The following is a 144,179-nucleotide window of genomic DNA, read 5'->3' on the forward strand; positions in this document are numbered from 1 at the left end:
TATACCCTTGATACTGTGAAACATGGCCTCAACATCGCCATAGAATGGAACACACTGTTATAAGGACATCTATAGTGTCCAAACACCCTATGTCCCTTTTAATAAATACGTCCTGAAATGGGATTTCTAACACATTACAATATTATGTAAGTGCCAGGTACTGTATGACATCAACATAGACTACTGCAAGTGCCCTTACCACCTTCAATAAACATGACCAACTCGTGATTTTTACTCTGTTGCAGTAACCGATCATTGATATGATGATATGATATGATGATATGATATGGCATTTGTAACGCGCCTATACACAAGTGTTTCATTTAGTTGAAAAGGTTTTCGAATGGAATATAAAGAGAGTGATACACCTGTCTATTATTTTCTAAAACAACAGCAAAAGAGGTTCATTAAAATGAGTCTATGGAAATAAGGTAGCACATTTAATGGCTCGGGCAGCGTACATAACAAAGCGTGTAACACCATCAGATACATAACCACAATGGGTGAAATCTCAGCCAGCAAGATGAGTATTTAATTTAGCGGCATGCAGATGCATTTTGTTATTTCACACACGTGAACAATGGGCGTGTAAGTGTTTTTCAAAATAAGAAAAAATAAATTAGGTGAGTTCTTTTCACCACACTACTAGTCCCAACAGCCCCTCATAAACGTAGAAACACGTAGTGACATCACGAGATGGCTGCAATAAATCACGTGATTCCATTTAAACCAGTCTTCCTCCAGAACGAGCGTTCTCGTCCACTCGCGGAGACAGGCTCCCTTTCCAGCGCACGGACGGTGCATAATAAGGTAAGCGAGGCTGATGCCTCTTGCTTCTAGAGGATTAAAATGCACAACTATACCCTTCTGTTAGTTTATCGTACGTGGAATGAGAAATACATGCCTTTCACGTAATATCGTTGAACGATAAGTGCAATTTTCAAAATATCCCGGGGCTTGCTTTTCATTACTAATGTTAAAGCTGGTTTATTGACGGCTTCATTTAGGATGCAGGAGCATAATCAAACGTTTTTAAGGCACTATACCATAACGGGATCAAAATAACACACATTTTTTGTTTTTTATTTAAAATAAGCGGCTATATTGAACCACATAAGAACGTGATGCACTGCATGGCCTAAAAGGAGAACTCAATGAAAATAGACACGTTGCTTTAAACTGGGAAGTTACATACTAATGTGCTCCCATGTTTTGTCACTTTAGGTAAAAAACCAACTACTGGAACACATGTCCAAATAAACTGTAAAAAGGAATCTGGCCGCACGCAGCAAAAGCAAGATCAGCTTCTAATATACAAATAGCAGCAACCAACCTGTAAGTTATTTTTGTTCAGTATACATTAATCTGCCATTTATGAGATTACCACATCTAAGGAGTTGTTTCCAATTCACTACAGGTATGAACATCAGAGATGTCCACTGTATACTACTTCTGAGAGTTTTACTTAGGAACACCTGTAAGACATCGAGCTAGCTATAGCCAAAGTAAGACGGCATTCAAAGACACACAAACAGAATAAGCATATGTGTAAGTCCTCTTTGGCCCTTTTTTCAATAATTTTCAACAAATAAAAACATTGTGTAAATTAAATTAATAAGAATACAACATTCTGAATTCAATGTTTCTTATTTAATATAGAAACTTTAGACTAGGGCAGCCTAACTTGTTGCTACACCCAAAAGTCTGTCATTTCTCAATAGTCTAAATTATAGTTTATGGACCAGGTGTTTTCAGTGTGTGTGTCTAGAATAAAACTAGCCATCATACTCAATTCAGTTCAGTTGAGATATACAATATCTCTTTCTTCTCTTTTTTTTAAGTAAATCTGTTTAAAATAACTAATATATGTACACTTATGTATTTTTTGTTGATGTGTTTGTGTGCTAATGGGGAACAAGATTGATCTACCACCAAGTAATTGTTGTCCTGAAGATGGCCGATACTTACTGTTGTGACCACCGTTGACATAAGTGGTACACTATAATGGGCCGAAACATATGTCGACTGCCTAAGGAAAATCTAATGTCTTTTTCCAGTGTCTAAATTGCATACATTGATTAACTGTTATGCACACGTTTTTTCCTCAGTTTTAGAACTCCCCTGTTAGAATATATGAATGATGACTGAATGGTATGATTGATAATCATGTCTGAAATGTTTTTTAAGATATTTTTATGACTATTAAAGAGATAGGTATTTTGTAATAAATTGCAGTTATTGTGCAATTTCTCTCAACTAAGCGATTACCTAAGTGGATGAAAAACACAGGTTGCCCTGAATCCTGATCCATACAAGACTAAAAGAGGGGTAGTCAATCTGAATTTCATAATTTTCCATCCTGACGAAGGCCAACACAGAGACAGGCTCCAATCAAGCCCCATTTGGCCGAAACACACCTGTGTCGATTCCCTGTGACACAACTGTACCATCCCCCTCTTGTGTATGTTTTTGTAAAAACTGTTGTGTACACCGTGTGTAATGCACGCCTGAGACCACGTCTTGTCCCAGGCACACCCTCTTCTAAATCTAATTGGCGGTCATTCCTACCTCATTTATGAATGTGCCTCTATGTGAAGTTTTGACCTCAATATGTCTGAGGTTGACACTTACCTGTGTTACCACTGAATACAATAACCTTTGTCCGTTTTGCTCTAAACTTTCGTGCTTATCAAAAGTATTGTAAAGTAACCATTCAGTCACCAAAAATGTTCTATGTTGTTTTGAAATAAATATCAACATTCAGAACGACAAACTGCTTGTAGGAGCTTTCATCCTGATTATTCTTGATATCTCTACAGCACCCTACCAGCAATTGACACTTGATGTCTGCACTTACCTTTGCACTTGCCACCTGTGATGGCTGCACATTGTATTTATTTTCTTTATTTATTTTACTATTGTCCTATGTACTGCACTGCCCCCTCCCACTCACCCCCCAAACTTCCCCGTCCCCCGCACTTGTGCGACAAAGGCTCTTTAAAGAGCCACCCATCGTGGGTATGAAATATTATTGAAAATGAAAATATTCTCTGTTGCCTATTTTTCTATAGGCGCATGTTTACCCACTCCTATAGCCATGGGTACCATGGAATTTTGACCAAATTAACGTATTCGATTTTGAATGTTGGAAGTCAGAATTTCACATATCATGATTTGTATGCCTCCTCGCCTCTAGCCTTATGTTATTTAAAGTTGTGAGACTCGACATATGTGTTTTCTGTTATGTTACAATTTCTGTTTACCCGTGGCTACAGAGGGATTTCTTTATGCTTGGGGCTAAAGACCAGCCAAGGAAATGCCACTCCCCTCAGAGGCTGCTATAGCTGCAGGTATCAGCAAGCCAACAGGACATTGTGTATTCTAATACAAATGTATGTGCAGTAATCATATTATTTCAGAGCACACAATTGGTAATATGTTTTTTTAGTATGTAAATAGTGTATGTGTAGCCACGGCTATATGTAGGCATTCATACCCACAGCTATCAGCAAGCCACAGGGCACTGTATATATTTTGGTGGGTTTGCATAGCCGATGGTATGCATGCCTGCTTGTAGCTGCAGCTATTAGTACACAATGTTCTGTGCAGTAATCATATTATTTTGTGGATGTTACACCACACAATTTTAAATGTCTTTATGATTCCATGTTCTCACCTCTACCCTTGTGTCATTTGAACTTTGAAACCTTTGCAATATGTGTTTGAGTGTAGACAAAATGTAGGTGTACCCTCGGCTATAAGGGTTTGTTCAGAGCCGGAGGTAGAATAGCTGTGGCTAAATAGAAATTATTTTAAAAAAAAGGTTTTGTATATTATTGAATATCTGCATATGTATGTAATAGGTAGGCCTTAAAATAACTATTTTGGGGTACACTGAGTGACGTATTTTAGCACATTTGGAGTACTGCTTTGATGTTACCAAGGAGCACCACATCTCCTTCATCAGTTAGGTGTATGCTGTCATGTCTATACAGGTTACACACGTAGAACTGGATGTTGTTGGTTTGGTCTCTATCATTTATTTTTTATGCTCTATGATGAAAGCTGCAAAATGAAAGGGGTACCTGTTTTAACGTGCCTAGTTCTACAGGTCAATCAATCAGAAAATACACAAGAACCAGAACTAGTAGACAGAGTGAGCAAGTCATTTTTAACTTGGTTTAAATTCCCAAGATTTTTTGTTTACTTTATTCCAGCAAAAATGCTATATCTAAAAGCATATTAAACATTTCTTACAACACTATGGCCCATTCACTTTACCGTTCATTCACATTCATACAGTTCTCATCGGTCTTTCATTCCACAATTCATTCTTTAGAAAAATGGTTTATAAAAAACAAGTTAACATCTGCTATATCGCCATATATTATAAGTGCAGCCTGTGGCTGTAGGGGCAATTACTACTGGTGGGCAATTAGAGAGCCCCTAATAATGGATAACGTACATGTCTTTTCATTCACCGATGAGCACTTTCGAAGGCTCATGGGAGTACCGGCATTAATAGCTGATGCCATTGCGGCAGTGCCCACAGTGGAAGTAAGAGATGACATTGATAAAATCACACAAAAAATGAAAAAGTTGACAAGGACTGACCTTCATGGGAAGTTCATGTTGCAATACTTGCAAGCGGGAATTATCCCCGAGGGACTCCAGGTAAGGAACATCCCGAGGATATTTGTTGACAACCCCAAGTTCCAGAAGAACTTCAGTGGGGTTGGCAACAAGTGTTCTCGGGAATGGATCATCCTAATAATCGAAAGAGTGGAGGAAGAAACTAAGAAGCAGGGAGATGAATTGCCCGCTCTGGAAAAAGCTTTTGTAGAAAGCAAAACAATCAAAGATGCCAAAAAACAGTTGGAAGATCTGGAGGTAGAAATTGTTAAGTCCAGAAAAATTAATTTTGATTGCAAAATCTTTAAATTCCAAAAAGATGTGGCAAACTATTCAGAAGAAAAGACTTATCCATACTTGAAAGATGGTTTTTTCACAACTCAAATAGGAGCAGCCAACTATAGGAGAAACAATAGGTTTGTGTCATTTTCTAATACATCTGGTTCATCAAGTGGTTCAAACCCATCACTGAATAACCAGGGACCCACTAACCCAGGAGGAAGAGGTCCACAGCAGAGGGGTTTTCCTCGAGGCAACCAGAGGGGGCGCTTCAGACAAATTCAGGGACGATACAATCAGGGACCAGGAATGAGAATACGACAATGGTATCAGAACCATTAGATAATGGAGACAAAATACCCATTGTCAATTTTTCAACAATGGTCCTTAACCCTGATGAATTACAAGTTTTGTCGAAGGGTTTATCCTTTGTTCCAACCACGAAGGCAGATCTTTTTACGATAGAACTGGAACTTCATCGTTGCTTTCGAAACATACGATTAAAACATTATTTTGAGATATTCCTTCCAAATTCAGACAGGATCCAACAAGGAACACCTGGAGAGAACGGAGACATACCTAATAGAACCGGTCTCAAAAATAAATCGAGCTTTAACCCTCCTCTACATGCCTGTCCGCCTGAGATCTTGGGTTTTGAAAATAAGGTTATAAAAGAAGTGAAAGAAGCCATTAAGAAGAAAAACTTTCAACCGGACAATTTAACCAGAGCTGAAAGAAACAGCCTAAAAAAACTATGTGACACAGATGGCATTACCATCAAACCCGCTGATAAGGGGAGCGGGATAGTTAATATGCAAACTAACAACTACGAAAAAGAATGCTATAGACTCCTGGGAGATACAAACTCCTACAAAATGCTTGGACAAGACCCAACGTCAAGATTACAAGAGGAAATAAAAAGTCTTACTGACCACGCCATGAGAGAAGAATGGATTAGTGAGGGTGAAAGACGGTTTCTGAACAAAAGTTACCCAAAAACAGCAGCATTTTATATACTGCCGAAAATTCATAAAGACAAAATAAATCCTCCTGGAAGGCCCATTGTCTCCGCCATAAACTCCCTACTTGAGCCACTGTCAGTATATGTAGAATTTTTCTTAAAACCTTTTGTGGAGAAGATGCCAAGCTACGTTAAGGATTCAACAAGCATGATTAAAATTACACAAGAAATTGAGTGTCCTCCGGGACTGATCCTGGCAACAATGGATGTTGAATCACTGTATACAGCAATACCTCAGCTTGAATGCCTGGATGTTCTAGGCACTTTTTTGAATACTCGGACTATACCTCACCAACCACCAACACCATTTATACTTGAGTGTGCTAGGCTGGCGATGACGGCAAACTTTTTTCCTGCACAAACAACAGTTGTATAAGCAGTGCAGGGGGGTTAGCATGGGGGCAACATTTGCCCCTGACGTGGCGAACCTATATATGGCAGATTTCGAGGACAAATTTGTATCAGGACCTTTGAATGCACTTCAAGCCATTCCAGACCTATGCCAACACCTGATGGGTTGGCATAGATATATTGATGACATTTTTATAACATGGACAGGCAATGCAGAATCCTTGAACACATTCCATCAATGGTTAAACAGACAGGATATCCATATTAGGTTCACCATGGAATCAAGTACGGTTGAGGTGAGCTTTCTAGATTTAATCATCAGGAAAGTAGGAGCCAAACTGGAGACAACACTCTACAGAAAGCCAACAGACCGCAACACTTTGTTGCATTACACCAGCTGTCATCCTGCAGGCCTGCGATACAACTTACCGTATGGGCAGTTTCTAAGAATACGCCGCAACTGCAGTACCAACCAGGAATGTATGCAACACTCAAAACAGTTACAAGACAGACTGGTGGAGAGGGGCTATCCAACAAGACTGGTTAAAAATAATCTAAAGAGGGCAAAAAATACTAATAGAGATCTATGTTTAACACATTGCCCAAAAGAAAAAGAAGAGTGACTTGTTTGTGTGACTACTTATAATCCAATCAGTAACCAGATTAAGAAGATAGACAACCACAATTGGGAACTTGTAAAACAAGAAGGGTCATTATATCGGAGACCTATGTTTGCCTTCAAAAGAAATCAAAATCTTGGGCAAAAATTAGTACACACATATGTGGAGCCAAAAAATAACCAGACGATACTAAACCAATGGGGGTTGCCCCCGGTGATAGGGCATCACAAATGAGGAGGATGTGTAGATTGTCCCATGGTAGAAGTAAGAACGGTTTTTGAATATAGACAAGTGAAATGGCAACTTAGAACACATACCGACTGTAAAACTAAGAATGCCATTTATGTAATTAGATGTCCCTGTGACTTATTATATATCGGTAAGACTACCAGGGAAGTACGACAGCGCAACTCGGAACACAGATCATGTATAAGGAATAAAGTGGCGGATAAGCCGCTTGTGGAACATTTTTAGAGATATGGGCACAAAGACACAGACCTAACCTGGTTTGTGTTACAAGTAATAAGGCCCTCCAAGAGAGGTGGTGACATGGGCACCCTCCTACACCAGAAGGAACAATGCTGGATACATACTCTAGATACAGTAAAACGAGGTTTGAATTTATCAGTGGAATGGAACCATCTAATCACAAATATGTAAAATATTCCTGCTGGTGGCACTGGATAAGGAATTAAGAATAAGGGGCTCAGTATGACACTCCCCAGGCAACGTTTTTTTGACATATACACGCCGCATCTCAGTGCATTTTATAGATGTGGTGTTGACTGTTACATTTTTGTTTTTTATATTTGTTTTTTACATTTGTCCGCATTCAGATTCAAACTAACTGTATTTCATGAGTGGAACGTTTGTGTCCACAGTATGAAGGTTGTATGCAATGAAAATATTCGGCATTTGGCAGATGAATAGTCCTTTTTTGATCTCTATGACCAACATAGAGGCGTTGCAAATCTGAGCCCTGAGTGTTCTCGGCGACAAATAATTATTAGAGAATACCACAACATCAGAGCGGTACGGCCCAAGCAAAATAAAATAAAATAAAATAAATAAACGAAAAATGATGAGTTGATGTAAAACTTGGGAAGTGAGGAGGATCTCCCTCACGCACGCGTGTGCTCTTTAGTCCTCTTTCTATGAGCACTAACACGAGGAGTCGTGTTAATTGTATTGCGCGTGCTTGCCGGCTGCATTTTGAACGCTGCGGTGCACCCGGTAGAAAAATCCCCTGGACGGCGAGTGTCAGGTAAGCTGGAATGTATGTACCAGACTCTGGACATGATCATTTAAAATAGTGTAAGAGTGGAAATTATGCAGTTGTTAACACGAGAGGGTGTTTGCCCTAGTCACAAACTAAGAATGAGAGGAATTGACTCTCCAATGATCGAACAGGAGTAATGATGGGGACAACTAAATTATGATGTTCCCCAATTAATAACACAGACTGCTCTGTGATCGAAATATTAGAGACCCATGCGCTCTTTAAAATAGACAGTTTTTTGTGAGTGTGAGAATCAATTACTAGATGCTTGTGCTCACCTCCTACCCTGATCATTGGGAGCACCAGTGCGATTTTAAATACATTTAAAGGGACAGTGTGTAAACGTGAAGCTGGTCTGAATGAGCTTAAACAACTAATTAAGCTCTTTGTGTATATCTTTACAGACGCACGTGCCTGTGAACCGAAAGCAAATCTGTGGAAAGAAGGGAAGCCTTCTCATTATAAGCCACTTGCTCCAGTAAATACAAATCAACATTGCAAACTACGTCTGTTTCCATTTTTTGTGAGTGACAGAGCCCTCTTTACATCTATGGGTAGCAACCGTGATGTGCTAAATTATATAAACCACTTGGCTTTTGTGATCAAACGAATTGGGTATAATAGATGGTAATAGATATATGCCTTAACCCTTTAGATCAGAGGACAATCATCCTCCATATTCCAACTATGATGTATTGAAATTGAATACTACATCCTGAGATTCCAACTATGATGTATTGAAATTGGATAGGAGGTGAGTTGGATGATATTCTATAGCATACCATATTAATATGCAATCAAATAATTTGAAAAGGATTGACGATAGTGCACTATACTCATGCAGTGTTTTATATATTTTTATAGATGGTGTGGCCCGTGCCAATATTTGTGCCTGAAAAATGGGTTGTTTTGTCCTGAAGAAGGTTGCCGTACAGAGAGAGTATTAATGGTGACGCTCGCAGAGAGCAACTGAAACACGTGTCAAAGACGTGAATCTGGGTGAATAAGAGAACACAGACTGTTGTGATACCCCAAATGTGTGGGGATAGTTTACAATGAATTATAACCACATGGAGATATAGCAGATGTTAACTGTTTTTTTTATAAACCATTTTTCTAAAGAATGAATTGTGGAATGAAAGACCGATGAGAACTGTATGAATGTGAATGAACGGTAAAGTGAATGGGCCATAGTGTTGTAAGAAATGTTTAATATGCTTTTAGATATAGCATTTTTGCTGGAATAAATTAAACAAAAAATCTTGGGAATTTAAACCAAGTTAAAAATTACTTGCTCACTTCGTCATCCTTAACTCTGTCTACTAGTTCTGGTTCTTGTGTATTTTCTCTATGATGAAAGCTGAAACTATCTTATTAACATTTCTCAGTGATTTTTCCCAATTTCGGAATTCAATCTGGTGGTGCACTTCTATTTTTGCCTTTGAATCAGTTTGGAAAAGTTGAAGGAGGTGTGAGGGAAAATGTCCATTAGTTTTAGCAATTCCTGTTTCATCATTAAAGCAAGACGCATGCCTCGTACATTACCCAAATCATTGCCTCCTCGATGAGTCAGTATGACATCTGGCTACCCTGTACTTCTCAGACTGAAGAACTTTGGAAAAACATGGGATCACCACATTACCCTCAATCCAAACCATTTAATTCTTAAATCATTCAAACGAAGGTCCATGCTGATATTTTATTGTTCACAAAACGTTAGTAACCAAAAGAGCTAACTATCTCCAATAAGCCAAATAGTTTTACAACCAGCCATGATATCTGTTCTCCTTCTAAGTTTCTAGGACAATTTTTCTTAGTTTGAATTTTTACTAATAGTCGGAATGGGGCATGCATGATGTTTGTGTTCTAGTGTTTGCAATTGGTTGGTCTTACTGCTGGAATTGTGTACTTGCCTGTCATAGGTTGCAGTGAAAATGAAATGTGTCAGCCATTTTAGTAGTTTGCTTTCTACAGTCTTGTTTGTGTGCTGTAAAGAAACAGGAATGAGACATGGACGCAGAGTGTTTATAGTTTTGGCTATATATGTTTATTTCAAACAAAAAGGGGGTTGGGAAATGCATTGCTTTCCCTACTCTAAGAGGTATTTTCCCTATCTAAACCAAAAATAAGGGTCTGTCCGTTGTCAAGATGCCCAAAGCAAAATTTCCTGTGTGTAACCTTCTATTCTGGCCCTCATATTCTAAACATAATTTCCAAGGTTATGAGGATTATGTCTTGGCCTTGAAAAGTGAACACACATTTTTGAGTTCAAAAGGTAAGAAGCAATTCTAACACAAAAAGTTCCCACTTCAATGACTTTCATGTTCCAGGGGTTGGTTCCCTTGCCCAGGTTTTCCTCTTATAAATGTCCAAGCTCCTAAGGGAAGGAGCCATCCTTACACTTTTCTGTTCAGCAAAAACTATTTGTACTTTAAACAACTGGATACCCGGTGTATTCCCTTGCCAGGTTTCTTCTCCTCTTTAATGTAATTTCAACACAGTCTTCGGTTATAACTAATGTATTCTCATTTCAGATCTTCCTCAAGTGATCTACTTTACACACCTGCCTACTTGACTTCGCCTGGTATACTCTCCTGCCAGGGTTTTCTCATTTGCTTCACTTGACAAACCTGCAAAATTAAATCAGCCTGGTATACTCTCCTGCTAGGGCTTTCTCACGTGCTTGACTTGGCACACTTGCAAACCTGAATCTGCTGGGTTTACTCTCCAGCTAGGGCTTTCTCATGTGCTTCACTTGACACACTTGGAAATTTGACAATATCGTGTACCCATTCCATTATTCTCTTTTAGAAATATCGAGTCTCACATTCCGTTCTTATATGCTGAATTCATTCTTATTTGACTTTGTATGGGTTGCTGAAGTGCCCTGGGATCCCAGCTTCCCTCTTGTGGACTCACTGGTTCTCTATGGTGTACTTTGGGTCTCCCACGATAATCATGCAGCAGCTTTTCGTTGTCCGGTAGCTTCTCCTCGGAATCACCAACCTTGCTGTGTGACTTCTGCATCCCTCGTGACTCCCGTTTACCTGCTATGTGCCTCTCTTTGATTGGACTGTGTAGATGCTGCTCTCTGTTATCCACGAATGCCAGGAAGTCTTCTCTTCCTTTCGTGGTGTCCTCCCGATGGACCGGCTCATGCAGTTTTCTCTTCTTGGCCTTTTCCATGAGCCGGTTGGCTCCACTGTCTTGCCAGCACGACAATGGTCCCTCGGACAAGATCCTCCCCACCAGCATCTCCCACCTGTCAGCTTGTTTGGTGTTGTAAATGTCCTGGCACCAATTATGCGCTTGTAACCACTAGAGTGCAGCTTGTGCTTCTGGCCGTTATTGATCTTCATTACTCCACTCAGCTTTCCCATCACAGTACTTTTACATTCATTGAAGGAAGTCATGACAATATATAACACACACGGAATGTCTTGAGAAATACAGTGATTGGTATAATTCAGTAAGGCAATAAAAGATATTGTAAAAACAACTAATATTAGCCCTAATAAGAAGTACACACTGTGTCTTTCAGGGGATGCTATCCCTAGGTCTGCGGTGCTGCACCACCTATCTAAAAGAAAAGAAGAGGAGCACTGTCCCTCTCTTACATAAAGAAATCCTGTTATTGAATTCAATTAGAAAAAAACACTCAATAGCCCCAGAAAAAAGGAGGACTCAATTGGATTCTCCTGTTATTGCAATCTGAACATTGCAGGGAGTAGTTTTTCTATGATGTACAATCTCTTATTCACCCACAGAGCAATGTGTCTAAAAGATGCTGTTGATGATATGTGTTATTATAAATCCACAAAAGGGTAGCCCAGGATTTGGTGCTCAGTGTACCAGCCTCAAGGGCTATGTCCTAGTTTGCAAAAGGTATCCAGACTACTCGAAGAATATCAAAGCAGGATAAGGTCGACCAGTTTCGATGACGTGCATATTTTAAGTCATCATCTTCAGGACCAGCAAGTTCCGAAAATGATTATTCTCTGTGTCCATAATGAGCAATGTTGCAGATCAGTGCAGCGATCTCTTGACCTGCAAAGGAAAAGTACATATATTTAAGGGGTTTCTTTTAGTGATGGCCTGTTTCTGAAGGCGTGATTGACAAGGGGGTGAATGATTCATAACTGCCAAAATTGTAGCCGTAACATAAACTACATGCAACAGGGTTTGTAGATCACCCAAAATCCCATTAGACAGTGCCAATTGTAGGTGTATATATTACAAGGCATGGGGAAACGAGGGGGTAGCCCTAAAAGGAAAAGGGGATACTATGTCTCGTCTGATGATGTCATGTCACTTCCTTGTGGGTTACCTCCCCCATGTGATCCTCTCTCATATAGCCACCCACAGGGTTACGATCAGGCAGCAGCTGCTGTCCCCTGACCACCTGGGGAGAGGTCACCGCTGGAAAAGAAGTGATGACACCATCAGATTCATCACAGTGCCATTGTATCATAGGCATCATTTTGTAGACTTCTGCCACTCTGATTGCAGAACCAACATCATGCAGATGCTGAGTCTGTGGTTGATGTGAAGATCTGTGCATATTTTGGATTAGTTGAAGGTGACTGATAACACATTTTTATATATTTGATGCTTTATTTGCACTGTGGGTTAAATAAGGTATATTAAGTAAGTTTATGTTTTTGAATTAGTAAAGGTTCTAACTTTGATTTTTATTACAAGGTTTTCTGCTTTACTTGTGTGTTTTAAGAAGAGTGATCAAGCAGCAGTCCATGTTAAGCTATGGTTATCTGTGACAGAAAATTACTTGCATTCATCAAATGTTTCTTACTGTTTTGCTGAAGGTCTTATTTGATAATATGCTCTTAATCAGCTTTGTAAATGTCTTTTTCATATCTTACTGTGATTGTTAGAAATACACTGCTACTGCTGCATATTTAGAAATGTGTGGCAATAATTGCTAGACGTTGTTGATTAGGAAAGAACATGGATTTCAGTTTGGAGAACTAGGCTGTACAATGAGGTGCACGGTATACAAACACTGAGTATACTTGCCCCAGTGAAAATAAAAAAAAGCTCACAGAGCAGTAGAAATGTGATTGCTTTTTTAGAATGGTGTTAAAATCACTTTTGGTGTTTTTGAAAGAGTTTTGTGTGGTAATCTGAAAATGTGTCTGTTTTAAAAAGAGTTTTTATGCAGCAGTGTGTTACTGTATTGGTTATCTATGAGAGAATATAGATTGCATTAATTTGTTATTTGTTCTTGTTTTTGTAAGGAAGGCATGGTACCTACAGTAGACAATGACACAATGGATACACGTTTAAAAAACCTTTATTGGGTAATTTGGTTGGGTTGGTAGAATTTCTAACTGGCCCTAACTCTATAATGGAATAATCTCCACAATTAAATAAATAATAAACCGTTCCGGTCAGTCTAGTTAACATAAAAGGCCTATACTAAGAAAACCTAACCTTCTCCTCCTTCTAAAAATGACAAATGTGTTAAGGAAATTTGAAAGGAAAATAGTGTCTCAAAAGAAATGTCAGAATGGCTTCAACTTACAACTCCCTTCACCACGTTCAGCACCACAGGATCTAGAAAGTTTCCTGAAAGGTATAGATGGATGGCACAGTTCTTTCTTTCTTGCACACTTTGGCTTACTGGTAAAGTTTAACAGTTCAACAGTTCAGGCTTGGACTTCAAGCTTCTTGTAGTTCAATCACTTTCTTAGGTTTCGTCCACCTCGTCATAAATATACAGTTCCACTTTTGACCATTACTGTACAGGCTTCCCTCTGCCGGGCTCCAGCCTGTCTTTCACCTTTCACTTTATTCCACAGTTCAGTAAAGGCTTCCTTCTGCTGGGCTCAAGCCTGTCTTCCTCTTTTAACTTTATCAAACAGTTCTGCATGAGCTTCCCTCTGTCTTTCACTTTTTACTTTATCACACAGTTCTGTACAGGCTTCCCTCTGCCGGGCTCGAGCCTGTCTTTTGCCTTGTGGGGGTTCCCTTCCCCACGTTTTGTCTCGGGTGTCTTTTCACTGTCAAAGACTTTTGAAACTGCAAGGATTTTACAGAGACTTCTGCATGACTACTTCAACCTCACTTTCAATAATTTTACAATTCACAATCTCCCTTCTCTTACAACACCAATGCTTCTTGGTACTTGCAGTTTTTTATTCTCTTTGGTTTGCCTTTTTGGCCTTTTTCAGAATTCATATGTGACACCAGTATATCTTGGTCAATGATTCTACAATCCACAATCTTCCTCTTCTTACAACATCAATGCCTCTTGGTACTTGTAGTTTCTTATTCTCTTTGATTTGCCTTCTAGACCTCTTTCATAGTTCATATATTTGCCCTTTTGGCACATTCAGTGTTCACATACTATGCTTATATTTTGCCCTCTTGGCATATTCAGCATTCACATACTTTGTTTGCTTTTCATTCATTCAACTTTCCATCGGGATTGCAATTGCTTTCTTGCCTTGGATTCCCAATCAACTCAGAATGTTTCACAGAGACTTTCGAATGTGTGATTTCGCCTCGCAGGATTACTCTTTTACTTTGTATCCATTCCGTTTACTATTCAGCAATTGCCCTTTATTATTATGTGTTTTATCAGTATAGGCACAACCTTCAACTCTTGAATTACAGTTACTGTTGCTTTTAACATAAACCAGACTTTGGTTGCCTTTGATAACTCACTGGTTGTGGTAATCAGCCTTCATTCATTAACGCTCTTCATGCAGCAGTCAAGGTAATCGCCAGTGCCTACTCTGCTCCGCCCCAACTCTGCCATTCACCCGGGAGGGTCGTGGGCTGCTTTCAAGTATCATGAAGGTTCCTTTCATCCTCACACTTGGTTTCAGTTTTGGAACACTTACAGCTTCCCAAAGGTGAGGGAGTCTCACCTGGCTTTCTCTCGATCGTCTTAACTGCAGATCAGCCCCTTGGCCTTCTGACTTCCATCGCCTGGTTCCCTTCAGCTCCGAAAGCGCTGTTCTTTCTCGTATCCAGACTTGCTCTCTGCGTGCATGTGCCTTTGATTCCCAATCAACTCAGAACATGTCACAGAGACTTTCAAATGTATGTTTTTGCCTTTCAGGACCACTCTGTTACTTTGTATCCATTCCTTTTACAATTCAGCAATTGCCCTTTATTATGTGTTTTATCAGCATAGGCACAACCTTCAACTCTTGAATTACAGTTACTTTTGCTTTTAATGCAAACCAGACTTTTGTTGACTTCGATAACTCACCGGATGTTTTAATCAGCCTTCTTTCATCAACGCCCTTGATGCAGCAGTCAAGGCCGTCGCCAATGCCTTCTCCGCTCCTCCCCAACTCCATCATTCACCCAGAAGCGGCATGTGCTGCTTTCAAGTATCATGAGGGTTTCTTTCTTCTTATCACTTGGTTTAAGTTTTGGAACACTTACAGCTTCCGAAAGGCAAGGGATTCTCGCCTGGCTTTCTCTCAATCATCTTAACTGCAGATCAGCCCTTGGCCTTCTGACTTCTATCGCCTGGTTCCCTTCAGTTCTTAAGGAGCTGTTCCTTCTCGTACCCAGACTTGCTCTCCGCGTGCCTGTGTGTGCGCCACCATTTATTTGTCTCAATGTGAGTGTTAACAAGTGGCAGGCGTATACAGTTAAGGTTACGTGCCTGACTCTGCCTGGCTTCCTTACAGGGACAGAGCCATTGTAAGTTAGTGGAGGTGCCTTACCTTATTCCTCCTCTTCCTTGTCTCAGTAGTGTAGCCAATGTAACATGGGGAGGAATTATGGGCGCTGCAGTTCCCCATAAAATAAGTAGGGATAGAGGTTAGATGGGTTGTGGAAATAGGGGACTACCACACCCCCTACCCAGGTGATCCTCCCTCACTTGCCAACCCCAGAGTCACAATCCAAAAGCAATGGCCTTTCCCTGGTCATCTGAGTAGAGGATCCCCGGGGACTATGTTGTGAAACACCCTCTGGTTTTTCACATTTTGCTAAACCAACGGATTTTGTAAAAAATATATATATTTGCCAGGGTTAACATATTTCTTTGGCAGCCAGCAGTGCTTTAAAACATTCCCTCAGGCAGAAAAAGCCAGGTGGGCTGCAGTGGTGTAAGGCAACCTTCCCTCAACACAGAAAGCATGAGCCATGGAAGTGTAAGCATTAATTATATAGACTAGATTGAATCAGCAGTGTAAGCTTTCATCCAGTGTTCGAAGTGTACGAAAAGAAGTAGTGGAACTATGTTCCCTACTGGCCTGTACCGCTCCCCACAAACCCCACTGATGCACCCCCTCCCATGCACAATACAAACCCCAAAATACAAATGCGCCTGATATTTAAGGGAACATCCAGTGCAGTGCCCCGAAAGTGCAAGTTTCAATGTGTTCCTACACCTTTATTTTAAAACGAAACCGTTCCGGAACGGTTTCTTTTTAAAATAAAAGTATAGGAACAGTAAAACCTATTTAAAAGAAGTATAGGAGCACTGCTTCCCACCGCTCCCGCCCACTTCGACCACTGCTTTCATCAAATAAATGGTTGCCGCATGGGCCTCAGCAATTTTAAAAATGGGCAAGATGTGAAGAAGGGTTTGAATACTTTTTGGCTTAGAATCTTGTGAGTTTCGTGGGGTAGCAGAGCGAGCTTCATTATCACACACAGAACAAGGACATTGTGGCTGGCAGTGCTGCAACTTTCATTGACACAACAACCAGATAAAGCATGTACCACAGCACCATAAGCTTTGCATGTGCAGAACAACTATGCTTATCAGATTTTCACTCACACACAAACACATCACAGGTGAACATGAGCTTCTTTAATTGTGTAGGTTACAATAAGCCTCGGTAGAACAATATGTTCCCAAACAGATCAGGTACAGAATTGGACACAGTAGTGCAAGTTTGTCCAAATAGTGCACATCAACATGGGCAGTACAAATGAATGTTTCCCTCACAAACATGTCACTATTGACGCCACTATTGCAAGGCTCCCTCAAACAGAGCAAGTCACAGTGGTTCTCAGCATTACAACATTCCCCCAAGTAGAAAAGAGCCCTTTGGGCTGCACTGGTGTAAGGCAACCTTCCTTCAACACAGACTCTGTAAGCATGAGCCATGGAAGTGCAAGCATTAATCATATAGAATAGATGAATCAGCAGTGTAAGCTTCAATCGAATAGCATGGTTGCAGCATGGGCCTCAGCAGTGTTCACTTCCCTCACATACTATGTATATAGCATTTGCCCTAGCAGTTAAAACTCCACTCATAAACAACATCGGAATGGCCTCAGTAGTGCAAGCTCCCCCTATGTAAAAGTGACACAGTGCACATTTCCCCAAGAAAAACAGGGACAGAATGGGCCTAAGCAGTGCAATCTCAGCCCACATATAACAGTCGCATTACGGGCTTGGTTGTGCCTGATTCCCTCATGTAGAACAGGCACAGCGTGGGCATCAGCAGTTCAATTGAACCCTGCAGTATGGGCCTTCTCCAGTCACATAGCTCAGAAATAGCATGGGCTTTTGCAGTCCACACTTCAATCTATTAGAACATTAATATTGCTCCAAGCAGTGGCAGTGCATGCACCGATTTTCTTAATTAATGCACAAATCTCACAATAACAACCATATGTAAACCAAGGCAAATTAATTTCTTTTAACATTTCAATGTACATCACTGTGCAAAAAAACAAAAATTGCTCATTACATGTTATTCTACATATAATTGTGCACATCCTTGTGAAAATATGCATAGGATGATTGCTGGTATCATTACACATACATTGACTTTGCAATCATAGCTTATGATGAGCACACAGGAAGGCCCATGATGAGCATCTCAGTTGTTTAACATTGAAAACAAAAGTCAGAGGCCATAGAGCAGCTTCTTAACATAAGCCCAAAACAGAAGTGCAGACCTTTCTTTTGTCAGTGTGCACAGTAAGGCCTTGTGAATACATTCACAGATACTAAAATAGGAAAGGGCAAAGGTTCTTGTAAGCAGGATATATGCCAAGCGGGAGATAACAAAGCACGTACTACAGACCTCACACAATTCATAATTTAGAAGTGTCAGGAGTGCCGGTGCTCAGCATGCCTATAAATTAAGTGGTGGGGCTGGTCACCAAAACAAATTAAGCACTGGCTAAACTACTTGTTTTGTTATATGCTGATAATGTGGCTTTGGTAACTTCTTTTGTTCCCTTCCTTCAATGTACATGTACTAGTGATAATAATAATAATAATAATAATTAATAATAATAATTTGGCACTTATATAGCGCTACGAACCCTCAGGTATCTGAGCGCTGCTTATTATTACCCACAGTGTGTGGTGCTCATTTATTGACCTCGGAAGGATGAAAGGCTGAGTTTGGCCCCGCCGGGATTCGAACCTGCACAGATGTCAAAGCGAGCGCTCTACTCGCTGTGCCACTTGACCGGCTATGTTGCTATGATGTTTATACAGTTATACATGTCAATGATTTTGAATTGATACAGTGACTTCATTTAAAACCTGTATATATGATGCATGGGAAAATAATTCATGACAATAACAGTGAGCCTGCCTTCCCAGGAATCAGATTGGATGCCCTACATCTGACATTGCCATTCAGTGAGCCGGCAGGCAGAGAAGCCATCCTCCTTGAAAGCCCACACTTGGCACCCTTCCTTGGCCTTCCTCACTTCCTGCACAGGACCAGAGTCTCTGCTAGCACCGTAGTGCTGCAGGCTATAATCCACATGGTCATCATCCTGAACAAGGTAGACCCAGGGAGGCTGTGTGCGCTCTTTGTTTAATTTGAGTATTTTTTAAATTCATATTGCTCATGTAAAAATGGCTGCCACAATGCAACTGCTAATGGCCTCTCAGTAAACCCGCCTTCTCGGGAATCAGACTGGCAGCCCTACATCTGATATTGCCAATCAGGGAGCCGCCCCCCCTTGAAGGCCCACACTAAGGCCCCTGTCTGGCCCTGTCTGGCACTGTAGGGACCCCCTCCATGCTGCTTCACCTGTAACCCTCCCATCCCTCACTGCACACAGAACATACAAATCTGCATCCCTGCATTCAAGACCATGAATAATGTGCCACCACTCTCCACTGGTATGCAAACCCGATCACCTGCCTTGGGCCATAACAGTTCACCTGGTTGCCTACTGACTCTTGCCTCCCTTGTCTCACAGCCTCAAAGCTGTTTCCCCCTTCCCACTTGACATGCTTACTTACTGAAAAACTAATTCCTAACGTGCTTCAACTGCCTACCTGTTCCTAACCCTTCTTTTATGCTGCATCGGTGCTCTTTGGCAAAGTCAAAAGGTGTGCTTTTAAATTGCTGCATCCTCCACGTTGTGCTATTGTAGTGCTCTTGGCAAAGTCAAATCTAGGTGTGGTTTTTAAATTGTTGCATCCTCTATTTTGTGCTATTTTAGTGCTCTTTGGCAAAGCCAAATCTAGGTGTGTTTTATACATTGTTGCATCCTTCATGCTGTGCTATTGTAGTGTTCTTTGGCAAATTCCAATCTAGGTGAGCTTTTTAAATTGTTGCATCCTTCTTTTTGTGCTATTTTAGTGCTCTTTGGCAACCTCAAATCTAGGTGTGCTTGTAAACTGCAGATTACTCCTGGGTGCTAGGCCGCCTGGTGAAATGTCTTGTGCCTGTGCAGTATCTACTCTTGTCCCTTTACTCCCCTCTCTGTCTTCCTTTATGGTAGGACAAGGCCGCAGTGTTGAGCGATGCAGGTGTGCAGGAGATGCCACCCGACTTTCCACGTAACATGTTTATTACATCCACGCTACCGAGATTATATAATCCTAGGTTCGGGACCCTCTGCGGCAAAGCCCTCGCAGGACACGTCTGCGGTGTTGAGCGACGCAGGTCTTTGGCAACGAAGGGGTCTGCGGCGTAGACTGTGAGTGCGGATGTTTCACCCTCCTGTCTGCGGCTGGCAGGTAAGAAATTGGGAGTTTGCTTGCTTGCTGCTCTGCACTTCTTTGCCTTCTTTCCTCACGCTCAACCCTCACTTTGTGCATGTTCTAGCACCCTCACCTCTGCGGCCTCTCACACTCCCCCCCTTGCGCTGCCCATTGCTTCCGCATGTGCGCCGTAGCCCACCTGGTCCCTTGCAATCCTTGATTGTATGGCTCCTTGCTCCCCAGGGATTGCGTGTCCACGCTAGCCCCTCGCAATCCCTTGGACGCATGCTCAACACTTGCCTCGTGCACTAGCCCGCATGCTCCCTCACAATCCCTGATTGCCTGGTTCCTCGCCACCCTTTGTTCACGTGCCCTCACTTCCTCTTCACACCAACGACCACGTTATCCGCGCTTGCCTGGCTCCTAGCCTGTGTGGTTCCTCGCAATCCTTGATTGCGTAATTACACACAACTCCCTGATCGCATATCCTCATATCCTCCCACGATCCCCTGACCGCACACCCCATGCTTGCCTTGCGCCCTAGCCCGTGTGGTCCCTTCGCAATTCTTGATTGCATGCATCCTCGCAACTCTCTTATCGCGTGTCATCACAACTTCCTCACAATTTCCTGCCTCGCACCAGCCTGCGTGGTCCCTCGCAATCCGTGACTGTGTGGTACTTCCCAACTCCCTTATTGCATGTCCTCACAATGTACTCCTGTTTCCTGACTGTGTGCCCCACGCATTGCTTTGCACTGCCCGCTTGGTCCCTCACAATCCTTCACTGCTTGGTACCTTGCAATTCCCTTATGTGTCTTCACAACTTCCTCGCATTTCCCTGACTGTGTGCCCTGCGCATTGGCTCGCGCTGCTCGCGTAGTCCCTTGCAATCCTTGACTGTGCCATTTCTCACAACTCCCTAATGGCGTATCTTGCAACTTCCTTGCTGTCCCTGACCGCATTGTCTGCGCGCTTCCTCGCGCCCCCCCTCCTTTCCTCCCTGCTCCCACTCACCCTCTGGACTTCCCGGATCACTGTTTGTCCTAATGTTCTGTTTTCTGCCGTACCCTCGCCTATGTAAGTCATCACTCTTCATTGCTGTTGTTTTTCCTCACTGACTGGCCCGTTTTGCTTACACTGCCTGTATTTCTCCTTATATTCCTCCCTCATCTAGGTCCGCTTTCAACAATTTCTCCTGAGTTGTTTTATGTGTTTTTTGTATTTGCTTCACTGACTGCCCTGTCCTATATTGTACTGCTGTGTGTTCCATTGCACTCTTCCTTCCTCGAGGTTCTCATTTGCCAACTACTTTATCCTAGTTGTTTTTGGCTTGGTCTTCTTAGCAAATCGTTAATTTAGCAAACTGTTCTACTATTGCCTAAGCTCTTGTCGTATTGTTCAGTTGTCTACTATTGTCTTGTCCCGCTTTGTTTCATCTGCTTACACCCCTCCCTGTGTCCTTCCCTAGTGTCTGCATGCCTCCCCCGCTCCCAACCCCTTTCTTCTTCTGTCCTCTCCCTACCTACTCTATGGTGCTCTCTGTTTCTCTTATCTTTTCAAACGGCTTCTTTATTGACTATCCTACTCTCCTCACTAAATCTGGTAGGAAGAGGTTTAAAAAGGACGTCCTGGTCTCCAACCCAAGCCTCCCTATCGCTGACGCCTATACCAGAGCTTCATCCAGCAAACCCTCACCACCATTCTTTTTGTTGTTCCCTCACTAGACCTATGGCCCTTAATATGGTCTCTGTGCTTTCTCCTTTCTCTTCTTCTCCCATTAATGGTGTTACCCGGTGGGATGCCCTCCTGGCCCCCTTCCGCTCCCATGAGGTCATCATTAATGTTTACCTGAATGGTACCGTCTTGGTCCAAGGCCTTCGGGCCAACCTTCTCCTCTTTGATAGATGCTTCCCGTGCCTCAGCAATTTCCTTTCTTCTCCTGCTGTCCCCTCTCTTCCCTCCACAGCATCCTTACCTCCCCCTGCTGTCTCCTCCTTGGCTACCTTGCCCTCTCCTCCTTCCTCTTCTGCCCATCCCCCCTCAGGCTTCTTCTATACCTCCACAGGGTGTACCTCTGATTTGTACCCCTCCCCAGAAGTCTTTCAAGGAAGGCAACCTTCTCCATATTGCCACTCTCAACTCTCGCTCAGCTGTAACACTCCTCTGACATCTGTCGCCTCCTAGAAGAACTTGACCTCAATGTCCTCACTCTCAACAAGATATTGTTCACTGCCAACTCTGTCACGTGCTTTGACACTCTTCTCCCTGATGGCTACAAGATCCTCTCCACACCCAGATCCAACCGTTACGGAGGGGGTGTATCCCTGATCTTCCCGGAATGGATTCCTGTCTCTGTCATTCCTGCATTGACTTACTCCTCTTTCAAAATACCTTGTCTGCAGGCTCTATCTCTCTCCATGCCATTGCCTTCATGTGGCTACCATCTATCGGCCACCTGGTCAGATCTCCTCCTTCCTCTCTGAGTGCAGAGACGTCTCCTCTTCCCTCCTGGTCTCAACCACTCAACTCCTCCTTCTTGGATACTTTAACATCCACCTGGATGCTTCCTGTCCTTCCTATGGACTCATTTGCAACCTCTGCGACTCTCTCTCACTCTGTATCCGCTCCTCTGGCCCAACTCACTCTGCAGGGCACACTCTGGATGTTCTGATCTCTTCAGACCTTCCCCTTTCTCTCCCTAGAACCACTCCTCTCTCCTGGAGTTCTCATTTTCTCCTTTCCTCCCATCTCACCCTCTGTACCCCTCAGGCCAAGCCAAGTTGACCACTGCCACCTACCTTCTTGGTTATCTGACCCATGAAGCGTGTGTCAGTTGAGGCTTTCGCCATCACTTTCTCACCCTCCACTCCCTCTTCAGCTGACTCACACCCTGACATAGCCCTTTCCATGCTCCACTCTGCTATATCTGATTCTCTTGATGTTCTTACCCCTATCATGAAGATCCACTTGAAGCACAAAGCCAAGTGCAACTCTTGGTACGACTCAGACCTCCTCACCCGTAAATGCAAGTGCAGGCTGGCTGAGAAGAAATGGTGTGCTTCTGGTACATCCTCTGACAAATGGGCCTACTGCCTGCTCCAAAGGCAATACCGGCTCTCTGTCCGCAAAAAGAAGGGAGCCCACATCCAAGCGTGCATCTCTGTGGTGTCCAACAACTCTGCAAAACTCTTTACAATATGCAAGGAACTGGCCAATCCTGCTGCAGTCTCTACCTCTCCTGTCCCCTCCCAGGTCCACTGCACGGCACTGGCTTCTCATTTCATCTCTAAAACTCAGTACATACTTTCCTCTCTCTCTTGTTCTCTCCCTCCTCCCTCTACTCCCCGCTCTTCCTTTGGACCTTCTTTGGCCACCGCTCCTCCCTCCTTCTCTTGCTTTCCCTGTTCGCCCCAGACAAGGTTTCTAGACAAGTCCGATCTATGAAAGTCCTGTCAAAACAGGTTCTCACCTGTTCCTCCAAAACCATCAAGGACCACATTGACACCCTGGCTCCTGCTCTGGCTGACTTCTGCAACCACTCCTTCGCCACTGGAGTCTTCCTTTCCCCCCTGAAGCCCACCCTTGTGCACCATCTTCTTAAGAAACCCTTAGCCGACCCCTCCTGCCCGGCTAACTATCGCCCAATCTCCATGACTCCTTTCCTGGGCAAGCTCCTGGAAAAACTGGCTATCTTCCACCTTAGTCCTCATACTGAATCTGTTGGTTGTCTCCATGAACATGAGTCTGGCTTCAGAGCTGCCCGAAGCAAAGAAACTGCTCTCCTGAACATCCGTTAAGACCTGCTCTCCAACCTCGATTCCAATACCCCCCATGTCCTCATCTTACTGAATCTCTCTTCTGCCTTTGACACAGTCAACCATGCCATTCTGCTCAACCATCTGCGTGATAAATTGGGGATCACTGATCAGGCCCTGGCTTGGCTGACCGCTTTCCTCTCAGATGGACCCTCCAAGGTCCAACTTGGGTCCTTCCTCTCCTCTATCTCTATCTGTACCTGTGGTGTTCCCCAGGGGTCTAACCTCTCCCCCTGGCTGTTCAATCAATACTTGGCACTTCTTGCCTTCCGCATTGCTGCTCTCTGCCCCAACTCTCAGTGGTATGTGGATGACACTGAGCTGATTTTCAGGCCCCCTTCCACCACCTCTTCTCCTTCTCTCATTTCTGACTGTCTGTCTGCTATCCAGGATCGGTGTGCTGCCAATTATCTCTGCCTTAATGCCAGTAAGACTGAGATTCTCCTCATCGGCCCACCTGATCACTACTTTCCTGTCACTCTCTGGCCGGCCTCTCTTGGCTACCTTCTTGCTCCCACCTGTGAGGCCAAAAACATCTGGGTCATCTTCGACTCCACACACTCCTTCTCTCCTCACATCTCTGATGTCTCAAAGAAGTCACACTAATAGCTGCACCGCCTCATAGATATTCTTTCTTTCCTCTCCTTCCCCAAGAAGCTCACTATCTCCAGAGCTCTGGTTCTCTCTAGGCTGGACTATTGCAACAGCCTCTTTCTAAATCTGCCTGCCTCTACCCTCTGCCCTCTGCAACTCATCCAAAATAGGACTGCAATACTTGTTCTTGGCCTCAAGCATAGGGATCGTAATTCTCCAGGACTGAAATCTCTGTACTGGCTCCAAGTGGTGGCGAGGATTAAGATCAAAACCCTTTGCATTGTCCACAAGGCCTTCTGGGGCCTGTTGCCTCAATAACTTCAACTCTCTCTTCCTAAATATCTCCCTTCTCGAGCTCTTCTCTCATCCGCCTCCAACTCCCCCAGGGTCAGTCACTTCTCCAAGTAACAAGTTGGTGGTAGATCTCGTTCTTCAGCTGAGGCCTCCCTATGGAACATCCTACCTGCCTCTCTGAAACTTGAGAACTATGTCCGGTTCCGGAAGCACCTTAAGACCTTCCTCTTTGCTTCTGCTTTCTCTCCACCTCTGCCCTGCTCAACTCCTGGCTGAAACTGACACTGCACTGGTCACCTACCTATTCTTTATCTCGGGCCCAGGTCCCCTCCCCACCAGTTTCACACCTGCACTGCCACCCTGACAACCCTTCCACTCAGGAGTTGTTTCTGTATCCATAAAGTCCCCTACCAGCACTTGACACTTGAAGTCTGCACTTGTCCTTGCACTTGCCACTAGCTGGCTGCACTTTATTTATTGGTTGTATTTATTTTTAATGTTGATCCCATGTACTGCACTGCCCCCTCCATCTTTCCCCTCATACTTTTCCACTTCCCACACCCCTACACTTGTGTGATCTCAATGTCACCTGGCCTAGTAAGATTGTTGTCTCTGTCTTCCCTCTGTTCCGTCTCCCTTGCCTTGTCTCGCCTTGAAACACTTGTGTATAGGCATGTTATAAATGCCATATCATCATATCATTTCATATCATGGCTCTCTCCATCTCTCCTATCTTCTCTACCTGCTATTCTATCACCTATCCTCCCTCTCTCACTAAGTCTGGAAGGGAAACACTAAAAAAAGATCTCTCTGAACCTAATCACATTTAGCTGACCCTGTCCCCATCCAATGAGGAGTACCCCAAGGTTCTTGCATTTCACCCACGCTTTACAACATCTTTATAAGACTATGTGAAATATCAACTATACTCCATAGGTTGACAGAACAGAGACATAAAGGATGAACAACTCCTGAAGAAGGGGATCTCATTCCCGAAATGTGTTGAGTGTATAGACACACAAGAATCATCTAATGTGCATATGTTTTATGAACTTGCTACAATAACAAGGTGACGTCATCACGCTACTACGTGATGACATCACACTATATAAGATGGCCATTTTGTTCATATTCCATCACCGACCGTGGCTGCACACAGACTCTCGTTGGGAACTCGACTAAACATCCAGGTATGATATAGACAGCTAAATGGTTGGGAAGATGGGAATTGATTGAACTTATCGGCCCCAGAATTTCAGCAGACTTACACATAAGGATTTTGTTTGACATTCAGATAGACCTATTGAATAACTACAGGCAACACTGGAAGTTGCACCATCCGGGCACCTACTCAAACCTCAGGACTCCACTGGGGATTCCTAGAGAGAAGTAACAGATAAGTGGTAAGACATCTATGACTACTAATACCCACTGCCATAGAATTGACATAAAACCATAATTCTTGATACCGGTCAAACAACCCATTGATATATGATTGTCCTAAACAATGACCGAGACACATACATGGAATTGGAGAATGTGGCACTTTTTGATATACCATGTTTATTTTTCCATAGAAATCTCGTTTTAACACCATATTCACAAAACATGTTTTGATTTTAGGTTACCCTACACTCCAACATAGGGAATCAAACCAATAGAAGGTGATTGCATTTAACTGAACATCGACCCATACATCAACAGAAAATCGTATCTAACACATTGAACATCCAGGTGACTATTGCCCTGTGAAACATGACCGGTTGACGAATATAAGTCTATGTGAAATTAATATTGTATTATCAACTATACTCCAAAGGTTGACAGAACAGACACATAAAGAAAGGGTGAACAACTCCTGAAGAAGGGGATCTCATCCCCGAAAGGCGTTGAGTGTATAGACACACAAGAATCATCTAATGTGCATATGTTTTATGAACTTGCTAATAGATGTACAAAGGAATTCATGGGAATGAAGTTTGAAAAATTGTTAAACTGGTATACTTGTGATTACTAACATGTGAACGTGAAACAGGGCCGTCACGAGGGGGGGGACAGGAGGGGCAAACTGCCCCGGGCCTCCGGCCCCCTCTTGTACATAGAAGGCAGCACAGTCCACCCGTGTCTGTTATTCACACGCAGGACTGTGCTGTCTCCTATCTGCCCCGGACTGTGCTGTCTCCTATCTGCCCCTGGAATTATTTTGCTGTTTGTTGCGAAGCCGTTTGGCTCTGCAACAAACAGCAAAATAATGGGAGACAGCAGTGCTCAGAAGTGAGCTCTGCTGTCTCCTGTTATTCAGCTGACAACGTGGACATGCTGGCTAACAGGAGAGGACTCCTCTCATATCAGTCAAATGTGTTCACGTCGCTCATTGTGAACACACTGACTGATAGGAAAGGAGTTCTCTCCTGTCAGGCAGCATGTCTGTGTGTCAGAGTGAGTGCCATCCGGTCCCCCGTGGCTGCTCGGGGACTTTTCAAGTGTGCATGGAGGTAAGGTAAGTGTTTTTTATTTTAAGTTGAATGTTTATGTGTAGTATATATGTGTATTTAAATTAAATGAGTATGTATATGTGCATGAATGTGTGCGTGTATGTTGTTCATGTTGGTGTCAATGCTGTGTTTGGTTTTATGTATGCGTGCATGCAAGGAGTTGTGTGACTGGTGGATGAGTGCATGGGTGAAAGTGTTGTATGTGAGTGTGTGCGCCAGCCCCCACCCCTAAATTTAGCAGACCTGCGGACCACTTAATTAAGGGGTGGGGTCATGGCATCAGAGGTGCACCTAGGCAACATTTTCAGGGGGCGACTGAGTGGGACTAACACTTCAAATGTTGGGAGGGACGCTAACTTCAGAGCCAGTGGGGGAGGGGCAAATTTACTTGTTGGGCCCATATAATATCTTTCCACCTTCGAATGAGACTATTCTGATGAAGCTTTAATGTTACAAGCAGCTAACTCTCGCCCTCATTTCTGAAACGTTACACTTAGTGACTGCTGTGAGAATGAGATGTCTCATGTTACCACTTCCCTTCTAATCACTCCCCTGGCATGCAAGTGCTAATACCACATCACAATTTCAATTACCTAAAAATGTATGTTTATGAATGCAGGTGCTAACAATGAAATGTTTTATGTTAGTAATTTCAGGGCCTTTTAACAGCGAAGCCCAGGCCCCGTTTAATGTCTGTGTCTTGTTCCATCTGGCCACAGATCTGTTGGTCAGCCCGGCAGGGGCTGGATGACAGTTTTGAAAGCGGATAGTGAGTTGGGCCAATGTAGGGCCAATAAACCCATTGCGCTGTCGGTCTCCCCACTGAGGGATGGTGTCTGGGTCTTTCAGCTTTTGCAGTTGAAATGGGCCCCCAAGCAGATGCCCTCATGTCCTCAGTCTTATGACAGAGACACCTACTGACACTCTGCAGCTTTTAACCACGTCACTGTATTCTTTGGACTTAGTTATTGATTTAAGCACTCCCCAGGGGCCTTGGCCTATTTTTCCAATCTGTAAGGCATGGGGTGCAACAATAACATCGCAAAGAAATGGGTCTCCACCAGCCCTGACACATTTTCAACCAGACCTGCTCCCACTTCCCTCCCACCGCCCTGAGCCCAGCTAGGAAGATGAATAGCAATTTCACCTTCCCTTTGGCCACTAGTCGTACTTTTCAACCCAATTTAAAGGCTTGTTACTTTCATAATGCTATGCTTATCTCTGGAGAGGTGGGGCATCTAAAAGCTGAGACCAGAAGTTAAGACTTTGGCGTTATCAAAGTTAGTCTGTTGATATTGCATGGATAGGCATTTGTACTCTGCAGGTTTGATGCTGCTGCCACTCCATAACGAGAACTACAGGCTGCCGACACTTTGAGAGAAGCCTTCTGCCTCAAAGTGGGAGTGCTTCAGCCCTCCCTAGCCAGGGGGTGGCTCCGCCCAAGTAGCCAGGTAGAGTCAACCAAATCCAACATTTCGGGAGAGGGCAAGATCCTCTTAGTGGTGTTGCACCCTACGTGTCTTTCACTGAAGTCCTATTAAAAACAAACATTGGCAAAGCCAACAGTTTTGGCTTGTGCATAAGTAGTAGGCATTTGCCAGGAGCTGCTATTAGATGCTCAGGTATTCAAACCAGTTTGCACCTGCTACCATCAATGCCAGTTAATACCAATACAGCAGTGCCTTTACCATGCCTACATGAACGCCCAAACTGTTAGGATTGCCAATGCTTGTTTTGCTTTACCCATGTTGCACAGGACTGTGCATCAAGGTTAAAGCAAACATACTACTTGGCTAAATTGGCCCAGATTGAATTTAGGCCAATCGAGCCAGTAATAACACTTATGGTGCACAGTCAGCCTGGACATACTTTCCGTGGCATGGCATGTTTATTGGCTGGGATGGCGTACATGGTAATAATGGCATATATTGGTGCAGCCTGCATGAACCACATGGGAACAACCAGCATGAATATATCTTTATACTCGCATTTGTTGTGTGCTACGGCAGCATGAAATGTATTGGAAAATGTTCCTGTGCATGGTTGGTGACTTTCAACTATTGGGTTTTTCCATGTGCTTCCGTACAAAACAAATTGCAAACTGTATGGGTTTCTACCCAATTTTACAAAGAAAGTGCTGTAAAATACATAAGTGTAACCCGATATTTCAAACATTTTCTTGGGAGTGAGAAACCTCCTCAAATAACCGTTGTTTGGTTTGGACACCCTCACTGTGCTCTGCTGATCCTGCATAGATGGCACAAACATTTAAGCCTCTTCAGTTCAGAAATTCACCAGCCTCCACTGTACATCATCTATCATCATCATCTATCTGTCACTGCGTATGATGTGTGTTTTAATGCGCACACAGGGGCAGGGTCAGGCACCACATGCCGTCATGCCATCCTGTATATGTTTATGCCTATGATACAAAGGTTAGTCTGGCATAAAACCTTTCTTCAGTAGAGAAATCTAACTTTGCTGTAGTTGATTTGCAGTTGTAGTAATAAACCTTCTCCAGCATGGGGTCTGGCATGGATTCACATGCTCATGAATATTCCCCGTCGTCAGGCTGGGAATCCTCAGTAAAGAAAAATCAGTATCAGTTTCGTTTCTGATCTGTCTTTCGTAGTAGTAACCAATCACTGATCTCTGTGTCATACTGACCACAGCCAATGACTGCCATCTCCCTAAGCCCCGCCTCTGGCAGCCATCTTCAGATCTTTACCGCACGTTCAAGTGTTGGGATCCTCGTGCTATTGCTCTCAAGCTTTAGTGCTTTTTTCGTGCTTTTTCTTAGGAAAAATTTCTCTTTTTCGGTCAAAAGAGCCTCAAGCTCCACCGTGTCTTTATCCGATCAACAGGGACCCGTGTCGGCTTCTTCTAGTCCCCTCAAGGGTGAAGATTTCGTGAAGCCATGCTTTTGGAGGACTCCAGAAGTTTCTCAGGCCCATCTCGATCATGGCCCAGGAGAAGGGAAGCTCGACCCCCGGAAAGCTGTTCAGGGTCTGCCCTGGATGCCAGCTTCAGAATGTCTTTAAGGAGGACGAACACTCCCTTTGCCTCTACTGCCTGCATGAGGACAAGACGCATGTGGAGAAGGACTGTGTGTTTTGCGGCAATATGTCGGAGCGGACCATGAAGGACCGCCATCTGCGTCTCGCCAACTGGCTGGAAGGGAAGAGCCCGTCAGGCGAGAAGAAGAAGAAGAAGTCCGAGCGGTCTTCTAAGACCTTTGAGGGCGCTCCGGCGACGGGGGTCCAACAGAAGGCCAAGCACCCCGAGTCTGCTGGCACCGGGAGCGCCGAACGGTCGGGCTCCACGGGCTCCACGGGCGCATCCTCCCCGGCGCCATCAACCATGAGCTAATGCTCTGGCTCGGGTAAGAGGAAGGCCGAGCACCCGGCGAAGCTCCTGGAGAGACCCCGGTCGAGCTCGAAGGCCCCATCGGAGGGGGAGCGAGGCGGTGACCCTCCCCCCAAGGAGAAGGCGGTGAGCGCACCTAAGGTGGTGAAAGCCTTGATCCACCCGGCCAAGGCCTCTATCGAGACAGTCGCGGCGGCCCTGGCTCAGCCTGTGGAGGCTACACCAGTGGTGGCGACCTCGGGGCCCAGAGTCTCCCTGCCACCGCGGAGGGAGTCCTCTTTCATGCCCATCGACAGGACCCCCTTGAAACCTCTGACGGAGAAGAAAAAGGGGGGGGCAGGAGGTCGTCGTGGATTCGGCCTCAACCTCTGAGGAGGAGCTGATCGAAGTCTTAAGCCACGGCGTTGGCGTGGAAGAAGACCAGCCCGTCGGGAGGGACCCCGACATAGGAGACGACGAGAACATCAAGGGTGCCGACGGGGCCCCTGACCGCCTGTCGGAATCCCCTCAACTAGTGCCGCAAGACAACTCGGCCGCCATTTTGTTGGCTATACAGTCCTTATACTCGGAGATAAGGACGAGATTGCCGTTACCACCAACGGAGGAACCGCTCCCGACAGGGGACCCGGAGCCAGGCCCTTCTGGGAGCCCTCCTCCTAAGAGAAGAAGGATTCATCCTCCACCTCCTTTTCAACCATCGCGCCCTGCTCAGCCCTCCTCCCCGTCCATGACCCGTGGGGATGATACGGGGACTGACACGGCCACGACGGGTACAGACGACGAGGTTTACGACAAGGATCTCCCGTCATCACCTCCTCCCCGGGCTTCCCCGCCAGACGAGATTGGATCGTTTCATGCCATGATCGCCAGGGCATGCAAGCTTTTCCAGCTCTGCCTGGAAGAGAAGAAGAAAGGTTTCCTTTATCAACGGCACGAGACCAAAAGGAAGACGGTCCTCGCTGTACCTCTACTGGACGATATCTGGGATGAGGGTCTCGCCCTCCTCAAGAACCCATCCACAACGCCTGCGAGAAGGGATCGGTACGAGAAGAAGTACCGGGTCCTGGACGGGGTCCCCTTGTGCCTTCGGGCACAGCCGACCCAGGACTCGGTCGTCTCCGAAGCGGCCAGGAAGAAAGCGGGGGGGCATCGGCCTCTACGTCAACCTCCCCGCCGGATGGCGAGGGAAAGAAATTGGACACGATGGGACGCAGAGTCATCTCATCGGCAGCAACGACGATTAAGGCTGCCAACGCCTTGGCTATCGTAGCCCGCTACGACAGGGAGTTGTGGTACAAAATCGCCCCCTGCTGGACTTCTTACCAGACGACAAGAGGGCGGAGGCCCTAGAGATCTTGCAGGAAGGAGAAGTGGCGTCGGACCATGCCATTACGATAGCGACGGACATCGCTGACACTGGATTTTGCCAGTTGGGCAACGGCGTGTGCCTTAGACGGCGTGGATGGCTCAAGGCAACTGACTTCCGTCAGGACGTGCAGACCAGAGTCTTGGACATGCCGTTCGACGGGAGCAACCTGTTTGGGGAAAACAGTGGACGATTCCCTACAAGCCATCAAGACGGACACAGAGACGCCCAGGCTCTTGGTGTTCTCCAGCAACAACGGCCGCTCTTTCGGAGCGACGGAGGCAAGCAGGGTGCCTCCAAAGGTTCCGGCGGCGGATTTTCCACCTATCGTCAAGCGGCCCGTTCGTCGTCACAGGAAGCCTACAGGGGACGAGGCAAGTCGGGCGAACCCTGCCGTCGTTGCCAAGGAGGACAAGGCAGCAAAGCCTCGTCGAAGCAGGACTGAACCGGCCGTGGGGTCGGGCCCCCACCGAAGCACCCTGGTGGGAGGCCGGCTGGCGAGCTTTGTCAGCGTGTGGGAGTCCATCTCCACTGACCGTTGGGTGCTGGACGCCCTGGCCCAGGGTCACGCGCTCGAGTTTCTAAAGAAGTGCCCGCGCGTCCCTCCCGTGGCCAGGAAGGAACATCACGTCCCTCAACTTCTCTTGGAGGTAAAGGCGATGCTCAAGAAAGGCGCCATCGAGCTCGTCCCAAAGAGGCTTCGGGGCTCTGGAGTTTACTCAAGATACTTCCTCGTGAAGAAGAAGACGGGAGGATGGCGTCCCATCCTGGACCTACGACGACTCAACAAATTCCTCAAGGCACAGAAGTTCCGGATGGTCACCCTCCAGCACGTCCTGGGTCAACTGAAGGGGGGAGATTTCCTGTCGTCGTTGGATTTGGAGGATGCCTACTTCCATATCCCCATCCTAAAGGGACACCGAAAGTTTCTCAGATTCGTGGTCCAAGGGCGTCACTACCAGTTCAGAGCCCTTCCCTTCGGATTGAGGTCGGCACCCAGGGTGTTCACCAAGTGCCTCGCACCAGTGGCGGCGGGACTGCACCTGGAGGGGATCCACGTCTACCCCTACCTGGACGACTGGCTCATCCGAGCAAAGACAAAGGAGCTTGCCACAGAGCACATGGCGAGGACCGTCCAACTACTCACGGACCTGGGATTCTCCATAAACTACGCCAAGTCCCACCTGGTGCCCGCGCAAGACGCACTGTTTCTGGGAGCGAAGCTCGACACAGTGGTGCTTCTGGCCTCTCCGTCGGAGGAAAGGACGAGGGCCATCTTGGGCAAGGTGCAGTGGATGCTGGTTGCGGATGCGGCCAGGGTGAGGTGCATCTAGTCCCTCCTCGGAATGATGTCTTCTTGCATTTATCTCATCCGCCTGTGCAGGCTTCGGATGCGCCCGTTACAGGAGTTCCTGGACGCTCTCTGGATCCAGACGACGGGCAGCTTCGAGGACTGGATCACACACGACGAGAGCTTCCGACGAGCGATCCGGTGGTGGGGCACCCGCGCGCATCTGACGGCGGGCATGGACTTGCAGACCCCGGGCCACCAGAAGACAGTGACCACGGATGCCTCCCTGGAAGGGTGGCGAGCGCACACCAAAAATCTGCACGCGAGGGGCCTTTGGCTGCCGACGGAGAAGTCCCTCCATATCAACGTCCTGGAACTCCGTGCAATGTTTTGGGCCCTCAGGTCCTTTCTTCCGTCCCTCAAGGGCAACGTGGTGAGAATCTTCACCGACAACACCACCACCATGTTCTACATCAGGAAGCAGGGCGGTACCAGATCCCCAGCCCTGTCCAAGGAGGCGCAGGATCTGTGGCATTGGACCGTCGCCCAAGGGATGTTTCTGGTGCCGTTTCATCTGGCAGGAATAAAAAACACCATCGCCGACTCGCTCAGCAGAGAGCTGCGCTCGTGCCACGAGTGGGAACTACAACAGGATCTGGTGGACCGCCTCTTCCGATGGTGGGGCACACCCCAGATCGATCTGTTCGCGACGAACTCCAAGTGCCGGAGGTTCGCCAGCAGGTTTCCCCAGCCGAGGAGCATGGGCGATGCTTTCTCGTTCCCCTGGGAGGGCCTGTTCCTATATGCGTTCCCTCCATTGCCGCTGCTGATCCGGCTCATCAACCAGCTCAAGAGGTCACGGTGCAGGATGATCCTTGTCGCACCTGCGTGGCCGAGGCAGATATGGTTCCCGGACCTTCTGGACTTGTCAGCGTCCCCGTCAATCAAGCTGCCAGTGCACGCGGATCTTCTCTCCAGGGAAGGAGGCGACATCCTCCATCACGACCCGAAGTCACTGAACTTGCAGGCCTGGCTCCTGCAGCGTTAGAGTTTGGAGGTTACGACATACCGGCCGACTGCAGAGAGGTTCTTGCAAAGGCCAGGGCGTCCTCAACTCTTAAATGCTACGGACACAAATGGAAGAGGTTCTCTGTCTGGTGCGACGCACAGAAGATTACCCCTCTACGGATTACGGCTCCTCAAGTACTGCCGTACCTGCTGATGCTGGCCAAGGCTGGACTGGCGCACGCTTCCATCAAGATTCATCTTGCTGCGATCTCCCGATACACCAGAACCACGGGACGGACGTCTTTGTGGTCTCATCGTTTGGTGAAAGAATTCATGAAGGGACTGTTCAGATCGTTCCCGCCAGTGAAGGCCCCGGCCCCGGCGTGGGAGCTCAACGTGGTGCTGACCAAGCTCATGGGACCTCCGTTCGAGCCTCTGCACTCAGCTCCGTTGAAGTTCTTGTTGTGGAAAACAGCGTTTCTTGTGGCCATCACCTCCGCACGACGGGTGGGAGAGATCCAGGCCCTTTCCTGCAAGCCCCCGTACTTGACTTTTCACGATATGAGGATAGTGCTCAGGACGCACCCCTCCTTCATGCCCAAGGTGCCGTTGGACTTCCACCTCAACGAACCCTTGGTGTTGCCTGTTTTCTTCCCGTCGCCTTCGTCACCGGCTGAAAGGACTTTGCACTCGCTGGATGTGGCTAGAGCGCTGACGTTCTACGTGGACCGCACAAAGTGTTTTCGGAAGACGTCACAACTTTTTGTGAACTTTGGACCTGTCAATCAGGGGAAGGCTCTCTCGAAGGCTTCCATCTCCATATGGCTCTCCGGCTGTATCATGTACTGTCATCGGTTGGCAAACCGACCGCTGCCTGGCCGTCCGAGAGCCCATTCCACCAGAGCGATCGCAGCTACCACGGCGTTCCTATCTGGTGTGCCCTTGCTGGACATCTGCAGGGCTGCTACGTGGAGGTCGACGCACACCTTCACGAAATTCTACTGCATCGATCGGGATTCCAGGGAGGAGTCCAGGGTCGGCCAAGCAGTGCTGCGCAACCTGTTCGCCTAAGGTGAGCCTGGTGAGGAGGTAAGAATTGCTTAATGTTGAGTTTTGGATGTAATGCTTAATGTTGAGCCTTTGCCACCTCCCGTGGTTGTGCATGTGTGTACTGCTATGTATTATTTTATTCATGAGCATGTGAATCCATGCCAGACCCCATGCTGGAGAAGGAACAAGTTACTTACCTGTAACTGTTGTTCTCCAGCATGGGTCTGGCATGGATTCACATGCGAACCCTCCCGCCTACCCCTCTGCAGCTCTTCACTTGGTCATACTGCCACTTCACGTGCTACCAAATCTGAAGATGGCTGCCAGAGGCGGGGCTTAGGGTGATGGCAGTCATTGGCTGTGGTCAGTATGACGCAGAGATCAGTGATTGGTTACTACTACGAAAGACAGATCAGAAACGAAACTGATACTGATTTTTCTTTACCGAGGATTCCCAGCCTGACGACGGGGAATATTCATGAGCATGTGAATCCATGCCAGACCCATGCTGGAGAACAACAGTTACAGGTAAGTAACTTGTTCCATATTTGGGTTCCTCCACACAAACTCAAGGGGAGATTTCTCAAGTCCCCTGTTTGCGAAGGTGCTGCCGTAGGCCTTGTGCTTAACATCAAAAGGGGGCCTCACCAAATGTTTTGCCCCGGGCCTCACCACATTTTGTGACAGCGCTGACGTGAAACATTGTTAGAAACTGGTGTTGAATCAATTAAGTCTTGCATGACTCAATAATATACATTGGAAGTAATAATGACCACAATATTTTTACAAAAACAGAGTTATCATTCTTTTTTCCAGAAATTTAGCTAAAAATTCTATTTTGAAAGTTATTATACTTTGAGAATCGTTGTTTGTTATATACAATAACATCTGGGTGTGCAGGGGATGGGAGAGTTCCACAGAATTGTGGACATCTGCTGTTGCTACGTGTGATAAGAACAATATGAATGTAAGCAATGCACTTAGTTTAACCTTCTATTGACACAACTACAAAACACCAGGGAATAGGAGCGCTTTTTGATTTTAGGTAAGATAGCACTGGAGTCAACCCACAAATAATCAATTCTAAGTGTATGAACAGAAGCAGCAGGTAATCAGGAATGACAGACAAGAAACATAATTTAAATCCGACCTTCCCTCCCCAAACAAGAGTGAAAAATGGATTTCAACCCTTTGCTAAACGGACCCTTGGAAATGGATGAATACATGAATGAATGGGTATAACTCTTGAAACAAAAACCAATTCTTTACTGGAGAAACACTGTAAAGATACTAGCAAACACAAGCAATGTATTAAGCAAAAGCATAACATTTGAAATTGAATGGAAGATTGAAAACAGTTTATCATCAAAATGACACGATGTAAATTTAACACACTTTTTGCAAATCCCGCCTGAATTTACCAAAACGGTCTCTAGCTGGTAAAATGAGTGAGTTATGCAAGATCTAGTGAGGTGCGTTTTTAAGAAAAGGAAGGTGCGAAAAAAGAACAGAAATCAATTTTGACAAGGGCATTTTTACTCTACACTAGGGCATTCAGGCTAGGCTATCAGATTGAGAGACAGTAAGCTCCGGGGTTGATCCGTGGAATGAACCCTAGCACCTTCACGCCCACCCTGGTATACCCAACCCGATCACCCGAGGGAGGACTAAGGGCATAGGATTTCACAAGACAAAATTATTAAAGAAGTTGGCACTAGCACAAGGAATCAAAGCAGGTTAGCAAGAATGATTGTGACAATATTATAAGTTATTGGGATAAGTATATAATGACTTAGAGATTGGAAATAAGGACAAGGCAAGGTATATTATGATTTTCTATAGTTCCTATTGATACTCACAGTCCATTTTTATTTTGGTTTGGACTGTCGGTGGTTCTGGTCACCGCACGGGTCTGGTCTAACACAGGGCAGCCGGACAAACTCAGCCGGACAGGGTCAGCTGGGCAGGGACTGGATACCAAAGGATAGTTCTTCTGGACTGGCAATTCTGGTTACTGGATACTATAGGGCATCAGGTGAGCAGGATGGCAGCAGCATGCAGTGAGTGGCAGCAAGCCAGGTTAATTCAGGATGCTTCCCAAAGCACCACAGTGATTCCCTTGGTTATGGGGATTATTTTAGGATTGAGGCCTAGCTGAAGCAGGATCAGCATTTGCTTGGCGTTGTGGTTGGGATCTGGAGTTTAGATGGATAAATGTAAGATGAAGACAGGAACAGACAGGAACAGGACACCGGCGTAGAAATCAGGAATCAGGAATCGGTGTGTACCGCTGTGTTGTCAAGGGCTCTTACTTATAATGCCAGGTGACATCATCAAGTATATGACAGGGGCAGGCTTTACTACACATGCCCCTAACAATAGGATTGAGTAAGGGTAGTAATCTCCGCCTTGCTCTCTGCTGGTTGGATTTCTAAGGGAATGATGTCAGATTTATGAGGTGAGGTTTACAATGCCCAGAAACTCCCACATTTACTTTACTGAAAATCTGATTTTGCCAAAAACATGCAGTTTGCACTTGCAATCTTTTGACAAATTATACCCACAGGTTAGATATGATGTGCAGCACAGATTTGTGCAAACCTCCAGTCTGTGCAACCTTTTTTCAGCTTTCTGACACCTTTTGGTAATTTTACACTTTAAAGGGTTGGCCTAAAATTCCACAATTACATACACAAATGCGAATTGTCCCCAGGGATGTATGTACAAACTCTTATATTTCAAAGTTTGAACTAAAAGGGATAGGAATTAGTGTCCAGAAGAAACACATATTACCTAGGAGAAGACATAAGGGCATAATATGTGTGTCACCTGATGATGAACATATTAGAATATAGAACAAGGAATTAAGTATTTACCTGTATTAACAATGGCTGTTGTAAAAACTGAAAGTCTAAAAACTGTATTTCTCTTCCCGTTTTGGAACACACCAGTATAAAGTAATAACGCTTTTCTGTACGTGCTTTTAATGACTGTGTTGTAAAGTAAACTGATGTATAAACCCATGTGAACTAGTTCAGCTAATGACAGCCATGTACAGTGAATCGATGCGTAAAGCCACATGCAGAATTACCAACAAACCACTTTTTCTATTGATGGTGGGTAAGAACATGGAGAACAAAATATGTACCACACATAAATGTAAAGAAGTCTTTAGGCTTGATGAAGTCAAAATTAAACCACACTTAATATATCCTTAGCGCAAGTTTAACTATCATAGAATGTGTTATAAAGGCGATGACACCTAGGAGAATTATTCTGCTTTAATGCGAGAACCCTAGTACACAAAGCATTATGACGTACACCTAAAATGGCGGTGGCCAATGTCCCACCATTCCAAGCGGTATAGTTACACTAGTTGCAGTGACAGGAAGTTACCGGTAGTATTCCAGAAGTATGCAAATAATTGCTGAGCCGGCATTGATGTAAATAGTAGACGTGCCCATCAAAAACTTTCGACTTTCATACTCATGCGATTCAAAATGCATGAGAAAAGGATTCCGGAATATCGGAAGACGTACGAGAGGCAAGGGGACGTACCTCGCTGTAGAAAGGATTATCACACAGCACGCTTTTAGAAATGGGAAACTGCTAAAAGTGGCGCACCGCCGAGATATGAAAGGTAAGGCTTAAATGACACACACACTTGAAAACGACATGGGAATATACGCTCCAGCCAAACTATAAATCTAAATCATATATTTAATATCTATGATAGATGCAGTGTGACCTTATGGATGAAATGCACAAAACACGGAAAGAATAACCTGCTGACCCATCAGTCCATGCAAATTGGTCTGAAAACCATCTGGGGAAGTTCCACAAACAATTAGAACAAAACAGGTATGAACGCAAAACACGCTGAGGAATCACAAGATTATGGGCCTCATTACGGGTCGGGTGTTCCGGAATTAACAGTGGCAGTAAATCCGCCGCCACTGTTAATTCCGGACCGCCCGATCCCGAGTCCTGCAGGCGGGAGGTGATCTTCCCACCAGGTTTAACCTGGCGGGTTGAACACCTCCTGCCTGCAGGCGGACGTGGAAACACCAGCACCATCACAAGATGGTGCCGGTGTTTCCACTTCCCCATTCCCATTGAGTCCTCCAGGACTCAATGGGAATGGGGATTAACACCATTCCGCCTCCGTGACTCCGCGGACACCGGGGCTGTAATGCCCTGGTAATTCCGGGAGTCACGGAGGCGGAATGGTAATAAGAGTCCGGCGGTAACAAGGCGGTTTTACTGCCGGACTCGTAATGAGGCTCAATGTCTTATTATTTTGACTAAAACTAAAATGAGATTTACAAATCTCATTGCAGAACCAGCACGGCAGAACACGTATTGAATTGGAGTAAGCATATTCCAAGTCCTCTCGAGCCTCAGTGTATCTAATATACAGTGGACACAGTTGAAAGCTGTATCCACTGGTAAAGGCCAAAATCTATGGTTGGTAGCCTGTTAGTGTTTTAAAATATTCAATGCGCATTGGTGAAGGTTGTGGCCACTGTCCATAACTGAAGGCCCTGACTAGTACCCTTTCATGTGTTAAAATATATTTGGCCATGCACACTGACCATGGATGAAGGCCATGCTTAATGCCAGTAACTGCCATAATGTAATAAGTGATGTCACGAGTGATGTGATCTGTGATGTCGTCATGGTGGTAATGTGCGACATAACAGGGTGTGCTAAATTAAGGAGGCTTTAGCTGAATTCCAGGGGTTTTGCTGAGTTAGGTTCTCATCTTAACATCCCTGCAATTGAAGTTATATATATTACATAGCCTGTGGTAGTGGGCGTGTAATTATAGTTAAGTTGCTCAACTCATAGAAAGAGCCTCTTTTGCACGGCTCATAACTTTGGCGCTGTTCGTCGAATCCTGACCAAACTTTGCAAAAAATGTACATGGGCACCTCAAAATGATTTTGGTAAGTTTGGTGCAGTTTTATTCAGGCTGGGCAAAGTTATAGGGGGTCCCAACATGTTTGAAATCCTCATAGATGTAATGGAAAAGAATGTGCTTGCGCCAACAGCACAAACCATTGTACAGATTTTCACCAAACTTGTGTGAGGAGTGGCCGATTGGTCCCGAAAGTGTGCTATTTTCAAATTTGGTGTAAATCTGTCCAGTCGTTTAAAAAAAAAAATGGCCAAATAGTAGGTTAAATAAAATTGTGACATCTGGGTCAGGCGGCAGACCCATTTCCTGATTTGGAGTCCGCGGATGTCCCTGGGTCAATCAGCAGGTGGCTTGGTGACCGTGGACATCGATAATGCATGCTCATTGGATGTTCAAAAACTTTAGGTGCATCATCATTTTTGAAACAGTTGCCATATGATAGCGCAGTGAGGAAAACAGTCTTAAAAATACATTTGTAGTTACTTTGTGGCCTAAAGATGGCCTGCAAATGGTGGGGGGAGTGGAAAAAAGTTGATATGAGCTCTTTCCATAGGTTGAAAAAAAGCTGTGAAGCTGCTGACAAGTCTGCAGTTAATGTCAATGGGATTGGGAGTGGTTTCTGGGTGAATCTTGTAATTTGAAGGTGTATTGTACCTACGTGTTATTTGGTTTAATTCTATTGTGGAGGTTGTGGCCAGTGGCCCGATTCTTTGGGACATGGCTGTAGGTGCATCTCCGGACAAAAAAAAAAGTAACCTCTCCGCATCCTGGAGTGCGAATACCTTTCACGCCCCAATGCCAGGATGGACATGGTATTTAATGGCCCACCAGCCCGAGCTTTGTAGTCTCGAGCAAAGCCCCAGTGGCAGGACATGAAAGCTATAATGTTTGGATAAGAATAGAAAGAGTGTGAATGTGTTGCAGTGTTTTTAAACAATAGGGAAACTGTGGCCTAGTGACAATGGAATGGCAGTTTGTAGTTGGAACAGTGTGTGTGTGTGTGTTATAGTAGTGTTTGGAAAAGAACAGTAGTTTATATGTAGGAAGACTGCCACTTGATGTGACCAGGTGCACAATACATGGCATTTGATAGAGTGATTAATAAAGTGAATAAGCTTATAGAGAAGCAAGGTAAGTGGCAGTAACCCTACATATATATATATATATATATTCAGTAAAAAAAACTTTGTTAAAGGGACGTTATGGTTAAGTTCTGCTACTAAAAACCTATGAAATTCAGTAAAAACACGTTGTTAAAGGGATGTTATGGTTCAACGTAAAACCGAAAACCCCCTGAAATTCCCTAGTTATGGTAAGCTAAGCAACCATAACTCACACCACCACTGTACGTTGCTAAAACTAACACTGAGGACATCAAAGATGACATCACAAATGTCATTGATGACATCACTGATGACATCACATGTCTGACTCACTCTTTTTTCCTTTACTGATATATCTTGTCCAGTAATAGTTAGGAACAACAAATTCAAAAACTACTATATTTGTAGACTTATACTTCAAATATGTTCTTACACTAATTCTTAGGGTCCAATCACCGCATATGAAACATATACATAAAGAAAATATACACTTGAAAGACAGCAATGCTTTTGATGTATGAAGACAATACGTAAGGTTATCAAAACTTTCTTATTGTTCTGCTCTCTTTTTATTACTGTACTTCCTCTGGATATACTCATATTTGTATTCACATTACTTTCTTTAGGGTGCAGGCACATCATGTGATAGTTATACATAGGGAAGTAGTAGGTTTGAAGCAGAGCAATCATTTCTGTGCATAAAGATAATCAGTTAGGTTATGAACACTTTCTGGTTATACTGCTGCTTTTTTGTGTACTTCACTTTCCCTTTATATGCTCATATTTGTATGTGTTGTTCTGTCTTTGAGTTTTGTATGTATTAATGGAATTATGTAGTAAGTGGGTTTTATTAGCTACTTATTACATGTTGCACAGTACACACAACTCTAATAAGAAAGCATTTATCATTTCACTATTCAACATGGGAAAATTATGAATATTGCACCTCTCATGTATGCTGCACACAATGCTTAGGTTTATACATAAGAAGTTTACTACACTGTAAAGAACTTCATAATGGAATGCTATTTATATCAATGCATTGCTTAATGCACTACATAGCTCATGATATTTATTCCAGGATCCTTCACACTTTTTGTCAACATTATAATAAGAATCCCTTGTATAGACTTTTCATGAAAAGTAAATGCACATGTGATGTCACCAGTGATGTCATCAATGATAATTGTGATGTCTCCTGTTTCAAAATATAAAACGAAAAAAAGTGATTTACAGGAATTTAGCTACCACTACTGCTAACACTGCTCCTATAAATCTTGATTTAGTGGCAAGTAACCATAGAAAAAAAGTATTTTACAAAAAAATGTTCTGCCACAGAGTCCTTCAGAATCTTATAAAAACAGGAGAGAAATCAAGCATCACCCTTAAAACCTACCATAGAAAATTAATTTTAGAAGCTCTCATAGACAGTACAATCCTTCTCAAAAGGAAGTTATTTATTTTAGTGTTAAACAGAATGAAACCACTAACAAAACGAACTCCTAAATTGCAAAAAAGACTTCTCAATAAACAGAATGTCAACAAAAATAACTTCTTAAATATCTATGGAGGTGAATGGAGTCACACCGCAAGCACAGAACCATATTTAAATGAAGAAGCATACAAACAAAAGCAAACAAACACAATGGCCATGCATAGCAGTGAACGAGGGTATGAAAAACTTAATATCATTATTATTATTTTTTTTATTGTTTATTTGCTTTAGTTGAAACAACAACTTTACAAATATTATTTTTTTTATACAAACACAGAATATCAACATATTAGCAATCAAAGAAAACCATCATTCAGTTTTTGACAATAAACAATTAGTACATCATTAAAAAGAAGACAATAGAAACCCAGAAATAGGAATGTCAGAAGAAATACAGAAATATAAGGTGCACATTTATCATGATTGTTATTTATATGCTTTTTATATGCATATCGAAGACAAATAGAGAAATTTAAAACACATTTTCACAGGCACATTGTGCATTATTGTTGACAATGGATTGTTTTCCATTAATAAAAAGTAAGACCTTTTTGTTCTTCTGGGAACGCTGCATCTAGAATTGCAATGGTTGTTATTCTCACAGATATCTTAGGAGAATTAAAGATTGCCGCCCAAGTTTCAGCATCTGAGCGATTACAATAATTCAGATTCACACATTTATCTAGTTTGACACGATGGAAGTCAAAAACTTTACATTTCATGATTATGTGTTGTGATGTTTCTATAGTAGTTATATCATTGCAAAATCGACAATGCCCCGATTCTTTTTTAATCAAACCTTGTCTTAGTAGAATTTCATTGACCGGCCATAGGTTAAAGCGGAATCTTAAAATTTTCAATCTTAGTTGTGGGGATGGACATTTCATCAAATAGTCAGCCATTGTACGTAAGTGTTTATGACCGAAGAGGAGTCTATCAAAATCTTTAAGTTTAAGGCATTTCTCCTGAGTTGTCACCCAGTCCATTTGAAGAAATTTAGCTTTAGCTCGATTTGGATTTGTTACCAAAAGGTCAATTGAGATATCCGCTTTTGCTAAGGCATTTATAGTGTGGGTTCTCCATTGCAGTGGGAAAGTGTGGTCTGAGGATGTTAAATAGTCGGCCAGCACTGCAAGGCTATTTCTCATCGAAATTCCCATGATACATTTTCTGAACAGGCTACACATTTTCCAGGTTATTTGGGCTTGAATTGATATAAGTCCCAGTTCAAATCTAAGAGGCATGTTAGGTGTACTTTTTGGAAAATTTAAGATTGTTTTCCAGAACTTTGCTTCGATTCGATCCCAGAATGTAACAGATTTGGGTAAAACAGATTCAAGCCCATATGTAATAACAGGTATGATTTTCTGCTGATAGAATGACATAAGAGGGGCACATGAAAATTTCCCAAATTTTGCATGAACAATTCTTGCTTGCGAGGTAAGCATCAATAGTTTAGCTCTCAATGTTATTTCAAATGGATTATCAGATGTTATGTTATTGAAGTTCGTCCCCAAGTATTTATACTCTGAGACCACTTCCAGTTTGTGGTTAGATATTGTCCAATGGAATTTGTTACGCAAGGTCGTTTTGGGTTTACCCAAAGTAATGATTTGAGTTTTTTTCTGGTTCACAATAAGATTGTTTCGTGAAAGATATTGATCAAGTATATCTAAAAGAATTTGTAAGCCAGAAGGCGTCTGGGAGATTAGGACTAAGTCATCCGCATAGAGGAGCCATGCTATCACTTGTCTTCCTAATTTAGGTGAGTCGGAATGAACTGAAACAAAATCGTCAGCTAAATCCAGCAAGAACATGTTAAATAGTGTGGATGCCAAAATGCACCCTTGCTTTAAGCCTCTTGCTTTCATTATCCGTTTGGATAGGGAGCCTTCCAGATTCAACTTGATCTGTACTGAAGTGTTTGAATGAAGAAGACTCACGATCTTGACCAAGGATTTAGGACAATCATATTTTATCAATTTTCTGATAAGTAAATTTCTGTCCACCGAGTCAAAAGCCATGCGAAAATCAATGAAGGCAACATATAGGGGTTGTCTTCGCAGGGCATATGACATCTTCAATGCGTTCAAAATTGTAAGATTTATCGAGTTTCCTAATCCTGAGACAAACCCGGACTGAAATGGGTCTCTGCGCTGGGTCGTAAGAGACCAAGCATTCAGATCACGTAGCACTAGTCTGCAGAACATTTTTCCAGATACGTCCAACAGGGCTATTGGATGATAACTCATCGGATTTTGTCTATTCCCTTTTTTGAAAATCGGAACAATGATCGACTGGGAACATGATTTTGGAAGGTTTTGGTATCGGATGATTAGTCGAAATAGTGTGTAAAGTATGGAAGTCCACACGTCCACATTTTCCTTTAATACTGCGTTCGAGAGTCCATCCGGACCTGGGGCGCAAGACCTGCTGGCACTATTAATGAGGTCTCGAATATCATCTTCATCAAAATCAAGGTCAAAGTCGGAGCAGGGCATGTCAGGTGCTCCAGAACCGGAAGGAGCTGCATATATACTTGAGAAATGAGATACCCAGTCATTCTCTGATATCCCATTTACCTGAGAGGCGAGTTGCGGTGCTGACGTGACTGAGTTAAGTAATTGCCAGATTTGTGCTGAGTTCTTTCTCAGCACTTGATTTAGCATTAGTTCGCCATTCTTTTGGTAGTTAGTGATCTTATACTCCCGCATCCAATTTCTGTATGCAGTTCTAATAGTTCTCAGTTCCGAGACCTTATCTGTTTCTGATAGATGTTGAGTTTGTCTCTTTTGTTTGCGAAACAGTGCTTTTCTTAAGCAAACTGCATTGTCGCACACCTGAATTGTTTTTCCATGAGACTTATGGTGCGTGGCATATAGCTGCATTAGCTGAAACGGTCCTAGATCATGTGTGCTATTACCTTTGAAATTATCATTCACAAACATTTTTAGATGGTCACGATAATGTATTAATGATTGTTCAGCCCATTTCAACCGGTTTAGGGAATTATTGATGTTAATTGACCCATTGCAAGTTTGCGTTGGCACACTTGAAGCAAGATTTAGCACAACGTTGCATGTAAGTGGCTGATGGTCACTATACTCTGATGTTTTAAAGGATAGTTCCGGGACTTTTTTTTTATTGTCCCTACGGTTCGGCCATGTGTTTTTAAGCATAACTCGGTAGATCGTAGAAAACTTTCCTATGGACCTTACCCGACTTTTCGTCCATTAACGCACTCGAAATCAGCCGCCATTTTCTGATAATCCTATCATTTCCCCCCATCGCCCTGGCTCACCTGCTTTTGCGGCACTAAATCAAATCCCCCGCCCCTGAGCCTGACATCAGCAGACGCGTACCGCCCATTTCCCAACGCCAAAGCACGTTTCGTGTCAACAATCGCTGCGCCTCAGCTAATGAAGTGTCGCCATGGAAATGGCAGGACGCCTCTTTCCTCAATAAGTATAAACAGACCGTTTCACAACACACAGCAGCAGATTTTCGATTCCATTCCTCTGTCTGTGTTACTTTGAGTATTCTGTGACTCGTTTCTGTGCTCTGGTCAGCTACCTTCGCCGCTTCTAGGCCTTGTGAACACCTGTACCATCTCTGTAAATTATTTTACTTTCTTTACCACACAATGGCTACAATAATGCCGTATATGTACGAGCCCGAGTACACCGAGGAGGAACTACTGGAAAGGCAAGCACGCGAAAACGATGGGAATTCGGACGGCAGTTGGGAGGACCAGTCAACGGATGAAGAGCCTGGACCATGTCGCATGGACGGCATCTCCACCTGGTGCACGTGCAATCGGTGCGAGCTAATGCCAACTGAGGAGGAGAACTGCTGCTGCCGTGAAAATTCCGGGTGCTTGGCCTACATTTCGGAAGGCGAGCCAAGTCCGCAATGCATCACCGAGCTGCCAGAGTTCAGGGAAGCCTGCCTCTCACGGACCGTGTTGGGGATGATGATGGTGCTTATGCACGAACTTCGCGGCACTGTTCGTCCGCGTAATCCGAGTAACGAGTAAGTATACTCTGGTTTTGATGTCAGTGATGCCACTACTATGTCATGGTCGTCTCCCACATATAAAATGACATCTACATATCATTCGAATGCATGTAAATTGGTTCCATATTGTGCATTTTCTAGATAGAATTTTTTTCAAAGCAGAATGACATTTTTTACCTGAATCGACAGTGATAAGAAAGTTTTGTCATTTTAATACAGTTTGCATCTTTCGTTTTCACAGGTGGTACAGGCTGGTGGCCTATCGTTGCTTCACTTGGTGGCTTCACGGGAGGCTCGGACACCGCGTTCGGAGAGTAATACCTGCCTGTGCGGTACTTGCCATTAGACAACATTTCCCCAGCGACAGTGGACAATACCGCGGATTTTCCCTGGATGTGCTGCAACCGGAACTTTACAATGTGTAATGTTTATTATTTATGTTCAATTGAAATTAAGATCTAAAATAAAACCCAACATATATTTTAACAATGGTTGTTTTGATTTTTTAAATGAATCTAGTGTGTCTCCACTTTGTTCAAGCGTTGGCAATAAAAGGAAGGCCGTTGGATTTTATTGATACAAAACATGGTTATAGGTAAATAATCAATATGGTTGATCATAATAAATCATCCTTTTGGGCACCGGGTACAGAGATGACCCCCTCTGGCCCGTGCCGCCTTGCCACCACAGGCCAGCCTGCTGCTGACTAACTGCCTAGGCATCCAGGGTCTCCAGGGTGAACTGCACCCATATATTCTCCTGGGAGGGTGAGGTATTTATAAACTCACCCCCCTGCCTTCCATGTACTAGATCCTGCAGCCTGCCTCTTACATGCAGTTAGATGGCCTCTCCTTGGTGAGGCCCTGCGGCAAACGAGTCTTGTCTGCACGACCACCGCCCCAATCCACCCCCCCGCCCTATCAAAGGCAGTTCGCACCGGGGTACTTGTGCTGGCAAGTGGAGCTGTCAGGGAGCGATAAAGGCCAAGAGGTGCCAAATAGCATGTACACTTCAAAGTGGTCTATAGAGCATGGGTTGTTGTTCCCATGTCTACCTCCAGACCCCGTGTCTCCTGCCAAGCATCCCCCCTCACGCTGGACGGCCCCCTGCAATCCACATAAGTGTGTCTCCATTCACAAGTCTTCCCGTGTCTTGTCTGCACGACCACCGCCCCAATCCACCCCCCGCCCTATCAAAGGCAGTTCGCACCGGGGTACTTGTGCTGGCAAGTGGAGCTGTCAGGGAGCGATAAAGGCCAAGAGGTGGCAAAGACCATGTACACTTCAAAGTGGTCTATAGAGCATGGGTTGTTGTTCCCATGTCTACCTCCAGACCCCGTGTCTCCTGCCAAGCATCCCCCCTCACGCTGGACGGCCCCCTGCAATCCACATAAGTGTGTCTCCATTCACAAGTCTTCCTGTGTCTTGTCTGCACGACCACCGCCCCAATCCACCCCCCGCCCTATCAAAGGCAGTTCGCACCGGGGTACTTGTGCTGGCAAGTGGAGCTGTCAGGGAGCGATAAAGGCCAAGAGGTGCCAAATAGCATGTACACTTCAAAGTGGTCTATAGAGCATGGGTTGTTGTCCTGCCAAGCATCCCCCCTCACGCTGGACGGCCCCCTGCAAACCGCATAATGCCACGACATATACACGTCATTCATTCACAAAAACACCCCTGTTTCGAATTCTTTATAACCCACTTCATATTTCTAATGAGCACTTCTTTGCGCTTTGCTAGTCAACCCGTGAAGGTGCTGGTTATCTGCTCTTCGTCTCTGTGAACTTCCGTGACCACTTCGAGGAAACTCGTCAGTTTGCAACCTGTGAACTGCTCCCTGTTCTACGACAAGAAACTACTCTGATCCCTGCATCTAACTGTTTGTTCGTCAAGGTAAGGCCATGTACCATAATCATTTTGCGTCCAATTTATTTTCGTTCAAGACAGTACATGCAAGGAACTAGTCACATGTTCTGAGTTTACATTGGTATTCATAGAGAATTGTTGATCTTTACTTTTCAGAACTTTCCACAATGCCTGCCTGTTCCATTGGCGGTTGCCCTTCGAAGACCCATAATAAATCTGAAGGTACTATAATGCATGTTTTCCCTAAGACAATAGATCAGATAAGAGAATGGGTCCGATATTGCGGATATCCACCGTCTGAGCTTGAAAGTAGAGTCCTAGAAGTCTTTGCGGACAAGAGGGGTGATCGATACCGCATCTGCAGCAGGCACTTTACCTCTGACATGTACTCCACATCATTGCTAATAAAGAAGAACACACCGCGAGCGAGGCAAAAATTGCTCTCAACCGCTATTCCCACTCTATTCGTCCACATCCCTCCACTGGTGAGTCAAGTTTACGTATTTATCTCTCGGCCTTGCGGTAGTGTGTAGCATTAGCTAACAATAATTTCCCCATTTATGTATCCACTCAATATGAAGGCGGAAGATTCTCCATCCGTGTCGTTATTGCAGTCATCAGCCACTTCAAGCGCCTATCGGGTAATCTTACTTGGCTATTCTGCCACTGACTTGTTTTAGGCATGTAAATCAATAGTTTTAATTTATCGTGTAATTATTTTACCTAATGGTACACCCTTGTACTCGTCCTCTAGTCTTTGTTTTCAGTTATAATTATTGTTATCCAAAATAATGCAAGTACTGTCTTTCAGGGAGATGCTGAGGAGTCCAACGTATTGACGAGTACCGTTGATGTCACTCAGATGCTCGAGGTAGGTTTCCGGACAGTTCCATCGATGGAGATCATCAGATCTTGCATTCTTGTAGCGTGAATGTTACACACAATGTTTCTTTCGTTTTTAGCCATTCATATGTCCTTCTGTCGTCGCCCTCCTATGTGTCTTCTTTTTTCAATATTGTGTTCATTACTAATGAAAGTCCTATGTTTCAGGGAGTCGATGGAGCATTAGTCCAAGAAGAAGGGGGAGCATGCAGTTACGGGTCGGCGCAACAGCTTGCAGAAGTGTGCACCGCAGTTACATCGTCCCTTGATGTTCTTATGCATTTCGAGGTATGGATACTGACAGTTCGATCAAGCGAAATCATATGACGTGATTACATCCACTATACTTCCTTCTTTATTAACGCAAGTACTATGTTTCAGGGAGATGACGGAGCTTCTTCTACAAGAACATCACCCCTAGTAGTTGATGCAGATCTCTGGGTGGTGACACTTCCAACGATCGAGCAAATCGAATCATATTTACATATCCATTATTTATTTTAGACAACTGATCATTTGTGCAGGTCTATTTAGATGAGCCGTTGACGCCTGCACAAAGTTTATGTTCTTTTTAACAAAATAGAAAACCATACTAATGCAATTACTGTGTTTCAGGGAGTTACTGAAGCATCATCTTCAATAATATCATCAATGGAAGTCTATGAGGAGCCCGAGGTATGGATCTTGACAGTTCCATCTAACTAGATCAACAATGCGTGAATAATTGTCGTTTGAATGTTCTACACAAAGCGTTCATTCGTGTTTTGCTATTGAGATGTACGTGTGTATTGGTCCCCAAGTACATTTTGTGTTTTCGATATTATTATACATACTAATGAAAGTTCTATGTTTCAGGGAGTCGATGGAGCGTCAGTGCGTGATGGTATGTGCTTATCATGAAAATATAGTCGTTGCAGCGCAAGAGGAAGTGGAGACATGCACACACGAGTCGGAGCAACAGCGTCCTGATGTTGAAGTTCGAGGCAAGAAAGTTTCAAAGAAAGGAAAGCAAAAGAAGGTTAGTGTCCTGGTCACTATATTATGTTGTTTTTCACTGTTAATAGTTCAATACTGTAAGTTGTGTTTAAACTGAACATCCCTTTTCCAATCTGTCCTCTAGTTGCGAGTGGGTGTACGAACTAGATCTACACAGACAGTGAAGCGAACGAGAGATGTTGCTTGTCAAACCTTTTGGCAGGGACTTGAGACTGGAGATGCATCGTGCCAATGGGAAGAATATGAAGTGATTGACAACGGAGCTATACCACCACCAGCCATTGATAGTGAATGTCTTCCTGGTAGTTCGGATGCAGTCGGAGATCAATTCACAGAATCCACACCCGCAAAAACTAAGACCGCGAGAAAGTTGAAGAAATTGTTTTATTCACCCATCGCCGGAGAAGGAACAGATGTTGCAATGGAAGAGAATGAAGTGGACGACAATGAAACACCATCAATATCACTGAACATAGCGGAAGAGGATATCAGAGATTCTACCTTTCATGTGAGTGACATATCCTCAACGTTACAGGCCGAACCAGCTGGGATGCAGAGTGACAGTATAAGGAAAGAGGCCAAATTCATTGTATTCGATAGTTGTTTGATTGATATTATTATTCGGATGAAATGTGGGCATTTGGTTGGTGGGGAAGTATGTGGGGAGCCATTGATTAATGTGACTCGTGCAATTCGAGGGACTAACCTTAAAATACATGCCACCTGTACAAAATATCATCCTTTCTCATGGTCTGCACAACCCATGCTGGGGCAACTGCCAGCAGGCAATCTACTTTGTGCAGCGGCTGCACTTTTTAGTGGTTCAAGTTTTAAAAAGTTAGAGTCTTTCTTTCAGTTTGTGGGAATCCATTTCATTGCGAAAACTCAGTTCTACAAATACCAAACCGATTATCTATTTCCAGCCATTAGCGAAGCTTGGAGAATGGAAAAAATGTCTATTGATAGTACATTCGCGGGCAAACGGTTCAGGCTAGCCGGTGATGGACATTGCGACAGCCCAGGATTTTCAGCCAAGTACTGCACCTACCACTTTCAAGACATGGAAAGTAAGAAAATTGTGAGTTCGGTGGTCGTGCAGGTGTCACAAAGTACATTCTCAGTGGCCATGGAGAAAGTTGGCTTTGTAGCATCATTGCAAGAACTACAATCGCGGGGCATGGTGATCGACCTGATAGCCACGGACAGACACGTTTCAATTGCCAAGACAATGAGAGAAGAGTACAAAAATATAAATCACCAATTTGACGTTTGGCATCTTGCAAAAACAATCAATAAAAAAATGTCGGCTGCAGGTAAAAAAAAAGATATGCAAGGTATTTCACAGTGGTCCAAGTCAATCAGCAACCATCTTTGGTGGAGCTCAAAAACATGTGGAGGGTCGTTGGAAATTCTACTGGAAAAATGGCGGTCAGTAATGCTACACTGTACCAACGTTCACCGTTGGAACACAAACCAACATTTCCACAATTGTGAACATGGCCATTTGTCCACAGAGGAGGCACGGAAGAAGAAGTGGTTGATTCCTTCATCACCCACTCACAAAGCCATTGAAAAGATTGTATTTGATAAAACTATAACAAGAGATTTGAGGGGACTCACGGAATTCTGCCACACAGGAGATTTGGAGGTGTTCCACAATATGTGCCTAAAGTACAGGCCAAAACGATTGCATTTTGGCATAGAGGGCATGATAAATCGGACTCTTCTAGCGGTCTTGGCACATAACCATAATGTTGGCCGTCAACAAAGTAGGACGACCGGAACTTTAGGGACGCTTCGCTACAATAAGGCCTTCACTAAAAGAAGTAAACAATGGATTATCAAACCAGTGTTTGAGGATATGCAATATGACTTTATTGAGAGACTTATTGTTGACGTCCTAGATAGGCACATACATGGAGTTGTGAACGAACCTGTGCAGGGGACAACTGCATTGCCACCCAACATTGCCTCTGTTCCATGTCCACCTAAAGAAGAGCTCATTGAGAAATACACATCACGGTTTAAATGATTGTAATTTGATTGTCTGTTCTCTCGAGTCTCCTCATGTCGCAGGCCCATTGAATATGTGTATCTATGTAATGTGTAAATAAAAGTGATTGCTCAGTGTACATGCAATGTGTCTATCCAACCTTGTTCATTTGCGCATTAAATTAAACCAAACAGTAATATAAATCATTTTTCAAAAAATATAGAATGTCTCCGTATTTATGGTTCTCTGGGGCTGCAAAGCACGCAGACAAAATGCAAAGATGGAGTGTAAATTTCAAGTCCTGTGAGATGGCCTTACACTGAATGTAGCTAACTAGGAATGTGTGCTCGTTCAAAGTGAAGGTCAGCTGCTTTGATTTTTTGCTCGGGTGCCGGAATGGCCCACGACTCAGTATAAGGTTCTATTGTTATTTGACCTTGACAGGCCGGGACCATCCCGAAAGACTTCTTTTTGGGGGTGTGGTGCAATAACGTAAACGATAATGAATATAATTTCAGAAACGAAAGCCATTTAATGTTCGTTCATTAGAAGAAATAACGTCGGCATAGAAGGAGTGGTATTTCGGGGCTGCCCTACGCACAGACACAATGGAAAATGCAAATATAATGTAAGTAACTCTTTAGATGAGTTTATACCTCAATTTAATTACTATACAGTAGCTTTAAAGACGGGTTAAGTTGTACTTGTTCGTTCTATGTGGCATATTGTTTTGTACCGTGCACTATCTTGAGGAGAACCATCTCCTTTTACGGAAGCACCTCAAAACCTTCCTCTTTGCTTCTGCTTTCTCTCTCCCTCTCCCCTGCTACAACTGGTCCACTGTCTGCGACCTCGGTCCTGGGCCCTTCCACTCTCCACCTGCACTGCCTCCCTGTCAACCCCTGCACTGGGGGACTGTCTCAGTATCCTACAGCCCCCCCCTTGACGTATAATACCCAGTTGCACTGTCCTAGCTATGAAATAATTTCCCGACCTAATATATAAAATGAATAATTTTAATAAAGATCTGATGGTGAGACTAATTTCATTTTTTATGTTTTTCAAACAGGTACATCATCCATTATTGTATGTGTCACGAGTACCAGACACCGGCGGATGGGTTTTTCAACCGCCAGTTGCATCTCCGCGTGAACAACGTTACCACCCTGACCATTTTATGGGACGATCGCCAAGTACAAGTATGCCCTTACGCGGTACTAACGGCTAGATGCAACATACAGACCGTTGTGGTGGCCTAGTGCCTCGTTGTTGGAACAGCCATGCGATTATCAGTGCGACCGAAGAGCTTATTTTATCGTAAACCAACACCCTGTATACTGCACACGAACATCGCGTGCATCAAGACGAACTATTTTGGATCGAGAGCAAAGAAAAATGCAAATCGCTGAATATTCTCAAAACATTTGATGTCAAATAAATGTACTTTGCCAAATGTACAATCTTGCCGTTTGCTTTTAAACCACAGTTTCATATTCCGAATTGTGGCGCTGTATTGTGAGATGATCTAAGACCCTGTGTACAGCAAAGGAACATCGCGTGCCTCAAAACGAACTTTTTGGAACGTGAGCAAATAAAAATGCAAATCGCTGAATATTCTCAAAATATTTGATGTCAAATAAATGTACTTTGTCAAATGTACAATCTTGCCGTTTGCTTTTAAACCACAGTTTCATATTCCGAATTGTGGCGCTGTATTGTGAGATGATCTAAGACCCTGTGTACAGCAAAGGAACATCGCGTGCCTCAAAACGAACTTTTTGGAACGCGAGCAAATAAAAATGCAAATCGCTGAATATTCTCAAAACATTTGATGTCAAATAAATGTACTTTACCAAATTTACAATCTTGCGGTTTAATTTAAAAGTACAGTTTCATATTCCCAATTGTGGCGCGCTGTGTTGTGTGAGCTCATCTGTGTTGATTTCCGGGTTCTGTGTGGAGTCGCGTAGAAGACGCCTGGGCGCGATTGCCTACGCAGCTCAGTCACGTCACGGATAGAGGCGGGGAATATGAATGTTTTGATAAAGTCTGTTTCAGGGGCGGGGGATTTGATTTAGTGCCGCAAAAGCAGGTGCGCCAGGGCGATGGGGGGAAATGATAGGATTATCAGAAAATGGCGGCTGATTTCGAGTGCGTTAATGGACGAAAAGTCGGGTAAGGTCCATAGGAAAGTTTTCTACGATCTACCGAGTTATGCTTAAAAACACTCGGCCGGACCGTAGGGACAATAAAAAAAAAGTCCCGGAACTATCCTTTAACTGCAAAGTCAGTTATGTGATCAAGGAGACACCTGGAGACAAATATATAATCAATAATAGCAGTTTGGTTCCTACTCTGCCAAGTCGCAAGAGGTGGGGAATCAGCCGCACTGGTGCCATTTAGCATAATTAGATCCAGGCTTTCGCAAACTTGATACATAATTCAGCCCGTTCCAGTTTTTTAACAGAGTTCCCTTGCAATAAGTGTAGATTCAAGTCTCCTGCCAAGATGATGTATGTAATGCCATTGCCCAATATAACATTTTCAAGAACAGATGTGAGATTTTTGAAAAACAAGGCAACTGTGATACCCATAGGGTTCCAATATACATTAACACAATATACATTAACACATGCAATCTTGCAAGAGTTAGCATCGATGATAGAACATTGGATGGATGGGTTTATCGCGGGTAGTGAACTGAGGTGTAAGTTTGCTCGTGTGTTTATAGCAGTGAGTAATCCAGACATTGGCTGCTCGTATGGCCGGCTCAAGATGAATTCCAAAGTTATTCCAGCTTGGAGTAGTAGTGAGCCAGGTTTCCTGTAACAGGATGATGTCAAATTCACACAGTATACTCTTGGGGTTATTAATCAAGTGACTGTGGCCTCGTGTGTTCCAACTGATTATGGATAAACACACTTGCTCCTTAGTTGGGTCTAGTTATACTCTTGTGATCTTGGTGTGATCTTGTGGGTACTCCCTTCGCTCTCCGTTGTTATAGATTGAGATGTGATGTTGTGGTTTTTGCGGTGTTTTGAGACAAGATTTCAGGGGATATTTTACATCATCATCTCGTGAAAGCATAAAGCCCAGGTCAAATAAAGCTTCCCGCGCAGCCCATATCACATTATGTACAATCAGAGAGGTCGTCCACATAAGTACCACACCAAGGTCATTCTTGTTTTGAAATTCAATTTGGTCAATTTCTTGCGATTGAATGTCTCTGAGTGTTGTTAAATCAGAGAACAAGTTAAGAACACTCTGACGATTCAAAATGTATTGATAGGCCTGACGACACGCTAGAAGCAAGGCATGTCTTGTCACAGTTTTACCTTGTGCCTTTTTTAGTGTCATATTCTTGTGCTTTTCCAATACGCCGACAGATGGACCGAGGGCTTTGTCTGCATCGGCCTGTGTTGACGCAGTTTTTTTTTTATTATTATCATTTTTTTTTTTGTGGCGAGATAATCTGCGATTTCGAGTTTAACATCCACAGGCGTGCAATAGACTCTATTTCATCAAGATCTTTTTGTCTGTCATTACTATTATTTGCTGAATCTTGTGCCAAGTTATGCGCACAGGGGAATTCTGAGTCAGCAAAAGACACTCGTTTAAGAGTAGTCTTTTTTGATTCTATGCTCTGCGTTTCCGTTAACGGTATCATGGTGTTAGCAAAAGTGCTTTTAGCAGGTCCATTGACTATGATAGGGAACCTAGGAGGTTCAAAACTTCGACTCTCTAAATAACGGTCAATCTCTCGTCTTAAGTTTTGCCTTGATAAATGGGTGTCGTCAGGCATTTCACTCTTGCTATTTGCTGCTGGATGTGATAGAGTTTGACTATCATTTTCACCAGTGTCTTGTGGTATTAAGAGTTGAGGAGATTGATGACCTTCAGCAAGTAATCAACTCATCAAGAGGAGGGTGATCTATAATTGCTCGAGGTGACTGGCAGGACTCCAAATATTTATTTTTTCTCAATTTAGTTAGGGCATCATATTTTTTAGTTATGATCCCTGAAGCCACCTGAGTTCTGGTATTGGCACGTGATAGATTATTAATAAATTGTTTCGTTGACGACGATACTACCATCTTTGCCGTTTTAACATTTTTTGTTTTTTTTTGAGGTGGCAATTTTTTGGGTTTAGGTTTTATTCCTGCTGTGTTGTTATTGGCTCTGACATCAAAGACAGAGTATATCGATTTCTCAGATACAGTCAGTCCCTTTACTTTTTGTGCTGAAGTTGTCTGCGGAAGGGCCTGAACCGGATCATGAGTCTTAACCGGTATAGAGTTATCTATGATAATACCATCTACAAACGGTTGGTGTGTATACATTTTTGCAGGTCGCATAACAGGTGGATCTTGGTATGTATTTCCAATCTCGGCGCTAGTTTCTACATTCTGATTGTTTAAGTCTTCCTTTGTTTGTGTGTACGCATCTATGGAGCCTGATGTTTTACTTTCTTTTTCTGATTGTTTCTTACTAAGAAAAATGGTGATTTTTTTGGGAACTCGAGATCCTGATTACATTTTTCAACGGAGTCATTTCGAAAACATGACAGTTCGGAACTAAGTTTGAATATCTCAGAGTTAAGCAATTCAAACTTTTCTGTAAGACCTCTAAGTGTGCCATTAGTGGATTCAAATAACTTAGCAAGTGACATAAGTGCTATATTCATAACTTCCAGGGTTAAATTGGCGGGTTTAGAAATGTCAATTAAGTTAAGAGATGAAGCCTGTTGACCATCTTGAACCCTGCGGGGAGTTGGAGGGATAAATGAAATGTCAACTGCGGTACTGCCATTGGATCGCTGAAACAGATCGGGGGATTGTGAGAGATTTGACCTTTCTGAGCTGGCTGAAAAGGAAGAATTAGTCGAATCCAAATCAATTATGGCCTCTTCCGCATTTTCGTCTACAGGGATGCCTGTATGCGGTGCTCCAGACAGGGCATTTCTCAACAGCATACTATCAGACCTGGACGCAGACAGTTTTTCATTATCAGTCATTAAGGAAAGATTACATGCAGCCTGGGCAACAGAGTCAACTGATTGTGTATTACATTGAGTTTGACCCACATCAATAGTAGCGGTTATCAAAGGTTCTGTACACACAGTGATACATGCCAATTCAGCATTTCTTAAAGTTCCAAACCCATATTTTCGTATGTCCGTGTTGTTCCCCTTTAGATCCTTTTTTTTATTCAGCATTTTGGATTTGTGTCGAGAGTTTCGCTGAAGTGGCATTGAACACATACTGGTCACAACATCGTCTGTGGTGAAATCTTCGCGGACGGGATGGGACTAGGACATAATTCTTTGCCTTGTATTATCCGGCATGCCCGTTGTCAACCGGTAAGGACCATTAGGACGTGTGGACATGGTTTCAAGCAAAGCCCATTGAGCTGCAGCGTGGATTAACAGTTGCTTAAAGCTTGATTTTCAAGGAGGAGAAATGTAGCAAAGTAAGCACCCACCCCTAAAAAGAAACCTTGTATGATTGTGTGCCTCGGTCCCGCGGAGCCCCGGACGCCGCGGCGAAGCGGCAAAGCGGGACTCCATGGGACTCGCTTGGGGGCGCGCACGCGGTGCGCGCCACCTCCTTCTTTTATCTGCCCGCCTCCAAAAGGCTACCAGATGGCCTGCTGGTAAATGTAGTGACAGAAGCAATAGTCCACAGAGGTCCGCAGCTGCAGGAGCAGAGTAACGCGGCAAAGTGGGACTCTACGGGACTCCATTATGGAACAAGAAACGCTGCTCACAAAAATATCCCCAGAAAACTCAGTATCACCTCTCCATCAGACAGAGCCAAAACATCCAGTATACAAATGGCTGTGCACGTCAATGAGTAACATTGACAAAAAATCTTTACGTCAGTTCCTCAAATCAATATTTAAAAGACAAAGACAAATTCAAAATGAAACCTCTACAAAATATGGATACCTGAACAGTGCACAAACACATAGGACTACAAGGACATTAATTACCCTGCATTTCAGGAGCTAATTGCAAAAGCACCTTTCATCATATCAAAATGATATCAACACATCATTCAACTATAAGAAATCTTGTCCATAAATATTACTATACTAAAAGTCCAGCTATAGCATTAGACAATTTAAATAACAATCTTCTAAATGGTACAGCCAATGACCTACTCGAAGAAATAGAGCATATCCAGAGAAAATATTTTGGAAGTGAAAGCCACTTACAAAATGCACTAGCTTTACAACAGAAAAATGGTAACATTCTACTACACACATTAAAATATACATATAAAATTTAAAAGTACATCCGCTGAAGTACCAAAATATGTGTGTGTTGCCGCAGAACATTTTATAAAAGTAGCACAAAAACTGTAGACATTACTTACAAAATAGAAGACAATTGGCTCTCTACCTTATAGCAGAAAACAAATACAAAATAAATGACCCCTTAATACTTTGCAGTTACTGCACTGCAAAACTTGAAAACAACCAAAACCCTTCTCGTGCTATCACAAATAACCCTTGCAACAACTCAATTTATATGAGAGCATCATAATTCAAACAGTGCATCCATTTCAAGCAATAATACGCCTTCAACCAAAAACAGAAAAATTAACTCCCTCAGAATGAGTGAAAGGAATTCATGGCAAAGTAGTTTATTTACCATTAGACCTAAAAGAAAATGTACACACTCTAGGAGTGCAAGTCCAATAGAGCATTCTTTAATTGTCTTAGTAAATGGTGTACCTACAAAAGACAACACAAATTTGGCAACAACTCGTAGACCTACATAAAGTTAGACAAGCCTTGCAATATCTAAAAGACAACAATGAATACTACAAAGAAATGAATATTGAAGAAAACTTGAGGGAAACGACTGAAATAATTCAAGAGTCACCAGAAACTGGTCAATTTGCTACAGTATCCAATATTTTAGACCATTATACAATTCATCCATTACATTCTAATGACACCATAGATGATGCACTAGAAACGTACCAAATGCGACAAACCAAAGTATCACCAATCAGCATATGGGTAAAGAGTATAGAAGCACAGGCTTTTCCTCTACTCTTTCCTACTAGGAGGAAGGTATGATGATAGACCCACTCAGATAACAGCATCAGAATATCGCTCGTTACGAATGTATTCTGAAGATCCCAGATTTAGACAAAATGTGGAATACATATTCCACCTACTCTTTGAAAGTGATCTAGCAACTCTATGCTACGGAGTTGCACACACATTGAAATCAGGTACTCACTTTCAAAATATATCAGCTATGCGATTACTCCAAAAAGTGCAAGAAAAAGATGAGGTTTTACAATCAAGCATTACAAATCTGTTAGCAAACATGCCTGGTACTAAAGAGTGCTGGTTCTGACGTCACAGAGATGTACGTTGTATGATAAGAAACCTTAGGCCACCCACTTGGTTTGTTACATTAAGTTGTGCAGAATATGCATGGGAAGATTTACATGGTTTTCTATGCATATCAAACAAAAACAAAACAAACATAGATATACTAACACCTGGAGAACTTTGCTCTCAAGATCCTGTTAATGTTTCAAGATATTTCCATCATCGCTTCATTGCTATGCTACACTTTTGTAATAAAACTTTTCCTCTCCTCGGAGAAGTGCAACACTTCTTTTGGAGAAAAGAATACCAAGCCAGAGGAGCACCACATATCAACATGCTTTTATGGATTAAAGATGCTCCTAAATTTGGTCAAGACAGTGATGCCACTGTTCTACAGTTTATCGAAAAATGTCACTTGTGAAATTCCATCAGAAGCAACAAATGGTGATCTTCATGCACAAATTGTACAATTTCAAAGACACAAATGTGGGAAATATTGTCGTCACAAATACAAAAACAAAGGGAAATACTACACCAAATGCCTCATTGGTTTCCCTAGACCAGTTACAGCAACAGGTCAAGTAAACAACTTAATGTCTTCAGTTACACACAGGGCCTCATTACAAGTATGGAGGTAGCCATGGTGCTATTAGCGCCATGGCTGCCTCCATACCGGGCTCCAATACCGGGTTCCTTCAATGGGGAATTACTGGGTCATTCCAACATTGGAGGAACTGGTAATTCCTCCTTGAAGGAACCATTCCCCATTCCCATTTGAGGCCCCTTAGGGCTCAATGGGGAGGGAGGCAATAATGGGCACATTACAAATGGCCTGTTATTAGCTCCCTCTCCCCCTTGCGGGACCGGGAAAGGACGTCTGGTTTTACCAGATGTCTGTTCCGGGTCCCACAAAGGGAACCTTGTAATACGCACTCCCGTAATGAAGGGTGCCGGTCCCATACCGGCACCCTTCATTAAGGGACCGCCAGGGCGTAATGAGGTACATAGTGTTAAAGGTAAATCACCTAAGAACACATATTACATAAAAAGAACAGAAGAAGCAAAATATATCAATGATTACAATGCAATCATTGCCCTCTTATGGAAAGCAAACATAGATGTGCAGTACATTGTAGACAATTCCACTGCAGTTGCACGATATGTTACAGCCTACTTAACCAAAGCAGAAAAAACAGAGCTTCAAGACCTCTGGGATGACCTATCATCGGTCAAAACAGTGTCTCCGAAATTGTACAGCTTAGGCATAAAAATGCTATCTCATAGAGAATGTGGCTGCTATGAAGCTGCAGATCGTTTAACCGGTTCTGCTTTGTATGGAAAATCTGAAAATATAGTATGGCTAAGTCTTGGTCCTGCTAAATCTAGAAAAAGAGTTCTCAAATCATACGACGACATAGAAACAATAGCCAAACATAATCCCAACAGCCAAGAAATTTTGAAAAACAATTTACTAGACACATACTACCCAAACAGGAGTAACACTTTAGAAACAATGTCTCTATACCACATAGCCCAAAACTTCACATACAAAAATAATATAAAACCAGATGAAAATAATGGTAGATAAAGAGTGACATATTGTGAAGGCAGCTTAGGGAAACTTACCAAACGAAGCTTAATTAATCATATCAAATTGTCATTTAAAACTCCTCAACATAAAGAACTATATTATATGTCCCTGCTACAACTTGTTAAACCATGGAGAAAAGGAGAAAAGTTACTAGTTATCTATGACTCCTATGAAGACACTTTCAAAGCCAAAGAAAGTACTATAACCGATGTAAACTTTACACAGTACAAAACAATGTTGCACAATGAACAGCAACACGAAGAAGAACTCCAGGCCCAACTAGATAAAGACACTCCCGACAGTAGTCAACCTTCTATAACAGGAAGCCAAGAACCACTGGGACAGCCACTAATAGCAAATGCGGCAGAATTTGCTATGACAGAAGTAGAAAACACCATGGGCCTCATTACGAGTCCGGTGGTAACCGAGGTGGTAAAACCGCCTGGTTACCGCCGGACTCGTATTACCATTCCGCCTCCGTGATTCCCGGAATTACCGGGGCATTACAACCCCAGTTTTCCGGGAATCACGGAGGCGGAATGGTGTTAATCCCCATTCCCATTGAGTCCTATGGGACTCAATGGGAATGGGGATCATGGAAACACCGGCAGCATCTCGTAATGCTGCCGGTGTTTCCTCGTCCGCCTGCAGGTGGGCGGTGTTAAACCCTCCAGGTCAAACCTGGCGGGAACATCGCCTCCCGCCTGCAGGAGTCAGGATCAGGCGGTCCGGAAACAACAGTGGCGGCGGCTTTATCGCCACCGTTCTTTCCGGACCGCCTGATTTGTAATGAGGCCCCATGTGTCACTATGAAGAAGAAACAGAAGACAACTGTACTGCAATCAAAACTGAACAATGAGCAGCATACCATTTTTCAAGAAGTAACAAAAGAAATTGCATATTGTGTACAACATGAAAATAAAGAATGTATCTGCCAACATTTTAAACCTATACTACTATACTTCATTGGTGAAGCTGGTTCAGGCAAAACATTCTTAATCAAAATAATCAGCACGTTCCTTCAACAATTGACAAACAAACTGTCAGCTGTTGTAACTGCCCCCATAGGTTTAGCTGCCTACAACATAGGCGGTGTCACTTTACACCGATTACTACTCCTTCCAGTAGAACACCAAAACAAATCAGAATATTACAAACTTTCTACAGAAGCTGAAATGGAACTATGCAGAGTGTTAAAACAAATGAAAATGCTACTAATAGATGAAGTGAGCATGTTCTCCAACCTAATGTTGGCCTTGATTTACCTCAGATTATACTCAAAGCAAACTACGAAGAGCTCTTTGGAGGAAAACACATCATTGTTTTCGGAGATCTTCTTCAATTGACACAAGTGAAACGTGAACCTATTTTTAAAACCTTAGGACACAAACTCTGCCGTAAAACTGTTGCCAGCATAGGAAATGTCAACCTTTGGCAACATTTTCAATACAGAGAATTAAGAGAAAACATGCGCCAGTCTGCAGACCTCACATACGCCCACATTTTAAAAAGTATTAGAGTTGGTGTACTACCTCAAGAAGCACAATCAATATTAAAAACCCAGCACATCCATGCACTGTATGGCCATTATTCATGTGCTACTGATATCATGGAAAAATTAGCACAGAAAAATGTCACTTGTATGTCCTTGATGCCAACTCTTGCAAGCTGTTCAAAATTCAATGAAACAATGTTGAAAAAAGAAATGCAACCAATAATTGAAATTTGTTCCACAGATAAACTGGATGTACATGGTATAACACTAACCATGTGTCAACAAGCCACAACAAGACCAAATACCTTAGAGAATATTAAAATTTTTCTTTAAACTCTAGAGTAATGGTTAAACATAACCTTGACGTAGAGCAAGGACTAGTTAATGGAGCGCTTGGTACAGTTGTTGGCTTTCAAACATACCCACATGACAACAACATTCAGTTTGTCAATATTCTCTTTGACAAACTATCAGAAGTAAAAAAGATAGGACGCTCAACAGCCTGATTCCTTCTCTTCAAAGACATGTATGTACGCAGAGAACAATTTTCTCTAACTCTAGCATACGCATTCACCATTCACAAATCACAAGGTCTTAGCCTAGGTAAAGCATTAATAGATATTGGGAACCCAGTCTTTAAAGAAGGCATGAGCTATGTACTTCTATCACGCTTACGTACACTTGACGGTCTATTTCTAATCAACTTTGATGCAAGTAAAGTAAACGCTGATATTCCTTGCATTTTTGAATACAATAGACTACGTTCACTGTACACCCCCATCTAAAAACCTGTCCTGTTCCACAAAAAACAAAACTTTGTAAAGAAAACTACTTCAAACAGAAATGCAACAGGATCTCACTGCAAATCCTCCAAAGAGAGTAAAAGAAGCTAATACTTGATCAATTACTACAACTAAAGAAGAGTCTACTATTCAAAGTAACTCAGGTACTTCTTCAAAGAAGCAACACACACTCCAAAAAAATAACTTGGACACAGAACTATCTGGTCCATTCAAATTTTCAAATATAACTGGTGTAAATTGCTATGCAAATGTAGCAATAAATATTCGATTCCAATTGCCACCAATTGTTGACAACATTTACCTGCACAATACAGACCAATTGTGTTTGCAAATGTTAGTCCTTCATAGAAATGCAAACAACAATCCTGACAACACATAGAGTGTTCATGGAATAAGATAAGAATTGGACTACTGTGCTGGAATGGTGAAATTCACTATAAACTCACAAGAAGATCCACAAGAATTCCGAATGTACTTACTACAAGTACTGGTAAACAAAAACATACCTATGAATGAAATCTTCCAGATTTCATACATGTGGAAACATACATCCACTCTGCAACAATGTGGCACAGGAACAAATCCCTAATTAACGCTTTGTGTATGTATCCATACCTAACTGTGAATCCCTTCCATTTCAGCAACTTGTCGAAAATCATGGCAGATTATGTACTACCTGCAATTCAGATAATCGCTCCACCTTACAAATACAAACACATAGTAAATACGTAATAATAATGCTTCTACGTTACAATGCAGATGGTACCAAAAACAACTGCAAGCTGACTGGATTCACACATGGTCAAGTATCACTTGGTAAGGAAACCTTCACAACAATAGGCATAATCTACCACACTGGAGCCACAACCAATGCAGGTAACTACACTGCATATATATAAAAAAATGTGGATGGTTCGAATGTAATGATAGTACCATTACTCTAAAGCAGAGATTACTAGCAAATCTTATAAACGCTTATTTAATATTCTTAAAACCAAAATCTAATAACTAATCTGTGCTTAAACATTAATAAAGCTTCAATTAGAAAACTATAAACAGACCACGCCAACAGGTATCTAACTGCCCCAAGATTATTTTGCAACAACCAAACAAATAAATCAATACCACTAAATTATAACAAGAAATACACAGTTAGAATATGCCAACAGGTAGCTAACTGCCCCAAAAATCTGCAACAACCCAACAGATAGATGAGCAACTTGAGAATATAAATAACAAACTATAACCAGTTAGAATTTGCCAACAGGTATCTAACAATCTGCATCACGCCAACAGATAGAACATTAGTCAGAAACAACAAGTAAACACTGAAAACAAAGAAAGAAATGTACTGTACCATAACAAAAAAAGGTGTTTTTTTAATCCAACATGGAATTTTCCTACGGAACCAATGATTTAAGAAACAAACACAGAAACTGAGCAAATTGCACAGTAGACTGGTTTGTAAACTACTAAATGTGAGTGTCGAAATAAAGCAGAAATGTCTATTATGCAATAAGTCTTTATAAACTACCTACACTAACATGATCTTTTCTTTTACCACAGAAATTGAAAAAGAATATCTGCTCCAGTTACCCAAGTCATGAAAAAAATATATCCAATCACAAAAAATCAAACACTAAGTATATTATAATACAACTCAGAAATACTGCTCCATAACACAATCATTGAAGCAAACATCTTACCATACAGCACACTACAAAAGGTTTACTTCCATGGATATGTTATACTGCAGTGCTTGTTACCAAACTCTACAATTGTAATTACATGACATAGCCAAAACTTCACATGCAAACTATACAAATCAAACAGCACACAAACTGTAGATTTGCGGATATTTGATAGACGTTTGATTTGCATGAAGATTTTTGCCTTCGGCCATGCACCCAAAACTCTTGGCCCTGACCACAACCACCGCAGCATATCACACCCATAGATCACAGCCATAGAATCAAACATTTTAACTATGCTATATGGGCATTTTTTAGGGGTGCCTGCCACCTAAACAAATACAGCATTTGACCCATCTCTTACTCCCCCACCCTCCCCAAGCACTCTTACACACCAACACACTCCTCAAAGTTGTATTTCTCCCCCGTTCTTTGCCACACTATCCGCGGATATCCGCTGATCCAAGATGGTGGGTGTATCAAAACAATGTGACACACATCATGCTTCACTGCAGCCAATCAGTAAACACGTTGTATGTCCGCAGACATGACGCAAGCCGATAACCAATGGGTGTTCTGTCCGCGGAGCGAACAGGGAAGTGTGTCTGCGAGCGGACATAGATATAACACATTTTTTGAGACCTACTTTTTTGTCGTTTTAAAAATAAACTACTGGATGGATTGTCGCCAAATTTCCAAAAGCACGCTTTTGGGACCAAGCCGTTGCTTCTGCTGCAAATTTGGTGAAATTCCGTCCAGTGGTTTGGGACCCCCCTATAACTTTGCCCCCCTAGACCAAACCTTACCAAATTTTGCAAAAATATTCAGAGTGGGCCATATACTTTTTTTGCAAAGTTTGGTGAGGATTCGTCCAGGGAGAGAGAAGTTATAAGCTGCCCAAAAAGTGCTCTTCCTATGGGATTAGCAACTTAACCGTAACTACACAGCCACTACCGTGGGCCGTGTAATTATATATATATATAATGGGTGTGGTAGTTCTTTACCACTGTTGAGAATGTACCAAAGGCTAAAGCTACCAAAGTGAAATGCACTGAGTACAACTCAGTTGCAGACTCCCCGGACAGTACTCCTACGGGACCACCTCGATGTGCTGCCACGCCAAATCCAATGACTGCAATGCTCTCAGAAAGGTTGTTCCTTACTTGGCAAGTAGGAGGATATCTTACTCTACCTCATCTTCCTCAACCAGTAGTGTAACCACACAGCCTACTTCTGTGGGGCACAAAATACCAAGAGCTACCTTGCAATCAATAAAAGATGCTGTTGAGCCATATTTGTTTAAGACAGCAGTCCTCTGTATATACTACAACAGATAATTCTGCAGAGGGAAGCAATTTCGAAGTGCTTTGGAAGCGATGATCAAGGAGCATGAGAAACACTGGCCCCTACCTTAGAAGTAACACATGTGCAACATCTTCCCCTGTCCACCTACTCCTCCATATTAGTGCTTGGTGCCTCTTCCCTTGTTTCTTCCCCCACCTTTCGTTCTAAGCTCTCCTGCCAAAAAAATAAATACATCAAAAAACAACAATTGAAATGTTCTTAGGAATCACCTTTCACAGTTATAAAATAGAACTAAAAAAAAACTTAGACTCCATCTACTTTACATTTCTCAATAAAGTACATAGTCTCAATCATTTCCATTAGCATGTTGTGTTATGCTAATGGGAATATTGTAGCTTTCATCCCCCGTTCCAGTTCCTGGATACCAACCCGGCAGCCCAAGTTATCAACCCAAGAGAAGCGAGGGCGGATAATGAAGTCTCCGGACCATTTTCCCCCATTCCAGCCCCTGCGATGGGGGATGAAGTCCATTTGCACCATAGGTTCCCAAATCAGGAACCCGGGGTGCTAAAACAATTGCAGGTGTCCCGGTGCAGGAAGGAAAATCCTTTTCCAAGATGGTCACCATGGAAAGGGAAGGCGGGGTGACATACCGGGCCCCTCTTCACTTTCCATGGCAGCCTACGAAAGGCGAAGAGAGAACCCTATGACCATATTACCACAAGCACATTTTTCTTCCCTTTCAAAGCTTTCCCATTTTTTGAATAACTTTACCACAAAGCCGATCCCAGGTGGACATGGCCACTTTAACCCCATGTGTTGTCCCTCGTGGTCATGGCCATTAGCCAGATTGTTCATCAATGACATTTGATGTCCTGGGTGTTAGTCTTAGCAGTGCACAGTAGTGGCGTGAGTTATGGTTGCTTAGCTTACAATAGCTGGCAAATTTCAGGGGGTTTTCGGTTTTACTTGGAACCATAACGTCCATTTAACAAAGTTTTTTTCACTGAATTTCATAGGTTTTTAGATATAGATAATGTAAATGTTATAAATGTTAACCAAAACTCCCTTAGCTTACATACATATAACATAGAAAATACTGAACCCCCCTCTGCCCCGCTAGTAATTTTCATGCCTGCGGAACGTGTGCATGTCCGCGGACAGACTCGGTCACCATCAAGACTGCAAAAACTCAGGGGGGATCTTACATTATTGTATCATACAATAATAACACCAAACATGTTCAAAAAGCACCACATAAATACATAATATTCAATAATAAATAAGTGGAAACTGTATATGTAACACACCAACCTATCAATTACATAACATATGCAACATAATGCAATATACCGAAACAAAATAATTATGCCTCCAACAGAATTACCTCACACAAATTGCACAGCAAAAATCAGCAGCACATGTACGCAGCAGTAACACCAAAACTTAGCAACAAACTAGTGAGTAGACAACATTTATTTTATATATTTATAAACCTTCTGTATTAGGTACAGTAAATATAAAATATATACTTCTTTTTACACAGAAATGTCTACTACTTTGGAATGGCTGGAAGAAAACGTTCCTTGTGATGAAATAAGTGAAAACATTGATACTAATGGAAGACACTACACTTCTCTATATAAACAAATTATTACCCATTACTTTATGTGTACTTACCAATTTCACTGAAACAGACCTTAGAAAATCATCTGCAGTGAATGCAGCAAGAAATTGATCTATTAAAAGAATAGTGCACTCAGAAATAGTATTTTCTGTTCGGGTATGTGCTACCAAGCATACGTTGATCGATCGTAATAACATTTCCTATGCACCTTACTGTAATTTTCCTCTTTTTTACACATGCAAAATCAGGCACCAGGGCACGGCCATCTTGTGATAATCTTTTCTGTTGCTGCATCGCCCAAGGTGGACTGCCATGGTGACACTAATTCATATGCCCCGCCCGTGAGGCTGAAATCACCAAACCTAGTGCTATTCTCCACCTATCTCCGGGACATTACTATACAGTGTAGTAAAACGCACCCAATCATCACCTACGTGATAACGTTACTTGACTCAGAACCCGGAATATCAACACACATCATCTCACAACACAGCGTGTCCCAATTTTGAATATAAAACCATACTTTTACAGGAAATAGCAAAACTGTACAATTTGTAAAGTACTTTTATTTCACAATAAACGCTCCGAGAACATTGAGCGATTGCCATATTCAAGCAAATAGGTAATTTTTTTCTTCATTCTCGATCCACAAATGTTTATCATGAGTCACGCGGTGTTACTTTTGGGCATGGGAAGCGCATTGGACGCACTGTGAATCACAAGGCTTTGGCATGAACTTGGCGCTAGGCCACCGTAAACAATGTCAAGTTGCTCCTTATCGCTGGTACGCCGTGAGGGCATATGGCCCGTGGCGATCGTCCCAAAAAAGTGTCACTGTGATCCACCCATTCACGTTTATCTGTAGCTGATGGTTAAAAAAAACGTCAGCTAGTATCTGGAATCATTGACAATCGCAGAAAGCCAAGAAGTAGCTGTTTAAAAAAAGATAACAGAAATGTGTCTCAGTAACTGATCTTTATTACAGTTTATCATTTTAACCATTAATTTGGCCCCCTGTTACAACTATTGATAAACACGGACGTGAAACAATGGTCACTCAGACAAAACAATGTGCAAAGTACTCTTCAATTTGCTTCAAAAGTTACTGCTATGGAGTATGGTCAGCTCGAAATGGGATGCGGAGGCTGACGCTGCAATCAGGGAGCAAGATAAAGCCAAGAAGAACACAGACGGAATTTTAATTAAATATTAGCATTGAATTACGCCTTAGTGAAACCTGGGGGAACCCACTACTGGACTACACACATCTCGATGCTGCACTGCCCATGTGCCCATGACAAAACAAACTACACACACAAGTTGTTATTGCGTGTTGTTGCAATATGCCACACACAACAAACAATACAATGTAACCGACCAATAATGGTCACCGAATGATAATTTGACTAGTTTGTGTATAAAATCATCAAAGTACAACTTACATAATATTCATCATTTCCATTCTATCGGCATAACGCAGACACTCCGTTCAGGTCAACAAACTTTCATAAAATGAAATTACATGTTCCTTTGTCCAATTTTTGAATGATGAACATTATCATATTTGAAAGTCTTACATCCCTCCCTTCATGCATTCCTTTCGGAATCCTCCCATTGTTTCAAGGTCAAAAAACGATTGAACCTTTTACTGTGTACTATGCGTGGGTTTGCTCAGCTAGGAAACAAAAATTCAACGGTGCTGACCTTCACACAGAATGGGAGCCGAAAACCCTTTAGACCACAGTGGCATTACAAATATTTTTGAAAAACAATTGTTTGCTACCATTTACAATGCGGGTGACATTTCTACTGATATATTTTCTCCCTCTGGAGAACTTTGCACTCTCCCAGCGACTCCCACAGTCAGGCCACACCACCTGTCACCTCATCCCATCTCCTCTTCACACGGCAAATCACGTAAACATTTTTTAAAGGAGTAAGTCTCGAGCCCTGACAAAATGTGCTTGTATGAGAATGTCCGAGCAAACCCTTCTGCAACCACCTCCGGCCACGCCGCGGACCCTGACCCCAATGACCACAGTTATATATTAGAGGCCTATAATTTGCACACGTGTGTTTGTACTATCCCACTAGCGAGATGAACGGTGTGGGCGTCTTGCCACCTTACAAATATGGACACATAGCAAATACATAATAGCAATGCTTTCACGTTAGAATGCAGATGGTACCAAAAACAACTGCAAGCTAACTGGATTTTCACATGGTAAACTATCACTTGGTAACAAAACCTTCACAACAGTAGGTATAATCTACCACGCATGAGTCACAACCAATGCACATCAAATATAATGATACCAACATTACTGTAAAACAGAGAATGAGAAGGTCTGCGACCTACCTCAATAAACTGCACCCTACATCTTCTTATTTCCACCTGCAGAGTACATAAATCAAAACTATTATCCCATATTGCCCTAGCTACTAAATCAGAAAAAATAACCTTGACATTTGGAAGTATTTTCATTACTGCCTGAACCAACTATTCCAAATCTGATAACAAAGTAGGGGCACTGACACACCCCAAACACAAAGCACCACAGTGCAAAACAACCACATGTGGAATGTTTACCCTGCCCATATCTCCACAAACTTGAACAATTCCCTGCACATTAAAACCAGACACAGTCCTCCACACCACCCCCACTCCTTTAACATCAAAATTGTTTGCCACATTCCTACATTTAGCATACTACCCCAAACCATGCAAAAACATATCTCCAACCACCAATGCATCTGATTTTCTCCACCTCTCATCTTCACTACACACAGCCTCTTTCAACACAAACCACAACCTCAACATCTGATTGGCTGATCCCTACAGTCCCCTTTCCATGCTGTATTTGCTGAGAAACCCCAGTGTCCGAGGAGCGCGTAACACTGGGGCAACCCTTCTACCCTTCCCACTTCACTCTCTGCACCATTTGCTCATTCGCTACTGTTAAACAGTCACACAATCATACACCAATCACATCCAAGAACTCTACATCTAACTCTATCATCACACATCAGCACTTTAGATGTACTATTGATCACTCCCACTACAAATCGGCTATCAATGCAAAAGACCTACAGCAACAACTACTATAAAACTTCCCAATATTTCTACTTGCGGATTCATGCACATCCACATGCATGAACACATACTACAGGTATGAATATTTTCTACACAGTACATTTACAGCTCTTGTAGGAATATATATATATATATATATATATATATATATATATATATATATATATATATATATATATATATATATATAATGTATATACAGAGTAACTGTCACTTACCCTGTATAAACTGTCAAATGAACTAACTTTCATTTCTCCCATCTGCTATGATGAAGTGTAAATTGCAAACCTGTCTCCTCTCCAAATTTTTGTTTACTCACACAGCTATCTAAAAATGTTTTATTTCATATTAAAAGATGGGAGAAATAACAGTATAATTATGAAAAAGACTGTACAGTGTGTTATAAAATGACATGGGGCCAGGATTAGTACATGCATCTTCATTCAAGCACACACAGACAATATCATTACAAAGGCTCCCAGCTCAAACACCACCACTGGCTCTATATGAAATCCTACTTCTTTATTTCCCACACCTTCACAAATGCATACACTGAATGCTTTTCTGTACAATCTCTGCCATTTACCCTGTAATAATAGCAATAAATGCATATGATTATTTCTTCTACTTCTTACCATCCAATAACATAACATTAAAAAAACAAGTTTGCTCCATACGTTTACTATTATATTAATGTGTAAAACACATTCAACTAACAGATTCTAAATAAAATATACAGGGTGCACATAGGCAAAGGAAAGTGCATATGCATACTATGCTCAGTTGTAAGAAAACACTACTACTACAAAAACAAAAAAAAACAATGTCTACATTAACAAAAGTGCTATAAACACACATATTCACTAACTTCTTTCTTTTACAATTGCAGTGAAGACCACTCTCCTGAAAAGTAGCAGCATCTGAAGTACGAACAACGACTTTGAAGAAACGTACTCTTTCCATACAAAAACGTAAGTACAATACTAACATAATGTTCTGTTACTCAAACACAGTAGCATTATAGTATTGTAGAACAAAGAAGTGTATTCACCCTTTCCCATTAGATGTAATATTAGCGCTTCCTCTTACCAGTTGTATACTTTATATTTTCATCTCAAGCCCAGTATATTAACACACAAATACAATAATTACCTTCCCAACTTGATATAGCTGCCCATTGCACAATCACACACCTCCACTATCATCCTTACCATCATACTCCGACACTCATGCACAAAGCATGCATACACTGCACAACAGCCCAACCCACACTTTCTTTTTTTCTCCAACCAACCCCAAAGAATGCCTACCAAAAAGCAACTCCGTAGAAAGCAACGCAGAAGTACAGCAAATCAAAATATAAGTGTCCAAAATAATCATCCATCTCTAGTAGATTGTGTACTAAAAGTTCAAACAACACAGCTAATACAGTCATTGAGTGAAACAAAACAAGCTTCCAGTACAGAAACTTTCCCTCCTCTATCAAAATGTAAAATGTAACAAAAAGTGATTAACAAGACTTCATCTACCACTATTGCTAACGCTGCACCTATAAATCTTGATATAGTAGCAACTAACCATACCAAAATAAATCTTTTACAAAAAATGTTCTGCCACGCAGATTATACCTACTGTTGTAAAGGTTTTCTTTTCAAGTGACACTTGACCGTGTGTGAATCCAGTCAGTTTGCAGTTGTTTTTGGTGCCATCTGCATTATAACGTAGAAGCATAAGTATTATGTAGGCACTATGTGATTGTATCAGTAGGGTGGAGCGAATGTCTGAATTGCAAATAGTACATAATCTGCCATGGTTTGCATTTTGTACAAATTGCTGAAATGGAATGCTCTCACAATTTGGTATGGAAACATACACAAATCGCTCATTTGGGATTTCTTCCTGTATCACTTTGCTACAGAGAGTGCATGTATGTTTCCACATGTACGAAATTTGGAAGATTTCATTTAGAGGCATGCTTTTGTTTTCCAATATTAATAGTATGTACATTAGAAATTCTTGTGAATCTTCTTGTGAGTTCATAGTGAATCTCACCATTCCAGGACAGTCGTCCAATTGTTGCCTTACTCCATGAACACTGTATGTGTTGTCAGGATTGCTTGTTGCATTTCTATGCCGCACTAACATATGCAAACACAATTGGTCTGTATTGTGGAGGTAAATATTGTTAACAATTGGTGGCAATTGAAATAGAATATTCATTGCTACATTTGCACAACAACTTAGCCCACTTTCATTTGCAAATTTGAATGGTCCAGCAAGTTCTGTATCTGAGTGCATTTTTCGGAATTTCTGTTGCTTCTTTGCCGACGTCCCTGGTTTACATTCCCTAGTAGGTTCTTCTATGTTTTCGGTAATTGATGAAACTTTAGCTTCTTTTCTTTCCGAAATTTGCTGTTGGATTCTGTTGCATTTCTGTTTCATTTAGTTTTCTTTTACCACGTTTTACTTTATCTGGAACAGGGTATTGTTTCAGATGAGGGGTGTACAGTGAACACAATCTATTGTATTCTAGAATGCAAGGAATATCAGCTTTCACTTTACTTGCATCAAAGTTCATTAGCAATAGACCGTCAAGTGTACGTAAGCGTGATAATGCTACATAGCTCATGCATTCCTTAAAGACTGTGTTTCCTATATCTATCAATGCTTTGTCTAGGGTCAGACCTTGGGATTTATGAATGGTAACTGCATATGCAAGAGTTAGAAAAAATTGCTCTCTACGTACATACATGTCTTTGAAGAGAAGGAATCAAGCAATTGAGCGCCCTATCCTTTTCACTTCTGAAAGTTTATCAAAGCGAATATTGACAAACTGAATGTTGCTATCACATGGGTATGATTGAAAGCCAACAACTGTGCCCAGTGCTTCATTAACTAGCCCTTGCTCTACGTCAAGGTTACGTTTAAGCATTACTCTACAATTTAAGGATAGTTTCAATATTTTTTCCAAGCCAGCTGTGTTGGAGATTGAATTTTCTAAACTATTTAGTCTTGTTGTGGCTTGCTCACACATGGGCACTGTCATATCATGTACGTCTAGTTTGTCGGTGGCGCTAATTTCCAGTATTGGTTGCATTTCTTTACTTAACATTGTTTCAATGAATTTGAAACAGCTTGCAAGAGTTGGCATTAAGGCCATACAATTGACATTTTTGTGCAGTATTTGTTCCATAACATCAGTTCCACATGCATTGTCGCCGGTTTTTCAATACAACTTGTGCTTCTTGCATTAATACACCAACTCTAATACTTTTTAAGATGTTGGCATAAGTGAGATCTGCAGATTGCCGCATGTTCTCAGTTAATTCTCTATATGAGAAATGTTGCCAAAGGTTAACATTACCTATGCAACCAACAGTTTGCTGGCAGAGTTTGTGGCACCTTTCACTGGTGTCAATTGTAGAAGATATCCGAAAATGATAATGTGTTTCCCTGCAAAGAGTTCTTTGTTGTTACGTTTAAGTACTTCTTACAATCTGAGATGAATCAAAGCCAACATTAGGTTGGAGACCATGCTCACTTCATTTATTAGTAGCATTTTCATTTGTTTCAATACTCTGTGTACTTCCATTGCAGCTTCTGCAGGAAGTTTGTAGTAGTCTCATTTATTGTGATGCTCTACTGGAAGCAGTAGTAATCGGTGTAAAGTGACACCGCCTATGTTGTAGGCAGCTAGACCTGTGGGGGCCGTAACAACAGCTGACAGTTTGTTGTTTGTCAATTGTTGAAGGAACTTACTGAGGATTTTAATTAAGAATGTTTTCCCTGATCCAGCTTCACCACTGACGTACAGCAGTATAGGTTTGTAATTTTGGCAGGTACATTCTTTATTTTCGTTTTGTACACCATGTACAATTTGTTTTGTTACGTCTTCAACGTCTTGATCGTTGTTAAGTTTTGCGTGTTGTACAGTTAAGTCTTCTGTATTTTCTTGATACTGATACATGGTGTTTTCTACTTCTGCCATAGCTACTTAAGCCTCATTTGCTATTAGGGGTTGTCCTTGACTTCCTGTTACAGAAGGTTGACTACTGTCGGAAGAGTCCTTATCTAGTTGGGCCTGAAGTTCTTCTTCCTGTTGCTGCTCATTGTGTAACATTGTTTTGTACTGGGTAAATTTCACATCGATGATAGTGCTTTCAGTTGTTTTGAAAGCATCTTCATAGCAGTCATAGTTATCTAGTATGTCTTCCTCGTTTCTCCATGGTTTGAAAAGTTGTAACAGAGACATGTGATATAGTTCTTTCTGTTGAGGAATTTTTAATGACAATTTTACATGATTGATTAAGCTTCGTTTGGTTAGTTTCACTAAGCTCCCTTCACAATTGGTCACTCAATATCTACGTTTTACTTTCATCGGGTTTTACATTATTTTTGTATGCAAAGTTTTGAGCATGTGGTATAGACACATGCTTTCCAGAGTGCTACTCCTGTTCGGATAGTATGTGTCCAGTAAATTGTTTTTCAGAATGTCTTGGCTGTTGGAATCTATGTCCTCATATGATTTCAGCACACTTTTTCTAGATTTTGCAGGACCAAGACTGAGCCATACTATGTTGTCTGATTTTCCATACAAAGCAGTACCGGTTAAACGATCTGCTGCTTCATAGGTGCCACATTCTCTATGAGAGAGCATTTTTATGCCTAGGCTGTACAATTTCTGTGATAATGTTTTGTCTGATGCTAGGTCATCCCAGAGGTCTTGAAGCTCTGTTTTTTCTGCTTTTGTTAAGTAGGCTGTAACATATCGTACAACATCAGTGGAATTGTCTGCAATGTACTGCACATCTATGTTTGCATTCCATGAGAGGGCAATGATTGAATTGTAATCATTGATATATTTTGATTCTTCCTTTCTTTTTATGTAATACGTGTTCTTAGGTGATTTACCTTTAACACTATGTCAAACTGAAGACATGAAGTTGTGTACTTCACCTGTTTCATTAACTGGTCTAGGGAAACCAAAGCAGCGTTTGGTGTAGTATTTACCTTTGTTTTCATATTTGCGGCGACAATATTTGCCACATTTGTATCTTTGAAATTGTAAAATCTGCCCATGCAGCTCACTATGTGTCTGTTCAGAAGGAATTTCACAAGTGACATATTTTTGGATAAACTGCAAAACAGTGCTGTCACTGTTGTGACCATTTCAGTGCACCTTTGATCCATAACCGCATGTGAATATGTGGTGCTCCTCTCACTTGATATTCTTTTCTCCAAAAGAAGTGCTGCACTTCTCCAAAGGGAGGAACAGTTTTATTGCAAATAAAGTGTAGCATGGCAATGAAACGATGATGGAAATATCTTGACACATTAACTGGATCTAGAGAGCAAAGTTCTCCAGGTGTTAATATATCTATGTTGTTTTTGTTGCTGTTTGCTATGCGTAGGAACTCATGTAAATCTTCCCATGCATATTCGGGACAACTTAGCGTAACAAAACAAGTCGGTGGTCCTAGGTTTCTGATCATACAACGCACGTCTCTGTGCCGTCGGAACCAGTATTCCTTGGTACCACGCATGTTTGCAAACAAATTTGTTATACTTGATTGTAAAACCTCATCTTTTTCCTGTAATTTTTGTATTAACTGCGTAGCTGACATATTTTGAAAGTGGGTACCAGATTTAAGAATGTGTGCAACTCAGTAACACTAATTGCTAATTCACTTTCATAGAGTAGGTGGAATATGTATTCCAGATTGTGTCTAAATCTGGGATCTTGCGAATACATTCGTAATGAACGTTATTCTGAGGCCCCAATCTGAGTGGGTCTATCATCGTATCTTCCACCTTTGCCAGTAGGACATAGCAGTGGAAAAGCATGTGCTTCTATACTTTTTTCCCATATACTCATTGGTGACCCTTTGGTTTGTCGCATTTGGTAAGTTTCTAGTGCATCATCAATGCTTTCATTGGAATGCAATGGATGAATTGTGTAATGGTTCAAAAGAGTGGATACTGTAGCAGGATCCAGAAGTTCGAATTGTCCAGTTTCTGATGGCTCTTGAATTATTTCAGGTGTTTCCCTTAAGCTTTCATCAATATTTATTTCCTTGTAGTACTCATTATTGTCTTTTAGATATTGCAATGCTTGTCTAACTTTGTGTAAGTCCACTAATTGTTGCCAAATTTTTTTGTCCTTTGTTTGTACTCCATTTACCAAGACTATTAATTAATGCTCTTCCAGAGAGTGTACATGTTCCGTTAGATCTAATGGCAAATAAACCACTTTGCCACAAATGCCTTTCACCAATTCAGAGGAAGGTAATTTTGCTGTTTTTGGATGAAGTCGTATAATTGCTTGAAATGGGTGAACTGTTTGAATTATAATGCTCTAATATAAATTGAGCTGCTGAAGGATTTTTGGTAATGGAAACAATTACAAATTATTTTTAATAGCACGTGAAGGAGTGTGGTTGTTGTCTAATTTTGTAGTACAGTAACTGCAACATAATAGGCGTTCAGTTAGTTCATATTTGTTTTCTGCTAAAAGGTAGAGAGCTAATTCAAACCATTTATAATCTTCATTGTCTTCTATTTTGTATGCTATGTCCAAATTTTTGTGTTCCTTTTGTAAAACGTTCTGCGGCAACACACACAGACATGGTTTGGTACTTCAGCCGTTGACCTTTTAAATGTTACTATTTCTTTGCTGTATGTGTGTAGTAGAAGGTTGCTATGTGCAGAATTGTTGCTACTATGTTCTAAAACTGTTGCATTTTGTAAGTGGCTCTCACTTCCAAAATACTTTCTCTGAATACGTTCAATTTCTTCTTGTAAGTATTTGGGTGTACCATGCAGAAGAGTGGTATTTAAGTTGCCTAATTCTGAAGCAGGACTTTTTGCATAGTATATTTTATACACTAGATTTCTTACATTGGAATGATGTATTGATATCCTTTTGATATCATGGAAGGTGCTTTTGCAAATAGGCCCAGAAATGCAGGCTAATGAATGTCCTTTTAGTCCTGTGTATTTCTGCGTTGGACAAATATCTATATTTTGCAGCACTTTCATTTTACTTTTCTCTTTACCTTTTACATATTGATTAAGGAACTGACGTAAAGATTTGAACGCTTTGTGTGGAATGGTACACATTGATGTGCACAGCCATTTTTTGTATACTGCACGGTGTGGTTCTGCTGAATCGAGAGGTAATTCTGAGTTTTCAGGGAATACATTTGTAAGCAGTGTTTCTTGTTCCATGATGGTAGTATTGATTTTCTCATACCCTCGTCCACTGCTATGGATGGCAATTGTGTTTGTTTGAATTTGTTTATATGCTTCTTCATTAAAATATGGTTCTGTGGTTGTTGTGTGACTCCAATCACCACCACAAACGTGTAAGACATTATTTTTGTTCACATTCCGTTTATTGCTCAGTTTCTTTTGTAGTTTAGTACTTAGTTTTGTTAGTGCTTTCATCCTATTTAACACTAATATAAACAACTTCCTTTTGAGAAGGATTGCACTGTCCTCGAGACCTTGTAGGATTAACTTTCTACGGTAGGTTTTAAGGGGTGAGGATGATTTCGGTCCTCTTATTAGTAGATTTTGAAGGACTCTGTGACAAAACATTTTTGATAAAATACTTTTTTACTATGCGTTCTTGTTACACTATCAGGATTATTAAGAACATTGTTAGCTGTACTGGTAGTCATTTGTTTGACAACATTTTTGTGTTCTTTGACACATTTTGATGGAGGAGGTAAAGTTTTGGTAGTTGAGACTTCCTTTGCTTTGCTAACCAACTGCATTATCTGGTTTCTTCTAACATTCTCTACAAACTCTACAACAGGTGGATGCTTACATTGGGCACTTTTATTTTTATTTGCTCTACTTTTGCGCTCCTTTCTACGGAGTTGCTTTTTGGTAGGCATTCTTTGGTATATGTTGAAAAAAAAAGGTATACTTTGGTCTGTTGTCCAATGTCTGTGTGCTGTGTGCATGTGTGCATGAGTCTGATGGGGAAGGTCTTTGTCATGGTGTGTCGATGTGCATTGGACTCGTGCAATGATTTGGTAAGGATACTTTGTTTCTATACTACTACAATGTGCTTCAGATGAGAGTACAAAGTAGCCTACTTGTGACGAAAACCATAATTAATGAACGAAATGCCATAAACTTGCAACAGCAAATTCTTTTCTAAATCTAACCTTCTAAGGATTACGTATGTGTCATGATCACCGCCAAAACTCCCAATTGCCATTCCAAGAAAACCTGGTCCAGAGCATATCATTCCTGGATTAAGGGCAGACTCAATAATGATTAAGCAAGCGAGGAGTCACTTCCTGTCTTCCTAACATGGCCGCCTCCTAATTCCCAGAGGTTACAGTGTAGGTCTAGTCATCTCCACTCTTTCCCTATTTAAGCCCCACCCCTCGAGTGCTCCACGCTTCGCGTCTTTTCTGCCTCGGCAGTTAACGCTTATCGCGGTCCGCTCTGTCAGGAGATTTGCAGCTATATTCTTTCCACAGTTCCACAGTATCCAAGTCCTTGTGTTTTTCCCGTCCTTGTTAGTTTAATTCAGGTGTCCTAGTGAAATTTCAGTTCCCAGTTTTTTAGTCAGGAGTTCTGTCAGTCAGCTGTTTCCTCTCATCGTTCCCACAGCATTTCTCCAGGTGGTCGGTGAAGTGCGTTGCAGCATACGGAGCTAATTTCAGTCATGGCACTTATTTTCACAGCAAGTATATTCGTACATTTGGCAGCCCAGCAAAACTGTTTACGCTCTGAGTAGTCTTTTAGCTCCGTTTGTTGAACTCTGTTACATGCATTAAGCGTTCTCAACTTGATTCCTGAAATTTCTCTCAGAAGAAATTGTAGCATTCCTCCGCATTATCCTCTGTATTAGAATTCATTCAGGAACATTGGGTAGAGAGAAATAAGGTTCTGCTTTCTAACCTTTTTCATATTGTCAAGTGGCATTTACCTAAAATTGAGCTTTTTTCTTCAGAGTATTGTTTGTGACCTGTGTAGCGCTTCATTATTGTTGGGGTTCCTATTTTTGTGTCCTCAGGGTAGATCACCATCTTATCTATTTACCCTCCACACTTCTCCACAGTAGTTTCAGTATTCCTTGTGCCTGTTCCTTTTCACCATCTACCACACACAAACCCTTAGTTTCTTCGTTACCCATTCTTCAGAACAAGCGCCCCTGCACAGATGCAGGATGGAGAGCTCACCATAAAAAGGCAGAAGGTAACTAGGAAGAATGTCTATCATATATTCTCACATTAAGTAAGTGCCCATTGTTTCCCTGAAAAAATTCGAATCCTTGTTCTAAGAGGAGCCTTCTGTGTTTTAACAGGAATTCTGTTGCAGTAGGGAGGCCTCAATTAGAAGCAACTTCGCTCTCTAAGAAGAGTCCTTGTGGTGTTCCTGCGGAGTTCAGGTAAGCGTTACAGTATGTTATTTGAGTTCCAAACACACAGGGATTTGTGAGCCATTCTTCCTGTCATTCTTTGCTCAATAAATGGATATTTGTAGGTAGAATGGTTCAGAAATCAGTGATTGCTTTGGCGCCCCAAATAAATAACCCACACAGCCTCTTTGAGGAGTAGTTACAATATAAAGGTAGTACTGTACTTACTTTTTTTTCACAAAATAACCAGGTTTCCTCATGGAATGTCGTCTGCAGTGTAGATGCTGTTGATTCTCAGGAGAGTAGTCTTCACTGCAGTGCAAAAAAATAAAACCAATGACTTACAGGCCGATTCATGGAATAATTAGCGCGGCGCAAGTGGGCAAAAACGTGCAAATCGCAGTGGAATAGTGAAAATCGCAGTGCAAGTGCGAAAATCGCACGAAAAGCAGCGCACATCGATTCATGGAAGTCCGTGCGCGAGAAAACCAGCGGATGTGCGATAAAAAAGTGCGCGGCGCACGTTGGCGCACAGGCCATCTAACAGCGTGCGCCAGGTCACAGCGAAAATCCCACAGGCCAGAGCGAAAATCGCACATAGCGCGGCGCACGCAACAAAAGTAGGCAGAACACGGGCGTAACACTCGGAATGGGGAACAACTTGCCAAAACGTGGGCGTCACGGGGGAGGTACAGGGCACAAGTGCGCGGAACGCCCACACGCTAGCCTACAACACGTATTCATGGAATAGAATAGGGCAAAAAAGCGCACGCTCAAACCAGCGCACAGGCACAAACACGACCGCCACAAGAAAGCAGGCGGTAGCGTCTCTGCGGCTGTAAGAAATGTGCGCCAAAAGGTGCGCCAACAAATAGCACCTATATACTGCCATGATGAATGTCCTATACTGTGGCCCTCCAGGACAAATGACGTGCAAAGGGGTACCCACAAACACGGACCCGCTGACAAAAAATACGTGTGCGTGTATACCGGGGTGCGCGGGAAGTGTCACACGCGATTTGGCCGGGTACGTGGATTTCAGGGGTGCACGGGAAGTTCCACACGCGAATGGGCCAGTGCGAGCAGGGTACGTGTATTTCAGGGGTGCGCGGGAAGTACCACACGCGATTGGCCCAGTGCGAGCAGGGTATGTGTATTTCAGGGGTGCGCGGGAAGTTCCACACGCAAATTCTGCAGGGTACGTGCATTTCAGGGGTGCGCGGGAAGTTCCATACGCGAATGGGCCAGTGCGAGCAGGGTACGTGTATTACATGGGTGCGCGGGAAGTTCCACACGCGATTCCATCAGGGTACGTGTATTTCAGGGGTGCGCGGGAAGTTACACACGCGATAGTCCCAGTGCGAGCAGGGTACGTGTATTTCAAGGGTGCGCGGGAAGTTCCACACGCGATTGGCCCAGTGCGAGCAGGGTACGTGTATTTCAGGGGTGCGCGGGAAGTTTCACACGCGAATTCTGCAGGGTACGTGCATTTCAGGGGTGCGCGGGAAGTGCCACACGCGATAGTCCCAGTGCGAGCAGGGTACGTGTATTTCAGGGGTGCGCGGGAAGTTCCACACGCGATTGGCCCAGTGCGAGCAGGGTACGTGTATTCAGGGGTGCGCGGGAAGTTCCACACGCAAATTCTGCAGGGTACGTGCATATCAGGGGTGCGCGGGAAGTTCCACACGCGAATGGGCCAGTGTGAGCAGGGTACGTGTATTACATGGGTGCGCGGGAAGTTCCACACGCGATTCCATCAGGGTACGTGTATTTCAAGGGTGCGCGGGAAGTTACACACGCGATAGTCCCAGTGTGAGCAGGGTACGTGTATTTCAGGGGTGCGCGGGAAGTTCCACACGCGATTGGGCCAGTGCGAGCAGGGTACGTGTATTTCAGGGGTGCGCGGGAAGTTCCACACGCGAATTCTGCAGGGTACGTGCATTTCAGGGGTGCGCGGGAAGTTCCACACGCGAATGGGCCAGTGCGAGCAGGGTACGTGTATTACATGGGTGCGCGGGAAGTTGCACACGCTATTCCATCAGGGTACGTGTATTTTAGGGGTTCTGGGGAGTACTACACGTGAATTGGCCTTGTGGGTCCTCCCAGGTGTACGCTCCACAACCTCCACGGCCCCTGCAGGCAGCCCACACCACGGGGGACTACCCTGCACCCCTGCTCATGTCCCGCAGGCAGCCCATCCACCATGGGCATGCCCCCAGCCAACCCACATGTCACCTTGCACTACTGATCAACAATGCATGTCTCCCACCACCCCCACCCCCCAGCAGTGCAGGGGCAGCCTCCAGCAGGCCCCCACTCATGTCTCCCACCACCCCCACCCCCCAGCAGTGCAGGGGCAGTCTCCAGCAGGCCCCCACTCATGTCTACCACCACCCCCACCCCCCAGCCACCAGGGGCAGCCTCCACCAGGCCCCCACTCATGTTTCCCACCACCCCCACCCCCCAGCCACCAGGGGCAGCCTCCAGCAGGCCCCCACTCATGTCTCCCACCACCCCCACCCCCCGGCAGTGCAGGGGCAGCTTCCACCAGGCCCCCACTCATGTGTCCCACCACCCCCACCCCCCAGCAGTGCAGGGGCAGCCTCCAGCAGGCCCCCACTCATGTGTCCCACCACCCCCACCCCCAGCCACCAGGGGCAGCCTCCAGCAGGCCCCCACTCATGTCTCCCACCACCCCCACCCCCCAGCAGTGCAGGGGCAGCCTCCAGCAGGCCCCCACTCATGTGTCCCACCACCCCCACCCCCCAGCCACCAGGGGCAGCCTCCAGCAGGCCCCCACTCATGTCTCCCACCACCCCCACCCCCCAGCAGTGCAGGGGCTGCCTCCACCAGGCCCCTACTCATGTGTCCCACCACCCCCACCCCCCAGCCACCAGGGGCAGCCTCCAGCAGGCCCCCACTCATGTCTCCCACCACCCCCACCCCCCAGCAGTGCAGGGGCAGCCTCCAGCAGGCCCCCACTCATGTGTTCCACCACCCCCACCCCCCAGCAGTGCAGGGGCAGCCTCCAGCAGGCCCCCACTCATGTGTCCCACCACCCCCACCCCCCAGCAGTGCAGGGGCAGCCTCCAGCAGGCCCCCACTCATGTCTCCCGCCACCCCCACCCCCCAGCCACCAGGGGCAGCCTCCACCAGGCCCCCACTCATGTGTCCCACCACCCCCACCCCCAGCCAACAGGGGCAGCCTCCAGCAGGCCCCCACTCATGTCTCCCACCACCCCCACCCCCCAGCAGTGCAGGGGCAGCGTCCACCAGGTGCTCACAATCCCCAATCATGTGCGTAATGGACAGTCTCCACATCCAAAAAGCCCTACCAAGTAACCCATTCACCCACATGGAAATGGAAATCACATGTTACACCCCCAATGTTCATGAAGCTAATGAACCCATGTCCGTCACACACAATGGTTGCAATATAATGGGAAAACACAAACATGACATGCATGAAACCAATGAGATGATACCACACAGTGAAGTATGCTAACAAAATTGTATTAAAAAAAATTAAGAATGCAAAAGAAAGAAAACTAACTACAATGTGAATGAGAACAAAAAACATGCATGTCCGTATAAAAAACTACCAAGTGTCCATGAGCCCAACTGAACAAAGGAAACCTACTAAAAAAACCTACCTAAAAATCAACTATATACAAAAAGTGGAGCAGTGTCCGTCGACTCCAAATCATAATTCGAAAGAAAGGAAACCTAAAACTAAATAACTATATACAAAGGCGGCGGTCTAGTCCAGCGGCTCACCCTGTGGTGTCCCGGGCCAGGGCATCATCGAACTCCTGTTCGATGTCCCGGAGGCGGTCTAGTTCCATGGCCCCGAGGGTCCGCAGGGACGACGCTGTGTCCTCCTCCAACCCCCTGCGGATTGCCTCGAGGCACTCGGCCCGCCTCAGGGCCCTCTGCATGGAGTTCTCCGCCCTGACCATTGTGAGCCGCGCCTCTTCTGCCCGCCGCCGCTCCGCACCTATGGCGTGGCCCAACCGCTGCCACATGGAAGACACTCTCTGTCCTGGGTCCCCCTGCCCTCCGGCCGATGGCCGCCCCTCCGATGTCGAAAGCCCCGAGCCTTCATGGCTCCCAACATGTTGCTGCTGCTGCTGCTCTGCCTCTGCCCGTGCACTGCCTCCTGCTGCCTGCACATCCTCCGCCGGCTGGGGTGCACTTGTTGATGTGGCCACCCCTGCTGGACCTCCGACTCCCGACTGTGGCAGGGATGCCTCCTCCACCAGCCTGGCCGTACCGTCAGAGGCAGCTCCACAGGGCACCCAGGTGACTGATGGGTGGGAAGATGGCACAGAGGACGACTGGCGCGTAGGGGGTCCAGTTGAGGAGGGGGTCGGAGCAAGCCCCATCAGACGGAGGAATCCGGCCTGGGTGACCTGTCCCAGCAGGCTGACGTGGTCAACGAGCCATTCGAGATGACGTGCAGTCTCTCCATGAAAAGACTGCAGGTCACCTCGCATGGCCCGTTGACGCAACACCACACCAGCCAGGACAGGCTCAACCCGGACCTGGATGGCCACGTCCGCAGGCAGAGGAAGGCCAGTTGACGTCAGCTCATCCCCTGCCTGAAAACGGGTCTGGACGTAGGCATCCCTGCTGGTGCAAGATGATGCAGGGACAGGATCGGGGACAGGATTGCACACAGGCACCTCCGCGGCCGCCTGTGCTGCCTCCTGTCCCTGGTCCTGCACTGCACCACTAGCACCAGTGGGATCCCCACCTCCAGACCCCGTCTCTGGTGCTTGCGCGGCCCCCTCCTCCACCAAACCCCCCACCAACCTGGATGACTCCGTGCCATCTTCCCCTGTTGGGCCCTGTGGGGTCCCAGCTGCCCCTTCTGCTGCTGAGGAGTCCAACTGCAACCTCCGCCTCTTGGACCTCCCCCGGGCAGCTGCGGCCTGGGACGCGGCACCGGACTCCTCACTCCCCGACGAGATGACAACACGGGAGGGGAGCCGGGCCTTGCGTCTCCGGCTGGCGGTCGGATCCCCGCCGCTGTGCTCCACAGCACCTTCTCCGCCCTCTTCATCAGTTGACGCTGCAGACAGGAAGAAACAAAACACAGGCATCAGGGCACTGTACAATGGAAACATACACGCATGACAGTTGCACATGAGTGGCATTGGCAAACCTCAGACATGTCATCACAATCCCCAACACACATGTCATTGCAACTGGCACACATGAGCCATACCACAGCCATTTTGCAACTGCCACCCCCATCCCTACACATACAACAGCATCAGCAGCCAAAGGTGAACCAGACATCACATGCAACACAGGAAGTGCACCACACATGTACACACACCACCACACTTGCATGCCTGTCTACACCTCTGCCAAGTGTCGCACTGTTCAGACGGGCATCCATGTCACATCTGCCAATCAGGCTTCCACATACCGCTGTCACATGCATCCATGTAGCATCACTGTTGCACCCTTGACAAATACACACACATGCACATGTACACAGTGCACATACATGCAGCCGAAAACAACATACATGCCTGACATGACGGACATGTCTACTTACATACACATTCATCCAAACATGTGTGCACGCACAACTGCATTTGCCATGCAAGCCCACACACACAAGCACCATCCATGTCTCACACATTACAGCCCTCGCATGTGTCAGCCCCACGGCCCTGTACACCCCCACCCATACTCCACCCCATACAAACAGATGTGCAACCGGCACAATGGCGAATGATCACCACACGCCCTGCTCACAACCAGGATGCATGTACACTCACCGCTCGACTCCAGACGGGTCTGCTTCTCTAGGACCTGGACGTGGAGCGCTGGGGATATGCGTTCCAGGACCCCCATCTGTTCTTCCGACAAGTGGCCCCGGCGCCCCTTGGCATCCGCTGCCTTCAAGAGGCGCCGGGCCTTGTTCAGGGTCCTGGACCTGAAGTCCTCCCAGCGCTTCCTGACATGTTGTAAGTCCCGGACTGCCACCCCCTCCGCGTTGATGGCAGTCACGATGTCAGTCCAGATCCGAGTCCGTCCTTCCTTGTCGGCGCGGGAACTTCCAAAGAGGGCATCATACTGCCCCAGGACTTGCTCCACCAGGACACCAACTTTGATGGCACTGAAGCTGGTGCCCCTCTGCCTCTCTGGCCGGGGGTTGTCAGTGGTCACAGATGTTGTATGCCCCGACATGACAACCCCAGAGGCAGGAGTGGGTGGGCAACTGGGTCCTGGGGCTGGGCTGTGGAGCGATGGAATTCCAGTCGGGAGTCTTCGGTTCCAGCAGGGGTGTTCACAGCAACAGCACCCCTGGCTGATGTGCAGGCAGCAAATGGCAGTGCACGTGGGCAGCAGGCAGTCAGGCAGCAGCAGATGGCAGGTGGGAGCGTGCTCGGGCCTCTGGGGGGCAGTAGTTCGGCCTTCTGGGCAGGAGCGTGGTCTTCCGTGTGCTTACGCGTGGCCAGCTTGGTACGGAGTGATTTGGCACGTGAAAATCCTGCACGTCAGCGTGAAAACCGAGGAAAGGCCCTTAGCGCGTAAGCGCGTCAGCACGCATACGCGAATCCATTGGACCAAAGGCCCTCAGCGCGTAAGCGCGTCAGCACGCATACGCGAATCCAGTGGACCAAATGCCCTCAGCGCGTAAGCGCGTCTGTGACGTGACCCCCACGGGTGTTTCCCACACACCACGTGATAACAGAGCACACGTGGAAAGACTGCACGTCAGAGTCTCATCGCGTGTAATTGGACAGCACGTCAGAGTCTCATCGCATGTAATTGGACAAAAGTGCGTGTACACGCGATTGGCCTATGTACGTGTATATCAGGTGTGCGCGGACACTTACACACGCAAGTACGTCAGCGCACCTGTATCCCGGTGTGCGCGCCAATTTCCACACGCTATTGTACTGGGCACTGGATTGGAGGGGTGCGCGGGTCACACGCTCGCCTACAACACGCGGAACGCATTAATTTGCGCGCTAACAAAATAACTAGCTCAGACCCAGGATGAACATACCGTTCCTAGCAGCAGTGGGCGTGGCCTACCAAAGGAGGAGGAGGAGGATAGTCAGGGCCAGAATATTCACACCCAGAACCAGCCTTTTCGGGATGCCTGATGACCAGGTGCATGGGAGGTACAGGTTTCCACCACACATCATACTGGACCTGGTGAGTGAATGGGAGGACGACCTCACATCACCCACCCTGTGCTCCCAAGCACTCAGCCCCCTGGAGAAGGTCCTCAATGTACTGCACTTCTTAGCCACTGGATCATTTCAGCGGACAAGTGCCATTGTGGGTGGTGTATCACAGGCCACCCAGTCACGGTGCCTACACCAGGTCTTGAACATCATCACTGCACGCCCATCAGTCCGCAGGCACATATACCTGCCCAGAACACCTGCAGAAAGGCATGCTGCCGCCCTGGATTTCTACGCTGTGGCACGATTCCCCAAAGTGCTAGGTGCCATTGACTGCACCCATGTGGCTCTACGTCCCCCCAGGGCATCTGAGCACATCTATAGGAACCGCAAGCACTGGCATTCCATCAACGTGCAGGTAGTATGTAATGCCAAGGGAATCATCACCTCACTATATGCCAACTATCCTGGGTCAACCCACGACAGCTTCATTTACCGAATGTCCACCCTAAGCTGGGACCTAGAAGCTGGCCGGCATGGCGATACATGGCTGCTTGGTGAGTATGAATGCCACTGCACATGCATGCATGTCAGATACTGAGCAAGGTCACAACCCCACCAATGATACCAATCACCACCTCCACAGGGGACAGTGCCTACCCTCTCAGCCCCCACATGATGACGCCAATTCGGAACCCCACCACGCCACCCCAGGTAAGATATAACGCAGCCCACATTACAACCCGGGGCATAGTGGAGCGCACATTCGGAGTGCTGAAGTCACGCTTTCGCTCCCTTGACCGTTCTGGCGGGCAGCTGTTGTACGCTCCCCCAGTAGTGTGCAGGATCATAGTGGCAGCATGTATCCTGCACAACGTTGCAACACGCCGGGGCCTGGCCGTGGACATGGTGGTGCCCCCCCCATCCCCAACCACATGCACAGCCGCTGCGCATGGGAGGGGAAAGGGCACGGGGGGAGGCAGCCCGTACACAGCTAGTGGCTAATTACTTCACATAGAAATCACACCCCTGTGGAGTGCACACTGCCCTGGCACATTCCATCTGACAATCAATGATGACTCAACCTGACACTGATCCTGAATGTCTGGAGAAAGAACCGTGAAAACCATATCAGCCTGAGATTGTTCACCTGGAAGTGTCACAATGTGTGCATCCCTACCCACACTGACACCACCAATGCAGTTTTTTGAAGTTACAAATTCAAGCAGCTGAAATGAATACCCACTTGCAAAATGCAACAAGAGGACAGTGCCATGTCAGCCAACCCAACCCCAGCACCGCCACACGACACACCGTGCCATGTCATGCTATTTGCACGTAAACAAAGTAATCCCCACAACATGACACTAGTGTCACAATGTACAGTGTCCCTATTAGAAACTTGCAACACCTGAAATGCTCACAGTAATGCCGGACCAACAACAAACTTGAGCACGTACTACCATTAACATGACATCACTAATGTATAATATTAGTAGTCTCACCACCTGGAAATGCCTGCACTCCCACCACTACCAACTGTGCAGTGTTGGCGCCTGTGGAGTTGTAGGTGCACTGCTGCCAACATGGACCACATCTCCAGACTAGAGGTCCTTGTGTAGACATGAGGAAGGGACCTGCAAATTGGGAGGTAGACACAGAAGATGAGTTACACATCAATGCAACATGCAGTGTACAACACAACAGCATTATGCACTAGGAATGTATACACAGTATTGACTACAGACTGCCCACACAGCTCATGGGAGTCCAACGTCACTGTGTAATTCACTGTCACTTGGGCACACCCTTTGCAAGCCCATGGAAACGGGAAGCAGGAGGGGTGTGTGTGACTCAAACCCAAGCATCTGAACCAAATACATTACAAGCCTGCATGTGCCCAGCCACAATGCAGCGTATGCCCACAGGAACCACGGAAGCCAACAAATCGTCCCAAAAAAATTGGGAATAAAAGAAATAAAAATAAAAATAATAATAAAAAAAAAAAAAAATCAAAAATGGCCATTGAAGGGCCCGGGGGGGTTGGGGAGGCCACCCAGGAGGTCCGAGGACAGGATGCACACCAGAACCCACCTGCGTGGATCCTGGGAAAAAAAAACACCTCCATGGGCTCATGGCCCACACGGCTACCCTATTGTGGGAGTATCACTGCTGTCGCTATTATCACCCTGTGCAGCTGCATCCGGAGGTGGTTGCACTATGGGAGGCAGCCCACGCAAGGCCCTAGTCTGCTCCTCCATGGCTGCAAGCATGCGGGTGTGGTAGGTCTGGTTCTGGAGGATGAGTGTGCGGAGGTCCCCATGCAACAACTCACGGGATGCCCGGACCTCCGCCCTCGTTGCCTGCATCTCAGCTGAGAGCGTACGGTTGAGACGCTCCAGCTGCTGTTCTGTCCTTTGGTGTGTAGAAGCCTCAAGCTCAACAAGAGTCGTCCTGAGGTGAAGGAGCTCCTGCCTCAGGGCTTCCCTGTGGCCCTGGGACTCAATGGAGATGGCCTCCTGCAGAGTCGCCAGTGCCGCCCGCCTGTCCCTGTTGGACCCCAACATGTCCTCCCTGTGTGACTGGCAGATGGTGTCGGTTGCCTGCTCTAGTCGCTCCATCAGCCTTTCAGGGGGGACAATGGAAGTGGCCACCCTATCCATGGCCTGAGCCATCATCTCGGATGATGCTGCCTGTTGGGTTGCCATACCGTAAATGGATTGCTCCCACGCAGTATTTCCAGGTGCCGTACGGCCACCACGTCGGCGGGCACCACACCTGTCTGGGGCAAGGCGAACTGCGCCTTGCTGTGCCGACACTGCCTGAGGCTGCAGGACTGCATTCCCCCTCTGATCTGCTGGCCCAGGAACAGGATCAGATGTCGCGGAGTGTGACCCTGCATCCGTAACCACCAAAGGCGTAGCTGCCAACACTGACATCCCCATTGAGGGTTCTGACCCTGGTGCAGGTGGGTGAGACAGAACAGAATCCCTCCCTGGAACACTCACCTGCGACGGCACGTAGGTCTCATCCGAATCAACACCTGAGTACAGCTCGGGGGAGGTGCAGCCAGAGACACCCCTTGAGAGCAGGACCTGCAGCACTTGTGGGTTCTCACCCACCACCACACCACGTCCCTCACTGGTGGTTGGTCGGCCCTCGGGCCCCTCCTGGGTCAGCACCATCTCCACAACCCCAGCAGTATCAGGTGCGTCTTCCCCTGCAAAGACATAAAAACAAAGAAATGGAAACAGGCATTAGCACCATGGCACACAATGAGGGCTGAAAAGCAAGAGAAACAGTACTTGTTTGACACATGTCCCACATGACTAAAACCCTCCCATGCATGCAGCCTCACTGCGTATGAAGGGCAGGCAAATGGCACACACTGATGACACCAAGATTGAAGATGAACACATTTTCTGCATGCTGCCTGGCAGTGGCATCACACATTGGCCTGTGATTGGCAGGTGAAACACACATGCCATCACACAGATGGCATGTACCATTGCTATTGAGTGAAGATGGAGAGGAGGGCAGCACCTATGCATACTGTCCAGTTCCCGCATGTAATAGCTTTTCTAATTCTAACAGGTCAGATTCTTCACCTGAAGCTGCCAGTCCGAAATGGTGCAATTGCACAGGGACATGTTTGAACAAATGATATCCAGGTAACAAAGTCACTCAACTTTACCATAGCCATGTCAGACATGTGACTAGAGGACTGCGACATGCCTAGTAAAAGTGGTGGAATGGTAAATATCTGACTAAATGAACAGTGCTAAATTTTGCAACAATGTTGTGGCAAGGTGACACTTCAAGGGCAACTGGCGTGCAGTTGGACTACATGTCTACTGTTGGCAGAAGGGATACAGCTATGGCCAAATGCAGCTGCGCAGGATGTATTGCATGAAGCACATGGATGACCCATACGACTCAGGCGCACACACTCTCACCTGGCACACAAACAGAAGCCCTCACACACACCATGCACATGTATGACACACACATGCATGTGCACTCACCGGACAATGCCTCGTAATCAGCCAAATCTCCCACGCCTTGGATCTGTTCCTCCGTGACGTAGGTCCCAGCGACTGACTCATGTGGAGTGAGTTCCATGTCTACTACTGGAGACCCACCTCCAGTCACTAGAGTTGCGGCATGACTTGAGGCCAGCTTACTCTTTGCCCTGCGCTTTAGGTCATTCCAGCGCTTATAGCAATCATTGGCTGTGCGCCTCACGATTCCAAGGGCACTTACGATGTCTGCAACGGTCTGCCAGTGTGCCTGGCGTTGTGCAGGTGTGGTCTTGGATCCTGCAACAATGACCATCTCGTTGTCATGTGCGGACACATACTCGACAAGTGCATTCAGTTCGTCATCCGTATAGCTGGGCTTCCTGGACGGGCCGGACTGTGTAGCCGTGTCTGGGGCATCAGCCTGTGCCGGACGAGCACTCTTCCTCTTCCGCTTGGAAGGTGGTGGTGATCCTGAGTGTCCTGCGCCGCTCTGGACACTAGGGGCAGGAGCCCTGGTGGACTCTGTATCAGGAGTGTGGGATTGCACACTCAGCATGGGAGTTGGTGCAGGCATTGGCTCTAGTGTGATGGTGTCAGGGGGAATATCAGCAGCATGGACTAGGACCGACACTGTCCTGGCTGGGTGTGTGAGGGCTGTGGTGGATGGAGCCGCAGCTGCCCCTGCAGCCTCTCCGCCCTGCCTACTTGGTGCAGCAGATGACCTTGCTGCCCCAGATGCACGTGGCATGGTGACATCAACGTGCACCAGCGCACGTGTCATAGGCCTGCTGACCTGGAAGTCAGCCATGGAGTCAGCCAGGTCTGGTGCCACAATGGCTGGTCCAACAAGGGCTGAGCATGGATGGTGTCAGCCACATCAGCCTCAACGGGAGGGGGGGGGATTATGGGTGCCCTTGACTGGTCCTCCACACATGGGGGGACAGGCTCAGCCTGCAAGTAACGACCACGTCCCCTACCGGATCCACCACGGCCACCACTTGTGGCTCTTCCACATTTGCCACCCTTACGGAATCCTCGCCTCCCAACCATGGCACTGATGTTGATGTGCGTATGGGAGTGGCTGTCAAATATTGTCCTGGGCAATTGGGGGTCAAAAGGGTTGGGTACCAGATGGTAATTGTACCCTAGTGCTCTTGCAAGGCTGATTGTAACCCCTGGGGAAAGATGACGGGTCACGCTACGCACAGGAGCCCCAAAAAAGGGAGATGACGTGCACGCAACCCCTCCTAGACCACGTGTGCAGAAAGAAAAACCTGCACTACGCTGTGGCACCCAGTAACACAAGAATGAACGTATGCGTGTCACACGCAGCCTAGAATGACCTCTGAAGGGGTAGGCTACACACGGGGCAAGCACAGATGTTAGATACGTGCGTGACTCACCGTCTGCCAGGTAAAAGAGCATGAAAAAGGAGCGCGTTTGGTTGGCAACACCCCCGCCAAAAGAAGATTTGTACGCTGTCTGAGGAGACAGGACAACAGTAGAAGGGAACACTGTTTGAGGGAACAGGCCCAGGTAAACCAGTAAAAGAGAAAAAAGAGAAAAATCTGTCAGAGGTAACAGGTAATACGAACTTGAAACGCCGTGAAGTAAATCGCGTGTGAACCGACAAGAAGTACAGAATTCACCCACTCGCTCTCCACGAAAAGCACGTACAAGGAAATGGTGTTCTACGCGTACCTTTTATACAGGCCCACACGTCCAACGTCACTTACGCGGCGTGTACGCGCTAGGGCCATTTCCACCAATTACACGCTTTGTGACTTATGCGTGTACGGCCATTTCCACCAATTACACGCTTTGTGACTTATGCGTGTACGGCCATTTCCACCAATTACACGCTTTGTCACTTCTGCGTGTACGGCCATTTCCACCAATCACACGCGATGAGACTCTGACGTGCAGTCTTTCCACGTGTGCTCTGTCATCACGTGCTGTGTGGGAAACACCCGTGCGGGTCACGTCACAGACGCGCTTACGCGCTGAGGGCCTTTGGTCCAATAGAATCGCGTATGCGTGCTGACGCGCTTACGGGCTAAGGGCCTTTCCTCGGTTTTCACGCTGACGTGCAGGATTTTCACGTGCCAAATCACTCCGTACCAAGCTGGCCACGCGTAAGCACACGGAAGACCACGCTCCTGCCCAGAAGGCCGAACTACTGCCCCCCAGAGCCCCGAGCACGCTCCCACCTGCTATCTGCTGCTGCCTGACTGCCTGCTGCCCACGTGCACTGCCATTTGCTGCCTGCACATCAGCCAGGGGTGCTGTTGCTGTGACCACCCCTGCTGGAACCGAAGACTCCCGACTGGAATTCCATCACTCCACAGCCCAGCCCCAGGACCCAGTTGCCCACCCACTCCTGCCTCTGGGGTTGTCATGTCGGGGCAAACACCATCTGTGATCACTGACAACCCCCGGCCAGAGAGGCAGAGGGGCACCAGCTTCAGTGCCACCGAAGTTGGTGTCCTGGTGGAGCAAGTCCTGGGGCAGTATGATGCCCTCTTTGGAAGTTCCCGCGCCGACAAGGAAGGACGGACTCGGATCTGGACTGACATCGTGACTGCCATCAACGCGGAGGGGGTGGCAGTCCGGGACTTACAACATGTCAGGAAGCGCTGGGAGGACTTCAGGTCCAGGACCCTGAACAAGGCCCGGCGCCTCTTGAAGGCAGCGGATGCCAAGGGGCGCCGGGGCCACTTGTCGGAAGAACAGATGGGGGTCCTGGAACGCATATCCCCAGCGCTCCACGTCCAGGTCCTAGAGAAGCAGACCCGTCTGGAGTCGAGCGGTGAGTGTACATGCATCCTGGTTGTGAGCAGGGCGTGTGGTGATCATTCGCCATTGTGCCGGTTGCACATCTGTTTGTATGGGGTGGAGTATGGGTGGGGGTGTACAGGGCCGTGGGGCTGACACATGCGAGGGCTGTAATGTGTGAGACATGGATGGTGCTTGTGTGTGTGGGCTTGCATGGCAAATGCAGTTGTGCGTGCACACATGTTTGGATGAATGTGTATGTAAGTAGACATGTCCGTGATGTCAGGCATGTATGTTGTTTTCGACTGCATGTATGAGCACTGTGAACATGTGCATGTGTGTGTATTTGACAAGGGTGCAACAGTGATGCAACATGGATGCATGTGACAGCGGTATGTGGAAGCCTGATTGGCAGATGTGACATGGATGCCCGTCTGAACAGTGCGACACTTGGCAGAGGTGTAGACATGCATGCAAGTGTGGTGGTGTGTGTACATGTGTGGTGCACTTCCTGTGTTGCATGTGATGTCTGGCTCCCCTTTGGCTGCTGATGCTGTTGTATGTGTAGGGATGGTGCTGGCAGTTGCGATATGGCTGTGGTATGGCTCATGTGTGCCAGTTGCAATGACATGTGTGTTGGGGATTGTGATGACATGTCTGAGGTTTGCCAATGCCACTCATGTGCAACTGTCATGCGTGTATGTGTCCATTGTACAGTGCCCTGATGCCTGTGTTTTGTTTCTCCCTGTCTGCAGCGTCAACTGATGAAGAGGGCGGAGAAGGTGCTGTGGAGCACAGCGGCGGGGATCCAACCGCCAGTCGGAGACGCGAGGCCCGGCTCCCCTCCCGTGTTGTCATCTCGTCGGGGAGTGAGGAGTCCGGTGCCGCGTCCCAGGCCGCAGCTGCCGCGGGGAGGTCCAAGAGGCAGAGGTTGCAGTTGGACTCCTCGGCAGCAGAAGGGGCAGCTGGGACCCCACAGGGCCCAACAGCGGAAGATGGCACGGAGTCATCCAGGTTGGTGGGGGGTTTGGTGGAGGAGGGGGCCGCGCAAGCACCAGAGACAGGGTCTGGAGGTGGGGATCCCACTGGTGCTAGTGGTGCAGTGCAGGACCAGGGACAGGAGGCAGCACAGGCGGCCGCGGAGGTGCCTGTGTGCAATCCTGTCCCCGATCCTGTCCCTGCATCATCTTGCACCAGCAGGGATGCCTACGTCCAGACCCGTTTTCAGGCAGGGGATGAGCTGACGTCAACTGGCCTTCCTCTGCCTGCGGACGTGGCCATCCAGGTCGGGGTTGAGCCTGTCCTGGCTGCTGTGGCATTGCGTCAACGGGCCATGCGAGGTGACCTGCAGTCTTTTCATGGAGAGACTGCACGTCATCTCGAATGGCTCGTTGACCACGTCAGCCTGCTGGGACAGGTCACCCAGGCCGGATTCCGCTGTCTGATGGGGCTTGCTCCGACCCCCTCCTCAACTGGACCCCCTACGCGCAAGTCGTCCTCTGTGCCATCTTCCCACCCATCAGTCACCTGGGTGCCCTGTGGAGCTGCCTCTGACGGTGCGGCCAGGCTGGTGGAGGAGGCATCCCTGCCACAGTCGGGAGTCGGATGTCCAGCAGGGGTGGCCACATCAACAAGTGCACCCCAGCCGGCGGAGGATGTGCAGGCAGCAGGAGGCAGTGCACGGGCAGAGGCAGAGCAGCAGCAGCAGCAACATGGTGGGAGACATGAAGGCTCGGGGCTTTCGACATCGGAGGGGCAGGCATCGGCCGGAGGGCAGGGGGACCCAGGACAGAGAGTGTCTTCCGTGTGGCAGCGGTTGGGCCACGCCATAGGTGCGGAGCGGCGGCGGGCGGAAGAGGCGCGGCTCACAATGGTCAGGGCGGAGAACTCCATGCGGAGGGCCCTGAGGCGGGCCGAGTGCCTCGAGGCAATCCGCAGGGGGTTGGAGGAGGACACAGCGTCGTCCCTGCGGACCCTCGGGGCCATGGAACTGGACCGCCTCCGGGACATCGAACAGGAGTTCGATGATGCCCTGGCCCGGGACACCACAGAGTGAGCCGCTGGACTTGCCCGCCGCCTTTGTATATAGTTCTTTAGTTTTAGGTTTCCTTTCGTTCTTATTATGATTTGGAGTTGACGGACACTGCTCCACTTTTTGTATATAGTTGATATTTAGGTAGGTTTTTTAGGAGGTTTCCTTAGTTCAGTTGGGATCATGGACCCTTGTTATTTTTGTACATAGTTCTTTGTTGCATGGAGAGTTTTTTACATTTCACTTTGGACAAAATTTTATAGGATTTGGATTTCCAGTTTTGTGTTTTTATGCGGACATGCAGCTTATTTTTTCACATTTACATTGTAGTTAGTTTTCTTTCTTTAGCATTCTTAATTTTTTTCAATACATTTTTGTTGCCATAGTTCACTGTGTGGTTTCATCTCATTGGTTTCATGCATGTCATGTTGTGTGTTTTCCCATTCAATTGCAAAAAATGTGTGTGACGGACATGGGTTCATTAGCTTCATGAACATTGGGGGTATAACATGTGATTTCCATTTCCATGTGGGTGAATGGGTTACTTGGTAGGGCTTTTTGGCTGTGGAGGCTGACCATTACGCACATGATTGAAGATTGTGAGGACCTGGTGGGGGCTGCACATGGTGGCAGGGGGGTGGGGGATGTGGGAGACATGAGTGGGGGCCTGGTGGAGGGTGACCCTGCACTGCCGGGGGGTGGGGGTGGTGGGAGACATGAGTGGGGGCCTGGTGGAGGGTGACCCTGGATGCTAGGGGGTGGGGGTGGTGGGAGACATGAGTGGGGGCCTGGTGGGGGCTGCCCATGGTGGCAGGGGGGTGGGGGTGGTGGGAGACATGAGTGGGGGCCTGGTGGGGGCTGCCCATGGTGGCAGGGGGGTGGGGGTGGTGGGAGACATGAGTGGGGGCCTGGTGGAGGGTGACCCTGCACTGCCAGGGGGTGGGGGTGGTGGGAGACATGAGTGGGGGCCTGGTGGAGGGTGACCCTGCACTGCCGGGGGGTGGGGGTGGTGGGAGACATGAGTGGGGGCCTGGTGGAGAATGACCCTGCACTGCCGGGGGGTGGGGGTGGTGGGAGACATGAGTGGGGGCCTGGTGGGGGCTGCCCATGGTGGCAGGGGGGTGGGGGTGGTGGGAGACATGAGTGGGGGCCTGGTGGAGGCTGCCCCTGCACTGCTGGGGGGTGGGGGTGGTGGGACACATGAGTGGGGGCCTGCTGGAGGCTGCCCCTGCACTGCCGGGGGGTGGGGGTGGTGGGAGACATGAGTGGGGGCCTGGTGGAGGGTGACCCTGCACTGCCGGGGGGTGGGTGTGGTGGGAGACATGAGTGGGGGCCTGGTGGAGGGTGACCCTGGATGCTGGGGGGTGGGGGTGCAGGGGGACATGAGTGGGGGCCTGGTGGAGGCTGCCCCTGCACTGCTGGGGGGTGGGGGTGGTGGGAGACATGCATTGTTGATCAGTAGTGCAAGGTGACAAGTGGGTTGGCTGGGGGGCATGCCCATGGTGAATGGGCTGCCTGCGGGACATGAGCAGGGGTGCAGGGAAGTCCCCCGTGGTGTGGGCTGCCTGCAGGGGCCGTGGAGGTTGTGGAGCGTACACCTGGGAGGACCCACACGGCCAATTCACGTGTAGTACTCCCCAGAACCCCTGAAATACACATTCCCTGCTGGTATCGCGTGTGGAACTTCCTGCGCACCCCTGAAATACACGTACCCTGCTCGCACTGGGACTATCGCGTGTGGAACTTCCCGCGCACCCCTGAAATACACGTACCCTGCTCGCACTGGGACTATCGCGTGTGGAACTTCCCGCGCACCCCTGAAATACACGTACCCTGCTCGCACTGGGACTATCGCGTGTGGAACTTCCCGCGCACTCCTGAAATAATGTACCCTGCTCGCACTGGGACTATCGCGTGTGGAACTTCCCGCGCACCCCTGAAATACACGTACCCTGCTCGCACTGGGACTATCGCGTGTGGAACTTCCCGCGCACCCCTGAAATACACGTACCCTGCTTGCACTGGGAGTATCGCGTTTGGAACTTCCCGCGCACCCCTGAAATACACGTACCCTGCTCGCACTGGGACTATCGCGTGTGGAACTTCCCGCGTACCCCTGAAATACACGTACCCTGCTCGCACTGGGACTATCGCGTGTGGAACTTCCCGCGCACCCCTGAAATACACGTACCCTGCTCGCAGTGGGACAATCGCGTGTGCAACTTCACGCGAACCCCTGTAATACACGTAGCACGCTCCCCCAGGCTCGATCGCGTGAGAAAGTTCACGCTAACCCCTGAAATACACGTAGCCCGCTCCCCCAGGCCCGATCGCGTGAGAAAGTTCACACAAACCCCTGAAATACACGTAGCCCGCTCCCCCAGGCCCGATCGCGTGAGTAAGTTCATGTGAACCCCTGTAATACACGTAGCACGCTCCCCCAGGCCCGATCGCGTGAGAAACTTCACGCGAACCCCTGAAATACACGTACCCTGCTGAAATCGCGTGTGGAACTTCCCGCGCACCCCTGATATTCACATACCTTGCTCGCACTGGCCCAATCGCGTGTGGAACTTCCCGCACACCCCTGAAATACACGTTCCCCGCTTGGCGTTTGCTGTTTGCCAGCCCGGTGAACTGGTCCAGGGTTAGCGCAGCCCTTTGAGATGATTTAGCGATTTTGATGGCTTTTCCTTGCGCGAGGGCGTTCTTCGGGGCGTTACTGGCGCTGCTGCAGGGTCGCTGCGATTCTCTGCGCCACGGCTGGTTTGGGAGCCTAAAATCCATGAATACGCTGTGCGCGGAAATCGGTTTTAGCGCACGTGCCTGGCGCAGACAATCACACGCGGACACTCTGCGCAAGCCGCTTGCGACACTTTTCTGCGAAGTTCTATGAATTACCCACTTAGTGTGTTTACAGCAATGATGATACTGCACACATTAATTGTGCTTCTTTCGTCACAGCATTCTACTTTCATATTTCAACCCAGTGCATGTGTGCATTTCACTTCACTCTGTGCAGTCTTTCCATGGCATTTGCAATATGGTACTTGAAAGTCCTTCAAAATTGATAACAATTTTAAGTTTATGGAAAAGCCTTGTTTTTTACACGGTGTACTATGTATAGGCCAGAGGTTTGTAAGCGATAGGGCACAGTAGTAGATGAGGAAAAAATGGCTACTTGCAAATTAAAAGCACGATGCCGAGAAATCGGGAGACCCTCAGAGGGAGATGTCACCACAGCAATCGGGAGCACTTACTTTTCTCATACGATCACATTGCAAGTAGCATTACTGTAGCCCGTATACAGTACACAACTCCAACATTTTCACATACAAAATTGAGTTCCGCCCTAAATAGGCATGCTTGCAACATATGTATAGGTTATACGGAAGACAGTAAGCAGTCGTGCGGTTTAGCAATCATAAATCGGACATCTTGCACTTAAAAGGGGGAACGTTGGTATGTATTGCCTGTGCACATTTAGCAGCATTAATTTGTCTAAATTAAATCATAAGGGTTGCACATGTTCTCTGATTACAATATACATACCTGTATTCTATACTTATGCATGTGCGCGTGCATGGAGCAGTACGTAGAAATTCGCAATACTTGCACAGTAGCTATGAAGTAGGTGCTTTGCAATGATATGCGACTTCCATTCACAATCATCAACAGTAATTTTGCAGTGCGCAATGTTGATGATGGAGTTAGAATTAGCGATGTTCAATGTGATTGGTGGATGGTTGTGTGACTGCTTAGTTGTGTCCAATGAGGGACTCGACTTGCTACCGCTGTGGAAAGGGTGGAAGGACTGGGTAAGAGTTACGTGCCGCACGAAAGCAACGCTTGTCCGCAGGTAGGGCGTGTCACATACGGGTTTCTACAGCAAATCCTGCATGGAAAGGGGACTGTAGGCATCAGCCAATCTGATGTTCACATTACTTTTTTGTGTGGAAAGATGGTGCGTACAGTGAAGATGGCAGAGGTGCAGAGGGTCAGGGTTTTGGTGATTGGGGACATTTTTGTGCATGGATTACAACACTATGCAGAGAGTAGGCATGTGGCACACCATTTAGATGTCAGAGGAGTAGAGGTGGTGTGGAGCGCTGACACTGATGGCAATGCTGCAGTAATTCTGCAAGTTTGCATAGACATGCGTACAATGACCACTCCTCATGTGGTAATTTTGCACTACGGTGCTTCCCATTTGGGATACGTGAGTTCACGTACTTTGTTGGCCGATTTGGCACATTTGGTTGAAGCACTCATGACCATCTTCCCAACAAAGAAAGTAATTTTTTCTGCTTTGCTGCCTAGAATAAAATGGGACAACAATTCTGTTTTCTGGCCAGACCAAAGTATTGGGAGGTGCATCATCAATCGCAGCATGCGTGCATTCATGATACGGGCTGGTATTTTTTTCTGCATCCACAATAACATTGCTTCGAGCAATGCAGATTATTTCGAAGCAGATGGTGTTGCGCTATCTTCTTTGGGCAATGCGATGTTCTTTTGGAACGTAAGGCTTGCTTTAGAGAAGGTTCTGTAATGGGTTTAGGAGTAAAGCAAGGACAAACAATACAAAAAATAAATAAAATAACAGATGTCTGTATGGTATCTGGGCAACAAAAAAAAAATGGCTCTTTTCAGAGCCTACCTTAAAGGGTAAAAAGGGGAATGACACTTTAATGTACCGTCGTCACGCTCTGATCCTATACATGTCCGCGAACATGGCAGTACTTTGCAGCCAGCGCGTATCACCAACAGGGATTCAGGGGTGGAGACGCATGCAAATGAGAATGAGCGGAGCTAGGGTTTGGTCCATAAAGTTCAGTAGGTGTGTTCTGAACTGCGCACTTTAGTAAGACCGTCTTCTCCCTGACAGGGCACCACACAGCCATGGCTTTCCATGCTCGAAAAAAGATTATCTGGATTTTGGGAGACTCATGGATACATTGGTCGAAGGTGCATGCAGAAAGCTGCAGTTTATCTGCAGATCTTGGATTTCCTCATCCGGAGGTGCACTGGCATGGCGTGCGTGGCATGAGGTGGCTGGACTTGGTACCTCTCTGTGTTACTTTACTGACAGAGCGTCCTCCAGATATACTTATCATTCACTGCGGAGGAAACAGTTTGGGTCATGTCTCTGGAATTTCTTTGCAATTTGCAATGAAGGAAGGACTTGCGAAGCTCATAGACATGTTTCCAAATTGTCACATACTTTTTTCCCGTATTGCACAAAGACAAATATGGCTGAGTTCTTCTGCTTTTGGTCAACAAATGGAGAAAGCGAGACGCAATGTGAATAAGGCTGTTTGTGCCTTTTTAAGAGATGTTGGCATGTCCTCCTTCCACAATGAAAACATTTTGTTTCACAGCTCTTTCATTTTCCACAGAGATGGAGTCCACCTCACATATGCCGGCAATTAGATTTTTCTTCGCAATGTACAAAAAGCATTGCGACCTCTTCTGAATTCACACTAACCTATCTGACAATCCGTTTTCTCCAATCCACAGTTTTTGACCCCCACAACACACCACCGAAAAGCTCTTTTCAGAGCCACCACTTACTCACAGCGTCCACTTCAGTGTGTTTGCTCTGCTTGCACCCTCCCTTTTTCCCCTACGACTGTCCGTGAACTTTTCCACCACTCCGCGGTGGTTTACGACTGTCACTTCATAGTTCTATCTTTAAACTGAGAAAGGTGGATCTGAAAAGAGCCTTTGCAGTAATTTTTGTTGTTTTCACGTTTATTGCTTCACAGCACACAACACACTAGGAGAAGAGGCCAAAGGAGGGTAAGGAAGGGAAACCAGCCACGGGGATAAGAAAGGGCAAGTGAACAGAAATATATAGGGTGAGCTTTATTTAGGTAAGGAGCAGATCTTCTGGTGTCACCTTTGAAAGGTAAGGGTCAACAGCATTGCAAATGGCTTGTGAGGCAGCTGGAGTGAGGCGCTCCCCCACAGGAGTGTTTCTTGTGGTGGGAGGATCGGACACAGAGGATACTGTGGAGGAACTCAAACGTCTACGCTCTTCACATGGCACCACCTTGCGAAGTGAGGTGTTACTTCATGGTTGTCGTACCAAAGCTGTACGAACCAACTCTCCTGCGACTCAGCACCAACTGGCACTGGTTACACTTCACCAGGTTCGCACATGCTTTTGGTACATTCCCATAAACGGAAAACAACCGCCACACCCACGACTCCCGGCGAGTGCTCCTACTGCTGAGTTCCTCCACTTCCTTCTGTTCCTCTTTTTCTTCCTTGCTCTCTACATCCTAACCCATATATCTCTCTGCAGGCTCTTGGGGAGGTGGGAATGGTGGCGGATTTGGGAATGTTGCAGAGGCTAATGAACCAACAGCAGCCATGGAAGCCATACCGATTAGTTTCCTTTTGGTCACTACAGCAGTAAAGGCACTACACCTCAATCTGCTATATCTAGAAGGAGAATGAAGATGCGCTCGGGGGTGTGGGCATTTGTAGGGGTGGAGGAGTTTGCCTCGTGACCGTCTTCATCACTGCAAAGCGGTACAAAAATTTTACACATCAAGTCCTCAGGTCAACTATTGTCTGGGATATGTGAAATTATATTTTTCCACTCTACAATACTTTGCCTTGCGTCTACAATTTCTTTTTGACTGTTGCGGAAGCACTCAAACTGCGCAAATAAGTCCACACGCTCAGCGTGGGTGCAGTAACATGATGACGTCCTGAACACATCCGCGCCAGAAATGATAGTCCGCTGGATAGCAAATGCAGAGTAGCAAACCTGCGCATACACGCAAGTGTCCTACGGACAGTGTTCGGGTTCTGAAACAATTTCAAAGTGTCACACAAGTGAGACGGTCAGTTAGGGACAGGCGCGATGTTCACTATACTTATGGTTGTACTGCGCATGTGCATACATATGTTCACTGTACGGACAGTTCCAGTGTCCTTAGGACAACTCCATTTTGTTTGCCTACTAACTTTCCGGCCACACGCCTGTTCTACGGATGGCACCATTTTGGCTGCGCCCGATAAGTACAGGTATACTGTCCTTCACACACTCCCATTTTGCTTATTTACAGCCATCCCGGACATCAGGTGTGTTCTACAAACATGTTTCATATAATGTTCTTAGGACGCCCCTTTCTGTTTATGTACACACATTTTCAACAGATGGTGCCGTCAAACTTCAAGTACATCTTACTTGACATTAGTAAGGGTAGGTGTACTGCCTTTACAGCACCCACATTTGATTCCTTACGGATAGGTCGAACAGGCGCGTTGTTCGCGAACATTTTACCTCTTTTAAAAAAAAAAAATCCTCACCCCTTTCACTACAACTACTGTACAAAAGCATTCCACACACACACACACACACACACACACACACACAAACACACAAACACACAAACACACAAACACACAAACTTCACTCTGAAGAAATAGCAGGGGAAGCGGACACTGACACAAATATGGGGGAATTAGGATTCAACACGGGCTGGTTATGAGGAGAAGATTTGTGAGGGGAAGAAGGGATGGATATCTCGTCAAAACGTCTATTTTCCTCTTGAAGGTTTGGGGAAGGTTCACTACGGAATGGAGAAGCGGGGCAGGTACAGGTGGAGCAATGGTAATGAACTTTTCCTCTCACACAGTCCTCCACAAACTCCCATAAACCTTTAAAATTCTCGTTCAATATGTCAATTTTCTGCTCAATCCTTTTTATCCTATCTTCTTCTATTTCGTTTGTTGCCCTTTCTTCTTTTCTTTCCTGGTCTGTTATAAAAAAATACATATGTTAAATGCCTATAAAATACTGGTCATTATTGCGCATATGCAGAGCAATGTGTACCATTATTGTCGCTGTCTTCAGACATTTCCCCATGCAGAAAATACTCCTCCAGCCACTCCAAAGTACTAGCCATTTCTGAGTTAAAAGAACAGAAAGAAATTATTATTTCTGCATCACATAACAAAAAAAAAACACACATACAATAAAATGGCCTCTACTCACTCTTTTGGTGTAATGTCCCTTCTTCCTACTGCGTCCGTCCACTGTTATTCCAGGCTGCCAACTTTCTGTGAAGTGATTACGATGGAGGCATCCTTTTTTTATGGTACCATCCATTTCATTCTACATGCTTATTAAATGTGTCCTTTTCTTTTCACATCTTCAGGTTTCCATATTTATTTATTACTACTTACAATATGTTTGTGATGTCATCTTTGTTGTCCTGGGAGTTAGTCTTAGCAATGCGCGTAGATGGTGCGAGTTGTGGTTGCTTAGCATACCATAATGGGGGAATGATCAGTGTTTTTTGGTTTCGCTGTGAAGTATAAGATTCCTTTAACAAAGTGTTTTTACTAAATGTACATATATATATATATATATATATATATATATATATTATATATATTCAGTGAAAAAACTTTGTTAAAGGGTCGTTATGGTTAAGTTGTGCTACTAAAAACATATGAAATTCAGTGAAAAAACTTTGTTAAAGGGATGTTATGGTTCCAAGTAAAACCGAAAAACCCTTGAAATTCGCCAGTTATGGTAAGATAAGCAACCATAACTCGCACCACCACCGTGCACTGCTAAGCCTAACACCCAGGACATCAAAGATGACATCACAAATGTCATTGATGACATCACTGATGATATCACATGTCTGACGCCCCCTTTTTTCCTTTTCTGACATATCTAGGCCACATGATTTTCTTCAGTAACAGTCAGGAACTAAAAATTGTAAATGTACTATATTTGTAGACTTATCCTTCAAGTATGTTCTTACAATAATTCCCTTATGGTCCAGTCATATCATATGAAACATATACATAGGGGAAGACACAACCTTGAAAGACAGCAATCATTTTTGTGCATTAAAATTATCAGTAGAGTTATCAGCATTTTCTGATAGTTTTGATGTTTTTTTATTACTGTACTTTCCCTGTATATGCTCATATTTTTATATGTTGTACTCACACTATTTCCTTAGGGTCCAGACACATCATGTGATATATATAGATAGGGTAAGTAACAGCTTTGAAACAGAGCAATCATTTCTCTGCACACTTTCTACTACTATTGCTGTTTTTTTTCTTAATTCAATTCCCTTGTATATATTCATACTCGTATGTGGTGTTGTCTCTTTGTGATTTGTCTATAATAATGCAATTATGTAGTAAGTGGGTTTTATTACCTACTTATCACAAGTTTCACTGTACGCAAAACTCTATATGAAAACAGTTATCATTTCACTATTCAACATGGCAAGCTTATGAATATTGCACCTCCATCATGTATGCTGCACACAATGCCTATGTTTCTACATGAGTACCTTAGTATACTGGATTGAAGTTAATAATAGAATGCTATTTATATCAATGCATAGCTTGATGCACTGATTAGCACTTGATATTTATTCCAATAATCTTTGACACTTTTTTTATTAACATTACACTAAGAAACCCTTGTACAGACTTTTCATGAAAGGTAAATGCACATGTGATGACATCAATGACATTTGTGATGTCATCTTAGATGTCCTGGGTGTTAGGCTTAGCAGTGCACGGTGGTGGCGCGAGTTATGGTTGCTTAGCTTACCATAACTGGTGAATTTCAAGGGTTTTTCGGTTTTACTTGGAACCATAACGTCCCTTTAACAAAGTTTTTTCACAGAATTTCATTGGTTTCTATTAGTGCAACTTTACCATAACGTCCCTTTAACAAGCTTTTTCACTGAATTTCATTGGTTTCTATTAGTGCAACTTTACCATAATGTCCCTTTAACAACGTTTTTTCTTTGATTTTCATAGTTTTTTATTAGTGCAACGTAACCATAATGTCCTTTTCAATGGGTGAAGACCACTAGCATCCTAGGTTCTCAAAGTGGGAACCCGGGGTGGTAAAAAAAGATTTTTCTTCCCAAACGGGAACGCCTGCGGCGTCCCAGTGTAGGAAGGAAAATCTTTTACCAAGATGGACACCATGGAAAGGGAAGGCGGGGTGTATAAAGAGAACACAACAGGGCATGGGTAGGGAGGGACCAGGAGGGAGACATGGGGCATGAGAGGGGTGTGGGGGTAACAGGAGGGAGACACGGGGCATGAGAGGGGTGTGGGGGGGCTAATAGAAGAGAGACACGGGGCATGAGCAGGGGGCAACATCAGGGAGACATGGGGCATGAGCGGGGGGTGAGGGGGAACAGGGGAGACACAAGGCATGAGCGGGGGTTGGGAGGCAACAGCAGGGAGACATGGGGCATGACCGGGGGTGGGGGGTAACAGGAGAGACACGGGGCATGAGCGGGGGTGGGGGGCAACAGCAGGGAGACACGGGGCATGACCGGGGGTAGGGGTCAACAGGAGAGAGACACAGGGCATGAGCGGGGGTGGGGGGCAACAGCAGGGAGACATGGGGCATGACCAGGGTGTGGGGGGTAACAGGAAAGAGACACGGGGCATGAGCGGGGGGTGGGGGGAACAGGGCATACACCAGGCATGAGTGGGGAGTGGGGGGAACAGGAGAGAGACACAGGGCATGAGTGGGGGGTGGGGGGCAACAGCAGGGAGACACGGGGCATGAGCGGGGGGTGGGGGGAACAGGGGAGACACGAGGCATGAGCGGGGGTTGGGGGCAACAGCAGGGAGACACGGGGCATGAGCAGGGGGTGGGGGGTTGGGGGGCAACAGGAGAGAGACATGGGGCATGAGAGGGGGTGGGGGTAACCGGAGAGAGACACAGGGCATGAGCGGGTGCTAGGGGGCAACAGCAGGTAGACACGGGGCATGACCGGGAGGTGCGGGGTAACAGGAGAGAGACACGGGGCATGAGCGGGGGTGGGGGCAAAATCAGGGAGACATGGGGCATGAGCGGGGGTTGGGGGGAACAGGGGAGACACGAGGCATGAGCGGGGTGTGGGAGAACAGAAGAGAGACACGGGGCATGAGCGATGGTGGTGGGCAACAGCAGGGAGACACGGGGCATGAGAGGCGGGCGGGGGGTAACAGGAGAGAGACACAGGGCATGAGCAGGGGGTGGAGGGCAACAGCAGGGAGACACGGGGCATGACCGGGGGTGGGGGGTAACAGGAGAGAGACACGGGGCATGAGCGGGGGTGGGGGGCAACAGCAGGGAGGCACGGGTCATAACCGGGATGTGGGGGGGCAACTGGAGAGAGACACGGGGCATGAGAGGGGGCGGGGGGGTCACAGGAGAGAGACATGGGGCATGAGAGGGGGGTGGGGGGAAACAGGAGGGAGACACGGGGCATGAGAGGGGGGTGGGGGGTAACAGGAGAGAGACACGGGGCATGAGCGGGGAGTGGGGGGTAACAGCAGGGAGACACGGGGTATGAGTGGGGGGGTGGGGGCAAAAGCAGGGAGACATTGGGCATGACTGGGGGTGGGGGACAACAGCAGGGAGAGACGGAGCATGAGAGGGGGGTGGGGGGCAACAGGAGAGAGACACGGGGCATGGGAGTGGGGTGGGGGTAACAGGAGAGAGACACGGGGCATGAGCGGGGGGTGGAGGGCAACAGCAGGCAGAGATGGGGCATGGGCGGGGGGTGGGGGGTAACAAGGGAGAGACACGGGGCATGAGCAGGGGGTGGGGGGGCAACAGCAGGGAGACATAGGGCATGAGCAGGGGGTGTGGGGCAACAGAAGGGAGGCACGGGGCATGACTGGGGGTGGGGGCAACAGGAGAGAGACACGGGCATGAGAGGGGGTGGGGGGGTAACTGGAGAGAGACACGGGCATGAGAGGGGGATGGGGGGTAACTGGAGAGAGACACGGGGCATGAGCGGGGGGTGGGGGGTAACAAGGGAGAGACACGGGGCATGAGCAGGTGGTGGGGGGCAACAGCAGGGTGACACGGGCATGACTGGGGAGTGGGGAGCAACAGGAGAGAGACGGGGCATGAGAGGGGGATGGGGGCTAACAGGAGAGAGACACGGTGCATGAGCGGGGGGTGGGGGCAACAGCAGGGAGACACGGGGCATGAGTGGGGGGCAACAGGAGGGAGACACGGGGCATGAGCGGGGGGGTGGGGGTAACACAAGGGAGATACGGGGCATGAGAGGGGGGTGTGGGGTAACAGGAGAGAGACACGGGGCATGAGCAGGGGGTGGGGGGGCAACAGCAGGGAGACATGGGGCATGAGCAGGGGGTGTGGGGCAACAGAAGGGAGACACGGGGCATGACTGGGGGTGGGGGCAACAGGAGAGAGACACGGGCATGAGAGGGGGGTGGGGGGCAACAGGAGAGAGACACGGGGCATGGGAGTGGGGTGGGGGTAACAGGAGAGAGACACGGGGCATGAGCGGGGAGTGGAGGGCAACAGCAGGCAGAGATGGGGCATGGGCGGGGGGTGGGGGGTAACAAGGGAGAGACACGGGGCATGAGCAGGGGGTGGGGGGGAAACAGCAGGGAGACATAGGGCATGAGCAGGGGGTGTGGGGCAACAGAAGGGAGACACGGGGCATGACTGGGGGTGGGGGCAACAGGAGAGAGACATGGGCATGAGAGGGGGTGGGGGGGTAACTGGAGAGAGACACGGGCATGAGAGGGGGATGGGGGGTAACTGGAGAGAGACACGGGGCATGAGCGGGGGGTGGGGGGTAACAAGGGAGAGACACGGGGCATGAGCAGGTGGTGGGGGGCAACAGCAGGGTGACACGGGCATGACTGGGGAGTGGGGAGCAACAGGAGAGAGACGGGGCATGAGAGGGGGATGGGGGCTAACAGGAGAGAGACACGGTGCATGAGCGGGGGGTGGGGGCAACAGCAGGGAGACACGGGGCATGAGTGGGGGGCAACAGGAGGGAGACACGGGGCATGAGCGGGGGGGTGGGGGTAACACAAGGGAGATACGGGGCATGAGAGGGGGGTGTGGGGTAACAGGAGAGAGACACGGGGCATGAGCAGGGGGTGGGGGGGCAACAGCAGAGAGACACGGGGCATGAGCAGGGGGTGTGGGGCAACAGAAGGGAGACACGGGGCATGACTGGGGGTGGGGGCAACAGGAGAGAGACACGGGCATGAGAGGGGGGTGGGGGGTAACTGAAGAGAGACACGGGGCATGAGAGGGGGGTGGGGGGTAACTGGAGAGAGACACGGGGCATGAGAGGGGGTGGGGGGTAACTGGAGAGTGACACGGAGCATGAGAGGGGGGTGGGGGGTAACTGGAGAGAGACACGGAGCATGAGAGGGGGGTGGGGCGTAACTGGAGAGAGACACGGAGCATGAGAGGGGGTGGGGGGTAACTGGAGAGAGACACGGAGCATGAGAGGGGGGTGGGGGGTAACTGGAGAGAGACACGGAGCATGAGAGGGGGGTGGGGGGTAACAGGAGAGAGACACGGGGCATGACCGGGGGTGGAGGGCAGCAGGAGAGAGACACAAGGCATGACCGGGGGGTGGGGGGCAACAGGAGAGAGACACAGGGCATGACCGGGGGGTGGCGGGCAACAGGAGAGAGACACAGGGGATGAGAGGGGGTGGGGGGCAACAGGAGAGAGACACTGGGCATGAGCGGGGGGTGGGGGGCAACAGGAGAGAGACACGGGGCATGAGAGGGGGTGGGGGGCAACAGGAGAGAGACACAGGGCATGAGCGGGGGGTGAGGGGCAACAGGAGAGAGACACGGGGCATGAGAGGGGGGTAGGGGGTAACAGGAGAGAGACACGGGGCATGAGCGGGGGGTGGGGGTAACAAGGGAGAGACAGAGGGCATGAGCGAGGGGTGGGGGGAAACAGCAGGGAGACACTGGGCATGAGAGGGGGGTGGGAGGCTAACAGGAGAGAGACATGGTGTTAGGGAGAATTCTCTGTTTATTGTTTAGGCTGAATTTCCTAACCTAGTGAGTCCCCCAGCAGCTTTGCTGGATTTCTGGAGGTTTTTTTTGTCCATCCTGCCAAGAGTGAGACTCTTTTCTCCCACTCTTGGACATGAATGTGGTTAATTCCTTTGAATGTCAATGTGTTCTATGGGCTTGGGGGTCTTTTACTCCATAGTTTCTCATGTGTTTTTGCTATGTGTGTTATACCGCACCCTCCGTGCTGTAACACAGGGGCGTCCTAGAGGATCCCCACCATAGACTCCATACCCTGGGACTGACTACTGTCTCCCAGGGCATGTAAAGTCACCATTGGCTTTACTAGACCTAAATTTACTAAGAAAACTAGTACAAACCATCCTATTGTGTACGTACTAGTAGGGGTAATTCGATTACCTCTGGGTCTGTTATTCGAGGGGGCACTGTCCCGTCCCCCCTCGTCGAGTTTTGGCTGGTGGCAGTGGAAACTACTTGTTATATTCAACCCCGAATATAATTCTATGGGATTCTTCCCATTGTTGGAGGCTAATACTTTTTCCCGTTAGTCTCTAACATACCGCCGGTTTATTTGTCTTAAATAAATCTACCGGTCGGTATTTTCTGCCAGAACTCGGTTTTTAAAATGGCGTATGTGTTCACCCCTGTAACTCTGAACCAAAGGTTGAGCCCTTTGTTCCACTTTTGGCGGGCTTCTACACAGAGGCCCTCCCGAGTGGTGCCATTCTGTCTGGGTACCACAGGGGTTGTGAGAGGGGGTTTAGGCACCCTGGACTGAGTTGCCTTGCCAACTCCAGTCGCACTCTGGTGTGATTGGCCCAAGTGGTGAGCCACCCCGCTCACCACTTAGCGTGTTTTGATTGACAGCTAGGCTGAATGAATGGGGTTTTGCTGCATAAAAGCAGGGCTTTGGGACTGGATCTTCAGAAGTCGCCACAGGACCTAAGAATCCGACGAGGGTAAAGCTGAGCCGACCTGCAACGACGACACCTCCGTTGGAGCCCTGCTGAACCATCTCACCACTTCCCAACAACAGAGGAGATCTCCCGGCTGGAAAGTCTTCTTCCCCTGACTGGTGGGAACAACCAGTCCCTTTGCTTTTTCTTCGCTTCCAGGGCGTAGTGGTCGAATTGCCCGTGCTGCGCACCCCGGCAACCGGATAGCCACTAGCCCGTACCGCGACCAAAAGGTGGTGCCTTGTGACGGAGCACTGCGCTGCTGGTCTCTTCCCTGGTGGTGCAACGATCTTCAACTTTCCTTCGACGACGAGATCATCTCATCTCTTGGCAAAGCCCCGACTTGCATCCACCACCAGGAACAGCTGCCCCCGCCGGAGCTGTCTCTCCACATACAAGGTACCGTATCCGCCTGGCTTCCCTTGTGACGGTTAGCGTGAGGTGTCTTAATCCTTGCCTCTCCATTTGGGTCGCCTCCAGACCTTCTTAACTTTTGTTCTAAACTGGTCCAACCTTTCTGTGACAATTTGCTACAAAGACTCGAAGTGCATTTCCACTGTGATACTTTTTGGGACATATCGCCTTGCCTCTCTCTGAGTGGGCCTGGCCTCTGAACTTTGTGATCCACAGTAGACCCTGCCTTACTTGCCTTGCATTTGCTTCATAAAAGTGTTGGTACCGAGTTGGTTTCATACCCTGCCTCTTCCCTCCCATTCTAACGAATATTAGAGTGCCATCTAGGTTAAAGCATTCACCTCTGTCTGCAAATAAGTGGTGCCGTTGAACCTAGACTTGTCGAAATATTGTTAGAGGAGTGAGATATAGTAATTGTAATCGAAGTTGTTTGCCGTATTAGTGGCAGTGTGTTTTTATAGATGTGCTTTTATAAATAAATAACTATATATCTTTACACCCAAGCTCTGTTCCATGTCTGCTTGTTCTACTGCGTAAATTGCCCTATTTTGTATACTCCACATACTGCCTAACTCTTCTTGAGGGAAGTCTGACTGCTCAGCCACAGCTACCAAGTGAATCTGTGTGGTACAGACTGCTACCAAGTGGGTTTACTGCCAAACACCTGTAGGCCTAAATCTTTTGCAATGGTCCCAGAGGGAACTGCACAGGTTTCCGCTTAACACATGGGGCATGAGTGGGGGGTGGAGGGGAACATGAGAGAGACACGGGGCATGAGCGGGGGGTGGTGGGCAACAGCAGGGAGACACGGGGCATGACCAGGGGGGTTGGGGGGGTAACAGGAGGGAGACACGGGGCATGAGTGGGGGGAGGGGGCAACAGCAGGGAGACACAGGGCTGGGGGGGTGGGGGGCAACAGGAGAGAGATACTGGGCATGAGAGGGGTGTGGTGGCAACAGGAGAGAGAAATGGGGCATGAGCGGGGGTGGGGGAAAGAGCAGGGAGACATGGGGCATGAGCGGGGGTGGGGGGCAACATCAGGGAGACACGGGGCATGACCGGTGGGTGGGGGGAACAGGAGAGAGACATGGGGCATGAGAGGGGGTGGGGGGTAACAGGAGAGAGACACAAGGCATGAGAGGGGGGTGGGGGGCAACAGCAGGGAGACACGGGGCATGAGCGGGGGGTAGGGGGAACACGAGGGAGACACGGGCATGAGAGGGGGTGGGGGGTAACAGGAGAGAGACACGGGGCATGACTGAGGGGTGGGGGCAACAGGAGAGAGACACGGGGCATGACCGAAGGGTGGGGGCAACAGGATAGAGACACAGGGCATGACCGGGGGCTGGGTGCAACAAGAGAGAGACACAGGGCATGAGTGGGGGGTGGGGGGTAACGGGAGAGGGACACGGGCATGAGTGGGGGGTGGGGGCAACAGGAGAGAGACACGGGGCATGACCGAAGGGTGGGGGCAACAGGAGAGAGACACAGGGCATGACCGGGGGCTGGGTGCAACAAGAGAGAGACACAGGGCATGACCGGGGGCTGGGTGCAACAAGAGAGAGACACAGGGCATGAGTGGGGGGTGGGGGGTAACGGGAGAGGGACACGGGGCATGAGTGGGGGGTGGGGGGCAACAGGAGAGAGACACGGGCATGTGTGGGGTGGGGGGCAACATGAGAGAGACACAGGGCATTAGAGGGGGGTGGGGGGCAACAGCAGGGAGACACGGGGCATGAGCGGGGGGTGGGGGGCAACAGCAAAGAGACATGGGGCATGAGAGGGGGGTGGGGGGTAACAGGAGAGAGACACAGGTGATGAGAGGGGGTGGGGGTAACAGGCGAGAGACACAGGGCATGAGTGGGGGTGGGGGGTAACAGGAGAGAGACACGGGGCATGAGAGAGGGGTGGGGGGTAACAGGACAGAGACACGGGGCAGGGGGTGGGGGGGCAACAGCAGGGAGACATGGGGCATAAGCGGGGGCTGAGGGGTAACAGCAGGGATACACGGGGCATGAGCGGGGGGTGGGGGGCAACAGCAGGGAAACACGGGGCATGAGTGAGGGGGCAACAGGAGGGAGACACGGGGCATGATCGGGGGGTGGGGATAACACAAGGGAGATACAGGGCATGAGAGGAGGGTGGGGGGTAACAGGAGAGAGACATGGGGCATGAGCGGGGGGTGGGGGGCAACAGCAGGGAGACACGGGGCATGAGCAGGGCGTGTGGGGAAACAGAAGGGAGACACAGGGCATGACTGGGGGTGGGGGCAACAGGAGAGAGACACGGGCATGAGAGGGGGGTGGGGGGTAACTGGAGAGAGACACGGGGCATGAGAGGGGGGTGGGGGGTAACTGGAGAGAGACACGGGGCATGAGAGGGGGTGGGGGGTAACTGGAGAGAGACACGGGGCATGACCGGGGGATGGGGGGCAACAGGAGAGAGACACGGGGCATGACCGGGGTGTGGGGGGGGCAACAGGAGAGAGACACGGGGGATGAGAGGGGGTGGGGGACAACAGGAGAGAGACACGGGGGATGAGAGGGGGTGGGGGGCAACAGGAGAGACACTGGGCATGAGCGGGGGGTGGGGGGAAACAGCAGGGAGACACGGGGCATGATCGGGGGTGGGGGGGCAACAGGAGAGAGACACGGGGCATGAGAGGGGGTGGGGGGTAACAGGAGAGAGACATGGGGCATCAGATGGGGTGGGGGGCAACAGGAGGGAGACACGGGGCATGAGCGGGGGTGAGGAGCAACAGCAGGGAGACACGGGGCATGAGCGGGGGGGCAACTGGAGAAAGACACGGGGCATGAGCGGGGGTGGGGGGTAACAGGAGAGACACGAGGCATAAGTGCGGGGTGGGGGAACAGGAGAGAGACACGGGGCATGACGGGGGGTGGGGGGCAACCGAAGAGAGACACGGAGCATGAGCGGGGGGCAACAGCAGGGAGACACGGGGCATGACCGGGGTTGGGGGGCAACAGAAGGGAGACATGGGGCATGACCGGGGGTGGGGGGCAACAGGAGAGAGACACGGGGCATGAAAGGGGGTGGGGGTAACAGGAGAGAGACACGGGGCAAGAGCGGGGGGTGGGGGCAACAGCAGGGAGACACTGGGCATGACCAGGGGCTGGGGGGTAACAGGAAAGGGACACAGGGCATGAGCGGGGGTGGGAGGCAACAGCAGGGAGACACAGGGCATGACCGGGGTGTGGGGGGTAACAGGAGAGAGACACGGAGCATGAGCGGGGGTTGGGGGGCAACATCAGGGATACACGGGGCATGAGCGGGGGGTGGGGGGAACAGGGCATACACGAGGCATGAGTGGGGAGTGGGGGGAACAGGAGAGAGACACGGGGCATGAGTGGGGGGCAACAGCAGAGAGACACGGGGCATAACCGGAGGTGGGGGTAACATGAGAGAGACACAGGGCATGAGCGGGGGGGCAACAGCAGCGAGACACAGGGCTAGACCGGGGGGTGGGGGGTAACATCAGGGAGACACGGGGCATGAGCTGGGGGTGGGGGGCAACATCAGGGAGACACGAGGCATGAGCAGGGGGTGGGGGTAACACAAGGGAGACACAGGTCATGAGAGGGGGTGGGGAGTAACAGGAGAGAGACACGGGGCATGAGCGGGGATGGGGGCAAATGCAGGGAGACACGGGGTATGACCGGGGTGGGGGACAACAGCAGGGAGAGACGGGGCATGAATGGGGGTTGGGGGTAACAAGGGAGAGACACGGGGCATGAGCGGGGGTGGGGGGCTAACAGGAGAGAGACATGGGGCATGCACGGGGGTAGGGGGCAACAGCAGGGAGACACGGGGCATGAGAGGGGGGTGGGGGGCTAACAGGAGAGAGGCATGGGGCATGAGTGGGGGGAGGGGGGAAACAGGAGAGACACGGGGCATGACTGGGGGGTTGGGGGGCAACAGGAGAGAGACACGGGGCATGAGAGGGGCATGGGGGGCAACAGGAGAGAGACACGGGGCATGAGCGGGGGGTGGGGGGAAACAGCAGGGAGACACGGGGCATGAGCGGGGGTGGGGGGCAACAGCAGGGAGACACGGGGCATGACCGAGGGGTGGGGGGAACAGGAGAGAGACACAAGGCTTGAGAGGGGTGGTGTGGGGGGCAACAGCAGAGGGACACAGGGCATGAGAGGGGGGTGGGGTACAATAGCAGGGAGACACGGGGCATGAGCGGGGGGTGGGGGGAACACGAGGGAGACACGCGGCATGAGAGCGGGGTGGAGGGGTAACAGGAGAGAGACACGGGGCATGACCGGGGGTGGGGGCAACACAAGAGAGACACGGGGCATGACCGGGGGGTGGGGGTCAACGGAAGAGAGACACGGGGCATGATCGGGGGGTGGGGGGCAACGGGAGAGAGATACGCGGCATGAGTGGGGGGTGGGAGGTACCGGGAGAGAGACACGGGGCATGACCGGGGGGTGGGGGGCAACAGGAGAAGGAGAGAGACACAGGGCATGAGTGTGGGGTGGGGGCAACATGAGGGAGACACGGGGCATTAGAGGGGGGTAGGGGGCAACATCAGGGAGACACGGGGCATGAGCGGTGGGTGGGGGGAACACGAGGGAGACACGGGGCATGAGAGGGGTGGGGGGGTAACAGGAGAGAGATACAGGGCATGAGCGGGTGGTGGGGGGCAACAGCAAAGACACGGGCATGAGAGGGGGGTAGGGGGTAACAGGAGAGAGACACAGGGGATTAGAGGGGGTAGGGGTAACAGGCGAGAGACACAGGGCATGAGAGGGGGGTGGGGGGCTAACAGGAGAGAGTCATGGTGTTAGGGAGAATTCTCTGTTTAGGCTGAATTTCCTAACTTAGTGAGTCCCCCAGCAGCTTTGCTGGATTTCTGGAGTTTTTTTTTTCCATCCTGCCAAGAGTGAGACTCTTTTCTCCCGCTCTTGGACATGAATGTGGTTAATTCCTTTGAATGTCAATGTGTTCTATGGGCTTGGGGGTCTTTTACTCCATAGTTTCTCATGTGTTTTTGCTATGTGTGTTACACCGCACCCTCCGTGCCGTAACACAGGGGCGTCCTAGAGGATCCCCACCATAGACTCCATACCCTGGGACTGACTACTGTCTCCCAGGGCATGTAAAGTCACCATTGGCTTTACTAGACCTAAATTTAATCACAGAACTAGTACAAACCATCCTATTGTGGACGTACTAGTTGGGGTAATTTGATTACTCCTGGTTCTGTTATTCGAGGGGGCACTGTCCCGTCCCCCTCGTCGAGTTTTGGCTGGTGGCAGTGGAAACTACTTGTTATATGCGACCCCGAATATAATTCTATGGGATTCTTCCCATTGTTGGAGGCTAATACTTTTTCCCGTTAGTCTCTAACATACCGCCGGTTTATTTGTCTTAAATGAATCTACCGGTCGGAATTTTCTGCCAGAACTCGGTTTTTAAAATGGCGTCTGTGTTCACCCCTGTAACTCCGAACCAAAGGTTGAGCCCTTTGTTCCACTTTTGGCGGGCTTCTACACAGAGGCCTGCCCGAGTGGTGCCATTCTGTCTGGGTACCACAGGGGGTTTGGGATGGGGTTTAGGCACCCTGGACTGAGTTGCCTTGCCAACTCCAGTCGCACTCCGGTGTGATTGGCCCAAGTGGTGAGCCACCACGCTCACCACTTAGCGTGTTTTGATTGACAGCTAGGCTGAATGAATGGGGGTTTGCTGCATAAAAGCAGGGCTTTTGGGACTGGATCTTCAGAAGTCGCCACAGGACCTAAGAATCCGACGAGGGTAAAGCGGAGCCGACCTGCAACAACGACACCTCCGGTGGAGCCCTGCTGAACCGTCTCACCACTTCCCAACGACAGAGATCTCCCGGCTGGAGAGTCTTCTTCCCCTGACTGGTGGGAACAACCAGTCCCTTTGCTTTTTCTTTGCTTCCAGGGCATAGTGGTCGAATTGCCCGTGCTGAGCACCCCGGCAACCGGATAGCCATTAGCCCGTACCGTGACCAAAAGGTAGTGCCTTGTGACGGAGCACTCCGCGGCTGGTCTCTTCCCTGATGGTGCAACGATCTTCAACTTTCCTTCGACGACGAGAGCATCTCATCTCTTGGCAAAGCCCCGACTTGCATCCACCACCAGGAACAACTGCCCCCGCCGGAGCTATCTCTCCACATACAAGGTACCGTATCCGCCTGGCTTCCCTTGTGACGGTTAGCGTGAGGTGTCTTAATCCTAGCCTCTCCATTTGGGTCGCCTCCAGACCTTCTTAACTTTTTGTTCTAAACTGGTCCAACCTTTCTGTGACAATTTGCTACAAAGACTCGAAGTGCATTTCCACTGTGATACTTTTTGGGACATATCCCCTTGCCTCTCTCCGAGTGGGCCTGGCCTCTGAACTTTGTGATCCACAGTAGACCCTGCCTTACTTGTGTTGCATTTTCTTCGTAAAAGTGTTGGTACCGAGTTGGTTTCATACCCTGCCTCTTCCCTCCCGTTCTAACGTATATTAGAGTGCCATCTAGGTTAAAGCATTCACCTCTGTCTGCAAATAAGTGATGCCGTTGAACCTAGACTTGTCGAAATATTGTTAGAGGAGTGAGATACTTATAGTAATTGTAATCGAAGTTGTTTGCCGTATTAGTGCCAGTGTGTTTTTCATAGATGTGTTTTTATAAATAAATAACTATATATCTTTACACCAAAGCTCTTTTCCGTGTCTGCTTGTTCTACTGTGTAAATTGCCCTATTTTGTATACTCCACATACTGCCTAACTCTTCTTGAGGGAAGTCTGACTGCTCAGCCACAGCTACCAAGTGAATTTGTGTGGTACAGACTGCTACCAAGTGGGTTTACTGCCAAACACCTGTAGGCCTTAATCTTTTGCCATGGTCCCAGAGGGAACTGCACATGTTTCTGCTTAACACATGGGGCATGAGTGGGGGGTGGGGGGAAACAGCAGGGAGACACTGGGCAAGATCGGGGGTGGGGGGCAACAGGAGAGAGACACAGGGCATGAGAGGGGGTGGGGGTAGCAGGAGAGAGACACGGGGCATGAGCGGGGGGTGGGGGGTAACAGGAGAGAGACACGGGGCAGGGGGTGGGGGGCAACAGCAGGGAGACACGGGGCATGAGCGGGGGCTGAGGGGTAACAGCAGGGAGACACGGGGCATGAGCGGGGGGTGAGGGGCAACAGCAGGGAGACACGGGGCATGAGTGGGGGGCAACAGGAGGGAGACACGGGGCATGATCGGGGGTGGGGATAACACAAGGGAGGTACAGGGCATGAGAGGAGGGTGGGGGGGTAACAGGAGAGAGACACGGGGCATGAGCGGGGGGTGGGGGGGCAACAGCAGGGAGACACGGGGCATGAGCAGGGCGTGTGGGGCAACAGAAGGGAGACAGGGAGACACGGGGCATGACTGGGGGTGGGGGCAACAGGAGAGAGACACGGGCATGAGAGGGGGGTGGGGGGTAACTGGAGAGAGACACGGGGCATGAGAGGGGGGTGGGGGGTAACTGGAGAGAGACACGGGGCATGAGAGGGGGGTGGGGGGTAACTGGAGAGAGACACGGGGCATGACCGGGGGATGGGGGGCAACAGGAGAGAGACACGGGGCATGACCGGGGTGTGGGGGGGCAACAGGAGAGAGACATGGGGGATGAGAGGGGGTGGGGGGCAACAGGAGAGACACTGGGCATGAGCGGGGGGTGGGGGAAACAGCAGGGAGACACGGGGCATGATCGGGGGTGGGGGGGCAACAGGAGAGAGACACGGGGCATGAGAGGGGGTGGGGGGTAACAGGAGAGAGACACGGGGCATGAGAGGGGGTGGGGGGGCAACAGGAGAGAGACACGGGGCATGAGCGGGGGGTGAGGGGCAACTGGAGAAAGACACGGGGCATGAGCGGGGGGCAACTGGAGAAAGACACGGGGCATGAGCGGGGGTGGGGGGTAACATGAGAGACACGAGGCATAAGCGCGGGTCGGGGGAACAGGAGAGAGACACGGGGCATGACGGGGGGTGGGGGGCAACAGGAGAGAGACACGGAGCATGAGCGGGGGGCAACAGCAGGGAGACACGGGTCATGACCGGGGTTGGGGGGCAACAGAAGGGAGACATGGGGCATGACCGGGGGTGGGGGGCAACACGAGAGAGACACGGGGCATGAGAGGGGGTGGGGGTAACAGGAGAGAGACACGGGGCATGAGCGGGGGTGGGGGCAACAGCAGGGAGACACTGGGCATGACCGGGGGCTGGGGGGTAACAGGAAAGGGACACAGGGCATGAGCGGGGGTGGGAGGCAACAGCAGGGAGACACAGGGCATGACCGGGGTGTGGGGGGTAACAGGAGAGAGACACGGAGCATGAGCGGGGTTGGGGGGCAACATCAGGGAGACACGGGGCATGAGCGGGGGGTGGGGGGAACAGGGCATACACGAGGCATGAGTGGGGAGTGGGGGGAACAGGAGAGAGACACGTGGCATGAGTGGGGGGCAACAGCAGAGAGGCACGGGGCATGACCGGGGGTGGGGGTAACATGAGAGAGACACAGGGCATGAGCGGGGGGGGCAACAGCAGCGAGACACAGGGCTTGACCGGGGGTGGGGGGTAACATCAGGGAGACACGGGGCATGAGCGGGGGGTGGGGGGGCAACATCAGGGAGACACGAGGCATGAGCAGGGGGTGGGGGTAACAAAAGGGAGACACGGGTCATGAGAGGGGGTGGGGAGTAACATGAGAGAGACACGGGGCATGAGCGAGGGTGGGGGCAAATGCATGGAGACACGGGGTATGACCGGGTGGGGGACAACAGCAGGGAGAGACGGGGCATGAGTGGGGGGTGGGGGTAACAAGGGAGAGACACGAGGCATGAGCGGGGGTGGGGGGCTAACAGGAGAGAGACATGGGGCATGAACGGGGGTAGGGGGCAACAGCAGGGAGACACGGGGCATGAGAGGGGGGTGGGGGGCTAACAAGAGAGAGGCATGGGGCATGAGTGGGGGGAGGGGGGAAACAGGAGAGACACGGGGCATGACTGGGGGTTTGGGGGGCAACAGGAGAGAGACACGGGGCATGAGAGGGGCGTGGGGGGCAACAGGAGAGAGACACGGGGCATGAGCGGGGGGTGGGGGAAACAGCAGGGAGACACGGGGAATGAGCGGGGGTGGGGGGCAACAGCAGGGAGACACGGGGCATGACCGGGGGGTGGGGGGAACAGGAGAGAGACACAAGGCTTGCGAGAGGGGGTGGGGGGCAACAGCAGAGGGACACAGGGCATGAGAGGGGGGTGGGGTACAACAGCAGGGAGACACGGGGCATGAGCAGAGGGTGGGGGCAACACAAGAGAGACACGGGGCATGACAGGGGGGTGGGGGTCAACGGAAGAGAGACACGGGGCAAGATCGGGCGGTGGGGGGCAGCGGGAGAGAGACACGGGGCATGAGTGGGGGGTGGGGGGTATCGGGAGAGAGACACGGGGCATGACTGGGGTGTGGGGGGCAACAGGAGAGAGACACAGGGCATGAGTGTGGGGTGGGGGCAACATGAGGGAGACACGGGGCATTAGAGGGGGTAGGGGGCAACAGCAGGGAGACACGGGGCATGAGCGGTGGGTGGGGGAACACGAGGGAGACACGGGGCATGAGAGGGGGGTGGGGGGTAACAGGAGAGAGACACAGGGGATTAGAGGGGGTAGGGGTAACAGGCGAGAGACACAGGGCATGAGAGAGGGGTGGGGGGTAACAGGAGAGAGACACGGGGCAGGGGGTGGGGGGGCAACATCAGGGAGACATGGGGCATGAGCGGGGGCTGAGGGGTAACAGCAGGGAGACACGGGGCATGAGCAGGGGGTGGGGGGCAACAGCAGGGAAACACGGGGCATGAGTGGGGGGCAACAGGAGGGAGACACGGGGCATGATCGGGGGTGGGGATAACACAAGGGAGGTACAGGGCATGAGAGGAGGGTGGGGGGGTAACAGGAGAGAGACACGGGGCATGAGCGGGGGGTGGGGGGGCAACAGCAGGGAGACACGGGGCATGAGCAGGGCGTGTGGGGCAACAGAAGGGAGACAGGGAGACACGGGGCATGACTGGGGGTGGGGGCAACAGGAGAGAGACACGGGCATGAGACGGGGGTGGGGGGTAACTGGAGAGAGACACGGGGCATGAGAGGGGGGTGGGGGGTAACTGGAGAGAGACACGGGGCATGAGAGGGGGGTGGGGGGTAACTGGAGAGAGACACGGGGCATGACCGGGGGATGGGGGGCAACAGGAGAGAGACACGGGGCATGACCGGGGTGTGGGGGGGCAACAGGAGAGAGACATGGGGATGAGAGGGGGTGGGGGGCAACAGGAGAGACACTGGGCATGAGCGGGGGGTGGGGGAAACAGCAGGGAGACACGGGGCATGATCGGGGGTGGGGGGGCAACAGGAGAGAGACACGGGGCATGAGAGGGGGTGGGGGGTAACAGGAGAGAGACACGGGGCATGAGAGGGGGTGGGGGGGCAACAGGAGAGAGACACGGGGCATGAGCGGGGGGTGAGGGGCAACTGGAGAAAGACACGGGGCATGAGCGGGGGGCAACTGGAGAAAGACACGGGGCATGAGCGGGGGTGGGGGGTAACATGAGAGACACGAGGCATAAGCGCGGGTCGGGGGAACAGGAGAGAGACACGGGGCATGACGGGGGGTGGGGGGCAACAGGAGAGAGACACGGAGCATGAGCGGGGGGCAACAGCAGGGAGACACGGGTCATGACCGGGGTTGGGGGGCAACAGAAGGGAGACATGGGGCATGACCGGGGGTGGGGGGCAACAGGAGAGAGACACGGGGCATGAGAGGGGGTGGGGGTAACAGGAGAGAGACACGGGGCATGAGCGGGGGTGGGGGCAACAGCAGGGAGACACTGGGCATGACCGGGGGCTGGGGGGTAACAGGAAAGGGACACAGGGCATGAGCGGGGGTGGGAGGCAACAGCAGGGAGACACAGGGCATGACCGGGGTGTGGGGGGTAACAGGAGAGAGACACGGAGCATGAGCGGGGTTGGGGGGCAACATCAGGGAGACACGGGGCATGAGCGGGGGGTGGGGGGAACAGGGCATACACGAGGCATGAGTGGGGAGTGGGGGGAACAGGAGAGAGACACGTGGCATGAGTGGGGGGCAACAGCAGAGAGGCACGGGGCATGACCGGGGGTGGGGGTAACATGAGAGAGACACAGGGCATGAGCGGGGGGGCAACAGCAGCGAGACACAGGGCTTGACCGGGGGTGGGGGGTAACATCAGGGAGACACGGGGCATGAGCGGGGGGTGGGGGGGCAACATCAGGGAGACACGAGGCATGAGCAGGGGGTGGGGGTAACAAAAGGGAGACACGGGTCATGAGAGGGGGTGGGGAGTAACATGAGAGAGACACGGGGCATGAGCGAGGGTGGGGGCAAATGCATGGAGACACGGGGTATGACCGGGTGGGGGACAACAGCAGGGAGAGACGGGGCATGAGTGGGGGGTGGGGGTAACAAGGGAGAGACACGAGGCATGAGCGGGGGTGGGGGGCTAACAGGAGAGAGACATGGGGCATGAACGGGGGTAGGGGGCAACAGCAGGGAGACACGGGGCATGAGAGGGGGGTGGGGGGCTAACAGGAAAGAGGCATGAGGCATGAGTGGGGGGAGGGGGGAAACAGGAGAGACACGGGGCATGACTGGGGGTTTGGGGGGCAACAGGAGAGAGACACGGGGCATGAGAGGGGCGTGGGGGGCAACAGGAGAGAGACACGGGGCATGAGCGGGGGGTGGGGGAAACAGCAGGGAGACACGGGGAATGAGCGGGGGTGGGGGGCAACAGCAGGGAGACACGGGGCATGACCGGGGGGTGGGGGGAACAGGAGAGAGACACAAGGCTTGCGAGAGGGGGTGGGGGGCAACAGCAGAGGGACACAGGGCATGAGAGGGGGGTGGGGTACAACAGCAGGGAGACACGGGGCATGAGCAGAGGGTGGGGGCAACACAAGAGAGACACGGGGCATGACAGGGGGGTGGGGGTCAACGGAAGAGAGACACGGGGCATGATCGGGCGGTGGGGGGCAGCGGGAGAGAGACACGGGGCATGAGTGGGGGGTGGGGGGTATCGGGAGAGAGACACGGGGCATGACTGGGGTGTGGGGGGCAACAGGAGAGAGACACAGGGCATGAGTGTGGGGTGGGGGCAACATGAGGGAGACACGGGGCATTAGAGGGGGTAGGGGGCAACAGCAGGGAGACACGGGGCATGAGCGGTGGGTGGGGGAACACGAGGGAGACACGGGGCATGAGAGGGGGGTGGGGGGTAACAGGAGAGAGACACAGGGGATTAGAGGGGGTAGGGGTAACAGGCGAGAGACACAGGGCATGAGAGGGGGGATGGGGGGCTAACAGGAGAGAGTCATGGTGTTAGGGAGAATTCTCTGTTTAGGCTGAATTTCCTAACTTAGTGAGTCCCCCAGCAGCTTTGCTGGATTTCTGGAGTTTTTTTTTGTCCATCCTGCCAAGAGTGAGACTCTTTTCTCCCGCTCTTGGACATGAATGTGGTTAATTCCTTTGAATGTCAATGTGTTCTATGGGCTTGGGGGCTTTTACTCCATAGTTTCTCATGTGTTTTTGCTATGTGTGTTACACCGCACCCTCCGTGCCGTAACACAGGGGCGTCCTAGAGGATCCCCACCATAGACTCCATACCCTGGGACTGACTACTGTCTCCCAGGGCATGTAAAGTCACCATTGGCTTTACTAGACCTAAATTTAATCACAGAACTAGTACAAACCATCCTATTGTGGACGTACTAGTTGGGGTAATTTGATTACCCCTGGTTCTGTTATTCGAGGGGGCACTGTCCCGTCCCCCCTCATCGAGTTTTGGCTGGTGGCAGTGGAAACTACTTGTTATATGCGACCCCGAATATAATTCTATGGGATTCTTCCCATTGTTGGAGGCTAATACTTTTTCCCGTTAGTCTCTAACATACCGCCGGTTTATTTGTCTTAAATGAATCTACCAGTCGGTATTTTCTGCCAGAACTCGGTTTTTAAAATGGCGTCTGTCTTCACCCCTGTAACTCCGAACCAAAGGTTGAGCCCTTTGTTCCACTTTTGGCGGGCTTCTACACAGAGGCCTGCCCGAGTGGTGCCATTCTGTCTGGGTACCACAGGGGGTTTGGGATGGGGTTTAGGCACCCTGGACTGAGTTGCCTTGCCAACTCCAGTCGCACTCTGGTGTGATTGGCCCAAGTGGTGAGCCACCACGCTCACCACTTAGCGTGTTTTGATTGACAGCTAGGCTGAATGAATGGGGGTTTGCTGCATAAAAGCAGGGCTTTTGGGACTGGATCTTCAGAAGTCGCCACAGGACCTAAGAATCCGACGAGGGTAAAGCGGAGCCGACCTGCAACAACGACACCTCCGGTGGAGCCCTGCTGAACTGTCTCACCACTTCCCAACGACAGAGATCTCCCGGCTGGAGAGTCTTCTTCCCCTGACTGGTGGGAACAACCAGTCCCTTTGCTTTTTCTTTGCTTCCAGGGCGTAGTGGTCGAATTGCCCGTGCTGAGCACCCCGGTAACCGGATAGCCACTAGCCCGTACCGTGACCAAAAGGTGGTGCCTTGTGACGGAGCACTCCGCGGCTGGTCTCTTCCCTGCTGGTGCAACGATCTTCAACTTTCCTTCGACGACGAGATCATCTCATCGCTTGGCAAAGCCCCAACTTGCATCCACCACCAGGAACAACTGCCCCCGCTGGAGCTGTCTCTCCACATACAAGGTACCGTGTCCGCCTGGCTTCCCTTGTGACGGTTAGCGTGAGGTGTCTTAATCCTTGCCTCTCCATTTGGGTCGCCTCCAGACCTTCGTAACTTTTTGTTCTAAACTGGTCCAACCTTTCTGTGACAATTTGCTACAAAGACTCGAAGTGCATTTCCACTGTGATACTTTTTGGGACATATCGCCTTGCCTCTCTCCGAGTGGGCCTGGCCTTTGAACTTTGTGATCCACAGTAGACCCTGCCTTACTTGCGTTGCATTTGCTTCGTAAAAGTGTTGGTACCGAGTTGGTTTCATACCCTGCCTCTTCCCTCCCGTTCTAACGAATATTAGAGTGCCATCTAGGTTAAAGCATTCACCTCTGTCTGCAAATAATTGATGCCGTTGAACCTAGACTTGTCGAAATATTGTTAGAGGAGTGAGATACTTATAGTAATTGTAATCGAAGTTGTTTGCCGTATTAGTGCCAGTGTGTTTTTCATAGATGTGTTTTTATAAATAAATAACTATATATCTTTACACCAAAGCTCTTTTCCGTGTCTGCTTGTTCTACTGTGTAAATTGCCCTATTTTGTATACTCCACATACTGCCTAACTCTTCTTGAGGGAAGTCTGACTGCTCAGCCACAGCTACCAAGTGAATTTGTGTGGTACAGACTGCTACCAAGTGGGTTTACTGCCAAACACCTGTAGGCCTAAATCTTTTGCCATGGTCCCAGAGGGAACTGCACAGGTTTCTGCTTAACACATGGGGCATGAGTGGGGGGTGGGGGGAAACAGCAGGGAGACACTGGGCATGATCGGGGGGTGGGGGACAACAGGAGAGAGACACAGGGCATGAGAGGGGGTGGGGGTAGCAGGAGAGAGACACGGGGCATGAGAGGGGGTGGGGGGTAACAGGAGAGAGACACGGGGCAGGGGGTGGGGGGCAACAGCAGGGAGACACGGGGCATGAGCGGGGGCTGAGGGGTAACAGCAGGGAGACACGGGGCATGAGCAGGGGGTGGGGGGCAACAGCAGGGAGACACGGGGCATGAGCGGGGGGCAACAGGAGAAAGACACGGGGCATGAGCGGGGAGTGGGGGGTAACAGCAGGGAGACACAGGGCATGACAGGGAGGTGGGGGGCAACAGGAGAGAGACACGGAGCATGAGAGGGGGGCAACAGCATGGAGACACGGGGCATGACCGGGGGGCTGGGGGGTAACAGGAGAGAGACACGGGGCATGAGCGGGGGGTGGGGGCAACAAGAGGGAAACACGGGGCATGAGAGCGGTGTGGAGGGTAACAGGAGAGAGACACAGGGCATGAGCGGGGGGTGGGGGCAACATCAGGGAGACACGGGGCATGAGCAGGGAGTGGGGGGGAACAGGGGAGACACAAGGCATGAGCAGGGTGGGGGGAACAGGAGAGATACACGGGGCATGAGCGGAGGGGTGGGGGGTAACAGGAGAGAGACACGGGGCATGAGAGGGGGGCAACAGGAGGGAGACACGGGGCATGAGCGGGGGGTGGGGGCAACAGGAGAGAGACACGGGGCATGAGTGGGGGTTGGGGTAACAGGAGAGAGACACGGGGCATGACTGGGGGGTGGGGGGTAACAGGAGAGAGACACGAGGCATGAGTGTGGGGTGGGGGGCAACATGAGAGAGACACGGGGCATTAAAGTGGGGTGGGGGGCAACAGCAGGGAGACACGGGGCATGAGCGGTGGGTGGGGGGAACATGAGGGAGACACGGGGCATGAGCGGGGGGTGGGGGGCAACTGGAGGGAGACACAGGGCATGAGCGGGGGGTGGGGGGCAACAGGAGAGAGACACGGGGCATGATCGGGGCTGGGGGAACAGGAGAGAGACACGGGGCATTAGTGGGGGGCAACAGCAGGGAGACACGGGGCATGACCGGGGGGTGGGGGGCAACAGGAGAGAGACACAGGGCATGGAGGGGGTGGGGGGTAACAGGAGAGAGACACGGGGCATGAGAGGGTGTGGGGGGTAACAGGAGAGAGACACGAGGCATGAGCAGGTGGTGGGGGGCAACAGCAGGGAGACACGGGGCATGAGCTGGGGCTGAGGGGTAACAGCAGGGAGACACAGGGCATGAGCGGGTGGTTAGGGGCAACAGCAGGGAGACACGGGGCATGAGCGGGGGTGCAACAGTAGAAAGACACGGGGCATGAGTGGGGAGTGGGGGGAAACAGCAGGGAGACACGGGGCATGACCGGGAGGTGGGGGGCAACAGGAGAGAGACACGAAGCATGAGCGGGGGCAACAGCATGGAGACACGGGACGTGACCGGGGGCTGGGGGGGTAACAGGAGAGAGACACGGGGCATGAGCGGGCAGTGGGGGGCAACAGCAGGGAGACAGGGGGCATGACGGGGGTGTGGGGGGCAACAGGAGAGAGACACTGGGCATGAGAGGGGTGTGGGAGCAACAGCAGGGAGACATGGGGCATGAGCAGGGGGTGGGGGTAACACGAGGGAGACACGGGTCATGAGAGGGGGTGGGGAGTAACAGGAGAGAGACACGGGGCATGAGCGGGGGTGGGGGCAACAGCAGGGAGACACGGGCATGAGAGGGGGGTGGGGGCAAATGCAGGGGGCGACATGGGGTATGACCGGGGGGTGGGGGACAACAGCACGGGGAGATGGGGCATGATCAGGGGGTGGGAGGTAACAAGAGAGAGACACGAGGCATGAGCGGGGGTGGGGGGATAACAGGAGAGAGACACGGGGCATGAGCGGGGGTGGGGGGCTAACAGGAGAGAGACACGGGGCATGAACGGGGGTGGGGGGCAACAGCAGGGAGACACGGGGCATGAGATTGGGGTGGGGGCTAACAGGAGAGAGACTATAGGGCATGAGTCGGGGTTGGGGTAACAGGAGAGACACCATGGGGCATGAGCGGGGGGCAACAGCAGGGAGACACGGGGCATGACCGGGGGTGGGGGGTAACAGGAGGGAGACACGGGGCATGAGTGGGGGGTGGGGGCAACAGCATGGAGACACGGGGCATGACCAGGGGGTGGGGGCAACAGGAGAGAGACACAGGGCATGAGAGGGGTGTGAGGGGCAACAGGAGAGAGACACGGAGCATGAGCGGGGGGTGGGGGAAACAGCAGGGAGACACGGGGCATGAGCGGGGGTGGGGGCAACAGCAGGGAGACACGGGGCATGAGAGGGGGGTGGGGGGCAACAGCAGGGAGACACGGGGTATGATCGGGGTGGGGGGAACACGAGGGAGACACGGGGCATGACCGGGGGGTGGGGGGTAACAGGAGAGAGACACGGGGCATGAGAGGGGGGTGGGGGGCAACAGCAGGGAGACACGGGGCATGATCGGGGGTGGGGGGCAACACAAGAGAGACACGGGGCATGACCGGGGGGTGGGGGGCAACAGAAGTGAGACACGGGGCATGAGCAGGGGGTGGGGGCAATGGGAGAGAGACACGGGGCATGAGCAGGGGGTTGGGGGCAACGGGAGAGAGACACAGTGCAAGAGTGGGGGTGGGGGGCAACAGGAGAAAGACACGGGGCATGAGTGCAGGGTGGGGGGTAACAGGAGAGAGACACGGGGCATGAGTGTGGGGGGGGGGCAACATGAGAGAGACACGGGGCATTAGAGGGTGGTGGGGGGCAACAGCAGGGAGACATGGGGCATGAGCAGTGGGTGCGGGGAACACGAGGGAGACACAGGGCATGAGAGGGGGTGGGGGGATAACAGGAGAGAGATACGGGGGATGAGCGGGAGGTGGGGGGCAACAGCAGGGAGACACGGGGCATGAGAGAGGGGTGAGCGGTAACAGGAGAGAGACACGGGGGATTAGAGGGGGTTTGGGTAACAGGCGAGAGACACAGGGCTTAAGCGGGGGTGGGGGGAAACAGCAGGGAGACACGGGACATGAGAGGGGAGTGGGGGGCTAACAGGAGAGAGACATGGTGTTAGGGAGAATTCTCTGTTTAGGCTGAATTTCCTAACCTAGTGAGTCCCCCAGCAGCTTTGCTGGATTTCTGGAGTTTGTTTTTGTCCATCCTGCCAAGAGTGAGACTCTTTTCTCCCACTCTTGGACATGAATGTGGTTAATTCCTTTGAATGTCAATGTGTTCTATGGGCTATGGGGTCTATTACTCCATAGGATCTCATGTGTTTTTTCTATGTGAGTTACACCGCACCCTCCGTGCCGTAACACAGGGGCGTCCTAGAGGATCCCCACCATAGACTCCATACCCTGGGACTGACTACTGTCTCCCAGGGCATGTAAAGTCACCATTGGCTTTACTAGACCTAAATTTAATCACAGAACTAGTACAAACCATCCTATTGTGGACGTACTAGTTGGGGTCATTTGATTACCCCTGGTTCTGTTATTCGAGGGGGCACTGTCCCGTCCCCCCTCGTCGAGTTTTGGCTGGTGGCAGTGGAAACTACTTGTTATATGCGACCCCGAATATAATTCTATGGGATTCTTCCCATTGTTGGAGGCTAATACTTTTTCCCGTTAGTCTCTAGCATACCGCCGGTTTATTTGTCTTAAATGAATCTACCGGTCGGTATTTTCTGCCAGAACTCGGTTTTTAAAATGGCATCTGTGTTCACCCCTGTAACTCCGAACCAAAGGTTGAGCCCTTTGTTCCACTTTTGGCGGGCTTCTACACAGAGGCCTGCCCGAGTGGTGCCATTCTGTCTGGGTACCACAGGGGGTTTGGGATGGGGTTTAGGCACCCTGGACTGAGTTGCCTTGCCAACTCCAGTCGCACTCTGGTGTGATTGGCCCAAGTGGTGAGCCACCACGCTCACCACTTAGCGTGTTTTGATTGACAGCTAGGCTGAATGAATGGGGGTTTGCTGCATAAAAGCAGGGCTTTTGGGACTGGATCTTCAGAAGTCGCCACAGGACCTAAGAATCCGACGAGGGTAAAGCGGAGCCGACCTGCAACAACGACACCTCCGGTGGAGCCCTGCTGAACCGTCTCACCATTTCCCAACGACAGAGATCTCCCGGCTGGAGAGTCTTCTTCCCCTGACTGGTGGGAACAACCAGTCCCTTTGCTTTTTCTTCGCTTCCAGGGCGTAGTGGTCGAATTGCCCGTGCTGAGCACCCCGGCAACCGGATAGCCACTAGCCTGTACCGTGACCAAAAGGTGGTGCCTTGTGACGAGCACTCCGCGGCTGGTCTCTTCCCTGGTGGTGCAACGATCTTCAACTTTCCTTCGAGGACGAGATCATCTCATCTCTTGGCAAAGCTCCGACTTGCATCCACCACCAGGAACAACTGCCGCCGCCGGAGCTGTCTCTCCACATACAAGGTACCGTGTCCGCCTGGCTTCCCTTGTGACAGTTAGCGTGAGGTGTCTTAATCCTTGCCTCTCCATTTGGGTCGCCTCCAGACCTTCTTAACTTTTTGTTCTAAACTGGTCCAACCTTTCTGTGACAATTTGCTACAAAGACTCGAAGTGCATTTCCACTGTGATACTTTTTGGGATATATCGCCTTGCCTCTCTCCGAGTGGGCCTGGCCTCTGAACTTTGTGATCCACAGTAGACCCTGCCTTACTTGCCTTGCATTTGCTTCGTAAAAGTGTTGGTACCGAGTTGGTTTCATACCCTGCCTTTTCCCTCCCGTTCTAACGAATATTAGAGTGCCATCTAGGTTAAAGCATTCACCTATGTCTGCAAATAAGTGGTGCCGTTGAACCTAGACTTGTCGAAATATTGTTAGAGGAGTGAGATACTTATAGTAATTGTAATCGAAGTTGTTTGCCGTATTAGTGGCAGTGTGTTTTTATAGATGTGTTTTTATAAATAAATAACTATATATCTCTACACCCAAGCTCTGTTCCGTGTCTGCTTGTTCTACTGTGTAAATTGCCCTATTTTGTATACTCCACATACTGCCTAACTCTTCTTGAGGGAAGTCTGACTGCTCAGCCACAGCTAGCAAGTGAATCTGTGTGGTACAGACTGCTACCAAGTGGGTTTACTGCCAAACACCTGTAGGCCTAAATCTTTTGCAGTGGTCCCAGAGGGAACTGCACAGGTTTCCGCTTAACACATGGGGCATGAGTGGGGGGTGGGGGGGAACAGGAGAGAGACACGGGGCATGAGCGGGGGGTGGTCAACAGCAGGGAGACACTGGGCATGACCGGGGGGTGGGGGGGTAACAGGAGGGAGACACGGGGCATGAGTGGGGGGTGGGGGCAACAGCAGGGAGACACAGGGTTAGGGGTGGGGGGCAACAGGAGAGAGACACTGGGCATGAGAGGGGTGTGTGGGGTAACAGGAGAGAGAAACGGGGCATGAGCGGGTGGTGGGGGAAACAGCAGGGAGACACGGGGCATGAGCTTGGGTGGGGGGCAACAGCAGGGAGTCACGGGCATGACCGGGGGGTGGGGGGAACAGCAGATAGACACGGGGCATGAGAGGGGGTGAGGGTAACAGGAGAGAGACACAAGGCATGAGAGGGGGGGGTGGGGGCAACAACAGGGAGACACGGGGCATGAGCAGGGGGTGGGGGGAACACGAGGGAGACAAGGGGCATGAGAGGGGGTGGGGGGTAACAGGAGAGAGACACGGGGCATGACCGAGGGCTGGGGGCAACAGGAGAGAGACACAGGGCATGAGTGGGGGTTGGGGGGTAACAGGAGAGGGATACGGGACATGAGTGGGGGGTGGGGGGTAACAGGAGAGAGACACAGGGCATGAGTGTGGGGTGGGGGGCAACATGAGAGAGACATGGGGCATTAGAGGGGGGTGAGGGGCAACAGCAGGGAGACACAGGGCATGAGTGGTGGGTGGGGGTAACAGCAGAGAGATACGGGGCATGAGTGGGGGGTGGGGGGGTAACAGGAGAGAGATACGGGGCATGAGCGGGGGGTGGGGGGCAACAGCAAGAGACATGGGGCATGAGAGGGGGGTAGGGGGTAACAGGAGAGAGACACAGGTCATGAGAGGGGGTGGGGTAACAGGCGAGAGACACAGGGCATGAGTGGGGGTGGGGGGTAACAGGAGAGAGACACGGGGCATGAGAGGGGGGTGGGGGGTAACAGGAGAGAGACACGGGGCAGGGGGTGGGGGGCAACAGCAGGGAGACACGGGGCATGAGCGGGGGCTGAGGGGTAACAGCAGGGAGACACGGGGCATGAGCGGGGGGTGAGGGGCAACAGCAGGGAGACACGGGGCATGAGCGGGGAGTGGGGGGGTAACAGCAGGGAGACACGGGGCATGACCGGGAGGTGGGGGGCAACAGGAGAGAACGTTTGTCCTTACCTCCATAGATACCCCAACATACTGTGGTTTTTGGATTCTTTTGCTTTCTTCTGGAGGGAGACACAGGGCATGAGCGGGGGGTGCGGGGCAACAGCAGGGAGACACGGGGCATGACCGGGGGGTGGGGGGCAACTGGAGAGAGACACAGGGCATGAGAGGGGGTGGGGGGTAACAGGAGAGAGACACGGGGCATGAGAGGGGGGTGCGGGGTAACAGGAGAGAGACACGGGGCATGAGCAGGGGGTGGGGGGCAACAGCAGGGAGACACAGGGCATGAGCAGGGGCTGGGGGTAACAGCAGGGAGACACGGGGCATGAGCGGGCGGCGAGGGGCAACAGCAGGGAGACACGGTGCATGAGCAGGGGCTGGGGGTAACAGCAGGGAGACACGGGGCATGAGCGGGCGGCGAGGGGCAACAGGAGAAAGACACGGGGCATGAGCGGGGAGTGGGGGTAATAGCAGGGAGACACGGGGCATGACCAGGAGGTGGGGGGCAACAGGAGAGAGACACGGAGCATGAGCGGGGGGCAACAGCATGGAGACACGGGGCATGACCGGGGGGCTGGAGGGTAACAGGAGAGAGACACAGGGCATGAGAGGGGGTGGGGGGCTAACAGGAGAGAGACACGGTGCATGAGCGGGGGTGGGGGGCAACAGCAGGGAGACACGGGGCATGAGCGGGGGATGGGGGCCAACAGGAGGGAGACACGGGGCATGAGAGGGGTGTGGAGGGTAACAGGAGAGAGACACGGGGCATGAGCAGGGTGTGGGGGCAACATCAGGGAGACACGGGGCATGAGCAGGGGGTGGGGGGGAACAGGGGAGACACAAGGCATGAGCGGGGGTTGGGGGAACAGGAGAGAGACATGGGGCATGAGCGGGGGGTTGGGGCAACAGCAGGGAGACATGGGGCATGACCGGGGGTGGGGGGTAATAGGAGGGAGACACGGGGCATGAGCGGGGGGTTGGGGCAACAGCAGGGAGACACGGGGAAAGACCGTGGGGTGGGGGGCAACAGGAGAGAGACATGGGGCATGAGAGGGGGTGGGGGGTAACAGGAGAGAGACACGGGGCATGAGCGGGGGGTGGGGGGTAACAGGCGAGAGACATGGGGCATGAGCGGGGGGTGGGGGGCAACATCAGGGAGACACGGGGCATGAGCGGGGGGTGGGGGGGAACAGGGGAGACACGAGGCATCAGCGGGGGGGTGGGGGAACAGGAGAGAGACATGGGGCATGAGCGGGGGGTGGGAGGTAACAGGAGAGAGACACAGGGCATGAGCGGGGGTGGGGGGCAACAGCAGGGAGACACGGGACATGACCGGGGGGTGGGGGCAACAGGAGAGAGACATGGGGCATGAGAGGGGTGTGGGGGGTAACAGGAGAGAGACACGGGGCATGAGCGGGGGGTGGAGGGCAACAGCAGGGAGACACAGGGCATGACCAGGGGGTGGGGGGTAACAGGAGGGAGACACGGGGCATGAGCGGGGGTGGGGGCAACAGCAAGGAGACACAGGTCATAACCGGGATGTGGGGGGCAACTGGAGAGAGACACGGGGCATGAGAGGGGGGTGGGGGTAACAGGAGAGAGACACGGGGCATGAAAGGGGGTGTGGGGGGTAACAGGAGGGAGACACGGGGCATGAGGGGGGGTGGGGGGTAACAGGAGAGAGACACGGGGCATGAGCGGGGGGGCAACAGAAGGGAGACATGGGGTATGAAGGGGGTGGGGGCAAAAGCAGGGAGACATTGGGCATGATCGGGGGGTGGGGTACAACAGCAGGGAGAGATGGGGCATGAGAGGGGGGTGGGGGGCTAACAGGAGAGAGACACGGGCATGAGCGGGGGGTGGGGGGAACTGGAGGGAGACACGGGGCATGAGCGGGGGGTGGGGGAAACAGGGGAGACACAGGGCATGAGCGGGAGGTGTGGGGGAAAAGGAGGGAGACACAGGGCATGAGCGGAGGGTGGGGGGGAACAGGGGAGACACGGGGCATGAGCGGGGGGTGGGGTTGGAATGGGAGGGAGACACGGGGCATGAGCGTGGGTTGGGGGAACACGGGAGACACGGTGCATGAGCGGGGGTGGGGGAACAGGAGGGAGACACGGGGCATGAGCGGGGGTTGGGGGAAACAAGAGAGAGACACGGACATGATCGGGGGGTGGGGGGTACAGGAGGGAGACACAGTAATGAGAGGGGGTGGGGGAACACGAGGGAGACACGGGTAATGAGCGGGGGTGGGGGGATACAGGAGGGAGACACAGGTAATGATCGGGGGTGGGGGGAACGGGATATCCGCTCCTCGGTCCTCCGCAGGCCACCGTGTACCGATGGCATGTCTCCTGCAAGTCTGCAGCAGCCTGGGACATTCAGGAAGTGTAATCCACATGAGCCTCACACAGCCCCATTGGAAGCCCCACTGTCCTCTGATCTTATCGCATTGGAATTTTCGCTTGTTAAGTTGTGATAATCACTTGTGAAGTCTGAAGTCACCGCAGAGCTTGCCACAGATGCCAATATACGAACAATAAACTAAGATGGCGGGCGTCTCTGAAAATAAGACGCACTGCACGCTTTACTACAGCCAATGGGAGAGCACGTCGGATGTCCGCGGACATCACGCAAGTCGCTTGCCCAATCCCCGTCCTGTCCGTGGAGCGAACAGGGAAGTGTGTCCGCGAAGCGGACACAGATATCATTAATTTTTTTCACTTACATTTTTGTCTTATTTTTAAAAACTACTGGACAGATTTACACCAAATAAAAAAAGCACACTTTCGGGACCAAGCCGCCGCTCCTGCTGCAAATTTGGTGTAAATCCGTCCAGCGGTTTGGGCTGTAGGCGTGAGCAAAGTTTTTTTCCCATTATGTCTATGGGAAAAAAAAAGGTTTTGGGACCCCCCCTATAACTTTGCCCCCCTGGACCAAACCTCACCAAACTTTGCAAAAAAAATCAGAGTGGGCCATATACTTTTTTTGCAAAGTTTGGTGAGGATTCGTCCAGGGGGAAAGAAGTTATAAGCCGCCCAAAAAGTGCTCTTCCTATGGAAACAGCAACTTAACAAAGACTACATGGCCACTACCGTGGCCATGTAATATATATGGCAGGGAAAGAAAACAAAGGGACTAAACATGTGACATCGTCAGTGATGTCATCAGTGACAATTGAGATGACATCTTTCATGGTCTGGGTGTTAGTGGTAGCAGTGCACAGGGGCGGTGGCAGGCTTGGGGGCTTAGGTTACCATAACTGTCGAATTTGATGGGGTTTTTCGGTTTCAATTTGAACCAGAAAGGGGAGGTAGTTTTTTTTTTTAGTGAGCTGCACATGTTTTTGGTAGGGCAACTTAACCATAACGTCCCCTCAACAAAGTTTTTTTGTGGTGAATGTATATATATATATATATATATATATATATATATATATATATTCAGTGAAAAAAACTTTGTTAAAGGGACGTTATGGTTAAGTTGCGCTGCTAAAAACCTATGAAATTCAGTGAAAAATCTTAACCATAAAGTCCCTTTTAACAAAGTTTTTTCACTGAATTTCATAGTTTTTTAGTAGCACAACTTAACAATAATGACTTTGACTTTATATACATGTCATATGGAACTGACTAGATCTTTTCTTATGAACTTGATGTCCGCGAACTTATTTAATGTTCCGAGAACAGTACCACTACCTAAAAACTGTGGGGGGGGGTGGTGGGGTATGTTTGCTTGTTATATCATAATATAGGAACATTTAACAAATTGAAAAAGCAGCACACAAACACATTATATATAGTAATACATAAGAAATGTAACCCACATATGTAACACACTAACCATTCATTTAAATACAATATGTTCTGAAATGGAATATACCACAAGAAGATAAATTGGCTTCCAACATAATTACCTCACAGACACAACAGAACTGAGAACAAGACCAGACCCATTGAATACATAGGACTTATCTTACCAGAAATAGTAAGTGTACTTCATTTTACTCATATATTTATAAACTTTCTGTATTTGATTAAAAAATATATTATCTTTTTTTTTTTCTCACAGAAATGTCTAGTACTCTAGAATGGCTAGAGGACAATTTCCCACATGAAGAAATGTCACAAGATAGTGAAACTAATGGTAAACACTTACCATTACAGAGCATACCAAAATAGAAAAAACTTCAGAAAACTCTGTTATGGATAACAGTCTTCACAATATAGAAGAAAAAATGGATGTATATTCCCCAAACCATCCCCATAATCCAAAACGTTTTGATGAGATTTCCATCCCTTCTTCACCTAATACCAATCATGTTGAAACCCCAAATTCTCCTGTCATAAATTATTAATATGTTAAATAAAGTTACATTTTTATATTGTATTGTGAATAGTTTCCGTTTTTTTTTTTAAAAACAATAAAAGTGTCCGCGGACAGTGCGAGTGTTCTGAAATGTTCGTACATAAACGAAAATGGAGGTGTCCTGAAGAACACCACACCTGTTCGTACTGTTCGCTAGCAAGTTGAAACTGTTCTAAGAACACACGTGGTGTCCTGAAATGTTCGTAAAGAAACAAAAATTAAAGTGTTCTAAAGAACACTATATCTGTCCGTAATGTTCGCTATCAACTTAAAACTGTCCTAAGAACACAATTGGTGTCCTGAAATGTTCGTAAATAAACGAAAATGATGTGTCCTGAACAACAGTACAACTGTTCATAGTGTTCGCTAGCAACATGAAACTGTACTAAGAACACACGAGGTGTCCTGAATTGTTTGTAAACAAACAAAAATTAAAGTGTCCTAAAGAACACTATACCTGTCCGGTACTGTTTGCTAGCAAGTTCAAACTGTTCTAAGAACGCTATTGGTGTCCTGAAATGTTCGTACGTAAACGAAAATGGAGGTGTCCTGAAGAACACTATACCTGTTCGTAGTGTTCGCTACCCAATTGAAACTGTTCTAAGAACACAATTGGTGTCCTGAAATGTTCATACATAAACTAAATTACACGTGTCCTGAAGAACACTATATCTGTCCTTACTGTTCGCTACCAAGTTTAAACTGTTCTAAGAACACACGCAGTGTCCTGAAATGTTCGTTTCACGTGTGACGCACTTTTAATTACTTCAGAACCCGAACAGTGTCCGTAGGACATCAATGCGCATGCGCTAACCAATCTCCGTGCACTTGGTGTCCTGCGGACAGGCGCTTCCTTCGCGGACTAGTTCGCAAACGGATCATATGACCGCGCCCACGCTCATCGTGTCTCCTGAAATGCGGACACTGTTCGTGTCCCCAAACAATTTAAAAGTACATTTTCAGTTAATCCATAATATTTTTCAATAAAATCTCACCATGGCACAAGTCCCACGTAGCAATCTTGAGTTTCTATATACCTTTTGAAACTTTCCGATCCTTTTTTTGTGTTCCATCTGTCCGCGGACAGTGCGCATGTCCGCGGACCGCGCACAAGCACCCCTATAAAAGACCACGCCCAAGAGCTTATTCCCATTGTGTTTGTGGCTATTCTTCAGAACACAGTGATTTTTGCTGCCACCTGCAGACTACACCATCATCGAGATGGCATCCTTGGCTGCGGAACTGCCACTTGGTGCTGCACCTGCTTCAGCACCACCCACACCCCCTCCACCACCACCACCTCCCCAAGGGCCTGAAGAGGGGAACAGGAGTGAGGATGCGGAGGAGGAAGAAGAGGATGATGAGAATGAGGTAGAGGAAATCCCTACTACCCGCACTAGGCGTGAGTCTTGGGTGTGGCGGTTATTTACCATTCATGGGAATGGTCCTAAGGCTCGTGCGAACCGTGTTAACTGCAATGAGTGCAAAATGATACTCAGACGCGGGAAGCACGGTAAGTACAGCTTTGGGACCACTACTATGAAGCGACACCTGAGGTCATTTCACTCTGGGGCTATTTGCAGGGTTGTACCTTGCGAAGACCGTAGCAGGTTGATTTCCTCTACTTCATCCTCTGTTTCTGATCCTGTCACCACAAGGACCACCTCTGTGGGACAGCGTCTTTCTCAAGCTGCCTCACAGGCCATACAGAATGCTGATGACCCTTACCTTTCGAGGGTCACAGTTGTATGTATGTACTGTGACACAGTACTCTGCAGGGGGGAGCGACTTCAGAGTGCTTTTGAGACTATCGTCTCAAAGCACGAGAAGACCTGCTCACTACCCAAATAAAACCCACTCTACATCTTCCTCTCTCAGCTCGCCCTTTCTTATCCCTGTGGTTGGTGTCCCCCCCTTTACCCTCCTTTACCCTCCTCTCCTAGTGTGTCGTGTCTGAAAAACCAAAAAAAATACAAAATTACAAAAATCAAAAAAAAATAAGGCTCTTTTCAGAGCCGCCTTTCCCAGTTAAAAAATAGAAGTGAAAATAAATGAAGCAGGGCTCTTTGTATTTTTTAGAAGTCCGCGGACAGTTTGCGAACATTAAAAAAATTGGGTTGCTACTCCATCACAAACATTGTAATTTTCTCTGGAAAGAAGTAGTGGCTCTGAAAAGAGCCTTTGGTTGGTGTTTGTAAGTCAAAAATTGTAAATGCTTAACATCTACTTCAAAATCGTTGTTGTAATTCCTAAAAAGGTTGCAATGCATTTTGTACATTTCTCAGAAAAATCTGATTACCAGCATAAGTAAGATGGACTCCATCTCTGCGAAAAATGTATGTACTACAAAACATAATATTTTCATTGTGAAAAGAAGACATGCCAAAATCTCTTAGAAAGCCACAAACAGCCTTATTAACATTGCGCCTTGCTTTTTCCATTTGTGGACCAAATGAAGAAGAACAAAGCCACATTTGTCTCTGCACAATCTGTGAAAATATCACTTGAGAATTAGGAAACATGTCCATAACCTTCGTAAGTCCTTCTTTCATAGCAAATTGCAAAAAAATTCCAGTCACATGTCCTAAACTGTTCCCTCCACAATGAATTACAATTATGTCTGGATGTTGCTCTGTCTCCAAAGGAGCACAGAGATGTAGCAAGTCCAACCACTTCATTCCACGTACTCCATGCCAGTGTACATCCACATGTGGGAATCCAAGATCTACAGCTACTCTACAGCTTTCTGCACGCACCTTCAACCAATGTATCCACGAATCTCCTTAAATCCAAACAATCTGTTTTCTGAAACACACAGCCATAGCTATCTTTTGTTCTCTCAGCATAAAGAGTATCTGAGAAAATCTCTCCTGGCACAACACACCCACCAAACTTTCCTGACCAATCCCTTTCAGTGCTTATTCTCATTTGCATGACTTCTGAACCCAAAAATCCCCGGATGTAACTCCCGATGTCCGCGAACTACCGCCATGTCCGTGGACATATCGTAACATGAACAGCCCTTCTACCATTTCCACTACACACTCTCTGCCATTTCCTCATTGGATGTACCTCAAAAATCACATGACCATGCACCAATCACATTCAAGACCTCTACATCTAACTGCATCATCATAGATCAGCACTGCAAATGTACTCTGAATCTCTCTGAGTACAAGTGTCATATCATTGGCAAGCAGCATCTACCAGAAATACTGTACAAGTCTTCAAGATTTCTACTTGCAGCTCCATGCATATCCATATGCATGAACACAAACTTCAGGTATGCATATTTTCTGTATAGTAGATGAACACATTTTCAAACAGACTTTTACCTTGTAAAATCTGTAAAATGAATTTACTGTACTTTTTTCAATTTCCTAAAATCAACTATCACTTATAAACCTTTATACTTTTTACTTTCTTTATACACACACACTCAAATCATGTTAAACTAACACTTTTTAAATGAAATATATAGACTACATATATTCAAACAAAATTGCATGCAAACACAATCTATGTTTAAACCTTTATAAAAATACTTATACAATTTCATATTTTTTGTTTTTATTTATTCATTTACTTAATTACTTTAAATTAGACATGACATTGAGGCGCTATTACCTAGAACAGTTTACTTACAGAAATAGTGGTATTCACTAATATATTATAACTTTCACAAGACATAGTAAAGATATTTTTTTTTTGCTACAGTTAGTCATTCAATACAATTTGTTCATTAAGAACATATCATATGTACTGAACTGATGCAATGTATCTTAAGTAAATACATTAGTTTAATGGTTTTACAGAAGGCACTGAGGATTTCAATTAAAAAAATCAATATCTAAATTAAAAACAGTGCTATATACAAACAAAGTTACTAATTTGAAGCTTTTACAATTGCAGTGAAGACCAGTTTCCTGAAAAGAAGCAGCCGAATTCGAAGAAGAAAGAAAAACTAAGAAGTTACCTGTCAATTTTTAAAAAAAGTAAGTAAAATATCACCATAATATTTGTATTATTAATGAAATATACTATAACATTAATACGAGCTCTTTTGGTTTCTAAAAATAGAGATTTTGTACCCTTTTGTCCAAAAATTTCCATGTTTTAAACAGCGATTTACAGCCAGAATGGCCGACAAATTTCTATTTTTGGACACACAAATTACCCAACTGAACCACTAAAATTTTCTTATTATAGAACAAACAACTGTTTTAATTGTATACATTAGATTTACTATTTGTACTTTTCCACACGACTAGCTTACTTTTTTTTGTCATCTGAACCCCAGTTTAGTAACACATAAATTCAAGAATACCTATCCCTACTAGTTTTAGTTCCCAATGCACAATCACACACCATTACATACATCTTTATCATCTTACTCAAACACTCATGCACACATACATTCCAGAACACCCCAACCAATATCTTCTTTATTTTTACTGTTAAACAAAATGTAACCACTAACAAAACTAATAACTAAATTACAAAAAAGACTTCTCAATAAGCGAAATATCAACAGAAAGAACTTCTTAAGTATCAGCAGAGGTGAATGGAATCGCACTACAAGCACAGAACCATATTTTAATGAAGAAGCGTACAAACAAAAGCAATCTAATACAATTGCCATACATAGCAGTGGTCGAGGTTATGAAAAAGTGAATAATACCATAATGGAACAAGAAGTACTTCTTACAGCAATATGCCCTGAAAACTTAGAATTACCCCTCCATTCAACTGAATCAGAACGTCTAGTGTACAAATGGCCATGCACGTCAATGTGTAACATTTCCAAACAATGTTTCAAATCTTTACGCCAATTCCTCAATAAATATGTAAAAAGCAAAGACAAAATCAAAATTAAATTACTGCAAAATATAGATACCTGTCCAGTGCGCAAGTACACAGGACTACAAGGACATTCATTGGCCTGCATTACAGGACCTACTTGTAAAACCACTTTCCATGACATCAAAAGGATATCAACACATCATTCAACTATAAGAAATCTAGTCTATAAACTGTACTATGCTAAAAGTCCTGCTTTAGCACTATCAAAGTTAAATAACATCCTTCTACATGGTACAGCAAAAGACCTACTTGAAGAAATTCACTATATCCAGAAAAATATTTTGGAAGTGAAAACCATTTACAGAATGAAATAGCTTTAAACCAATTAAGCAACAATTCTACACATGGCAACCTTTTGCTAAACACATACAAAAAAGAAATACTAAAATTTAAAAGTACATCAGCTGAAGTACCAAACCATGTATGTGTATGTTGCCGTAGAATTTTTTATAAAAGTAACACAAAAACTGTGGACCTATCATACAAAATAGAAGACAATGAAGATTCTAAATGGTTTGAATTAGCTCTCTACCTTGTAGCAGAAAACAAATATGAAATAACTGAGCCCTTAATACTTTGCAGTTATTGCACTACAAAACTTGACAACAACCAAACTCCTTCACGTTCTATCACAAATAATTTGGAATTATACCCAGTACCAAAACCTCTACAACAACTTAATTTATATGAGAGCATCATAATTCAAACAGTACACCCATTTCAAGCAATAATACGCCTTCAACCAAAAACAGCAAAATTGCCTCCCTCTGAATTGGTAAAAGGCATTTGTGGAAAAGTAGTTTATTTACCATTAAATCTAAAAGAAAATGTGCATACTCTAGGAGTGCAACGTCCAATGCAGCAATCTTTAATTATATTAGTAAATGGAGTACCTACAAAAGACAAAAAAATATGGCAACAGCTGGTAGATTTATATAAAGTTAGACAAGCCTTCCAATATCTTAAAGAGAAAAAATGAATATTAGAAAGAAATTAATATTGAAGAAAACTTGAAAGATACAACTGAAATAATTCAAGAAACACAAGAAGCTGGTCAATTTGAGCTACTAGATCCTGTTACAATATCAAATACTTTAGACCATTATACAATTCATCCTTTGCACTGTAATGACACCGTACAAGATGTACTGGAAACTTACCAAATGCGTCAAACAAAAGGATCGCCAATCAGTATTTGGGAAAAAAGTATAGAAGCACGTGCTTTTCCTCCACTCTTTCCTACTGGCAAAGGAGGAAGGTATGATGATAGACCTATTCAAATATCAGCTTCAGAATACCGCTCATTACGGATGTATTCTGAAGATCCCAGATTTAGACAAAATGTGGAATACATATTCCACCTACTCTTTGAAAGTGAACTAGCAACTTTATGTTACGGAGTTGCACACATATTAAAATCAGGATCACACTTTCAAAATATGACAGCTACACAATTATTAGAGAAAGTGCAACAAAAGAATGAGGTTTTACAATCAAATATTACAAATCTATTAGCAAATATGCGTGGTACTAAAGAGTACTGGTTTCAACGTCATGGAGATGTACGTTGTATGATCAGAAACCTTGGCCCACCCACTTGGTTTGTTACATTAAGTTGTGCAGAATATGCATGGGAAGATTTACATGATTTCCTACGCATATCAAATAAAAACAAAACAAACATAGATATTCTAAAACCTGGAGAACTTTGTTCTTTGGATCCTGTTAATGTT

This window comes from Ambystoma mexicanum, chromosome 4p (assembly GCF_040938575.1).
Source record: "Ambystoma mexicanum isolate Mex_15411 chromosome 4p, UKY_AmexF1_1, whole genome shotgun sequence".
In the NCBI taxonomy this organism is placed as follows: Eukaryota; Metazoa; Chordata; class Amphibia; order Caudata; family Ambystomatidae; genus Ambystoma; species Ambystoma mexicanum.